The 144179-nt window shown below is 45.8% G+C and overlaps 3 protein-coding genes, 1 long non-coding RNA gene and 1 other non-coding gene across 10 annotated transcripts in view; 4 read left to right on the top strand and 1 right to left on the bottom strand.

Moving 5' to 3' along the window:
• LOC129813893 (uncharacterized) overlaps positions 1-443 on the bottom strand; it is a 697-nt gene extending 254 nt beyond the window's left edge. Inside the window, exon 1 of the long non-coding RNA XR_008753208.1 lies at positions 198-443. This is a non-coding gene — a long non-coding RNA (uncharacterized LOC129813893). The remainder of the gene's footprint in view (positions 1-197) is intronic.
• The window catches only part of LOC129813819 (vesicle transport protein SFT2A-like), a 60666-nt gene extending 18163 nt beyond the window's left edge, over positions 1-42503 (top strand). Inside the window, exons 3-8 of the mRNA XM_055866411.1 lie at positions 869-951; positions 17189-17270; positions 19178-19213; positions 19530-19588; positions 35892-35921; positions 41540-42503. Coding sequence (XP_055722386.1) covers positions 869-951; positions 17189-17270; positions 19178-19213; positions 19530-19588; positions 35892-35921; positions 41540-41579 — 330 coding nt within the window. The 3' untranslated portion in view covers positions 41580-42503. The remainder of the gene's footprint in view (positions 1-868; positions 952-17188; positions 17271-19177; positions 19214-19529; positions 19589-35891; positions 35922-41539) is intronic.
• Positions 42504-46884: 4381 nt separating this feature from the next.
• Positions 46885-48433, top strand: prr18 (proline rich 18). The gene has a single exon (XM_055866288.1). It carries the CDS (start codon positions 47093-47095, stop codon positions 47840-47842), a length of 750 nt encoding a protein of 249 aa, XP_055722263.1. The 5' UTR covers positions 46885-47092; the 3' UTR covers positions 47843-48433.
• A 2278-nt stretch (positions 48434-50711) lies between these two features.
• Positions 50712-127209, top strand: si:ch211-130h14.4 (uncharacterized). 6 transcript variants are annotated; one of them, XM_055865919.1, is made up of 16 exons: positions 50712-51090; positions 51452-51565; positions 68771-68908; positions 69187-69342; positions 80165-80245; positions 81308-81449; positions 82789-82910; positions 86686-87090; positions 102094-102165; positions 105532-105635; positions 106572-106641; positions 109794-109990; positions 110092-110164; positions 110318-112863; positions 124010-125884; positions 126012-127209. In XM_055865919.1, exons 2-14 carry the CDS (start codon positions 51479-51481, stop codon positions 110372-110374), a joined length of 1704 nt encoding a protein of 567 aa, XP_055721894.1. In that variant the 5' UTR covers positions 50712-51090; positions 51452-51478; the 3' UTR covers positions 110375-112863; positions 124010-125884; positions 126012-127209. The 6 variants fall into 6 exon arrangements, with proteins under 6 accessions (XP_055721894.1, XP_055721761.1, XP_055721976.1 ...); XM_055865786.1 differs by having other exon boundaries at positions 124010-127209; XM_055865835.1 differs by lacking the exon at positions 50712-51090 and adding an exon at positions 51097-51247 and having other exon boundaries at positions 124010-127209.
• Positions 127210-136904: 9695 nt separating this feature from the next.
• trnaa-ugc (transfer RNA alanine (anticodon UGC)) lies at positions 136905-136980 on the top strand. Its single transcript has one exon. It is a non-coding gene; the product is annotated as a tRNA-Ala (tRNA).
• The last annotated feature ends 7199 nt before the right edge of the window (positions 136981-144179 follow it).

Here is a 144179-nt window from a genome sequence, read left to right as displayed (position 1 = left end):
GGAACAGGGCTGGAGTAAAAACCTACAGGAGGGTATCTCTCCAGGAACAGGGTTGGTGTTAAAACCTACAGGAGGGTTTCTCTCCAGGAACTGGGTTTAGAGTTAAAACCTACAGGAGGGTATCTCTCCAGGAACTGGGTTTAGAGTTAAAACCTACAGGAGGGTTTCTCTCCAGGAACTGGGTTTAGAGTTAAAACCTACAGGAGGGTATCTCTCCAGGAACAGGGTTGGAGTTAAAACCTACAGGAGGGTTTCTCTCCAGGAACTGGGTTTAGAGTTAAAACCTACAGGAGGGTATCTCTCCAGGAACAGGGTTAGAGTTAAAACCTACAGGAGGGTATCTCTCCAGGAACAGGGTTGGAGTTAAAACCTACAGGAGTGTTTCTCTCCAGGGACAGGGCTGGAGTAAAAACCTACAGGAGGGTTTCTTTCTAGGGACAGTGTTGGAGAGCCCTAGCCTATATGATCAACAACAAAAAATAAACCTAAATGAGTCATGGGTCCTGTTTTTGTGAACCAGGAAGTCCGTGTGGAGATTGATATGGGGTTTTACCACTAGGTGGCGATAGTGTCACATCATTGTAGTCGTAACATTTCAGGGAACCGTACAATTAATTTTTTCAAATTGAAAATGCAATACAAAGATGAGCATTTTGTAACATTTGAACTACCTGATATTTACCAAATAGCCTAATTCCCAGGTTACATTGATCTAGCTTATCTCTCCTCTTGTCTTCCAGGTTTTTTTTTATAGACAGTGGAAATGATCTGATTGGTTTCAGATCAGACTGGTATACAGACTGATGGTAGGATGATGCCTAGGTGGACATGGCAATGATTTCATGTTGTGTGTGTGTGTTTCAACCAGGGCACTGCACTGCTGTTCTTACCCAATGGCACCAAACGGTTTGCTGTGTTCTACACACTAGGAAACCTTGCTGCACTCTCCAGGTGAGTCATTCATTCATTCAGGATTTTGCAAGCAATACTTTTGTTCCTGCCAGAGCTAAAGACAAAGCTATTTCCATTAAGCTTCACTTAATGTATAACTCATATACTTTTTACAATTACATTTCAATAGATCGGGAGAAAGGAGAATGTCTTCAATTAAAATGTATTGTGAGGAAATGTAACTGGAAGTTCCACCCTATCCATCTAACTTGACTTTGGATGCCAGACTTGACCAATTATTAATCTGCTGTCCCATCACCTATTTGGAATGTACGCAGTAGCAGGCAGTCAGTAGCAGGCAGTCAGTAGCAGGCAGTCAGTAGCAGGCAGTCAGTCAGTCAGTCGGTAGCAGTCAGTCAGTCGGTAGCAGTCAGTCAGTCGGTAGCAGTCAGTCAGTCGGTAGCAGTCAGTCAGTCGGTAGCAGTCAGTCAGTCGGTAGCAGTCAGTCAGTCGGTAGCAGTCAGTCAGTCGGTAGCAGTCAGTCAGGCAGTAGCAGTCAGTCAGGCAGTAGCAGTCAGTCAGGCAGTAGCAGTCAGGCAGTAGCAGTCAGGCAGTAGCAGTCAGGCAGTAGCAGTCAGTCAGTGGCATGCAGTCAGTCAGTGGCATGCAGTCAGTCAGGCAGTAGCAGTCAGTCAGGCAGTAGCAGTCAGTCAGGCAGTAGCAGTCAGTCAGGCAGTAGCAGTCAGTCAGGCAGTAGCAGTCAGGCAGTAGCAGTCAGGCAGTAGCAGTCAGGCAGTAGCAGTCAGGCAGTAGCAGTCAGTCAGTCAGTCAGTCAACCCGGTCGGTAGCAGTCAGTCAGTCGGTGTCAGTCGGAGTCAGTCGGAGTCAGTCGGTGTCAGTCGGTGTCAGTCGGTGTCAGTCGGTGTCAGTCGGTGTCAGTCGGTGTCAGTCGGAGTCAGTCGGAGTCAGTCGGAGTCAGTCGGTCGGTCGGAGTCGGTCGGTCGGTCGGAGTCAGTCGGTCGGTCGGAGTCGGTCGGTCGGTCGGAGTCAGTCGGTCGGTCGGTGTCAGTCGGTCGGTCGGTGTCAGTCGGTCGGTCGGTGTCAGTCGGTCGGTCGGTGTCAGTCGGTCGGTCGGTGTCAGTCGGTCGGTCGGTGTCAGTCGGTCGGTCGGTGTCAGTCGGTCGGTCGGTGTCAGTCGGTCGGTCGGTGTCGGTCGGTCGGTGTCGGTCGGTCGGTCGGTGTCGGTCGGTCGGTGTCAGTCGGTCGGTCGGTGTCAGTCGGTCGGTCGGTGTCAGTCGGTCGGTCGGTGTCAGTCGGTCGGTCGGTGTCAGTCGGTCGGTCGGTGTCGGTCGGTCGGTGTGTGTCGGTCGGTCGGTGTGTGTCGGTCGGTCGGTCGGTGTCGGTCGGTCGGTCGGTGTCGGTCGGTCGGTGTCGGTCGGTCGGTCGGTGTCGGTCGGTCGGTCGGTGTCGGTCGGTCGGTCGGGGTCGGTCGGTCGGTCGGGGTCGGTCGGTCGGTCGGTCGGTCGGTGTCGGTCGGTCGGTGTCGGTCGGTCGGTCGGTCGGTGTCGGTCGGTCGGTGTCGGTCGGTCGGTCGGTCGGTGTCGGTCGGTCGGTCGGTGTCGGTGTCGGTCGGTCGGTGTCGGTCGGTCGGTCGGTGTCGGTCGGTCGGTCGGTGTCGGTCGGTCGGTCGGTGTCGGTCGGTCGGTCGGTGTCGGTCGGTCGGTCGGTCGGTGTCGGTCGGTCGGTCGGTGTCGGTCGGTCGGTGTCGGTCGGTCGGTCGGTGTCGGTCGGTCGGTGTCAGTCGGTCGGTCGGTCGGTGTCGGTCGGTCGGTCGGTGTCGGTCGGTCGGTGTCAGTCGGTCGGTCGGTCGGTGTCAGTCGGTCGGTCGGTCGGTGTCGGTCGGTCGGTCGGTGTCGGTCGGTCGGTCGGTGTCGGTCGGTCGGTCGGTCGGTGTCAGTCGGTCGGTCGGTGTCGGTCGGTCGGTGTCAGTCGGTCGGTCGGTGTCGGTCGGTCGGTCGGTCGGTGTCGGTCGGTCGGTCGGAGTCAGTCGGTCGGTCGGAGTCAGTCGGTCGGTCGGAGTCAGTCGGTCGGTCGGTGTCAGTCGGTCGGTCGGTGTCAGTCGGTCGGTCGGTGTCAGTCGGTCGGTCGGTGTCAGTCGGTCGGTCGGTGTCGGTCGGTCGGTCGGTGTCGGTCGGTCGGTCGGTGTCGGTCGGTCGGTCGGTGTCGGTCGGTCGGTGTCGGTCGGTCGGTCGGTGTCGGTCGGTCGGTGTCAGTCGGTCGGTCGGTGTCAGTCGGTCGGTCGGTGTCAGTCGGTCGGTCGGTGTCAGTCGGTCGGTCGGTGTCAGTCGGTCGGTCGGTGTCAGTCGGTCGGTCGGTGTCGGTCGGTCGGTGTGTGTCGGTCGGTCGGTGTGTGTCGGTCGGTCGGTCGGTGTCGGTCGGTCGGTCGGTGTCGGTCGGTCGGTCGGTCGGTGTCGGTCGGTCGGTCGGTGTCGGTCGGTCGGTCGGTGTCGGTCGGTCGGTCGGTGTCGGTCGGTGTCGGTCGGTCGGTCGGTGTCGGTCGGTCGGTCGGTGTCGGTCGGTCGGTCGGTCGGTCGGTCGGTGTCAGTCGGTCGGTCGGTGTCGGTCGGTCGGTGTCGGTCGGTCGGTCGGTGTCGGTCGGTCGGTCGGTGTCGGTCGGTCGGTCGGTCGGTCGGTCGGTCGGTGTCGGTCGGTCGGTCGGTGTCGGTCGGTCGGTCGGTGTCGGTCGGTCGGTCGGTCGGTGTCGGTCGGTCGGTCGGTGTCGGTCGGTCGGTCGGTCGGTGTCGGTCGGTCGGTGTCGGTCGGTCGGTGTCGGTCGGTCGGTCGGTGTCGGTCGGTCGGTCGGTCGGTGTCGGTCGGTCGGTCGGTGTCGGTCGGTCGGTCGGTGTCGGTCGGTCGGTCGGTCGGTCGGTGTCGGTCGGTCGGTCGGTCGGTCGGTGTCAGTCGGTCGGTCGGTCGGTGTCAGTCGGTCGGTCGGTCGGTGTCAGTCGGTCGGTCGGTGTCGGTCGGTCGGTCGGTGTCGGTCGGTCGGTGTCGGTCGGTCGGTCGGTGTCGGTCGGTCGGTCGGTGTCGGTCGGTCGGTCGGTCGGTGTCGGTCGGTCGGTCGGGGTCGGTCGGTCGGTCGGTGTCGGTCGGTCGGTCGGTGTCAGTCGGTCGGTGTCAGTCGGTCGGTCGGTCGGTGTCAGTCGGTCGGTCGGTCGGTGTCAGTCGGTCGGTCGGTGTCGGTCGGTCGGTGTCAGTCGGTCGGTCGGTGTCGGTGTCGGTCGGTCGGTGTCGGTCGGTCGGTCGGTGTCGGTCGGTCGGTCGGTGTCGGTCGGTCGGTCGGTGTCGGTCGGTCGGTGTCGGTCGGTCGGTCGGTGTCGGTCGGTCGGTCGGTGTCGGTCGGTCGGTGTCGGTCGGTCGGTCGGTGTCGGTCGGTCGGTCGGTGTCGGTCGGTCGGTGTCGGTCGGTCGGTCGGTGTCGGTCGGTCGGTGTCGGTCGGTCGGTCGGTGTCGGTCGGTCGGTGTCGGTCGGTCGGTCGGTGTCAGTCGGTCGGTCGGTGTCGGTCGGTCGGTCGGTCGGTGTCGGTCGGTCGGTCGGTGTCGGTCGGTGTCGGTCGGTCGGTCGGTGTCGGTCGGTCGGTCGGTCGGTGTCAGTCGGTCGGTCGGTGTCAGTCGGTCGGTCGGTGTCGGTCGGTCGGTGTCGGTCGGTAGCAGTCAGTCGGTCGGTAGCAGTCAGTCGGGCGGTAGCAGTCAGTCGGGCGGTAGCAGTCAGTCGGGCGGTAGCAGTCAGTCGGGCGGTAGCAGTCAGTCGGGCGGTAGCAGTCGGTCGGGCGGTAGCAGTCGGTCAGTCGGTCGGGCGGTAGCAGTCGGTCAGTCGGTCGGGCGGTAGCAGTCGGTCAGTCGGTCGGGCGGTAGCAGTCGGTCAGTCGGTCGGGCGGTAGCAGTCGGTCAGTCGGTCGGGCGGTAGCAGTCGGTCAGTCGGTCGGGCGGTAGCAGTCGGTCAGTCGGTCGGGCGGTAGCAGTCGGTCAGTCGGTCGGGCGGTAGCAGTCGGTCAGTCGGTCGGGCGGTAGCAGTCGGTCAGTCGGTCGGGCGGTAGCAGTCGGTCAGTCGGTCGGGCGGTAGCAGTCGGTCAGTCGGTCGGGCGGTAGCAGTCGGTCAGTCGGTCGGGCGGTAGCAGTCGGTCAGTCGGTCGGGCGGTAGCAGTCGGTCAGTCGGTCGGGCGGTAGCAGTCGGTCGGGCGGTAGCAGTCGGTCGGGCGGTAGCAGTCGGTCGGGCGGTAGCAGTCGGTCGGGCGGTAGCAGTCGGTCGGGCGGTAGCAGTCGGTCGGGCGGTAGCAGTCGGTCGGGCGGTAGCAGTCGGTCGGGCGGTAGCAGTCGGTCGGGCGGTAGCAGTCGGTCGGGCGGTAGCAGTCGGTCGGGCGGTAGCAGTCGGTCGGGCGGTAGCAGTCGGTCGGGCGCTAGCAGTCGGGCGGGCGGTAGCAGTCGGGCGGGCGGTAGCAGTCGGGCGGGCGGTAGCAGTCGGGCGGGCGGTAGCAGTCGGGCGGGCGGTAGCAGTCGGTCGGGCGGTAGCAGTCGGTCGGGCGGTAGCAGTCGGTCGGGCGGTAGCAGTCGGTCAGTCGGTAGCAGTCGGTCAATCAGTCAGTCAATCAGGCAGTAGCAGTCAGTCAGTAGCAGTCAGTCAGGCGGTAGCAGTCAGTCAGGCGGTAGCAGTCAGTCAGGCGGTAGCAGTCAGTCAGGCGGTAGCAGTCAGTCAGTCAGTCAGTCAGTCGGTAGCAGTCAGTCAATCAGGCAGTAGCAGTCAGTCAGTAGCAGTCAGTAGCAGTCAGTCAGGCAGTAGCAGTCGGTCAGTCGGTCGGGCGGTAGCAGTCGGTCAGTCGGTCAGGCGGTAGCAGTCGGTCAGGCGGTAGCAGTCGGTCAGTCGGTAGCAGTCGGTCAGTCGGTAGCAGTCGGTCAGTCGGTAGCAGTCGGTCAGTCGGTAGCAGTCGGTCAGTCGGTAGCAGTCGGTCAGTCGGTAGCAGTCGGTCAGTCGGTAGCAGTCGGTCAGTCGGTAGCAGTCAGTCAATCAGTCAGTCAGTAGCAGTCAGTCAATCAGGCAGTAGCAGTCAGTCAGTAGCAGTCAGTAGCAGTCAGTCAGGCGGTAGCAGTCAGTCAGTCGGTAGCAGTCAGTCAGTCGGTAGCAGTCAGTCAGTCGGTAGCAGTCAGTCAGGCGGTAGCAGTCAGTCAGGCGGTAGCAGTCAGTCAGTCGGTAGCAGTCAGTCAGTCGGTAGCAGTCAGTCAGTCGGTAGCAGTCAGTCAGTCGGTAGCAGTCAGTCAGTCGGTAGCAGTCAGTCAGTCGGTAGCAGTCAGTCAGGCGGTAGCAGTCAGTCAGGCGGTAGCAGTCAGTCAGGCGGTAGCAGTCAGTCAGTCGGTAGCAGTCAGTCAGTCGGTAGCAGTCAGTCAGGCGGTAGCAGTCAGTCAGGCGGTAGCAGTCAGTCAGGCGGTAGCAGTCAGTCAGGCGGTAGCTGCCCTAGTGTCCATTGAGTTCATTGTCGAGTGGGTGTTCCAAGTCATAGAATTAGAATGACATCTGGTCATAGGTTCCTTCCCTGTTCTAGTGATTCTATTTCTATGGTTCAGGTGTCCGTACGACCACTTGGTTGGTCTTCCCTACTATGCAGTAGTTGTTTTAAATGTTCAGACGGAACAGAAGCACGCTGGACGGCTTCCCTGTTGAGCTTGGTGTAGTAGTCCTGTGTGGCTCAGTAGGTAAGAGCGTGACACTAACAAACACCAAGGGCGTAGGTTCATTTCCCGCAGGGATCACAGACAAAACATGTGGCCCCATGCACTCACTGTCCTCTAAGTAAGTTGCTTTGGACACAATGGGCAGCTTTCTAGGATTCATTGTGGTATAGGGTTTCTATAGTTCAGGACATGCTGTGCAGTAATGGGTTGAATCGCTGATGGTGGAACAGGTCTGTTGGGTTTAGTTTGTTATCTAAGAATCAAGAGTTGAGCTGTCAGATAAACATACCACACGTGACTCTCCACGATACAAGTCATACCAAAGACTCAAAAAAATGGAACCCGATGCCTCTCAGCTTGGCACTCAGCATTAAAGGAGATGGATTGTGGGTAAGGGCCTGTGATAGAATAGCGTCCTGTCCAGCGGGTGTACTTGTACACAGTGGCGAACCATGACTATAGGACCTAGGTCTTCAGAGGGACTCTTCTAACACGTTGTCTCAAACTAAAAAAATCTACATAACATCACTTTTAATGCGTTCGACAGTTCAAACAGGCCTGACTGCGCTTCGGGCTGCCGTACACACAGAGACAGAACCGGTATTGACACAACATGTGACACACAGCATAAAATAATGCGACCAGCAAAACAAAAAAACACTGTGTTTACATAACCCATGGTAGCCAAACACAACTGTCACATGTCTACAACAACAGTGTCATATCAAAGGTGACAGGCTTATGGTGCTGAACAGACAGAGACCGTAATAAACACATAGACAGGGCTGATAGACAGGGCTGATAGACAGGAGACAGAAGTCACACCCAGCATCAGATAATGGTAAAGAATAAGCAGCCCATTCACTTCAGTAGGCCCCATGAAATCATACCATTACAAATGAACAACCATTTCATGTTCAAAATGAAATCAACAAACCGGCTATTACTTCCAATTGCAAATATATTTTATCACATTCAATCAAATTCAATCAAATTAATATATAAAGCCCTTCTTACATCAGCTGATGTCACAAAGTGCTGTACAGAAACCCAGCCTAAACCCCCAAACAGCAAGCAATGCAGGTGTAGAAGCACGGTGGCTAGGAAAAACTCCCTAGAAAGGCCAGAACCTAGGAAGAAACCTAGAGAGGAACCAGGCTATGAGGGGTGGCCAGTCCTCTTCTGGCTGTGCCGGGTGGAGATTATAACAGAACATGGCCAAGATGTTCATAGATGACCAGCAGAGTCAGATAATAATAATCACAGTAGTTGTTGAGGGTGCAACAAGTCAGCACCTCAGGAGTAAATGTCAGTTGGCCTTTCATAGCCGATCATTAAGAGTATCTCTACCGCTCCTGCTGTCTCTAGAGAGTCCAAAACAGCAGGTCCGGGACAAGGTAGCACGTCCAGTGAACAGGTCAGGGTTCCATAGCCGCAGGCAGAACAGTTGAAACTGGAGCAGCAGCATGACCAGGTGGACTGGGGTCAGCAAGGAGTCAATCATCACACTAACCGGTGATCTAAAGTTAAAATGCAACAATGTTTCATTATATTCAAAGAGATAGCTAACAGCAAGCTAGCAGCAACAAAAAACAGTGCTACTCATCAGATGATGTTCATTTGTAAACCAAGTTTGAATGTTAATCTTGAAAAGGGTTATGCTAACAAATTAGCAACAAAATCCACATTGAAGTTGATAACAGCTGCTGCAGCCGTCTCCATTGTCACACTACCACAACACAAGCTAGCTAACATTGTGACAGTACTACAACACAAGCTAGCTAACATTGTCACACTACTATGTGAGAATGCTATTCATTGACTACAGCTCAGCGTTCAACACCATAGTGCCCTCAAAGCTCATCACTAAGTTAAGGACCCTGGGACTAAACACCTCCCTCTGCAACTGGATCCTAGACTTCTTGACGGGCCGCCCCCAGGTGGTGAGGGTAGGTAACAACACGTCTGCCACGCTGATCCTCAACACGGGGCCCCTCAGGGGTGCGTGCTCAGTCCTCTCCTGTACTCCCTGTTCACGCATGACTGCACGGCCAGGCACAACTCCAACACCATCATTAAGTTTCCTGATGACACAACAGTGGTAGGCCTGATCACCGACAATGATGAGACAGCCTATAGGGAGGAGGTAAGATACCTGACAATGATGAGACAGCCTATAGGGAGGAGGTCAGAGACCTGGCCGGGTGGTGCCAGGACAACAACCTCTCCCTCAACGTGATCAAGACTAAGGAGATGATTGTGGACTACAGGAAAAGGAGGACCAAGCACGCCCCCATTCTCATCGACGGGGCTGTAGTGGAGCAGGTTGAGAGCTTCAAGGTCCTTGACATCCACATCACCAACACACTAACACGGTCCAAACACACCAAGACAGTTGTGAAGAGGGCACGACAAAACCTATTCCCCCTCAGGAGACTGAAAAGATTTGGCATGGGTCCTCAGATCCTCAAAAGGTTTTACAGCTGCATCATCAAGAGCATCCTGACGGGTTGCATCACTGCCTGGTATGGCAACTGCTCGGCCTCTGACCGCAAGGCACTACAGAGGGTAGTGCGTACGGTCCAGTACATCACTTGGGCCACGCTTCCTGCCATCCAGGACCTCTATACCAGGCGGGGTCAGAGGAAGGCCCTAAAAATGGTCAAAGACTCCAGCCATCTTAGACATAGACTGTTCTCTCTGCTACCGCACGGCAAGCGGTACCGGAGCGCCAAGTCTGGGTCCAAGAGGCTTCTAAACAGATTCTTCCCCCAAGTCATAAGACTCCCCCCCCCCCGCCCCTGCGCTGCTGCTACTCTCTGTTATTATCTATGCATAGCCACTTTAATAACTCTACCTACATGTACATAATTACCTCGACACCGGTGCCCCCCGCACATTGACACATTGCCTCTGTACCGGTACCCCCTGTAAATAGCTCCGCTATTGCTCTTTAATTACTAGTTATTCTTATCTCTTACTTTTTTAGGGATTTTCTTAAAACTGCATTGTTGGTTAAGGGCTTGTAAGTAAGCATTTCACTGTAAGGTCTACACCTGTTGTATTCAGCATTTCACTGTAAGGTCTACACCTGTTGTATTCAGCATTTCACTGTAAGGTCTACACCTGTTGTATTCAGCATTTCACTGTAACCTGTTGTATTCGGCGCAGGCGGGCTAGCATTGACACTACTACAACACAAGCTAGCTAACATTGACACTACTACAACACAAGCTAGCTAACGTTACTAGCGTTAGCTAGGGAAAACTGCTTGTGCCACAGAATTTTTTTCTTGCGCTCTCAGTTTTATTTACTCTAAGATTTCTGATGGTTTTGATCTAGGTCATGTTAATTTTTACTCTGCTGCCAGACGAGGATGGGCGGCCCTCCCCTCTGAGCCCTCCTCTCTGGTTCCTCCCCTCTGAGCCCTCCCCTATGAGCCTGGTTCCTCCCCTCTGAGCCTGGTCCTCCCCTCCTCTCTGGTTCGTCCCCTCTGAGCCCTCCCCTATGAGCTTCGTTCCTCCCCTCCTCTCTGGGTCCTCCCCTCCTCTCTGGTTCCTCCCCTCTGAGCCCTCCCCTATGAGCTTCGTTCCTCCCCTCTGAGCCTGGTCCTCCCCTCCTCTCTGGTTCCTCCCCTCCTCTCTGGTTCCTCCCCTCCTCTCTGGTTCCTCCCCTCTGAGCCTGGTTCCTCCTCTCTGGTTCCTCCTCTCTGGTTCCTCCTCTCTGGTTCCTCCCCTCTGGTTCCTCCCCTCTGAGCGCTCCCCTCTGAGCTTGGTTCCTCCCCTCTGAGCTTGGTTCCTCCCCTCTGGTTCCTCCCCTCTGGTTCCTCCCCTCTGGTTCCTCCCCTCTGGTTCCTCCCCTCTGGTTCCTCCCCTCTGGTTCCTCCCCTCTGGTTCCTCCCCTCTGAGCCTGGTTCCTCCTCTCTGGTTCCTCCTCTCTGGTTCCTCCTCTCTGGTTCCTCCTCTCTGGTTCCTCCTCTCTGGTTCCTCCTCTCTGGTTCCTCCTCTCTGGTTCCTCCTCTCTGGTTCCTCCTCCCTGGTTCCTCCCCTCTGAGCGCTCCCCTCTGAGCTTGGTTCCTCCCCTCTGGTTCCTCCTCTCTGGTTCCTCCTCCCTGGTTCCTCCCCTCTGAGCGCTCCCCTCTGAGCTTGGTTCCTCCCCTCTGGTTCCTCCCCTCTGGTTCCTCCCCTCTGGTTCCTCCCCTCTGGTTCCTCCCCTCTGGTTCCTCCCCTCTGGTTCCTCCCCTCTGAGCCTGGTCCCTCCTCTCTGAGCTCGGATCCTCTAAGTTTCTTCCTTTATTTGGGAGTGTTTCCATGCCACTGTGCTTCTGCTTGCTAAAATTCATTTGGTTGATTGGTTATTACTAGAGGTCGATCGATTAATCGGAATGGCTGATTAATTAGGGCCGATTTCAAGTTTTCATAACAATCGGTAATCGGTATTTTTGAACAACGATTTGCCGATAAAAAAAATTATAATAATAAAAATAAATAAAAATAATAATAATTTAAAAAATATATATATATAATAATAAAACATAATAATATTTAGATTATATATAAAAAAAAAAAATATATATATATATATATATATTTTTTTTAATATATATTTTTTAATTCAAATGTATTTTGATTATTTTTTTTACACCTTTATTTAACTAGGCAAGTCAGTTAAGAACACATTCTTATTTTTAATGACGGCCTAGCAACGGTGGGTTTAACTGCCTTGTTCAGGGTCAGAAAGACAGATTTTTACCTTGTCAGCTCGGGGATTCGTTTTTGCAATCTTCTGGTTACTAGTCCAACGCTCTAACCACCTGCCTTACATTGCACTCCACAAGGAGCCTGCGTGGCAGGCTAACTACCTGTTACGCGAGGGCAGCAAGAAGCCACGGTAAGTTACTAGCTAGCATTAAACTTATCTTATAAAAAACAATCAATCTTCACATAATCACTAGTTAACTACACATGGTTGATGATATTACTAGTTTATCTAGCGTGTCCTGCGTTGCATATAATCGATGCACCTACTTTGCCAAACGGGTGATGTTTTAGCAAGCGCATTTGCGAAAAAAGCACTGTCGTTACACCAATGTGTACCTAACCATAAACATCAATGCCTTTCTTTAAAATCAATACACAAGTATATATTTTTAAACCTGCATATTTAGTTAATATTGCCTGCTAACATGAATTTGTTATAAGTAGGGAAATTGTGTCACTTCTATTGCCGTTCCGTGCAAGCAGTCAGGGTATATGCAGCAGTTTGGGCCGCCTGGCTCGTTGCGAACTGTGTGAAGTCCATTTATTCCTAACAAAGGCCGTAATTAATTTGCCAGAATTGTACATAATTATGACATAACATTGAAGGTTGTACAATGTAGCAGAAATATTTAGACTTATGGATGCCACCCGTTAGATAAAATACGGAACGGTTCCGTATTTCACTGAAAGAAGAAACGTTTTGTTTTTGAAATGTTAGTTTCTGGATTCGACACTTTTAATGACCAAAGGCTTGTATTTCTGTGTGTTATTATTATGTTATAATTAAGTCTATGATTTGATAGAGCAGTCTGACTGAGCGATGGTAGGCAGCAGCAGGCTCTTAAGCATTCATTCAAACAGCACTTTCGTGCGTTTGCCAGCAGCTATTGCGCTGTTTATGACTTCAAGCCTATCAACTCCCGAGATTAGGCTGGTGTAACCGATGTGAAATGGTTAGCGGGGTGCTTCAAACGTTTCAAACGTCACTCAAGCGTTTCAAACGTCACTCGCTCTGAGACTTGGAGTAGTTGTTCCCCTTGCTCACCATATGGTGGTTAAATAAATATTATTTAGTCTTACTGGGGTCCGACACAACAAAAAATACTTTACAATTTACATATATTTTAAAAACATTAACGTGTGTGTGTGTGTGTGTGTGCATCTATCAGTTCCACATACATGTCAGTACATACACACAACCAGTAGGTCACATTGGGGAGGGGCGTTGTGCCGTGAGGTGTTGCTTTATTTGAAAACAGGTTTGCTGTTTATTTGAGCAACATGAGATGGAATGGCGTTCCATGCAATAATGGCTCTATATAACACTGTACGCTTTCTTGAATTTGTTCTGTATTTGGAGACTGTGAAAAGACCCCTGATCGCATTTCTGATGGGGTACGTGTGTGTGTCAGAGCTGTGTGTAAGTTGACTGCAAACCATTTGGAATTTCCAAACCATTTTGTGTTTCTAAGAAAAACAACAAGTGATGCAGTCAGTCTCTCCTCAACTCTTCACCAAGGGAGACTGGCATGAATAGTATTAATATTAGCCCGCTGATTACAGTGAAGTTCAAAAATGTTCTGCTCTGTTCTGGGCCAGCTGCAGCTTCACTAGGTCTCGTGTGTGTTTACGCAGCCACAATGCTGTGTGAAACAAACTGGGGGACCGTGTGTCTTGTGTGTCCTAACTCCTGGTTACTGTTTTTGAACCACAAACCGTAGTGTCATGTTTACACTGGGCCTTTGTCCCAAATGGAATGTAGTGCACTACATTTGACCAGGGCACATACGTAGGGAATAGGGTGCCATTTGCAGCACAGATAGGGCTTTTGTCTAGTATGTCCACATAGGAAGTGCACAGTCATATTTCAATGAAGGCCTATATTCAGCCATGCAGGTTAATAAGTAGCTCATAAGTGCCACATTGTATAATATTTAGGCTCACAAGCCCTTCAGCATATGGTGGTTATGTAATGGTGACTTTAACGGTTACTACTACTCGAACTGGCTCTGCTGGAAAAGCTTGTCTGCCTGAGGGACGTTGGCTATTTGTTTAGTAGTACACATGCCACTGGTGGGATTCCTATGTGGCCATGTGGTTTGACACACTGACTTGCTGGATTAATTAAAATGGGACTAAAATGCCTTAGAAACCCCCCCCCCCCCCACCTCACACATACACACACTGCACCTCTCTGCACCTTTCCCAGGTTAGCTAGTTCATGATGTACCTGTGGTTCTAGAACACTCCTGTGTTCTCACAAAATTCTCACAAAAATGTTTCAATTGGACCACATTTATTAATTGATCGCATGGAAACGTGGTTAGAGGCTTTAATAATGTGCCTGTACCACTGAGCACCTTAAGCTTTCCCCGTTCCCTCAGTTCCGCTCCACATCCTCTCCTTCCCCTCAGCTCCGCTCCACATCCTCTCCTTCCCCTCAGCTCCGCTCCACATCCTCTCCTTCCCCTCAGCTCCGCTCCACATCCTCTCCTTCCCCTCAGCTCCGCTCCACATCCTCTCCTTCCCCTCAGCTCCGCTCCACATCCTCTCCTTCCCCTCAGCTCCGCTCCACATCCTCTCCTTCCCCTCAGCTCCGCTCCACATCCTCTCCTTCCCCTCAGCTCCGCTCCACATCCTCTCCTTCCCCTCAGCTCCGCTCCACATCCTCTCCTTCCCCTCAGCTCCGCTCCACATCCTCTCCTTCCCCTCAGCTCCGCTCCACATCCTCTCCTTCCCCTCAGCTCCGCTCCACATCCTCTCCGTCCCCTCAGCTCCGCTCCACATCCTCTCCGTCCCCTCCGCTCCACATCCTCTCCTTCCCCTCAGCTCCGCTCCACATCCTCTCCTTCCCCTCAGCTCCGCTCCACATCCTCTCCGTCCCCTCCGCTCCACATGCTCTCCGTCCCCTCAGCTCCGCTCCACATCCTCTCCTTCCCGTCAGCCCCGCTTCACATCCTCTCCGTCCCCTCAGCTCCGCTCCACATCCTCTCCGTCCCCTCAGCTCCGCTCCATATCCTCTCCTTCCCCTCCGCTCCACATCCTCTCCTTCCCCTCAGCTCCGCTCCATATCCTCTCCTTCCCCTCAGCTCCGCTCCACATCCTCTCCTTCCCCTCAGCTCCGCTCCACATCCTCTCCTTCCCCTCAGCTCCACATCCTCTCCGTCCCCTCAGCTCCGCTTCACATCCTCTCCGTCCCCTCAGCTCCGCTCCACATCCTCTCCGTCCCCTCAGCTCCGCTCCACATTCTCTCCGTCCCCTCAGCTCCGCTCCACATCCTCTCCGTCCCCTCAGCTCCACATCCTCTCCGTCCCCTCAGCTCCACATCCTCTCCGTCCCCTCAGCTCCACATCCTCTCCGTCCCCTCAGCACCGCTCCACATCCTCTCCGTCCCCTCAGCTCCGCTCCACATCCTCTCCGTCCCCTCAGCTCCGCTCCATATCCTCTCCTTCCCCTCCGCTCCACATCCTCTCCTTCCCCTCAGCTCCGCTCCATATCCTCTCCTTCCCCTCAGCTCCGCTCCACATCCTCTCCTTCCCCTCAGCTCCGCTCCACATCCTCTCCTTCCCCTCAGCTCCGCTCCACATCCTCTCCGTCCCCTCAGCTCCGCTCCACATCCTCTCCGTCCCCTCAGCTCCGCTTCACATCCTCTCCGTCCCCTCAGCTCCGCTCCACATCCTCTCCTTCCCCTCAGCTCCACATCCTCTCCTTCCCCTCAGCTCCGCTCCACATCCTCCCCTTCCCCTCAGCTCCGCTCCACATCCTCTCCTTCCCCTCAGCTCCGCTCCACATCCTCTCCTTCCCCTCAGCTCCGCTCCACATCCTCTCCTTCCCCTCAGCTCCGCTCCACATCCTCTCCTTCCCCTCAGCTCCGCTCCACATCCTCTCCTTCCCCTCAGCTCCGCTCCACATCCTCTCCTTCCCCTCAGCTCCGCTCCACATCCTCTCCTTCCCCTCAGCTCCATATCCTCTCCTTCCCCTCAGCTCCACATCCTCTCCTTCCCCTCAGCTCCGCTCCATATCCTCTCCTTCCCCTCAGCTCCGCTCCACATCCTCTCCGTCCCCTCAGCTCCGCTCCACATCCTCTCCTTCCCCTCAGCTCAGCTCCACATCCTCTCCGTCCCCTCAGCTCCGCTCCACATCCTCTCCTTCCCCTCAGCTCCGCTCCACATCCTCTCCTTCCCCTCAGCTCCGCTCCACATCCTCTCCGTCCCCTCAGCTCCGCTCCACATCCTCTCCTTCCCCTCAGCTCAGCTCCACATCCTCTCCGTCCCCTCAGCTCCGCTCCACATCCTCTCCGTCCCCTCAGCTCCGCTCCACATCCTCTCCTCTGCCACTCCTCTTCTCTCCCCCCTCTTCCACCTTCCTCTCCTCTCCCCCTCCTTCACCCTGTGGCTGTCAGAGGCTTCATGCCCATCACTCCATTCTTCTCTCCTCCCTCCTCTACCTCAGCATCACTCCATTCTTCTCTCCTCCCTCCTCTACCTCAGCATCACTCCACTTCACCCCGTGGCTGTCTGAGAGCCTGTTTGCGTCACCAGTCACAGATAGACGGATGTGATGCTCTGCAATCACACAGCCCACTCAGATGAGCACGACACGGGCACACACATATATATATACACACACACACACACTGACACACAGCGCCATCAAGATGAAGATGACTCCGTCGGCTGGGGCTAGATGGAGAGGTGGCAGGCAGGGTCATAGGTCAGGTGGATACCTCTCTCCAGGGTCTTTGTGTGAAAGCGGGGTCATAGGTCAGGTGGATACCTCTCTCCAGGGTCTTTGTGTGAAAGCGGGGTCGGAGGTCAGGTGGATACCTCTCTCCAGGGTCTTTGTGTGAAAGCGGGGTCATAGGTCAGGTGGATACCTTTCTCCAGGGTCTTTGTGTGAAAGCGGGGTCGGAGGTCAGGTGGATCCATCTCTCTAGAGCTGGGGTGGCGGGAAAAAAGGGGGAGGAAGTGAGGAATTGATAAAGACGACAGATGCATCCAAACAATCGATCCATCAGAGCTGGAAATGAAAAGGGTGGCTGCTTAACAAATGATACTGATGACTGATCATGTAAAGGGGACGGGGTGGGGATTGTTGTACGTGGGTTTAAATGTGACTGTGTTCCGTGTAATGTCCTTACAAGCTGTAGCCAATAATAGATGGCTTATTATATAGCCCACCACAGAATATCTATTCACACTGTTGAAATGAGAATGCATTTGTTCTGCTTGTCAATTATGTAAATAGCTATTTTTTTTCTGTTTTAAAGGGGCAATCTGTGATTGTTACATCTATTTATTGACTCAAATGAGTGATCTATAGACATTTGATTCTTGAAGAATATATTCTAAATTACTCCTGAGCTTATTAGTTCAACGGTCTTATTTACTCCATCACTACCCCAAATATAAGATTGTGTACTCCGTTGTTTGTAAACAATGGATATTGTAAACAAACACTGTAATAGCTTCAAAACAAGATTCAAACGATCATCTTGATGTCATGGATGGTTAGTCCTTGCAATAATTGCCCCGTCTATACATTTGCGAGTGGTTAAATTTCTCCAGCCCCATCCCTCAGCTGTTTACTGAAAAAGTGGTGGGGTGGGTTTGTTGTTTGAATCCCAGATTGCCCCTTTTAAAGGTCTGTTATCATCATACATTTATTTTCCGTAAATATTTTTTGTTTGTTTGTTTCTCTGGGCCTGGGCGATCAATATGTTGTCTATTGAAAGTGTAACCCATAGAAATCTAGAATCCATTTGGCATTATTTCTATGTTGTAATCCAGTGTGTTTTCCTTCATGTGTCTGCAGCACCTGTTTCCTGATGGGACCTCTAAAGCAGCTGGAGAGAATGTTTGAACCGACCAGACTGATAGCCACCTGTGTTGTGCTGGTAACTACCTACTGTACATCCACGTACTCTTCTGTTAAATAGCCTTGCTTCTGCTTGTAGCCTAGCTTCCGCTGCTCCCGAGTGGCACAGCGGTCTAAGGCACTGCATCTCAGTGCAAGAGGCGACACTACAGTCCCTGGTTCGAATCCAGGCTGAATCACATCCGGACGTGATTGGGAGTCTGTCCCATAGGGTGGCGCACAATTGGCCCAGCGTCGTCCGGGTTTTGCCGGGGGTAGGCCGTCATTGTAAAATAAGAATTTGTTCTTAATTAACTGACTTGCCTAGTTAAATAAAGGTTACATAAAACATTTAATTGACATGACATTGACTTTAAAAAAATGACATACACAGATGTCCTAGTCAACTAATGTTAAGTTAAACAACCACATACAATGATCATTGTAAGTAATCCCACAGCACCTTTTCTCACTAGGGAGGACTTTTCTGCTTTATTGAGGAAATGTTTATTTACTACGACTGATGATAAGGGATTGGTCTCACCTAGCTACCTTGAGGACAGGTTTTATTTACTACGACTGATGATAAGGGTTTGTCTCACCTAGCGACCTTAAGATGAATGCACTAACTGTAAGTCACTCTGGCTAAGAGTAAAATGAGTACTACAACAGTTAAGGTTTAGTCTGTTTTTCTTCTATCCAGCTGCCCCTAAGCCTGCCGATATCAGCAAACAGAGCAGCTGCATCCCCACTTTCAAAATAGGGGTGCAAACGTATGTTTTTGCCCCCCCCCCCCCCGCATTAAAGTTTTCAAGATATAGAACTTTGAAAACACAAAGTGTCACAGTATGATGCGTTTTGGATGCTACCTCCTTTAAGACACTGGTTTAGTCAGTGTTCCATGATACTGTTCTTAAGGGATAGTCTGCCACTAGTTTAGGACAGACAGACACTAGTTTTTCCATGACTGACAAAGTCTAAACATTTTAAATGACAACTTAAAGGGCGACTGTAAGTCCCGATGTGTCCTCCTTTTTTAGATTTGGTTGATTTAAGAAATGATAGCAGCCATGTCTGATTTCAAACGTGAGTTGTTTTCAGGGTGTGGTTTGATGTGGGTGTCTCGTGCGTGTTCGCAGGTGGGGAGAGTTAGCCAAATTATTTAGCCGATTAGCTTCAGCCGGCTGGTGTACGACCCTGGCAAAGTTAGTTTGACTTTGGATAGCCCATCTCCGGGGATATAAATTACACAATTTTAAATGACACAATATTTTCATGTTCCACACCTTTTTAGTTTTGTAATTAAATGCTTTAAACACTTGTATATCAATTTCTACAATGTATAGTTTGGTTTGAGGTTTTTAAGTCGTTGAAATTTGGAGATATTTGAATTTTAACATAAGGTCCCATGTACATTGTGTAATTTACAAATAGTCCCTAACTAGCCCCATTGGGATATCCAAAGTTGACCCAAATTTACCACAGGTATTACGATCAGGTCGCGTGCAGTTGCACTCTGAATTGATGATTACTTGTGTGCGGCCAGCTGTGGACAGGATTGAAACAAACCTTCATTTACGTTCTGATGCGGACATGACCACAATTCTCACAAAACTCTGTTTTGGACGAGACTGACTTTATGAGCAAAATTATACTATTTACACTTTGTAGTCAATTTTGGCAGTAGAATAAATGTTTGACTCCTATCAATGCCAAATAGGTTGTTTTCTAAACTAAAAGTAGTTTTTTAGGGGCAGTTACTCTTAAGGTTGATTTGCTGTTAGGGCAAGTCAAAACACACACAAAGCTGAGTGGTGATCTGAAGTAAATCCCTAACAGTAGATTACACATGAATCAAATGATGCGTTAATGACAGTAGAATAGATAATACGTTAATTGAATCAATATTCAGAAGGTTTACTTTTGTTTTTCTCTTTCTGCCTCCAGCTCTGTCTCGTTTTGACTCTTTGTGCTGTTTTCTGGGTAAGTATCTGAAAGCCTCTAGACAGTTCAGTAGCCTACATCGTGACCCAGCGTTTCCAAAACTCCGTTCTGGGGCCTCCTAGTGGTGCATGTGTAGTTTTTTTTTGCCATAACACGACACAGCTCATTCAAATAATCAAAGCTTGATGATGAGTTGATTATTTAAATCAGCTGTGTAGTGCTAGGGCAAAACCTCAAACTTGTACCCTTTTTGGGGTCCCCGGGACCGAGTTTGGGAAACGCTGCCGTATGCACGATAACAAATCTACAACACAGCTGTTTGACAAAAGACATGTGATTGGTTCTGTCTCTGTAGTGGCGAAAGAAGGGACTGGCCATCATCTTCTGCATTCTACAGTTCTTAGCAATGACATGGTAAGTAATACTATCCTCTTACACTTTATTTTAAGAATGTGAAATGTCAGAATAATAGTAGAGAGAATGGTTTATTTCAGCTTTTATTTCTTTCATCACATTCCCAGTGGGTCAGAAGTTTACATGCACTCAATTAGTATTGGGTAGCATTACCTTTAAATTGTTTAACTTGGGTCAAACGTTTCGGGTAGCCTTACACAAGCTTCCCACAAAAAGTTGGGTGAATTTTGGCCCATTCCTCCTGACAGAGCTGGTATAACTGAGTCCGGTTTGTAAGCCTCCTTGCTCGCATACGCTTTTTCAGTTCTGCCCACACATTTTCTATAGGATTGAGGTCAGGGCTTTGTGATGGCCACTCCAATACCTTGACTTTGTTGTCCTTAAGCCATTTGGCCACAACTTTGGAAGTATGCTTGGGGTCATTGTCCATTTGGAAGACCCATTTGCGACCAAGTTTTAACTTCCTGACTGATGTCTTGAGATGTTGCTTCAATATATCCACATAATTTTCCTACCTCATGATGCCATCTATTTTGTGAAGTGCACCAGTCCCTCCAGCAGCAAAGCACCCCCACAACATGATGCTGCCACCGCCGTTCTTCACGGTTGGGATGGTGTTTTTCGGCTTGCAAGCCTCCCCCTTTTTCCTCCAAACATAACTATGGTCATTATGGCCAAACAGTTCAATTTTTGTTTCATCAGACCAGAGGACGTTTCTCCAAAAAGTACGATCTTTGTCCCCATGTGCAGTTACAAACCGTAGTCTGGCTTTTTTATGGTGGTTTTGGAGCGGTGGCTTCTTCCTTGCTGAGCGGCCATTCAAGTTATGTCGATATAGGACTCGTTTTACTGTGGATATAGATACTTTTGTACCTGTTTCCTCCAGCATCTTTACAAGGTCCTTTGCTGCTGTTCTGGGATTGATTTGCACTTTTCGCACCAAAGTACGTTCATCTCTAGGAGACAGAACGCGTCTCCTTCCTGAGCGGTATGACGGCTGCGTGGTCCCATAGTGTTTATACTTGCGTACTATTGTTTGTACAGAGGTCTTGGCTGATTTATTTTGATTTTCCCATGATGTCAAGCAAAGAGGCACTGAGTTTGAAGGTAGGCCTTGAAATACATCCACAGGTACACCTCCAATTGACTCACATGATGTCAATTAGGTTAACAGAAGCTTCTAAAGCCATGACATCATTTTCTGAAATTTTCCAAGCTGTTTAAAGGCACAGTCAACTTAGTGTATGTAAACTTCTGACCCACTGGAATTGTGATACAGTGAATTATAAGTGAAATAATCTGTAAACAATTATTGGAAAAATGACTTGTGTCATACACAAAGTAGATGTCCTAACCGACTTGCCAAAACTATAGTTTGTTAACATGAAATTTGTGGAGTGGTTGAAAAACGAGTTTTAATGACTCCAACCTAAGTGTATGTAAACTTCCGACTTCAACTGTATGTGTCTCCACACACCTAGGCCTGGGCTATTGATGGATTCAAGACAAGGTCGTTTTTATTGATCTCAGGTTGTCAAAGTAGCCTGTCGTAACGATCATTTGTGAGGTATTTAAAAAGATTCTGCCAAAATCTCCAGTCATGTAAAATGACGAATTGCATTAAATGTTTTTATGAAAGGCCACATTTTTCCTGGAACCTAGGCTACTAAAAATGTTCCCCGTGTGTACAACTTCTGTAGGTGTCTCTCTCTACTCTACTGTTCTATGCAAATGCAATGATATGCAACCAACTGTGTTTTTTTCTCATGCGTTCCAGTAACTCAGAACTTCCTAGGTCACGACCTCAGAGCCCCCCAGGTCACCCCTCTCACGCTCACTTTTTCTTCCGGCACCTCCGGATTTACAAATTATGCTCTGGCAAGATCTGAAAACAGCCTTTGGTGGAGGGAACCGCTCAAACGTTAATGAATTACAGCAGTTTGCTGCTGAAGACTGGGCCAGGTTGAATTCCAGCAGTTTGCTGCTGAAGACTGGGCCAGGTTGAATTCCAGCAGTTTGCTGCTGAAGACTGGGCCAGGTTGAATTCCAGCAGTTTGCTGCTGAAGACTGGGCCAGGTTGAATTCCAGCAGTTTGCTGCTGAAGACTGGGCCAGGTTGAATTCCAGCAGTTTGCTGCTGAAGACTGGGCCAGGTTGAATTCCAGCAGTTTGCTGCTGAAGACTGGGCCAGGTTGAATTCCAGCAGTTTGCTGCTGAAGACTGGGCCAGGTTGAATTCCAGCAGTTTGCTGCTGAAGACTGGGCCAGCTTGAATTCCAGCAGTTTGCTGCTGAAGACTGGGCCAGCTTGAATTCCAGCAGTTTGCTGCTGAAGACTGGGCCAGGTTGAATTCCAGCAGTTTGCTGCTGAAGACTGGGCCAGGTTGAATTCCAGCAGTTTGCTGCTGAAGACTGGGCCAGCTTGAATTCCAGCAGTTTGCTGCTGAAGACTGGGCCAGCTTGAATTCCAGCAGTTTGCTGCTGAAGACTGGGCCAGCTTGAATTCCAGCAGTTTGCTGCTGAAGACTGGGCCAGGTTGAATTCCAGCAGTTTGCTGCTGAAGACTGGGCCAGGTTGAATTCCAGCAGTTTGCTGCTGAAGACTGGGCCAGGTTGAATTCCAGCAGTTTGCTGCTGAAGACTGGGCCAGGTTGAATTCCAGCAGTTTGCTGCTGAAGACTGGGCCAGGTTGAATTCCAGCAGTTTGCTGCTGAAGACTGGGCCAGGTTGAATTCCAGCAGTTTGCTGCTGAAGACTGGGCCAGGTTGAATTCCAGCAGTTTGCTGCTGAAGACTGGGCCAGGTTGAATTCCAGCAGTTTGCTGCTGAAGACTGGGCCAGGTTGAATTCCAGCAGTTTGCTGCTGAAGACTGGGCCAGGTTGAATTCCAGCAGTTTGCTGCTGAAGACTGGGCCAGGTTGAATTCCAGCAGTTTGCTGCTGAAGACTGGGCCAGGTTGAATTCCAGCAGTTTGCTGCTGAAGACTGGGCCAGGTTGAATTCCAGCAGTTTGCTGCTGAAGACTGGGCCAGGTTGAATTCCAGCAGTTTGCTGCTGAAGACTGGGCCAGGTTGAATTCCAGCAGTTTGCTGCTGAAGACTGGGCCAGGTTGAATTCCAGCAGTTTGCTGCTGAAGACTGGGCCAGGTTGAATTCCAGCAGTTTGCTGCTGAAGACTGGGCCAGGTTGAATTCCAGCAGTTTGCTGCTGAAGACTGGGCCAGGTTGAATTCCAGCAGTTTGCTGCTGAAGACTGGGCCAGGTTGAATTCCAGCAGTTTGCTGCTGAAGACTGGGCCAGGTTGAATTCCAGCAGTTTGCTGCTGAAGACTGGGCCAGGTTGTCAGTAGAAAGGTGCAGCAAGAAACAGTTGTTGGCAGTTATCTTGGTCAAAGGCTGTGCAACCCCCCCCCCCCAAAAAAAAACATTTTGATTCTGCAGTTTGGAAAATCCAAAAGAACCTGTAGAGACCAGAAGTGTTTGTCAAATTCAATTTATTTTAGAAAAAAATGGGAATTATTTAAGGAAAGTGAAAGGTGTCAATATATTTGGCCGCAAATGTATCACAGTCAACCTTCTTCAAAAGAGACGCTATCTGCAACGTCAGTGCTGGTAAACATTTCCTCCTTCTAGTACATTTGCATGATGTCATAACACACACCTACACGGCCTTCTATTGGTCACTCATCACCAGACTGCAGGTCACTTGAATGGGGGTTGAACTCTTCTGCGTCAATGAGAGCAGAGCTGACTTGGCTCCAGCTGATTGGCTCACTGGGCTAATGCGTATGCTGAATCCGGTTCATGGGTAAACCCTTAAGACGTGCACTGTGCACGTACTGTTGTGCCTGCCTTCACTTTAGTGACTTGGTTCGTTGTTGCCGTATCATGTACACGATTTAAACTGGCGTTCAAATACAGTAGACAACAAATGGACAATAAAAAAATCCTAACAGTTACATATACAGCATATACTGATGAAAGAAGACCAGCCTGTGTCGTGGAAAATCTGTTCAAAAAAGAAGACCAGCCTGCTGGCCTTACTGGGTGGATAGGAACATTAACCCCAGCTGTTTAGGAGGGGCATCACACCTTAGTGATAGGAACATTAACCCCAGCTGTTTAGAAGGAGCGGAACACCTGGTATAAAGGATTGTCTAGTTCTGTTAATTCTGCCGGGGCGTTCTCTATACCCGCACCCAGAGGGGAATCGTTCAAAGTTCAGGTCCTTGGGTCTTAATGGATTTTGTGAGCCTTGCTAAGGGCCCTGACCTTAAAGATCTCATCCAAGCCTGTGTTTGACTCAAAGTACCTGCCTGTCATGGACACAACCTGACTGGCAGGATCTCTGACTGTTATCTTACTGTTGTACCTGCCTGTCCTGGATACAACCTGGCTGGCAGGATCTCTGACTGTTATCCTGCTGTTGTACCTGCCTGTCCTGGATACAACCTGGCTGGTAGGATCTCTGACTGTTATCCTGCTGTTGTACCTGCCTGTCCTGGATACAACCTGGCTGGCAGGATCTCTGACTGTTATCCTGCTGTTGTACCTGCCTGTCCTGGACACAACCTGACTGGTAGGATCTCTGACTGTTATCTTACTGTTGTACCTGCCTGTCCTGGATACAACCTGGCTGGCAGGATCTCTGACTGTTATCTTACTGTTGTACCTGCCTGTCCTGGATACAACCTGGCTGGCAGGATCTCTGACTGTTATCCTGCTGTTGTACCTGCCTGTCCTGGACACAACCTGACTGGCAGGATCACTTACAGGTCAATGAAATGTACATGCTGGAAAGCAGGAGGCAAAAAGCACTTGTTGATGTTTTTGCATGTAGATGTTGGAGTGTTTGTATGGAGGCGTGTATGTTTGCATATTGATTGTGTGTGTGTGTGTGTGTCTAGCTGTCATTCCAACCTACTGAGATATCACCTTCCTCGCTCTCACTGTGGTACCTGTCCTAGTCTGATAGACATGACCCTCCCTCACTGTGGTACCTGTCCTAGTCTGATAGACATGACCCTCTCTCTCTCACTGTGGTGCCTGTCCTAGTCTGATAGACATGACCCTCTCTCTCTCACTGTGGTACCTGTCCTAGTCTGATAGATGTCACCTTTCTCTCTCTCACTGTGGTACCTGTCCTAGTCTGATAGACATGACCCTCTCTCTCTCACTGTGGTACCTGTCCTAGTCTGATAGATGTTACCTTCCTCTCTCTCACTGTGGTACCTGTCCTAGTCTGATAGATGTTACCTTCCTCTCTCTCACTGTGGTGCCTGTCCTAGTCTGATAGATGTCACCTTCCTCTCACTGTGGTACCTGTCATAGTCTGATAGACATGACCCTCTCTCTCTCACTGTGGTACCTGTCCTAGTCTGATAGACATGACCCTCCCTCACTGTGGTGCCTGTCCTAGTCTGATAGATGTCACCTTCCTCTCACTGTGGTACCTGTCATAGTCTGATAGACATGACCCTCTCTCTCACTGTGGTACCTGTCCTAGTCTGATAGATGTTACCTTCCTCTCTCTCACTGTGGTACCTGTCCTAGTCTGATAGACATGACCCTCTCTCTCTCACTGTGGTACCTGTCCTAGTCTGATAGACATGACCCTCTCTCTCTCACTGTGGTACCTGTCCTAGTCTGATAGACATGACCCTCTCTCTCACTGTGGTACCTGTCATAGTCTGATAGACATGACCCTCTCTCTCACTGTGGTACCTGTCATAGTCTGATAGACATGACCCCCTCTCTCTCACTGTGGTACCTGTCCTAGTCTGATAGACATGACCCTCTCTCTCCCTGTGGTACCTGTCCTAGTCTGATAGACATGACCCTCTCTCTCACTGTGGTACCTGTCATAGTCTGATAGATGTTACCTTCCTCTCTCTCACTGTGGTACCTGTCCTAGTCTGATAGACATGACCCTCTCTCTCTCACTGTGGTGCCTGTCCTAGTCTGATAGACATGACCCTCTCTCTCACTGTGGTACCTGTCATAGTCTGATAGACATGACCCTCTCTCTCTCACTGTGGTACCTGTCCTAGTCTGATAGACATGACCCTCTCTCTCTCACTGTGGTGCCTGTCCTAGTCTGATAGACATGACCCTCTCTCTCACTGTGGTACCTGTCCTAGTCTGATAGATGTCACCTTCCTCTCACTGTGGTACCTGTCCTAGTCTGATAGACATGACCCTCTCTCTCACTGTGGTACCTGTCCTAGTCTGATAGATGTCACCTCTCTCTCACTGTGGTACCTGTCCTAGTCTGATAGACATGACCCTCTCTCTCTCACTGTGGTACCTGTCATAGTCTGATAGACATGACCCTCTCTCTCTCACTGTGGTACCTGTCCTAGTCTGATAGATGTCACCTTCCTCTCACTGTGGTACCTGTCCTAGTCTGATAGACATGACCCTCTCTCTCACTGTGGTACCTGTCCTAGTCTGATAGATGTCACCTCTCTCTCACTGTGGTACCTGTCCTAGTCTGATAGACATGACCCTCTCTCTCTCACTGTGGTACCTGTCCTAGTCTGATAGATGTTACCTTCCTCTCTCTCACTGTGGTACCTGTCCTAGTCTGATAGATGTCACCTTCCTCTCACTGTGGTACCTGTCCTAGTCTGATAGACATGACCCTCTCTCTCTCACTGTGGTACCTGTCCTAGTCTGATAGATGTCACCTTCCTCTCACTGTGGTACCTGTCCTATTCTGATAGACATGACCCTCTCTCTCTCCCTGTGGTACCTGTCCTAGTCTGATAGATGTCACCTTCCTCTCACTGTGGTACCTGTCCTAGTCTGATAGACATGACCCTCTCTCTCTCACTGTGGTACCTGTCCTATTCTGATAGACATGACCCTCTCTCTCTCACTGTGGTACCTGTCCTATTCTGATAGACATGACCCTCTCTCTCTCACTGTGGTACCTGTCCTATTCTGATAGACATGACCCTCTCTCTCTCACTGTGGTACCTGTCCTATTCTGATAGACATGACCCTCTCTCTCTCACTGTGGTACCTGTCCTAGTCTGATAGACATGACCCTCTCTCTCTCACTGTGGTACCTGTCCTATTCTGATAGACATGACCCTCTCTCTCTCCCTGTGGTGCCTGTCCTAGTCTGATAGATGTCACCTTCCTCTCACTGTGGTACCTGTCCTAGTCTGATAGACATGACCCTCTCTCTCTCACTGTGGTACCTGTCCTAGTCTGATAGACATGACCCTCTCTCTCCCTGTGGTGCCTGTCCTAGTCTGATAGACATGACCCTCTCTCTCTCACTGTGGTACCTGTCCTAGTCTGATAGATGTTACCTTCCTCTCTCTCACTGTGGTACTTGTCCTTGTCTGATAGACATGACCCTCTCTCTCTCACTGTGGTACCTGTCCTAGTCTGATAGATGTTACCTTCCTCTCTCTCACTGTGGTACTTGTCCTTGTCTGATAGACATGACCCTCTCTCTCTCACTGTGGTACCTGTCCTAGTCTGATAGATGTTACCTTCCTCTCTCTCACTGTGGTACTTGTCCTTGTCTGATAGACATGACCCTCTCTCTCTCACTGTGGTACTTGTCCTAGTCTGATATGTCCCATTCCTCTCTCAGACTGTGTTGTGCCTGTCTTAGTCTGATAGACATCACCTTGGCAACCACCAGGCGTACACACACGCACGTCTTGGCTTAGTACATCACATACATCCATTCAGACCTGTCTGTGTGTGGGAGTGTATTTCCTGTAACAATCCCCCCTCGGTCCATTGACCGACACAGCTACGCATTGACTGTCTAAAACAGGCCTATTAGTCAGAATGGAAGAGGAATTCCTGCTGACTTCTCAGATGCTCAAAGGAGATGCCAAACGTACCAGAATATATTATCCAATGGTTAATCATTTATCTGGATGTTCTCATGACTCAGTTAGTTGGTTGTCTAATACTCTAATACCGTATTCTGTATTGATACCCTTTCTATCATACCCCCTCAGTGAACAGCCCACGTTAACAAAACAGAAGTTTTTTTTTTTCTTCCCTTTTTCCACATTTTGTTACATTACAGCCTTATTCTGAAATTGATTAAATAAATAAAAAATCCTCATCAATCGACACACGATACCCGATAATGACAAAGTGAAAACAGGTTTTTATAACATTTTGCAAATGTATACAAATTTTCAAACATAAATAGCTAATTTACATAATTATTCAGACCATTTGCTATGAGACTTGAAATTGAGCTCAGGTGCATCCTGTTTCCACTGATCATCCTTGATGTTTCTACAACTTGATTGGAGTCCACCTGTGGTAAATTCAATTGATTGGACATGATTTGGAAAGGCACACACCTGTCTATATACGTTTTTTGTCAGAGCTAAACCATGCCATGAGGTTGAAGGAATTGTCGGTCGAGTGCCGAGACAGGATTGTGCCGAGGGACAGATCTGGAGAAGGGTACCAAAACATTTCTGTAGAATTGAAGGTCCCCAAGAACACAGTGGCCTCCATTCAGCATCATCGGACTGAGCTTGTTGGCATTGCAGGCAATCTCAACGCTGTGCGTTACAGGGAAGATATCCTCCTCCCTCCCTTCCGGCAGGCTCATCCTGACATGACTCATCCTGGCATGACAATGCCACCAGCCATACTGCTCGTTCTGTGCGTGATTTCCTGCAAGACAGGAATGTCAGTGTTCTGCCATGGCCAGCGAAGATCCCTGAGCTTCTGGGACCTGTTGGATCGGAGGGTGAGGGCTAGGTCCTTTCCCTCCAGAAATGTCTGGGAACTTGCAGGTGCCTTGGTGGAAGAGTGGGGTAACATCTCACAGCAAGAACTGGCAAATCTGGTGCAGTCCATAAGGAGGAGATGCACTGCAGTACTTAATGCAGCTGGTGGCCACTTTTGATTTTGACCCCCCCTTTGTTCAGGGACACATTATTCCATTTCTGTTAGTCACATGTCTGTGGAACTTGTTCAGTTTATGTCTCAGTTGTTGAATCTGTTATGTTCTTACAAATATTTACACATTTTAAGTTTGCTGAAAAATAAACTCAGTTGACAGTGAAAGGATATCATTTTTTTTGCTGAGTTTAGTATCCACCTCCTCAGTGAACTGCCCACGTTGACAAAACGTCATATTACAACTAGTATACAACCTGACCGTGACATCACAAAAGAGATTATAGTTGAGCCTCTTAAAAGTAATTCCCTGATGATTATTATTTATTTAAAATCCTCAACCGTCTCTCCCAGGCCACTCCATTAGGTTTCAGCGTGTCTTAATAACCAGGATGTAATCCTCTTGTTATGGCCAGGCATCATTTATTAAAGGGATAGTTTGAGATTTTGGCAATTTAAGCACTTTTTTTCCTCCTACTTACCCAGAGTCAGATGAACTAGCGTTTAGCGCAATGACCGGAAGTCTAGTCTACAGGAGCATCTAGCATGCTCGCTACTCCTGTCGACTTCCAATGATCGTGCTAACGCTAGTTAGCAATGGCTCCAGAAACTACCTTTTAACTTCTTTCAAACTGCGACATAGACAGAGACATACAAATGGTATCCGTGAGTTCATCTGACTCTGGGCAAGTAGAAAAAAAACATGGCTTAATTGCACAAATCTCAAACTATCTCTTTAAGGACAGTCATGTGCTCTATCAAAATGGTGTAATTCCTCTGATAGTCTCAGTGCAGGCAGTGAATGTCATTATCTCTGTCTTCTTTATCTTTGTGATAATATTGGGGAAAAATTCTTTTTTTCAAGACTTAAGCCACATTGATGAAGGTTTGTAGTTGTGTTTATAATTTATATAATTGCAACAATCGCTGAAGCTGGAGACTTATATTTCCCTCACCAACTTTAGACATCAGCTATCTGAGCAGCTAACCGACCGCTGCAGCTATACATAGTCCATCTGTAAATAGCCTACCCAATCTACCTACCTCATCCCCATACTGTTTTTATTTACTTTTCTGCTCTTTTGCACACCAGTATCTCTACTTGCACATCATCATCTGCTAATTTATCACTCCGGTGTTAATCTGCTCAATTGTAATTATTCGCTCCTATGGCCTATTTATTGCCTACCTCCTCATGCCTTTTGCACACACTGTATATAGACTTTCTTTTTTTCTACTGTGTCATTGACTTGTTTATTGTGTTATTGGCTTGTTTATTGTTTATTCCATGTGTAACTCTGTGTTGTTGTCTGTGTCACACTGCTTTGCTTTATCTTGGCCAGGTCTCAGTTGTAAATGAGAACTTGTTCTCAACTAGCCTACCTGGTTAAATAAAGGTGAAATAAATCAAATAAAAAAATAAAAGCTGGGAGACAAACTGGTCTTTCATGATGAGTTAGTCTATTGTTTTCATATTGACACCATCTCTTTCATGTTATGTAATTGGAAAGAGTCCATTAATATTGGGTCTGTCGATTTATATTCCTCTGATCATACTTTCTAATATGATCTTTAAAAATACAGATCACACCTCCAGGTAGATAGCCTGAGCGAGTCTAGTTCTTTTCAGACCGGGTGGTCCTATGGACAGATACTCCAATCCAAAGCCTTGCAGATCCTTCGGGGTTATCTTTGGTCTCTTTGTTGCCGATCTGATTAATGCCCTCCTTGCCTGGTCTGTGAGTTTTGGTGGGCGGTCCTCTCTTGTCAGGTTTGTTGTGGTGCCATAATCTTTCAATTTTTTAAATAATGGATTTAAATGGTGCTCCGTGGGATGTTCAAAGTTTCAGATATTTTTTTTTATAACCCAACCCTGATGTGTACTTCTCCACAACTTTGTCCCTGACCTGTTTGGAGAGCTCCTTGGTCATTATGGTGCCGCTTGCTTGGTGGTGCCCCTTGCTTAGTGGTGTTGCAGACTCTGGAGCCTTTCGGAACAGGTGTATATATACTGAGATCATGTGACAGATCATGTGACACTTAGAATGCACACAGGTGGACTTTATTTAACTAATTATGTGACTTCTGAAGGTAATTGGTTGCACCAGATCTTATTTAGGGGCTTCATAGCAAAGGGGGTGAATACATATGCACGCACCACTTTTCTGTTTTTTTTTTTTTAAACAAGTCATTTTTTTTCATTTCACTTCACCAATTTGGACTATTTTGTGTCCATTACATGAAATGCAAATACAAATCTATTTAAATTACAGGTTGTAATGCATCAAAACTGGAAAAACGTCAAGGGGGGTGAATACTTTTGTAGGGCACTGTACCTGTATATTATAATATAGGATACCTGATACTATATTATACCTGTATATTATAATATAGGCTACCTGATACTATATTATACCTGTATATTGTAATATAGGCTACCTGATACTATATTATACCTGTATATTATAATATAGGCTACCTGATACTATACCTGTATATTATAATATAGGCTACCTGATACTATACCTGTATATTATAATATAGGCTACCTGATACTATGCCTGTATATTATAATATAGGCTACCTGATACTATACCAGTATATTATAATATAGGCTACCTGATACTATACCAGTATATTGTAATATAGGCTACCTGATACTATATTATACCTGTATATTATAATATAGGCTACCTGATACTATACCTGTATATTATAATATAGGTTACCTGATACTATACCTGTATATTGTAATATAGGCTACCTGATACTATATTATACCTGTATATTATAATATAGGATACCTGATACTATACCTGTATATTATAATATAGGTTACCTGATACTATACCTGTATATTATAATATAGGTTACCTGATACTATACTATACCTGTATATTGTAATATAGGATACCTGATACTATATTATACCTGTATATTGTAATATAGGCTACCTGATACTATATTATACCTGTATATTGTAATATAGGCTACCTGATACTATATTATACCTGTATATTATAATATAGGTTACCTGATACTATACCTGTATATTGTAATATAGGCTACCTGATACTATACCTGTATATTATAATATAGGCTACCTGATACTATACTATACCTGTATATTATAATAGAGGCTACCTGATACTATATTATACCTGTATATTGTAATATAGGCTACCTGATACTATATTATACCTGTATATTATAATGTAGGCTACCTGATACTATATTATACCTGTATATTGTAATATAGGCTACCTGATACTATATTATACCTGTATATTGTAATATAGGCTACCTGATACTATACCTGTATATTATAATATAGGATACCTGATACTATACCTGTATATTATAATATAGGATACCTGATACTATATATTATACTATAGAAGGCCAGCATCCCGGAGTCGCCTCTTCACTTCTGACGTTGAGACTGGTGTTTTGTGGGTACTATTTAATGAAGCTGCCAGTTGAGGACTTGTGAGGCGTCTGTTTCTCAAACTAGACACTCTAATGTACTTGTCCTCTTGCTCAGTTGTGCACCGGGGCTTCCCACTCCTCTTTCTATTCTGGTTAGAGCCAGTTTGTGCTGTTCTGTGAAGGGAGTAGTGCACAGCGTTGTACGAGATCTTCAGTTTCTTGGCAATTTCTCGCATGGATAGCCTTAATTTCTCAGAACAAGAATAGACTGACGCGTTTCAGAAGAAAGGTATTTGTTTCTGGCCATTTTGAGCCTGTACTCTTAACCCACAAATGCTGATGCTCCAGATCACAGGTGTCAAACTCATTCCACGGGGGGCCGAGTGTCTGCAGGTTTTCGCTCCTCCCTTATACTTGATTGATGAATTAACATCACTAATTAGTTAGGAACTCCCCACACCTGGTTGTCTAGGGCTTTATTGAAAGGAAAAAACAAAAACCTGCAGACACAAGGCCCTCCGTGGAATGAGTTTGACACCCCTGCTCCAGATACTCAACTAGTCTAAAGAAGGCCAGTTTTATTGCTTCGTTAATCAGAACTGCTTTCAGCTGTGCTAACATAAATGCAAAAGGGTTTTCTAATGATCAATTAGCCTTTTAAAATTATAAACTTGGGTTAGCTAACACAGCGTGCCATTGGAACACAGGAGTGATGGTTGCTGATAATGGGCCTCTGTACGCCTATGTAGATATTCCATAATAAAATCGGCCGTTTCAAGCTACAATAGTCATTTACAACATTAACAATGTCTACACTGTATTTCTGATCAATTTGATGTTATTTTAATGGACAAAAAAAGAGTGCTCTTTCAAAAACAAGGACATTTGTAAGTGACCCCAAACTTTTGAATGGTAGTGTACCTGTGTAGTATACATGTGTAGTATAATATATACCTGTGTAGTATTCCTGAATATTATAATATATACCTGTGTAGTATACCTGTGTAGTAATAATGTATACCTGTGTAGTATACCTGTGTATTATAATATATACTTGTGTAGTATACCTGTGTATTATAATATATACCTGTGTAGTATACATGTGTATTATAATATATACCTGTGTAGTATACCTGTGTATTATAATGTATACCTGTGTAGTATACCTGTGTATTATAATGTATACCTGTGTAGTATACCTGTGTAGTATAATGTATACCTGTGTAGTATACCTGTGTAGTATAATATATACCTGTGTAGTATACCTGTGTAGTATAATATATACCTGTGTAGTATACCTGTGTAGTATAATATATACCTGTGTAGTATACCTGTGTAGTATAATATATACCTGTGTAGTATACCTGTGTAGTATAATATATACCTGTGTAGTATACCTGTGTAGTATAATATATACCTGTGTAGTATACCTGTGTAGTATAATATATACCTGTGTAGTATACCTGTGTAGTATAATATATACCTGTGTAGTATACCTGTGTAGTATAATATATACCTGTGTAGTATACCTGTGTAGTATAATATATACCTGTGTAGTATACCTGTGTAGTATAATATATACCTGTGTAGTATACCTGTGTAGTATAATATATACCTGTGTAGTATACCTGTGTAGTATAATATATACCTGTGTAGTATACCTGTGTAGTATAATATATACCTGTGTAGTATACCTGTGTAGTATAATATATACCTGTGTAGTATACCTGTGTAGTATAATATATACCTGTGTAGTATACCTGTGTAGTAAAATATATACCTGTGTAGTATACCTGTGTAGTAAAATATATACCTGTGTAGTATACCTGTGTAGTATAATATATACCTGTGTAGTATACCTGTGTAGTATAATATATACCTGTGTAGTATACCTGTGTAGTATAATATATACCTGTGTAGTATACCTGTGTAGTATAATATATACCTGTGTAGTATACCTGTGTAGTATAATATATACCTGTGTAGTATACCTGTGTAGTATAATATATACCTGTGTAGTATACCTGTGTAGTATAATATATACCTGTGTAGTATACCTGTGTAGTATAATATATACCTGTGTAGTATACCTGTGTAGTATAATATATACCTGTGTAGTATACCTGTGTAGTATAATATATACCTGTGTAGTATACCTGTGTAGTATAATATATACCTGTGTAGTATACCTGTGTAGTATAATATATACCTGTGTAGTATACCTGTGTAGTATAATATATACCTGTGTAGTATACCTGTGTAGTATAATATATACCTGTGTAGTATACCTGTGTAGTATAATATATACCTGTGTAGTATACCTGTGTAGTATAATATATACCTGTGTAGTATACCTGTGTAGTATAATATATACCTGTGTAGTATACCTGTGTAGTATAATATATACCTGTGTAGTATACCTGTGTAGTATAATATATACCTGTGTAGTATACCTGTGTAGTATAATATATACCTGTGTAGTATACCTGTGTAGTATAATATATACCTGTGTAGTATACCTGTGTAGTATAATATATACCTGTGTAGTATACCTGTGTAGTATAATATATACCTGTGTAGTATACCTGTGTAGTATAATATATACCTGTGTAGTATACCTGTGTAGTATAATATATACCTGTGTAGTATACCTGTGTAGTATAATATATACCTGTGTAGTATACCTGTGTAGTATAATATATACCTGTGTAGTATACCTGTGTAGTATAATATATACCTGTGTAGTATACCTGTGTAGTATAATATATACCTGTGTAGTATACCTGTGTAGTATAATATATACCTGTGTAGTATACCTGTGTAGTATAATATATACCTGTGTAGTATACCTGTGTAGTATAATATATACCTGTGTAGTATACCTGTGTAGTATAATATATACCTGTGTAGTATACCTGTGTAGTATAATATATACCTGTGTAGTATACCTGTGTAGTATAATATATACCTGTGTAGTATACCTGTGTAGTATAATATATACCTGTGTAGTATACCTGTGTAGTATAATATATACCTGTGTAGTATACCTGTGTAGTATAATATATACCTGTGTAGTATACCTGTGTAGTATAATATATACCTGTGTAGTATACCTGTGTAGTATAATAAATACCTGTGTAGTATACCTGTGTAGTATAATATATACCTGTGTAGTATACCTGTGTAGTATAATAAATACCTGTGTAGTATACCTGTCTAGTATAATATATACCTGTTTAATATATACCTGTGTAGTATAATATATACCTGTGTATTATAATATATACCTGTGTAGTATAATATATACCTGTGTAGTATACCTGTGTAGTATAATATATACCTGTGTAGTATAATACATACCTGTATAGTATACCTGTGTATTATAATAAATACCTGTATAGTATACCTGTGTATTATAATATATACCTGTATAGTATACCTGTGTATTATAATATATACCTGTGTAGTATAATACATACGCGTATTATAATATATACCTGTGTAGTATACCTGTCTAGTATAATATATACCTGTGTATTATAATATATACCTGTATAATATATACCTGTGTATTATAATATATATTTGTGTAGTATAATACATACCTGTATAATATATACCTGTGTAGTATAATACATACCTGTATAGTATACCTGTCTAGTATAATATATACCTGTGTATTATAATATATACCTGTGTAGTATAATACATACTTGTGTAGTATAATATATACCTGTGTAGTATAATACATACCTGTTTAATATATACCTGTGTAGTATAATATATACCTGTGTATTATAATATATACCTGTGTAGTATAATATATACCTGTGTAGTATAATATATACCTGTGTAGTATACCTGTGTATTATAATATATATACCTGTGTAGTATAATACATACCTGTATAATATATACCTGTGTAGTATAATATATACCTGTGTAGTATACCTGTGTAATATTTTGTTTTTTTTCTCTCTTTCAGGTACAGCATCTCTTACATTCCATTTGCTAGGTAAGATGATTATGTTCCATTACCTTTTAGTGGACCCTGGTTAGAAGACAGAGTCTAACTTCCCCTCCTCTGGTGTGACGTGTGGAACCCAGTGGGTTGACCCTACCCGTCACCCTGTGCCCTGTCGGCTAGGTTTGGAGCATGGGGGAAGACTCTTACTTATATCGTTTACTTTGGTATATAGCTAACAACCATGTGAGAACTACAAATTCCAGTGTTGTTTGTAGTTTTACTACACAGAACAACTTACCGTTCAGTGCTGTCACGCTCCCCTTTATTTCTCAGTCTGATTTCACCGGCTGGTTGTGTGACGCGAGGCTCTATCATAACGTGTTCCTTGGCGATCCAGTAGACATGTTGTTTAGTTGACACAAACCTTGTGGACAAAGTGAAAGGATAATGACAATCCCAGAGACACACACACACACACACACACACACACACACACACACACACACACACACACACACACACACACACTGACTTTAAATTTGAGAACAGCAGTTGTCCATCTACAAATGGTACGATGCTTTGCTGAGCTAAACACAAACACTCCCTGATCCCTGATTTAAAAAAAAAAAAACACGTTTATATTTACTTCTACACACCCTGCTGTTTGGTTCCACCATATGGTGTTAATCCCCTCCAGGGTGCATTCTAAAAGGCTCCATATTTCCTACATAGTGCACTACTTTAGACCAGAGGCCTATGGGAAAGTAATGCACTATGTAGGGAACATGGTGAACATGGGACAAAGCCCTCACCCCACAGATGGCAGCTTGTTGTTTCAGTCTCAGCACCCCCCCCCCCCCCCCCCCCCCGCTCCAGCTCTACAAATGCTTTATATTAACGTGAAAATATGATTATCCTTTTTAGAAAATAGATTTTTGAAAACATGCTCATATGTTTTTTTTTGTTTGACTAGCCTTCATAATATTGTCAGTGCTAAGCTCTGCTTGAACCCTTGAGAGTTGACTGTAGTGGTGAATGTCTTGGTAAAGGAGTGAATTAAACACAGACAAATTGAGTCTCTTCCCCCTCCCCCACCCGCCTATTATATTTACACATAATGGCCCTGGTGTCCGCCCTTACACCTCCGTAGGAATAAAGGCTTGTTTAGCCTGAGCTAGAGGTTCCTCTCCTTTAGTGGAAGGTTTGAGCATCTTGTCACCTTTCACCCCCGTCCTCCTCTCTCACACTACACAGACACACACACACGTACGTTTCTGTGGCGGAGAGGGGAGACAAAGAACGTTAGCCTCCCTCCTACCATATTGAATCTGTACAGTACTGTATAGACTAGAGGAAGTGTACCTGTAAACCGCACTGTGTGTGTAGAAATGGAATAAATTGATAGAATGAATAGATGATTGTTTTACGTATAGCCCACAGATAGGCTCGTTGCTGCTATGCTGTGTTGGGACCAGTCTCAGAACACCACAGGGCTTGTGTTTCGTATTTCAATTATTTTATTGTTATACTCAGTTCTTAGAGACTCACAGGTTTATGGTTTCTGCCAGCAAATCATTCTGTCCCCCAATCCTCTTGGTTTAAATCTCTGTTATCATTTAGACTGGTGCTCTGTGTTGTTTTCATTTAGACTGGTGTTCTCTCTGTTGTTTTCATTTAGACTGGTGTTCTCTGTTGTTTTCATTTAGACTGGTGTTCTCTCTGTTGTTTTCATTTAGACTGGTGTTCTCTCTGTTGTTTTCATTTAGATTGGTGCTCTCTGTTGTTTTCATTTAGACTGGTGCTCTCTGTGGTTTTCATTTAGATTGGTGCTCTCTGTTGTTTTCATTTAGACTGGTGCTCTCTGTGGTTTTCATTTAGACTGGTGTTCTCTGTTGTTTTCATTTAGACTGGTGCTCTCTGTTGTTTTCATTTAGACTGGTGCTCTGTGTTGTTTTCATTTAGACTGGTGTTCTGTGTTGTTTTCATTTAGACTGGTGTTCTCTGTTGTTTTCATTTAGACTGGTGTTCTCTCTGTTGTTTTCATTTAGACTGGTGCTCTCTGTTGTTTTCATTTAGACTGGTGTTCTGTGTTGTTTTCATTTAGACTGGTGCTCTCTGTGGTTTTCATTTAGACTGGTGTTCTCTGTTGTTTTCATTTAGACTGGTGCTCTCTGTTGTTTTCATTTAGACTGGTGTTCTGTGTTGTTTTCATTTAGACTGGTGTTCTGTGTTGTTTTCATTTAGACTGGTGTTCTCTGTTGTTTTCATTTAGACTGGTGTTCTCTGTTGTTTTCATTTAGACTGGTGTTCTGTGTTGTTTTCATTTAGACTGGTGTTCTGTGTTGTTTTCATTTAGACTGGTGTTCTCTGTTGTTTTCATTTAGACTGGTGTTCTCTGTTGTTTTCATTTAGACTGGTGCTCTCTGTTGTTTTCATTTAGACTGGTGCTCTGTGTTGTTTTCATTTAGACTGGTGTTCTGTTGTTTTCATTTAGATTGGTGTTCTGTTGTTTTCATTTAGACTGGTGCTCTCTGTTGTTTTCATTTAGACTGGTGCTCTCTGTTGTTTTCATTTAGACTGGTGCTCTCTGTTGTTTTCATTTAGACTGGTGCTCTCTGTTGTCTTCATTTAGACTGGTGCTCTCTGTTGTCTTCATTTAGACTGGTAGTCTGTGTTGTTTTCATTTAGACTGGTGTTCTGTGTTGTTTTAAATTCTTATCACGCTGTCACGCCCTGGCCTTAGTTATCTTTGTTTTTCTTTATTATTTATTTTATATTACCTTTATTTAACCAGGTGAGGCAGTTAATTAAGAACCAATTCCTATTTGCAATGACAGCTAGGGGTTAACCCACATCCCAACTATAGTATCGTGCCGTTTCCCTTTGAATAACATAATACATAATTTATTTGATTTACCGTTCAAAATTGGTATTTACAATAATGAACCCCTAATTCTACAGTACTACCTGCCCTCTCCAGTCAGTGTGGTCCGTCATGCTAACTTTGGTGTTGGTCTGTGTTGGCCACATCGTCACTCCCACCACTAATGTAGCCCAAGCTGATCCTCTAATGTGTTTTACTATATATAGATATATATATAGCCCCTCTCTGGGGAGGCTCTCTTAAACCTGCTGCTCTCCCCAGTCCCTGGTTAAACCTGCTGCTCTCCCCAGTCCCTGGTTAAACCTGCTGCTCTCCCCAGTCCCTGGTTAAACCTGCTGCTCTCCCCAGTCCCTGGTTAAACCTGCTGCTCCCCCCAGTGTCTGGTTAAACCTGCTGCTCTCCCCAGTCCCTGGTTAAACCTGCTGCTCTCCCCAGTCCCTGGTTAAACCTGCTGCTCTCCCCGGTGTCTGGTTAAACCTGCTGCTCTCCCCGGTGTCTGGTTAAACCTGCTGCTCTCCCCGGTGTCTGGTTAAACCTGCTGCTCTCCCCGGTGTCTGGTTAAACCTGCTGCTCTCCCCGGTGTCTGGTTAAACCTGCTGCTCTCCCCGGTGTCTGGTTAAACCTGCTGCTCTCCCCGGTGTCTGGTTAAACCTGCTGCTCTCCCCGGTGTCTGGTTAAACCTGCTGCTCTCCCCAGTGTCTGGTTAAACCTGCTGCTCTCCCCAGTGTCTGGTTAAACCTGCTGCTCTCCCCAGTGTCTGCTTAAACCTGCTGCTCTCCCCCGTGTCTGCTTAAACCTGCTGCTCTCCCCAGTGTCTGCTTAAACCTGCTGCTCTCCCCAGTGTCTGCTTAAACCTGCTGCTCTCCCCAGTGTCTGGTTAAACCTGCTGCTCTCCCCAGTGTCTGGTTAAACCTGCTGCTCTCCCCGGTGTCTGGTTAAACCTGCTGCTCTCCCCGGTGTCTGGTTAAACCTGCTGCTCTCCCCGGTGTCTGGTTAAACCTGCTGCATCTGCACTTTCTAAACTACAGCCGGGGGTTACTATGTGTGTGTCCCAAACGGCACCCTATTCCCTATTTAGTGCACTTCTTTTGACCAGGGCCCATAGGGTATCCTAGGGAATAAGGTGCTATTTAAGATGCAGTTTATCTGGGCTATCCTGGAGTAGTCTGTTGCGCCGGTGTTTCATCATTTCAGTAAATTATAATTTATTTATGTGGTGTGTTTTAGGAAGCCGGGTGCTAAAATAGCAATGTGTGTTGCCTTCAATGTAGAGGAAAGATGGGACGGGGGTGGAGTGTAGGGGGGAAGTGTGTCTTTATGTGAAGGTGAGCTCACTGCAAATCAGAGAATCACAATGAGAGTCACCAGTCTTTTCCACCAACCATCTTGTTCCTCCTCTCTCTCTCTCTCTCTCCCTCTCCCTCTCTCTCTCTCTCTCTCTCTCTCCCTCTCTCCCTCTCTCTCTCTCCCTCTCCCTCTCTCCCCCCCTCCCCCCCCTCTCTCCTCGCTCTCTCGCTCTCTCGCTCTCTCTCTCCATCTGTCTGTGTTATGATTAATCCCTCCCTCTCTCCTTGTAACCTTAACTGGTTCAGCTTCACCTCTCCTCCAGTAGCTGTTGAGGGTGGCGGGAAAGTGAAGTCTGCTTAGCAACACATGGATAGGGATAGATAGAGAGAGCAGTTGACACAGAGAAAGAAAGAATGTTGGGAGAGAGATGGAGGAGGGACCGTTTTCTGCTGTTGCCATGGCGATTGCTGGTTGTGACTCCTCATCATTCCAATGCCGGGAGTGTTAGGGGAGAGGGAGCGTCACTTTCCCGCCAAAACATCATTTAAATATATGCATGAGCCACGCCCAAAACAACAATAACAACAAAGGATTAATGTAATAACGATACTGTACCAGCAACTTTCTGGATGTGACATATACGGAATTTGCTATCAAAAAGGTAAAAGGCCTGTGGTGGATACGAAACAATCTTTAAAACCCTAAATACTAGAACGAAGGAAAAATAAATAAATGACTGAATTATAGCCATTGCTTTCATTATTTTGTTGTTTTTGTTCAGACAAATTATTAAGAGATAAGCTACTGTATCAGATATAACCTTCTGTATCAGACAGCAGATATAACCTACTGTATCAGACAGCAGATATAACCTACTGTATCAGACAGCAGATATAACCTACTGTATCAGACAGCAGATATAACCTACTGTATCAGATATAACCTTCTGTATCAGACCACATATATAACCTACTGTATCAGACAGCATATATAACCTACTGTATCAGACAGCATATATAACCTACTGTATCAGACAGCAGATATAACCTACTGTATCAGACAGCAGATATAACCTACTGTATCAGATAACAAATATAACCTACTGTATCAGACAGCACCTACTGTATCAGGCAGCAGATATAACCTACTGTATCAGACAGCAGATATAACCTACTGTATCAGATAACAAATATAACCTACTGTATCAGACAGCACCTACTGTATCAGACAGCAGATATAACCTACTGTATCAGACAGCACCTACTGTATCAGACAGCAGATATAACCTACTGTATCAGACAGCACCTACTGTATCAGACAGCAGATATAACCTACTGTATCAGACAGCAGATATAACCTACTGTATCAGACAGCAGATATAACCTACTGTGTTGGATTGATCATAAAGATTGATATTGGATTGATCATGAAATATTTGTTGTCATGTATCACCTATTCTCCTCTTCTGTTCCCCTGTCTTCTCCTTTCTCTCCAGAGATGCAGTGATAAAGGTTTTCACCAGCTGTCTGAGTTAGAGAACGGACAGTGGTCTCCCAGACCTGGCTTCCAATACTATGAAATCACAAGACTGGTCCCAAATATGCGAAGACAACGTATAGATATTTTGTATTTTTCATTTTCATTGCTGTTTTGATACTGTGAATCATTCATATTTCCAATAGTTGTTTTATCATATTTGCAGTTATCTGAAACTAATGTTTATTCATATTATGGTTATCAGGGTTGGGGTCAATTCCATTTCAATTCAGTTAATTCAGGAAGTAGACTGAAATTCGGAATTGAAATTTGTTTACTTCCTGAATTGACCCTGATTGATGCTTATTTAACCTTTTTTGTTTGTTTGTGGCTCTCAGATTGTGTCAGTTGTTTTAAGTGTGTTTATGCTTCTGGTGAAAGAGAGATGAATGCTTGAAATTCAAATATTTAATCATTTTCCTAATGTATATCATCCAGAAAGACAGGATTGGGGTCAAGTGGAATTGAAGGCAGTCACTTCAGGAAGTGATTTTGAATTTAAAGTGAAAACATTTTACAACTCTCAAAATAAGTAGATATAGATATGTATTTTAAAAGAAATAGATACTTTTCAGTTTATTGAGAAGTCATTAAAATATGCCCTTTTTTTCCAATTATTGAATTGGAAGTTAAGTTTACTTCCTGAATTGACCGCCTTCAATTCGAATTGACCTCTGCCCTGCAAGTAAACCTATTTTATATCTTGTTTTTGTTCAGAGCAGGGAAAGACCTATAGTCATTTACAACATGATGCTTGTAAAACTGAAAATACAACTCAATGCCTTACCTTTTTCTACTTTGTATTTTGTCTCATGACAATACGATTTGCTGATGTTTTAACAGAAGTTTTCCGTCTTCAGAAGAATGCAATATGACTGTCTTATTTTTGATGAATAAAATCAACAAATGTTTTCATTTTGAAACTGCTCTAACTTTAGTTCGCCCTTAAAGGAAAATTCCACACAAAAACGATCTTTTGGTATTGGTTTCATTAGTCCCATTGTTGACATAGTCCTAAAATGTTTTTGCTTTTCAGCAATCAAGTTTTCAAGATATGTAAAACGCAGCATCATATGATGCGAAATGCATCATACGCAGATTATTTCTGTATTTTAAAAGTTACATATCTTAAACTTGATTGCTGACAAACAAAACATTTTAGGACTATGTCAACAATGGGACTAATGAAACAAATAACAGAATATAGTTTTCCTTTTAAATGTTGGTGTCATGCTTATACGTTTTTAGAGTGTGCGTGTGTATTCTGCATTTCCTAAAATGCAAAAGACACACGTGTGAGTGATTCCTTGAAACACATTGTATCTCCTCACCCCATGTGTCCAAGTCAGTGACGTGTAAGTAATGTGGCTGATAGACTCAAATTGTGTTATGTTACTAAATTCTTAATGGATAACTACAGTGTCCCAGCGTGCCCTGCCTGGGGGCGACAGACTGACAGACGATCACATCACATTAAACCCACCTCCGTCTCTTGGCTTTTCACAGCCAAGGACAACAAAGGGAAAGGAGCTACTGTTCCACTGGGTTGTGTTCATTAGTGCAAAATGTTTCAAAATGCTTTGCGGCGGGGGAGGGGGGGGGGGCTCTACATTTCTTATTGGACAAATCCCTCTCCATTTCAGTACGTTTTCTTCTGTTTGATGCCTACTGAAGGAGACCCAGATCAACATGTGTGCTTGCGGTGACATACAACATTTCCCCTCTTACCTCTTCAGTTCAAAGCCAATTGCCTGTAAATGAGCTCTTTGTTTCTCTTAATTGTCAGCCAGATGCAGTTGAGACCTTCTGGCTCATTCACTCCGTCCTTCTGCTCTGTGTAATCTTAACCAAATAACCTACTATACTACCGCATAGCTTCTTATATTAGCCTGGTCCCATATCTAGCTGTTTGTGCTGTCTTCACAATGTCTGTGGTCATTGTCAACAAGAAGCATATTTGGCAAGACGGCAGAAACAGATTAGGGACCAATGGTATTGTCATGTGGGCGTTGTGGTTCATTCTAAATCTAAACAACTTCGGAATAAGCTGGAGCCTTCTGGATGGGGATTCTGAAAGGAGGATGTGGTTGCTATGACAACCCCGGGAGCTAGGAAGTACCCCTCTGCTCCCCCTCTCCGTATTCCCAACGGGAGCATCCATGGTCACATGGTCCATTATGGTAATGAGCCAGTGGGATTTCAGACGGTAGTGTCACAGGACACCCTGGTCCGTCTGCCTCCACGCCTCTCCTGTCAGGGGTAATATGGTTCAAAGTGGAGGAGGAGACTGTTCCTGGATTAGACCCCTTTGGCCTAATACAATGAGTGGCCTTAACCCACACCAAAGAGAGAGAAGCTCTGGGTAAGGAGAGAAGCTTCATTGCTCTTTTAAGAAAAACAACAAACCCTTTTAAGATGTGTCATCAATCTTTTGTGTTATTCGTGTGGTACTCTTAGAAATATCCTGTTGGCGTCTCACGTAGCTCTAGTCTTCCTAACACAAGTTTTTAAACATCCCTCTCAAGGTGCTTTACATACTCAGAACAAATGTTTGCTTGGGGTTGTATAAGAAACCATAAAGATTCATAGATGTCATTCCTAAAGAACCTATATTAAACTATCTTGAGCATAGAAATGTATATTTTTTCTACGTTGAACCATATTTTATCTCGGGGAGTACGTGATCGATGCCCAGGGTGTTTACCCAGCACGTACCCAGTCTTATGGAATTCTATTACAACGTTTCATTAGTAGTGTGATCATGGATCAGGCTTTTAATATAGAAATAAATCCTCTTTCAGTAGCACTAGTTCCAGTATGGGCATCCCAAATGGCGCCCTAGTCCCTATATAGCGCACTACTTTTGACCAGAACCCGATGGGATACTCTACGGGCCCTGGTGTAAAGTAGTGCACTATATAGGGAATAGGGCACCATTTGAGACTCTGTTACAGGGACTTGGCTTAGCAGGGGTCCAGCTAAGCTTTAGGCTCACTGTGACTATCAGAGTCATCTGGGAGAGGGAGGAAACCTACATCTCTATTCAGGTCCTTTCGTTTGGATGGAGGACTGATTTTTGTGTTGTTGTTGTGAATGTGAGTCTGTTTTTGTCCATTCAATTATGATGACTTTGAGAACAACAACAAAAAGCCCTTGAACCAAACCCCTTGATCTGGTGAGATAATCCCGTTGGTTTATACCAGGTTCATTTCTTTTGAGGAAGGACAGTTTGTTTTGTTTAGCTTCTTTGAGAGTGAATGTGCATGAAGAAGTTGACTAGGAGGACAAGAAAGAAAAGTCCCAAGTCAATACAGTAATCAGGTTTGTCACCTCATCACCACAGCCAGACTGTCTCTCCACGTTTAAACCCATGCGATCGGCAGCTTTTTACCTGCTCTATGTGGTTAGTGACAGTAAAAAAATTAAATAAAAACATTTCTGTGCTAAATTATTATTAGTGTTGTATTTATTTGTTTTTATTTAACTAGGCGAATCATTACTCGTTGTCTTCTATTGTGGTCAGGACTTGTGTTCTGAATCTCTAATGCTCGCCTCGCTCAAAGTCGGTTCTGTTACATATTACTAGAAATAGCCAAACAATGTACCTTTACAATTGAGAAATGATTCACACAAAATGGAAAACAAAACAGTGTGTAGGCTATTACAGATCAATATATGTGAGAAGCCAATGGCATACAACTAAAGGGCCAATCAGCTGTTGAAACAATCCACATCCCCGCCAAAAGCTGAGTGATGGAGAAATGTAACCAGTCTCAAATTCATAGACAGTGCAACGGATGCAAGGTCTGACCATCCATGATATCAACATTATAGTTTTAATCATGTTTTATTTAAGTTTGGGTTCTGCTGGGGTATGACAGTTAAACTATGCTCGTGAGCCATTTATAAGTTATATTAGTCAAGAATCAATGGTTACATACCAAAAATGGTCCCTATAAAATCAAACGTTATTTGTCACGTGCCGAATACAACCTTACCGGGAAATGCTTACCTACAAGCCCTTAACCAACAATGCAGTTTTAAGAAAAATACGAGTTAAGAAAATATTTACTAAGTAAACTAAACAAAAAATATGTTTTAACTAACACAATAAAATAACATACAGTAACATACAGTATTCAGTGGTTACCGGTACCGAGTCAGTGTTTATTTTAATGTTATTTTATTCCACCTTTATTTTACCAGGTAGGCCAGTTGAGAACAAGTTCTCATTTACAACTGCGACCTGGCCAAGATAAAGCAAAGCAGTGTGACACATACAACAACACAGAGTTACACATGGAATAAACAAACATACAATCAATAATACAGTAGAAAAATCTATATACAGTGTGTGCAAATTAGGTAGGATAAGGGAGGTACGGTAATAAATAGGCCGTAGTGGCGAAATAATTACAATTTAGCAATTAAACACTGGAATGGTTTATGTGCAGAAGATGAATGTGCAAGTACAGATACTGGGGTGCCAAAGGAGTGTGCGGGGGTACAGGTTAGTTGAGGTCATTGAGGAAATATGTCCATATGTCCAGGGGTTTTAACTAAGACCCTGACAGAACGTATTGCAGCACACCCTTGGAGCGATTACGCTTTGAGCCTCTGAAAACAATATTATACCTCTGAATAAAATTGAATTTTGCTCACTATTTATTCCAAATGGAATGATTCAATACTATTGATGTCGAAACAGTCAATTGACTTCGTCCTTAATTGGTTAATATATATATATATATATATATATATATATATATATATATATATATATATATATCCCTAGGCGATTGACAAGCAGGTTTCGACCTAGAAATGGTTCCCGAACAGAGAAAAGGCAGATGGATCTATACCAGACATACTAGGTTACATGAGTAAATGGACATTTGTCCCTGGGAAATTATAAATAGCTGTAACAATATTGTATGTGTGTTCTTTATTTTTGTTCATCTAATTTATTTGGTTTTAATTTTAATTTCAGTGGATGAACGGAATGGAAAAATGTGAACATTCTACTGAAATGTGAATTGGAAATGACCTCAGCCCTGTAATACCAGTCCCCTGAATAGTAAGACTATCATGTTATTGGTCAGTTTGTATATATATATGTTTTACATTCAACAAGAACACCGTTACATTTAAAGTCCTACGTGGAATGAATGACATCACTATCCTAAAGGCCTCCGCAGAAGCCACGCTTGTCTTTATACGGTTGTTGCCTTTGTTTAGCCGCGTGCCTTCCGCTCCTCTGCTCTTTCGGTGGACACGCCTCCCACCGACGAGCCTTATAAATACCTGACGAACCGCAGCTTCACACCAGTTGAATTACAAAACGGATTATAGCGCTGTTGCACATAACGGCATTCAAGATACCTCATTTTTACTTGATCTGATAATGCAATTGGAATACAGTATATTTATTTACAGTCTTCGAGTTTAAAATTATTATTCTGTTTAATAGAAGACGTTGCTTTTGTGGTCGGATCACTTTTAAATCCCAATAATGCCTTTTCCGCCGATAAATCTCCATCAACGAATCTCTTCTCCCGGGAGAGAGGTGTTCAGGAAAAAGAAACAGACGGAGGAAAAAGACTCGGAGAAGGAAAAGATCTCGAGGTCTTGGACTACTGCCAATCTGAGGAATTTGGGGCGAAAACCCCAACAACAGAAACCCAAACTCCCGATTCAGGAGACAGACGGTTTAAAGAGCTCCTGGCTAACTTTACCCAAACAATCTCAAGACTGGTGCGAGAGCGTCCCGCTTTACAGTTCTGCGGAATCCCCCACGCATCGGGACAGGGGCAAGCAGTCCTCGCGGAGTTCCATAGGAAAGGACGAGGCAGGAGAAGAAAGGAAGATTCAATTCTCTCTGAGCCTCACACCGGAGGCCATTCTCGTTATTCAGAAACGCAGCTTAGAAAAACAGATGCTAGCCAAACAGCAGAAGGGTTGTGTGTCCGTAGACTTTCGGCACAGGCGAGTCTTTCCATCCAAACGGACTCAAGGTGGTTCCAAAAGCTCGACCATTCCAGTCGCCAATCTGGAACACGCAGAGGACATTACAACCATCGTCAAAATATCTTTACTAAATGATCAGTATAAATACGATGACGTGGAATATGAAGAAGAAGACGGCGATGTGGACGAGACGGTGGTGAGGAAATGCAAAGAATGGCTGAAAGGAGTGGAAAGCGCCGCTGCTTTTGGGAAAGTGGACAAACTATCTACCCTTCCTCACCTAAAAAGCTGCTGACGAATGCTTCTCATATTACAAGACTTTAATATGACGCGATAAGGCAAGCTACGAACATTGCACATTGTAGCCTACACAAGATATATGGTTTCTTAGTAGCCTATCCACTGACACTGCTCACCATTACGCACGGCGAACACTTCCCACACACATGGGAATGTTTTTTTTACTAGTCTAATAATTCTAATGATGTCTGAATTGAATAGCCTTTCATGTTGACACTGTCAAAATCCTGTGTTCTCCTCTTTTGCACGTGCTTTTGTTTTTATTGAGGCTCCTTTATCCGTTGGTTGGCATGAGCCGCCTGCGAACCAAGGACCCTCTTCCTTTGTGTCCAAGAACAATAGCTGTCAACGGCAACGACAGGGTTACTTTGCGCGTTTTGTTGTTGTTGTTGGGTGCACCTCTCAGAAGATGCACCTGTTTTTTTGCACTGTCTGGAAAATGAAAGAAAAAATGTTTTGGAGGTGGATCAGATTTGTACCGTATTTATTATGAGGGGGGGGGGGGGGGGTTGTATCAGCTCAAATGTTTCGTTCTACCCTGACATTTTTATGCCATTTGTATGAAGTAAAAAATGTTTTCAATCTACATGCACGGATCATTTGACTCATTTCATTAGTGTAGACATTACCCTGGCAGTTTAGTGATCAATAAACAAAAAACAAATTAGGCAAATTCAGTTTCTAGTCCGCTATGTATCCAAATGGTTGACATATATTCCTGTATCCAGTACTTGAATGAAGGTCTGTAGCTATGATGACAACTGTAACCACTGGCAATTAGTTCTGCCCGATCAACAAGTCAAAAGTCAAGAATGACTTGATGGCTCAGATGTCATGGAAAGCTTAGGTTTCACAAGGTTGCTTGTTTAAATGCTACATTTGAGTCATTTTGGGCGCTAACTAGATAAGCTTCTTACTAGAATGTGTGTTAATCAGGGTTGTCAGAGAGCTCTCATGCACAGCACCCGCTGACAAATGCCAAAGCATTAGCCTACTAAGGAGTAGGACTAGTGGCCAAGGCTAGTGCACACGGTAATGCTATTAGGTCTTTAAGCCATTGATTTAATCAATATGTCTAGGCCTAGTGGCTTACTGCTTATCGTGTCAATCAACTCGTTTTCAGCTGAACAAAATGTATATTCATGTTATGTCAGATACATCACCCCGTTATTGTTATAAATCCATAGCCAAAGCAACAACATCCTGTGGCCTATACGTTTGTTATAGAACTGATCTGGTGCGCTGCTCAGAGAGGATTGGCGCGCGCGCCTGCTGCTGTTGGAGAGAGAGAAGGGACACTAAACAGCCCAGTGAATATGGCCTATTGAATAGGGCCTATTCGTATCATGGCAACCACTCTATATACACATGTCTTAAACAGACCAGTTGACGCAGGTCATTGCTGTTAGGACACTTGTGTAATGTCATGCTGATACAGGATTATATCATCTGCTAAGGCATTTCTTGACATGAATAGTTTAATAGTCTGATTCGTTCAATTCCCGAGAAGAAAGTTATTTTGCCCCCACATTGTTAGGCTACAATATCTGCCGATTTAATACATTTTTTGGGACAGGTGAGAACTATAGGCAGATAGTTAGTGTCCATCCTACCTCGAGGCTTTAATAGATATTATGATACAAAGGCCTAGTAGAAGTGTAGAAATCATTACACTAATTATTATTATACTATGCACATCACTAGAGAGACAAGGACAAATACTAGTCTCAACTAGGATGCAAGTCTGTGGAGACTGGGCCAAATATTAGTCTCCACTAGGATGCAAGTCTGTGGAGACTAGGCCAAATATTAGTCTCCACTAGGATGCAAGTCTGTGGAGACTAGGCCAAATATTAGTCTCCACTAGGATGCAAGTCTGTGGAGACTGGGCCAAATATTAGTCTCAACTAGGATGCAAGTCTGTGGAGACTGGGCCAAATATTAGTCTCCACTAGGATGCAAGTCTGTGGAGACTAGGCCAAATACTAGTCTCCACTAGGATGCAAGTCTGTGGAGACTGGGCCAAATATTAGTCTCGACTAGGATGCAAGTCTGTGGAGACTGGGCCAAATATTAGTCTCAACTAGGATGCAAGTCTGTGGAGACTGGGCCAAATATTAGTCTCCACTAGGATGCAAGTCTGTGGAGACTGGGCCAAATATTTAGTCTCAACTAGGATGCAAGTCTGTGGAGACTGGGCCAAATATTAGTCTCCACTAGGATGCAAGTCTGTGGAGACTGGGCCAAATATTAGTCTCAACTAGGATGCAAGTCTGTGGAGACTGGGCCAAATACTAGTCTCCACTAGGATGCAAGTCTGTGGAGACCGGGCCAAATATTAGTCTCAACTAGGATGCAAGTCTGTGGAGACTGGGCCAAATATTAGTCTCAACTAGGATGCAAGTCTGTGGAGACTGGGCCAAATACTAGTCTCCACTAGGATGCAAGTCTGTGGAGACTGGGCCAAATATTAGTCTCAACTAGGATGCAAGTCTGTGGAGACTGGGCCAAATATTAGTCTCAACTAGGATGCAAGTCTGTGGAGACTGGGCCAAATACTAGTCTCCACTAGGATGCAAGTCTGTGGAGACTGGGCCAAATATTAGTCTCCACTAGGATGCAAGTCTGTGGAGACTGGGCCAAATATTAGTCTCAACTAGGATGCAAGTCTGTGGAGACTGGGCCAAATATTAGTCTCCACTAGGATGCAAGTCTGTGGAGACTGGGCCAAATATTAGTCTCAACTAGGATGCAAGTCTGTGGAGACTGGGCCAAATACTAGTCTCCACTAGGATGCAAGTCTGTGGAGACTGGGCCAAATATTAGTCTCAACTAGGATGCAAGTCTGTGGAGACTGGGCCAAATATTAGTCTCAACTAGGATGCAAGTCTGTGGAGACTGGGCCAAATACTAGTCTCCACTAGGATGCAAGTCTGTGGAGACTGGGCCAAATATTAGTCTCAACTAGGATGCAAGTCTGTGGAGACTGGGCCTATTATTTTACAAGAAAATACATGTGAACAGAAAATACTTTCTGTCATCAACACTGCAGCTTATAACCTAGAACCTTTACAGCCAGTCAGACTTGGAATTGACTGAAAGGTTAAAAAAAGAAAAAGAAAAGATGAAGTTGTGGTTCACATTGTTCTGTGTAACTTGGTAACCATGGAGTTTTACTGAGGGAGGAGTGTAAGCCCAGCCTAGGGACTCATAACATTCTGACTGGCTGCTCGAGGTAGAGGGGTAAGTGAGAGCTGTGAGCTGCAGGGTTGTCCTCCGTTCCATTTAAATTCCTGTCAATTCAGAAAGTTAACCAAATTCAATTTCCAAATGTTCCTCATTGAAGAGAATTGGAATTTCAGTTTACTTCCTGAATTTACTGGAATTGAATCCAACCCTGGTGAGCTGGATTTAAAAAAGGTTTAAGTGTTAGCTAACTTAAAAAGATTATCATATAATATCCTTTGTGAAATTATTTAAATTGTTGATATTGTGCAATCTGCTAACAGGTCGGCTGTAGTACCATGTAACAATAGTGTGTACCTACATTGTAATTACACCAGCGTACTTATATTGATAAACTATGTTGTTATCCCGTCTCAAGGTGACGGTTGACTGTGATTGGATCACGATGAAGTCAAAGTGTAAAGACATCCACCAATCGAGCAACCTTCCCTGCATCTTGGAAACATACCTGCCATCTAGTGGTGGCAAAAAGGTAAAACTATTGTTATTATTATTATTATTATTATTATTGTCTTTTTAGTGCCTTGGGTGTTAGAAATGCACTTTATGAATTAAATGAATTATTATCATTATTATTACTTATCAACCAACCAAACTATCAACCAATCAGGGGCTGTCTCATATGCCTTGTTTTCTTGCTAACGGAGTTCACTAAAATATTAGTTTTCTTGCTAAAGAAGTTCACTAAAACGTTTGTTTTCTCATTAAAGAAGTTCACTAAAACATTTGTTTTCTCATTAAAGAAGTTCACTAAAACATTTGTTTTCTCACTAAAGAAGTTCACTAAAACATTTGTTTTCTCACTAAAGAAGTTCACTAAAACATTTGTTTTCTCACTAAAGAAGTTCACTAAAACATTTGTTTTCTCACTAAAGATGTTCACTAAAACATTTGTTTTCTCACTAAAGAAGTTCACTAAAACATTTGTTTTCTCATTAAAGAAGTTCACTAAAACATTTGTTTTCTCATTAAAGAAGTTCACTAAAACATTTGTTTTCTCATTAAAGAAGTTCACTAAAACATTTGTTTTCTCATTAAAGAAGTTCACTAAAACATTTGTTCTCTCATTAAAGAAGTTCACTAAAACATTTGTTTTCTCATTAAAGAAGTTCACTAAAACATTTGTTTTCTCACTAAAGAAGTTCACTAAAACATTTGTTTTCTCACTAAAGAAGTTCACTAAAACATTTGTTTTCTCACTAAAGAAGTTCACTAAAACATTTGTTTTCTCACTAAAGAAGTTCACTAAAACATTTGTTTTCTCATTAAAGAAGTTCTGTAAAACATTTGTTTTCTCACTAAAGAAGTTCACTAAAACATTTGTTTTCTCACTAAAGAAGTTCACTAAAACATTTGTTCGGGTCAGAGGAAGCAATAAGCTTCACATTCATCAGCATTATGAAAGCCCTGAATGGAAATGATGCTTAAAATAAACGCTGAAGAGAAGTTGTGGGTAAAATAAAAAACAGGTTGCAAGATCAAATCCCTGAGCTTTATTATTTAACTAGGCAAGTACCAGTGTAGATAGGAACCAATACAATGATAACCTCCACTGGGTACAGTGAGGGGATGAGTAACTTCCTACTTCAACTATTAGGCATCTGATTCTGATAGGTCAGACATAGCATCATGACTAGTAGTGTATTCTGTCTGTACCAAGCCAGTGTGTGTGTGTGTGTGTGTGTTCATATTTTGTGGTGTTACAAAGTAGGATTTAAGTGGATTTAATTGTGATTTCTTTTGTCATTGATCTACACAAATTACTCCATAATGCCAAAGTGAAAATTCTACAAAATGTTTACATTCATAACTATTCACACCTTTGTTGAGGCAGGCCTAAATTCGTTCAGGAGTAAAATGTGGCTTAACAAATCACATAATAAGTTACATGGACTCATTCTGTGTGATATAATAGGGATTGATATGATTCGTGACTACATCTTCCTCTGTCCCCCGCACATACAACATCTGTAAGGTCCCTCAGTCAAGTATTGAATTTCATGCAGAGATTCACCTACAAAGACCAGGAAGCTCTCTCAACAGCCTCATAAAGAAGGGCAGTGATTGGTAGATGGGTGACAGTTACACATTAGACATTGAATATCTCTTTAAGCATTGTCAAGTTAATAATTATTGCTGTGGATGATGTATTAAACCACCCAGACACATCCAAGATACAATCGTCCCACTGAACTGAGCTGCAGGACAGGAAGGAAACTGCTCAGGGACCTGTTGAGGATAGAGGGCGCTATTTTCGAACAAACCATATATGTATTGTGTAATATGATGTTATAGGACTGTCATCTGATGAAGTTTATGAAGGTTAGTGAAATAATTAATATCTTTTGCTGGTTTTGTCGCTATCGCTACTGTTGCCTTGAATCAATGCTGTTGTGTGGTTGGCTATTGTAGTAAGCTAATATAATGCTATATTGTGTTTTCGCTGTAAAACAGTTAAAAAATCTGAAATATTGGCTGGATTCACAAGATGTTTGTCACGTTCCTGACCTGTTTTCCTTTGTTTTGTATTCATTTTAGTTGGTCAGGGCGTGAGTTGGGTGGGTTTGTCTATGTTTGTATTTCTATGTGGGGTTTTGTGTTCGGCCTGGTATGATTCTCAATTAGAGACAGGTGTGTATTGTTTGTCTCTAATTGAGAGTCATACAAAGGCAGCCAGGGTTTCACTGGTGTTTTGTGGGTGTTTGTTCCTGTGTCAGTGTTTGGGCCACACAGGACGGTTGAAGGTTTGTTAGTTTGTTGTTTTGTAGTTTTGTAGTGTCGTGTTTGCTGTTTTCATTAAAAGTATGATTAATCACCAATCCGCATCTTGGTCCGATCCATGCTCCTCCTCGTTTGAGGAGGAGAACAACAATGACTGCCTTAACAGAAACACCCACCACAAGAGGACCAAGCGGAGTGGAGAAGGGCAGCGACAGCAGCAGAGACAGACAGAGGAATGGACATGGGAAGACGTCTTGAACGGCAAGGGTTGCTACACATGGGAGGAGATCCTGGCTGGAAAGGATCGCCTCCCATGGGAACAGCTGGAGGCAGCGAGGAGAGCAGAGGCAACCGGAGAGAGGAACCGAAGGTATGAGGGTACGCGGCTAGCACGGAAGCCCGAGAGGCTCACCCAAAAATTTCTTGGGGGGGGGCTAAAGGGGAGTGTGGCGAAGCCGGGTTGGATACCTGAGCCAACTCCCCGGGCTTGCCGTGGAGTGAGAGGGCGTCGTACTGGTCAGACACCGTGTTATGCGGTAAAGCGCACGGTGTCCCCAGTACGCGTGCTTAACCCAGTGCGGGCTATTCCACCTTGCCGCACTGGGAGGGCTAGGTTGGGCATCGAGCCGGATGCCATGAAGCCGGCCCAACGTATCTGGCCTCCAGTACGTCTCCTCGGGCCGGCGTACATGGCACCAGCCTTACAGGTGGTGTCCCCGGTTCGCCTGCATAGCCCAGTGCGGGCTATTCCACCTCGCCGCACTGGCAGGGCTACGGGGACCATTCAACCTGGTAAGGTTGGAGAGGTTCGGTGCTCAAGAGCACGTGTCCTCTTTCACGGTCCGGTATATCCGGCGCCACCTTCCCACCCCAGCTCAGTACCACCAGTGCCCACACCACGCACCAGGCTTCCAGTGCATCTCCAGAGCCCTGTTCCTCTTCCACGTCTCCCTATGGTGCGTGTCTCCAGCCCGGTGCCTCCAGTTCCGGCACCACGCACCAAGCCTCCTGTGCGTCTCCAGAGCCCTGGACGCACTGTTCCTTCTCCCCGCACTCGCCCTGAGGTGCGTGCCCTCAGCCCGGTACCTCCAGTTCCGGTACCACGCACCAGGCCTAGAGTGCGCCACGAGAGTCCAGTGTGCCCTGGTCCTGTTCCCCGCACTCGCCCTGAGGTGCGTGCCCTCAGCCCGGTACCTCCAGTTCCGGTACCACGCACCAGGCCTATAGTGCGTCTCAGCCGGCCAGAGTCTGCCGTCTGCCCAGCGGTGCCTGAACGGCCCGTCTGCCCAGCTCCGTCTGAGCCATCTGTCTGCCCAGCGCCGTCTGAGCCATCTGTCTGCCCAGCGCCGTCTGAGCCATCTGTCTGCCCAGCGCCGTCTGAGCCATCTGTCTGCCCAGCGCCGTCTGAGCCATCTGTCTGCCCAGCGCCGTCTGAGCCATCTGTCTGCCCAGCGCCGTCTGAGCCATCTGTCTGCCCAGCGCCGTCTGAGCCATCTGTCTGCCCAGCGCCGTCTGAGCCATCTGTCTGCCCAGCGCCGTCTGAGCCATCTGTCTGCCCAGCGCCGTCTGAGTCATCCGTCTGCCACGAGCCATTAGAGCCGCCCGTCTGTCCCGAGCCAGTAGAGCCGTCCGTCAGTCAGGAGCCGCTAGAGCCGTCCGTCAGTCAGGAGCTGCCAGAGACGCCCGCCAGTCAGGAGCTGCCAGAGACGCCCGCCAGTCAGGAGCTGCCAGAGACGCCCGCCAGTCAGGAGCTGCCAGAGACGCCCGCCAGTCAGGAGCTGCCAGAGACGCCCGCCAGTCAGGAGCTGCCAGAGACGCCCGCCAGTCAGGAGCTGCCAGAGACGCCCGCCAGTCAGGAGCTGCCAGAGACGTCCGACAGTCCGGAGCTGCCCTACAGTCCGGAGCTGCCCTACAGTCCGGAGCTGCCACTCAGCCCGGACCTGCCGGAGTCCCTCAGCCAGGACCTGCCGGAGTCCCTCAGCCAGGACCTGCCGCCCCTTATCCCGGTGCTGGTCCTTATCCCGGTGCTGGTCCTTATCCCGGTGCTGCCCCTTATCCCGGTGCTGCCCCTTGTCCCGGTGCTGCCCCTTGTCCCGGTGCTGCCCCTTGTCCCGGTGCTGCCCCTTGTCCCGGTGCTGCCCCTTGTCCCGGTGCTGCCCCTTGTCCCGGTGCTGCCCCTTGTCCCGGTGCTGCCCCTTGTCCCGGTGCTGCCCCTTGTCCCGGTGCTGCCCCTTGTCCCGGTGCTGCCCCTTGTCCCGGTGCTGCCCCTTATCCCGGTGCTGCCCCTTCATTTAGGTGGGGTTAGTGGGAGGGTGGTCATTGGGAGGGGGATAAAGAAGCGGGGATTGATTATGGTGGGGTGGGGACCTCGTCCACCGCCAGAGCCGCCACCGTGGACAGACGCCCACCCAGACCCTCCCCTAGACTTTGTGCTGGTGCGCCCGGAGTTCGCACCTTAAGGGGGGGGTTCTGTCACGTTCCTGACCTGTTTTCCTTTGTTTTGTATTCATTTTAGTTGGTCAGGGCGTGAGTTGGGTGGGTTTGTCTATGTTTGTATTTCTATGTGGGGTTTTGTGTTCGGCCTGGTATGATTCTCAATTAGAGACAGGTGTGTATTGTTTGTCTCTAATTGAGAGTCATACAAAGGCAGCCAGGGTTTCACTGGTGTTTTGTGGGTGTTTGTTCCTGTGTCAGTGTTTGGGCCACACAGGACGGTTGAAGGTTTGTTAGTTTGTTGTTTTGTAGTTTTGTAGTGTCGTGTTTGCTGTTTTCATTAAAAGTATGATTAATCACCAATCCGCATCTTGGTCCGATCCATGCTCCTCCTCGTTTGAGGAGGAGAACAACAATGACTGCCTTAACAATGTTTGTCTTTCATTTGCTGTACACCATGTATTTTTCATAAATGTTTTATGATGAGTATTTAGGTATTTCACGTTGGTCTCTATAATTACTCTGGCTGCTTCGGTGCTATTTGTGATGGTAGCTGTGATGGTAGCTGCAATGTAAAACTATGATTTATACCTCAAATATGCACATTTTTCGAACAAAACATAGATTTATTGTATAACATGTTATAAGACTGTCATCTGATGAAGTTGTTTCTTGGTTAGTTTGGTTGGTCCTTGGTTAGTTTGGTTGGTTTTGTGCAAGCTACCTGTGCTGTGAAAGAAATGTCTGTGCTTTTTTGTATTTGGTGGTGAGCTAACATAAATATACGTGGTGTTTGCTGTAAAACATTTAAAAAATCGGACATGTTGACTGGATTCACAAGATGTTTATCTTTCATTTGCTGTATTTGTAACGATCGTCTTGAGGACAATGAGTGGACCAAGGCGCAGCGGGTGATGAATACATAATGAATTTAATAAATGAAAGACGAAACACGAAGAACACTTGAATTGATTACAAAATAACAAACAACGTAGACTGACCTGAACAAGAACTTACATAAACACGAAGAACGCATGAAACAGGAACAGACTACCAAAACGAACAAACAAACGAAACAGTCCCATGTGGTGCAAACAGACACAGACACAGGAACAATCACCCACAAACAAACAGTGAGAATAGCCTACCTTAATATGGTTCTCAATCAGAGGAAACGTCAAACACCTGCCTCTAATTGAGAACCATATCAGGCAACACATTTAACCCAACATAGAAACACATAACATAGAATGCCCACCCCAACTCACGCCCTGACCAACTAAACACATACAAAAACAACAGAAAACAGGTCAGGAACGTGACAGCATTGGACTTGTTAATGTGTGAAAGTTAAATATTTCTCAAAAATATTTTTTGAATTTTGCGCTCTGCCTTTTCAGTGGAATGTGGGAGGAGTTCCGCTAGCGGAACCCCGGGGCTAGACAGGTTAAAACCGCTACAGAGTTCATTGGCTGTGATAGGGGAAAACGGAGGATGGATCAACAACATTGTAGTGACTACACATTAATGACCTTAATGACAGAGTGAAATAAAGAATACAAATATACAGAATACCAATATTCCAAAACATGCGTCCCGTATGCAATAAGGCACTAAAGTTATACTGCAAAAAAACACAGCAAAGGAATACACTTTTTGTCCTAAATACAAAGCCTTATGTTTGGGGTAAATCCAACACAACACATCATTGACTAACTGCCTCCTTATTTTCAAGTATGGTGGTGGCTGCATCATGGTATGGGTATGCTTGACTTTGGCAAAGACTTGGGAGTTTTTCAGGATATGATTAAATGCCATGGAGCTAAGCGCAGGCAAAATCCTAGAGGAAAACTAGCCTCAGCCTGCTTTCCACAAGACACTGGGAGACAAATTCACCTTTCAACAGGGCAGTAGCCTACAACGCCACATCTACACTGGAGTTGTTGACCAAGAAGACAGTGAATGTTCCTGAGTGGCCAAGTTACAGTTTTGACTTAAATCTGGTTGAAAATCTGTGGCAAGCCTGGATACTTGCTGTAGCCATGACCCCTGACACCTTGACAGAGCTTGAAGAACTTTGAAAAGAATAATGGGTAAATGTTGCAGAATCCAGGTGTGGAAAGCTCTTAGGGATTTACCTAGAAAGACTCACAGCTGTAATCATGTCACGTTCCTGTTGTCTGTTATTTTTGTATGTGTTTAGTTGGTCAGGGCGTGCGTTGGGGTGGGCATTCTATGTTTTGTGTTTCTATGTTTAGGTCATTTGTAATTAGCCTTATATGGTTCTCAATCAGGGACAGGTGTTTGACTTTTCCTCTGATTGAGAACCATATAAAGGTAGGCTGTTCACATTGTTTGTTTGTGGGTGGTTGTCTTCTGTGTCTGTGTATGTTGCACCACACGGGACTGTTTCGGTTTGTTCGTTCGTTTGATGTAGTCTGTTCCTGTTCGTGAGTTCTTCGTGTCTTTATGTAAGTTCTTGTTCAGGTCTGTCTACATCGTTCGTTTTCTTATTTTGTAGTTTGTTGAAGTGTGTTCGGTTTTCGTCTGTACTTTAATAAACTTCGTTATGTCCAAATATCACGCTGCACTTTGGTCCAATCCCTACTCCTCCTCTTCGTCTGAAGAGGAGGAGGACAGCCGTTACAAATCACTGCCAAAGGTGTTTCTAAAATGTATTGGCTCGGGGGAATACTTATCTAATCAAGGTATATTCGTTTTAAAATTTTCAGTACTTTTTAAGAAATGTTTGAATTATTTTGTGTAGATCGTTGACAGTTTAATACATTTTAATACCACTTTGTAACACAATAATATGTGAAGAAATCCACGGTTGGTGAATACTTATGATACCCACTGTATGTGTGTTTGTGTGTGTGTGTGTGTGTATGTGTGTGTGCGTGCATGTGTGTACCAAAACCAAGTCTTTTCTCCATGGTACTGTACAGTACCTGCAATGACATGATGCTGCCAGTCTAGTGCAGTGGTTGTGAAACAAATGGCACCCTATTCCCTACGTAGTGCACTTCTTTTGACCAGGTCACATAGGGTATTGGTAATGAACTACATAGGGAATAGGGTATTGGTAATGAACTACATATATTTTTGTATTTTATTTAACTAGGCAAGTCAGTTAAGAACAAATTCTTATTTACAATGATGGCCTACCCCCGGCCAAACCTGGACGATGCTGGGCCAATTGTGCACCGCCCTACGGGACTCCCAATCACAGGCGGTTGTGATACAGCCTGGATTCGAACCAGGATGTCTGTAGTGACGCCTCTAGCACTGAGAAGCAGTGCCTTAGACCGCTGAACCAGGGTCTGTAATGACGCCCCTCTGAACCAGGGTCTGTAGTGACTCCTCTAGCACTGAAATGAAATGCCTTAGACCGCTGAACCAGGGTCTGTAGTGACTCCTCTAGCACTGAGATCCAGTGCCTTAGACCGCTGAACCAGGGTCTGTAGTGACTCCTCTAGCACTGAGATGCAGTGCCTTAGACCGCTGAACCAGGGTCTGTAGTGACTCCTCTCTGAACCAGGGTCTGTAGTGACGCCTCTAGCACTGAGATGCAGTGCCTTAGACCGCTGAACCAGGGTCTGTAGTGACTCCTCTAGCACTGAGATGCAGTGTCTTAGACCTCTGAACCAGGGTGTCTGTAGTGACTCCTCTAGCACTGAGATGCAGTGTCTTAGACCGCTGAACCAGGGTCTGTAGTGACTCTTCTAGCACTGAGATGCAGTGTCTTAGACCACTGAACCAGGGTCTGTAGTGACGCCCATCTGAACCAGGGTCTGTAGTGACGCCTCTAGCACCGAGATGCAGTGCCTTAGACCGCTGAACCAGGGTCTGTAGTGACTCCTCTAGCACTGAGATGCAGTGTCTTAGACCTCTGAACCAGGGTCTGTAGTGACTCCTCTAGCACTGAGATGCAGTGCCTTAGACCACTGAACCAGGGTCTGTAGTGACTCCTCTAGCACTGAGATGCAGTGTCTTAGACCACTGAACCAGGGTCTGTAGTGACGCCCATCTGAACCAGGGTCTGTAGTGACGCCTCAAGCACTGAGATGCAGTGCATCAGACCTCTGAACCAGGGTCTGTAGTGACTCCTCTAGCACCGAGATGCAGTGCCTTAGACCGCTGAACCAGGGTCTGTAGTGACTCCTCTAGCACTGAGATGCAGTGCCTTAGACCGCTGAACCAGGGTCTGTAGTGACGCCTCAAGCACTGAGATGCAGTGCATCAGACCGCTGAACCACTCAGGAACCCATACTGTATATAGGGAATATGGTGCCATTTATAATGACCAGGGTTGTGTAAATGTAACTCCTTTGTGACATCTCGATCATGGCATTGTTTGCCACGCCCCGCCCCGCCCCGTTTACCATGTTTACCAGTAAACATTACACTCACAAAAGTTCCAAAAGAATAAAGACATTTCAAATGTCATATTATGTCTATATACAGTGTTGTAATGATGTGCAAATAGGTAAAGTACAAAAGGGAAAATAAATAAACCTAAATATGAGTTGTTTTTACGATGGTGTTTGTTCTTCACTGGTTCCCTTTCCCTGTGGCAACAGGTCACAAATCTTGCTGCTGTGATGTCACACTGTGATATTTTACCCAATAGATATGGGAGTTGATCAAAATTTGATTGTTTTTTAAATTCTTTGTGGATCTGTGTAATCTGAGGGAAATATGTCTCTCTAATATGGTCATACATTTGGCAGGAGGTTAGGAAGTGCAGCTCAGTTTCCACCTCATTTTGTGGACAGTGAGCACATAGCCTGTATTCTCTTGAGAGCCAGGTCTGCCTACGGCGGCCTTTCTCAATAGCAAGGCTATGCTCACTGAGTCTGTACATAGTCAAAGTTTTCCTTAAGTTTGGGTCAGTCACAGTGGTCAGGTATTCTGCCACTGTGTACTCTCTGTTTTGGGCCAAATAGCATTCTAGTTTTCTCATTTTTTTGTGTCAAGTAATTATCTTTTTGTTTTCTCATGATTTTGTTGGGTCTAATTGTGTTGCTGTCCTGGGGCTCTGTGGGGTCTGTTTGTGTTTGTGAACAGAGCCCCAGGACCAGCTTGCGTAGGGGACTCTTCTCCACGTTCATCTCTCTGTAGGTGATCTCTCTCTCTCTATTCACACACTCTCTGTCCTGTTCTGGGGGTAAAGTAGAGAACGTACTGTCCTGCTGTGTGAACCAGCCGTCATCAAACTTAGAGCTTTACAGAATCCTTGTGTTCCAAGTCTTTGGCTGTATCCCAAATTGCACTACTTTGACTGGGACCCATAGGGAGTAGGGTTTAATTTGGGATGCACACTGTGTGTTCCTGTTCTATTTCTAAACAAGGCAAACTGTTGCTAGGGACGGACGGTTGTCTTGGTAACCTCTGGAAACACTCTCTCTTCTAGTCTCCCCTTCTGTTGTTTCTGCGCTTTTTCATTCTGTGACCCCCCTCCCCCCTCCCTCCATCCTCTCTGTGACCCCCCCTCCCCTCCCCCCTCCCTCCATCCTCTCTGTGACCCTCTCCCTCCCCCCTCTCTCCCCCATCCTCTCTTCAGTGAAGTTTATTTCACCCTCTCTCTGTGTTCATCAAATCAAAATCACATCTCAGTTTGTTGGTTGCGGTACACGGTTTAGCAGATGTTAAAGCAGCTGGAACTAAATGCTTGTGTTACTAGATCCTGACAATGCAGTTAAAATGTCAACAAATAAATTATAATAAAAAACTAAAAAACAAGAAATCACAAGTGTCATGATGAACCCAGTTAACTACCCAAATAACATTTTATCAGTAAACCAAATGCAATCTACTTTATGTTATATACACCAACAAGATATACTAAGAATGATATGTACAGCGGTAGATATAGTACAGTGAGCTATGGCAAGAATACAGTTTATAAATATGTGGTTTCGTACAAACAGTGTAAAAATGATATGTACATTCATGTGTACTCTGCTGTTTACTTCTCTCTCTCTCTCTCTCTCTCTCTCTCTCTCTCTCTCTCTCTCTCTCTCTCTCTCTCTCTCTCTCTCTCTCTCTCTCTCTCTCTCTCTCTCTCTCTCTCTCTCTCTCTCTCTCTCTCTCTCTCTCTCTCTCTCTCTCTCTCTCTCTCTCTCTCTCTCTCTCTCTCTCTCTCTCTCTCTCTCTCTCTCTCCCTCTCTCTGCATGTACTCTGTCATCTTCTCTTCACTCCTCAGATTATTCCATAATCTGGTTCTGTTCATCCAGCTCTTTTTTGTTCTTTGAAGATAAGGAGTAGTCACAGAGATTTGACTACCCCCTTACACACACACACACACACACAGACACACACACAATCAATGTACGGTGTTTGGAATCTGAGTGGGCGGTGTTGGACGGCCATATTGTCTATGTCTGATTCATAGTGACAAGCCATGCAGATGGATGATGCCTTCGCCTTGCAGTGTCCCCATCACTGACCACCATCACACACACACACTGACAGACACACTGATAAATCCTGTCTTTTACTAATGGCCTTTGTGAGGGGAGATAAAGCGGCCACTTCCTCAACAGGCTGGGCCCATAAACTCCCTCAACAGGCTGAGCACATAAACTCCCTCAACAAGCTGAGCACATAAACTCCCTCAACAGGCTGGGCCCATAAACTCCCTCAACAGGCTGGGCCCATAAACTCCCTCAACAGGCTGGGCCCATAAACTCCCCAACAGGTGGGGCCCATACATTTCCCCAACAGGCGGGGCCCATAAACTCCCTCAACAGGCTTGGCCCATAAACTCCCTCAACAGGCGGGGCCCATAAACTCCCTCAACAGGCTGGGCCCATAAACTCCCTCAACAGGCTGGGCCCATAAACTCCCTCAACAGGCTGGGCCCATAAACTCCCTCAACAGGCTGGGCCCATACAGTAATGTAGGGTATTCAGTGGTGGCCAGGGAGCCAACAGGCTCTTTCCCAGGGGAGAAAGGGATGAGAACGAGGCTGATGATGAACCGCCTGATGAGAAAACAATAGTCTAAACCATATGTATCACTGTTACACTGTGTCACATGTTGTTGTTGTTGTTGTGGAGGAGGAGTAATCAGTAGACGAGACCCAGTAGACAAGTCCAATTTTGGGGCGGCAGGTAGCCTAGTGGTTAGAGCGTTGTGCTAGTAACCGAAAGTTTAGAATCCCCGAGCTGACAAGGTAAAAATCTTATCGTTCTGTCCCTGAACAAGGCAGTTCACCCACTGTTCCCCGGTCCTCATTGAAAATAAGAATTTGTTCTTAACTGACTTGCCTAGTTAAATAAAGGTTAAATATAAAAAAATTAAAACGGAGAAAACCATCATGTTCATGAGAATCTCCCTTTTCCATAGTGGGGTCATATTAGTTTGTAACCCAAAGGTTCGGGCATTACAGACAGACGTTGCCACATCGGCGGTGGCGACTTCAGACGAATTCCTTGGTGCCAAACCGTTCGGACGCTACAGACATTTTCGAGAGATGTTTCACGGTTTTACAAACACAGCTGTTGCTTGGCCACATTCCACCGCAGATGCGGAGAACCGACATAGTATATAGTGGATTGAGACACAGCCCATGCTCTAAATTAACTTGACAGATTTTTAAAAATGTTACATAGATTGACGCACGGGTGCTTCAATAGACTCTTAAGGATTCTAAAAACCTTAACTGAGGTCTCCTGAAATGTAAACTGGTTCGTAAGAGGGAGAAGAGCAGTGGGGACATAACGCAGCCCTGTGGTGCACCAGTACTGAGGGTCAGAGGGCAAGATGTCAGATTGTTTACCTTGCTGGCATTAGCTTGCGGTAGGATGTAAACACGGTTGGCACAATTGATCCAAATTCCCTTCGGATTTATAGTTAGGAATTACTGTGGAGTTGGTACACCAGCACTAAACATGAAGCAGATAACACCACCTTTTGATTTTAGAGACAACTTGACTGACCAGTCGGCTCAGTGGATGATAAAATTCAGAGGGGGGGATATGCCTGAGTCCGGAACAGATTGGTCCAGCCATATCTTGGAACAGATTGAGCCAGCCATGTCTCAGTCAAGCAGATGGTGAAGCATTCCCCCTAATTTCTCTCAGATGGTGAAACATTCCCCTTAATCTCTCTCAGATGGTGAAGCATTCCCCTTAATCCCTCTCAGATGGCGAAGCATTCCCCTTGAACTCTCTCAGATGGTGAAGCATTTCCCTTAATCTCTCTCAGATGGTGAAGCTTTCCCCTTAATCTCTTTTAGTTTGGATCAAAGCAAGTGTTGATTCATTTTATTACGGAGGGATTGGAATGGAAGTCAGAGGAGGCCAGTAGGGCCAGACTCCTGAACCTGGAGAGTATTCCGGCTCGCCATTCCATGTCCGGGTGGATTCCCCCCTGTAGGCATTAACTGCCCAGGTATGGAAATCGGTAATTCCACAGGTAAAGCAAAATGTTGTGGATTAAAGACTCCATAAGATTTCTTCCTGATGTTTAGTAGTTCCAAACGACTATATTTGTGTAAACATGTAGACCTCCGTAAGAATAACACCAACAAAAGTGAGAGACATACAATCAGACGTGCCAAAGAACGCCAAGGTCACCTGCCTAAATGAATATCGTCCCCGTAGCGCTCAGATTTATAGCCATGAAATGCTTTGAAAGGCTGGTCCTGGCTCACGTCAAAACACCGTCATCCCAGACACACTGGACCCACTCCAATTCGCATACAGCCCCAACAGAGCCACAGATGACGCAATCTCTATTACACTGCCCACTGCCCTCACCCACCTGGACAAATGGAATACCAGGGTAAGAATTATGTTCATTTACTACAGCTAAGCATTCAGCACAGTAGTCCCCTCCAAGCTATTACCTGGTACTCCCTGTATATAACCATGTTATTACCTGGTACTCCCTGTATATAACCATGTTATTACCTGGTACTCCCTGTATATAACCATGTTATTACCTGGTACTCCCTGTATAGAGCCATGTTATTACCTGGTACTCCCTGTATAGAGCCATGTTATTACCTGGTACTCCCTGTATATAACCATGTTATTACCTGGTACTCCCTGTATAGAGCCATGTTATTACCTGGTACTCCCTGTATAGAGCCATGTTATTACCTGGTACTCCCTGCAAATCGACTCTGTACTGGTACTCCCTGTATATAACCATGTTATTACCTGGTACTCCCTGTATATAACCATGTTATTACCTGGTACTCCCTGTATATAACCATGTTATTACCTGGTACTCCCTGTATATAGCCATGTTATTACCTGGTACTCCCTGTATATAACCATGTTATTACCTGGTACTCCCTGTATATAGCCATGTTATTACCTGGTACTCCCTGTATAGAGCCATGTTATTACCTGGTACTCCCTGTATATAACCATGTTATTACCTGGTACTCCCTGTATATAGCCATGTTATTACCTGGTACTCCCTGTATATAACCATGTTATTACCTGGTACTCCCTGTATATAGCCATGTTATTACCTGGTACTCCCTGTATATAGCCATGTTATTACCTGGTACTCCCTGTATATAACCATGTTATTACCTGGTACTCCCTGTATATAGCCATGTTATTACCTGGTACTCCCTGTATATAGCCATGTTATTACCTGGTACTCCCTGTATATAGCCAGGTTATGACCTGGTACCCTGTGTATATAACCATGTTATTACCTGGTACTCCTTGTATATAGCCATGTTATTACCTGGTACTCCCTGTATATAGCCATGTTATTACCTGGTACTCCCTGTATATAACCACGTTATTACCTCGTACCCCTGCACATCGTCTCAGTACTGGTACTCCTTGTATATATCAAAGTTATTTTTTTAGTTCATATTGTTGTTTGTTATTCACTGTGTATTTATAGGCGACAGGTAGCCTAGCGGTTAGAGCACTGGGCCAGTAACTGAAAGGTCGCTGGTTCTAATACCCGAGCCGACATGGTGAAAGTCTCTCGATGTGTTTCAGCAAGGCGCTGAGCCCTAGTTTTCTCCAGGGGCAATGTACTACTACTACTATGGCTGACCACTGCACCTATCTGGTGAATGTGACAATAAAACATACACAACATTCTAATGTTAATATTTAGATTATTATTTTGTATTTTTTTAATCTTTATTTCTATTTTCATTCTGTATTGTTGGAAAAGGACCCCTAAGTAAACATTTCACTGTTAGTCTACAGCTGTTGTTTTACGAAGCGTGTGACAAATAGCATTTGATCTGATATACACTGCTCAAAAAAATAAAGGGAACACTTAAACAACACAATATAACTCCAAGTCAATCACACTTCTGTGAAATCAAACTGTCCACTTAGGAAGCAACACTGATTGACAATAAATTTCACATGCTGTTGTGCAAATGGAATAGACAACAGGTGGAAATTATAGGCAATTAGCAAGACACCCCCAATAAAGGAGTGGTTCTGCAGGTGGTGACCACAGACCACTTCTCAGTTCCTATGCTTCCTGGCTGATGTTTTGGTCACTTTGGTGCTTTCACTCTAGTGGTAGCATGAGACGGAGTCTACAACCCACACAAGTGGCTCAGGTAGTGCAGCTCATCCAGGATGGCACATCAATGCGAGCTGTGGCAAGAAGGTTTGCTGTGTCTGTCAGCGTAGTGTCCAGAGCATGGAGGTGCTTCCAGGAGACAGGCCAGTACATCAGAAGACGTGGAAGAGGCCGTAGGAGGGCAACAACCCAGCAGCAGGACCGCTACCTCCGCCTTTGTGCAAGGAGGAGCAGGCGGAGCACTGCCAGAGCCCTGCAAAATGACCTCCAGCAGGCCACAAATGTGCATGTGTCTGCTCAAACGGTCAGAATCAGACTCCATGAGGGTGGTATGAGGGCCCGAAGTCCACAGGTGGGGGTTGTGCTTACAGCCCAACACCGTGCAGGACGTTTGGCATTTGCCAGAGAACACCAAGATTGGCAAATTCGCCACTGTGCTCTTCACAGATGAAAGCAGGTTCACACTGAGCACATGTGACAGACGTGACAGAGTCTGGAGACGCCGTGGAGAACGTTCTGCTGCCTGCAACATCCTCCAGCATGACCGGTTTGGCGGTGGGTCAGTCATGGTGTGGGGTGGCATTTCTTTGGGGGGCCACACAGCCCTCCATGTGCTCGCCAGAGGTAGCCTGACTGCCGTTAGGTACCGAGATGAGATCCTCAGACCCCTTGTGAGACCATATGCTGGTGCGGTTGGCCCTGGGTTCCTCCTAATGCAAGACAATGCTAGACCTCATGTGGCTGGAGTGTGTCAGCAGTTCCTGCAAGAGGAAGGCATTAATGCTATGGACTGGCCCGCCCGTTCCCCAGACCTGAATCCAATTGAGCACATCTGGGACATCATGTCTCGCTCCATCCACCAACGCCACGTTGCACCACAGACTGTCCAGGAGTTGGCGGATGCTTTAGTCCAGGTCTGGGAGGAGATCCCTCAGGAGACCATCCACCACCTCATCAGGAGAATGCCCAGGCGTTGTAGGGAGGTCATACAGGCACGTGGAGGCCACACACACTACTGAGCCTCATTTTGACTTGTTTTAAGGACCTTACATCAAAGTTGGATCAGCCTGTAGTGTGGTTTTCCACTTTAATTTTGAGTGTGACTCCAAATCCAGACCTCCATGAGTTGATAAATTTGATTTCCATTGATCATTTTTGTGTGATTTTGTTGTCAGCACATTCAACTATGTAAAGAAAAAAGTATTTAATAAGAATATTTCATTCAGATCTAGGATGTGTTATTTTAGTGTTCCCTTTATTTTTTTGAGCAGTGTATTACATAAGATATGACTTTGTCCCAAATAGCACGATACTCCTACTATGCTGCAGCACGCACGCACGCACGCACGCACGCACGCACACACACACACACACACACACACACACACACACACACACACACACACACACACACACACACACACACACACACACACACACAGACACTGTGTGTGTGTGTGCATGCGTACGTATGTGTGCAATACAGTGGTGGGCAATCTGGCAAATCCTCTGAGGTTTGATAAGGAGGGATAATTCGTTTTGACAGGAAATTGCCGGAAGAAGAACACAATGTCTGCAGGTTATTATGTGGGAGCTTCACTGGAAGACAGAACTGGTGACTAAATAGGTCCAGCATCATTGGGACCATAGAGATTCCATAAACACACCATAGACTGTTCTATTTCCTTCTGCGTTTGGTACAGACAGACCCCTTATTTCCATCCAGCTGTATGTCTGTGTAATGTGTATGATATGCTGTCTGTCTACGTCTGTCGGCCATAGAAAGAACATCCTAAAGGACACAAACAAAGTCATCAACATGTCTTTGGACTTGTTGATAGACAGAAAATATGTCCAGAATCCTTGAGACAGACAGTCCCCCTCAGTCTCCCTGTTTTCCATCCAACCTCTGTGTGTTTTGACTTGAGACAGACAGTCCCCCTCAGTCTCCCTGTTTTTCATCCATCGTCTGTGTGTTTTGACTTGAAACAGGCAGAGAATGAAGACAGGCCTCAGCGTTGGAGGAAGAAGCTGACCCAGAGCAGAGACACTGGGACTGGCGGTCAGGATCACCCTGGGAGTGCTGCTAGTGACCCAGACAGCGTCATTCGCCAGGCTCTGCTAGATCAGGTTGGTGGCACCCCAAGAATTACAGCCTTGGTGGATCCCATTTATATATATCATATAGATAAATCAATATATACGTTTGTATACATTTAAATACATTTGTCTCTAGGATACCAATACGATGAATGATGTAAGAATATGTTACTGGAAAATAATAAAGAAATGTAACCGAAGCCTATGAGGTTGTCTTTCGGTCTCTGTCTCAAAAAGTCAAATGTTCTCTATTCAGCTACACAGTAGTATTGTAGGTGTTGATTCTGATATTTCTTTGGTCTCATCAGCGCCATCTAGAGGCGTACAGAAACATGCACCGTCTCAGAGACATCCTGTACCGTCGATACTCTGCCATGCTCAGAGATAAGATACACACACAGAGACAGGAGATACAACGACGTGCTGAGGCAGCTGGAGCAGTCACCGAGGATAAACACATACCGGTAAAACAACTTCAAATGTTATTCATGTAGGATTAGACTTGCAAATGACATAACCTTCCCAAAATTCCATGGTTTTACACAAATCCTGGTTGGAAGATTCCCAGGATCAGGATGGAATAAGTAGGAAATCCCGAAGCCTCCAACCAGGATTTCTGGAAGTTTTGACAAATGTACAACCCTACGTGTGACCCAGTGGACTGATAACGTACCCCATGAAAGACTAATGAAACAACCTTACAAACATGGTAATTCTGTTTCATGCTTTCAACACTTTCATTCAGTATTTCACACTGAGATGTACAGTCGTGGCCAAAAGTTTTGAGAATGACACAAATATTAATTTCAACCTAAGTTTGCTGCTTCAGTGTCTTTAGATATTTTTGTCAGATGTTACTATGGAATACTGAAGTATAATTACAAGCATTTCATAAGTGTCAAAGGCTTTTATTGACAATTACATGAAGTTGATGCAAAGAGTCAATATTTGCAGTGTTGACCTTTGTTTTTCAAGACCTCTGCAATCCTCCCTGGCATACTGTCAATTTACTTCTGGGCCACATCCTGACTGATGGCAGCCCATTCTTGCATAATCAATGCTTGGAGTTTGTCAGAAGTTGAGGGTTTTTGTTTGTCCACCCGCCTCTTGGGGATTGACCACAAGCTCTCAATGGGATTAAGGTCTGGGGAGTTTCCTGGCCATGGACCCAAAATATCAATGTTTTGTTCCCCGAGCCACTTAGTTATCACTTTGGCGTATGGCAAGGTGCCCTATCATGCTGGAAAAGGCATTGTTCGTCACCAAACTATTCCTGGATGGTTGGGAGAAGTTGCTCTCGGAGGATGTGTTGGTACCATTCTTTATTCATGGCTTTGTTCTGAGGCAAAATTGTGAGTGAGCCCACACCCTTGGCTGAGAAGCAACCCCACACATGAATGGTCTAGGTATGCTTTACTGTTGGCATGACACAGGACTGATGGTAGCGCTCACCTTGTCTTCTCCGGACAAGCTTTTTTCCGGATGCCCAAACAATCGGAAAGGGGATTCATCAGAGAAAATGACTTAACCCCAGTTCTCAGCAGTCCAATCCCTGTACCTTTTGCAGAATATCAGTCTGTCCCTGATGTTTTTCCTGGAGAGAAGTGGCTTCTTTGCTGCCCTTCTTGACACCAGGTCATCCTCCAAAAGTCTTCACCTCACTGTCAGTGCAGATGCACTCACACCTGCCTGCTGCCATTCCTGAACAAGCTCTGTACTGGTGGTGCCCCGATCCCGCAGCTGAACCCACTTTAGGAGACGGTTCTGGCGCTTGCTGGACTTTCTTGGGCGCCCTGAAGCCTTCTTCACAACAATTGAACCGCTCTCCTTGAAGTTCTTGATGATCCGATAAATGGTTGATTTAGGTGCAATCTTACTGGCAGCAATATCCTTGCCTGTGAAGACCTTTTTGTGCAAAGCAATGATGACAGCATGTGTTTCCTTGCAGGTAACCACCATGGTTGACAGAGAAAGAACAATGATTCCAAGCACCACCCTCCTTTTAAAGTTTCGAGTCTGTTATTCGAACTCAATCAGCATGACAGAGTGATCTCCAGCCTTGTCCTCGTCAACACTCACCCCTGTGTTAACGAGAAAATCACTGACATGATGTCAGCTGGTCCTTTTGTGGCAGGGCTGAAATGTAGTGGAAATGTTTTTGGGGGGATTCAGTTCATTTGCATGGCAAATAGGGACTTTGCAATTAATTGCAATTCATCTGATCACGCTTCATAACATTCTGGAGTATATGCAAATTGCCATCATACAAACTGAGGCAGCAGACTTTGTGAAAATTCATATTTGTGTCATTCTCAAAACTTTTGGCCACGACTGTAGGTAAGATAAGTTATGTAATACCAGTCGGTTGCCAACAGGGGTCAGTGTCAGGCTACTAACTAGTCTACCAGGGCTCTCCACCCCTGTTCCTGGAGCACACCATCCCAGGGTTCTACACCAGCTTTTTCCGCTGCTGGCAACAGCACATGATTTGGTTTCACCAATTTCTTTTAAATATAATTTTATTAATAATGATCTGGCCTGTGTCCCATAATGTGGCTGCATTCCATGCAGAACCAGGCCAATAATGACTAGCCATCTTTGAAATGAGCATGCCCTTGTGTTCTTACAGTGATTTGGATAGATTTACTGTAACAGGTCTGATGTACGGTAAGTTACCCTTTAATTCAGGTGTGCACCAGCTAGACTGTTGTGTTTGGCTATCAGTGTTTCTGGGTGTTTCTGTAGCACACTTTTTTCAAAACAAATGGCCACTGGATTAATGCAAATAATCATGATTGTGTCAGGTAGGCATAGACTACTTTGTTGTTACCAACCCTAGAATTTGGTGATTCCAGGGGCAAGGCCATTTGGCCTTCAAGAGGTGCCCAGTCTGTCAGGGCACCAAGGCCATCTATTAGGGCACCAAGGTCATTTGGCCTTCAAGAGGTGCCCAAACTGTCAGGGCACCAAGGCCATCTGTCAGGATACCAAGGCAATCTATCAGAGCACAAATGGCCATTTGGCCTTCAAGAGGTGCCCAAACTGTCAGGGCACCAAGGCCATCTATCAGAGCACAAATGGCCATTTGGCCTTCAAGAGGTGCCCAAACTGTCAGGGCACCAAGGCCATCTGTCAGGGCACCAAAGCCATCTGGCCTCGAAGAGGTGCACAATCTGTCAGTGTACTAAAGCCATCTGTCAGGGCACCAAGGCCAACTGGTAGGGCACCAAGGCCATCTGTCAGGGCACCAAGGCTATCTACGCTCATTGGCTAGTGCCTCTCATGTCTACACCAATGCTGACATAAGGGAGGCGCCAGAAAATGTAGGCAAACTTTAATGCGACTTTTAATTACATAGGCCTATATACACCGAGTGTACAAAACATTAAGGACACCTTCCTAATATTGAGTTGCAAACCCCATTTTTCCCTCAGAACAGCCTCAATGTGTCGGGGCATGGACTCTACAAGGTGTTGAAAGCGTTCCACATGGATGCTGGCCCATGTTGACTCCACAGGGATGCTGGTCCATGTTGACTCCACAGGGATGCTGGTCCATGTTGACTCCACAGGGATGCTGGTCCATGTGGACTCCACAGGGATGCTGGTCCATAATGACTCCACAGGGATGCTGGTCCATGTTGACTCCACATGGATGCTGGTCCATAATGACTCCACAGGGATGCTGGTCCATGTTGACTCCACAGGGATGCTGGTCCATGTTGACTCCACAGGGATGCTGGTCCATAATGACTCCACAGGGATGCTGGTCCATGTTGACTCCACAGGGATGATGGCCCATGTTGACTCCACAGGGATGCTGGTCCATGTTGACTCCACAGGGATGCTGGACCATGTTGACTCCACAGAGATGCTGGTCCATGTTGACTCCACAGGGATGCTGGTCCATGTGGACTCCACAGGGATGCTGGTCCATGTTGACTCCACAGGGATGCTGGTCCATGTTGACTCCACAGGGATGCTGGTCCATGTTGACTCCACAGGGATGCTGGTCCATGTTGACTCCACAGGGATGCTGGTCCATGCGGACTCCACAGGGATGCTGGCCCATGTGGACTCCACAGGGATGCTGGTCCATGTAGACTCCACAGGGATGCTGGTCCATGTTGACTCCACAGGGATGCTGGCCCATGTTGACTCCACAGGGATGCTGGTCCATGTTGACTCCACAGGGATGCTGGTCCATGTTGACTCCACAGGGATGCTGGCCCATGTTGACTCCACGGGGATGCTGGTCCATGTTGACTCCACGGGGATGCTGGTCCATGTTGACTCCACAGGGATGTTGGTCCATGTTGGCTCCACAGGGATGCTGGCCCATGTGGACTCCAATGCTTCCCACAGTTGTGTCAAGAGCGTTCCACAGGGATGCTGGCCCATGTGGACTCCAATGCTTCCCACAGTTGTGTCAAGAGCGTTCCACAGGGATGCTGGCCCATGTGGACTCCAATGCTTCCCACAGTTGTGTCAAGTTTGCTGGATGACCGGTGGGTGGTGGAGTATTCTTGATAAACACGGGAAACTGTTGAGCGTGAAAAACCCAGCAGCCTTGCAGTTCTTGACACAAAACGGTGCACCTGGCACCTATTACCATACCCTGTTCAAAGGCACTTAAATATTTTGTCTTGTCCATTCACCGTCTGAATGGTACACATACACAATCCATGTCTCAACTGTCTCAAGGCTTAAAAATCCTTCTTTAACCTGTCTCCTCCCCTTCATCTACAGTGATTGAAGTGGATTTAACAAGTGACATCAACAAAGGTTCATAGCTTTCACCTGGATTCACCTGGCCAGTCTATGTCATGGAAAGAGCAGGTGTTCCTAATGTTTTGTACACTCAGTGTAGGCCAAAAGCCAGTCATGTTTGACGAATATAATGTAGGGTAGGCCGTCATTGTAAATAAGAATTTGTTCTTAACTGACTTGCCTAGTTAAATAAAGGTTAAATTAAAATATATTTATTTAAATATGGTCATTAAAATTAACATTTAAAACTTGATTCTGTCGATTCGAGTTTCATTCAGATAGGAGAGAAAGGCCAGTGCCTGTTCCGCACCCCAACATCACCCACCTTGCAATCTGAGCGAAGGCAGTCAGCATTTTGAAACTATTTAACCATCGATGTAATTGTTTAAAACCCGGACATCATTTTATGAGGCATGTCTACCTTGTTTCAAAGTAGCCTATAGCCAAAATCCAACCATAGCCTATATGTTGAGGGAATTATTTTTTCAACACTTCCTCATATGCCATTGAAACCAGCATTTCTCTCATGTTATAGTGTGCTTCAACTTTATTTTATTGTCCAGTAGCCAAAGCCACAATAGTCATGTTAAAAACTCACGCTAGTTCTTGAACCTTTAGATCTCCTTTCTATATAAATTCTGAACGGATATTTTCATCTCACATGGAAACACTCTTTCATCTCTGTCCCATGAAATCGCTTGCATGTGTAGTGAGCTTTTGAGAATTATATTTTCAGCTAATTGCATTTTGGAACATTTGCGGGTATAGTCTACTGCCATGTGCGCATTGCTGCGCTTATAATATGAAGAAATAATCGTTTATCGACATTTTAAGTGAAACATTGTGATCTGTCGCATCAGACTCATTGCTTTTTAACGTTTTTTGATTTGGTTGTATGACTTTGGGATCTATCATCCCACAACTGTCTCAGAGTCTGTTTGGAATATTTGTATTTATCGGACCGAACAACAATCTGACCAGTAGAATAGGTAAACGTATCCACTATGAGGGGATGGTAGATGGACACAGGCTAGTGATTTTGCTGTTCGTCACTCGTCTTGTTGGCCGAGGGAAAGTAAACGTAGACAGTCCTAACGTATTCAAAGTGCGCCTCGGAATTCCTTAAGGGAAGCACGCTGTTGATTCCCCTATGTGTCTGTCTTCATTACTTGTAGGTCCTACTTCGGATTTGCAAGGCCTGTGAGAAGGACCCGATCACGTGACGGGTATTGGCTAATAAGAATTTAGATATCTGAGAGAGCCATGTGAGTGAGAGGTGCTTCGAAGAACGACGATTGGCAGCCGGGAGAAAGGAATTATAATTATTATACTTAACAAAAAATATAAATGCAAAATGTGAAGTGTTGTTGTTTCATGTTTCATGAGCTCACAGACATTTTCCAAATGCACAAAAAGCTTATTTCTCTCAAATTGTGTGCACAAATTTGTTTACATCACTGTTGGTGAGCATTTCTCCTTTGCCAAGATAATCCATCCACCTGACAGGTGTGGCATATCAAGAAGCTGATTAAACAGCATGATCATTACACAGGTGCACCTTGTGCTGGGGACAATAAAAGGCCACTCTAAAATGTGCAGTTTTGCCACACAACACAATGCCATAGACAGCTCAAGTTTTGAGTCAGTATGCAATTGGCATGCTGATTGCAGGAATGTCCACCAGAGCTGTTGCCAGAGAACTGTATGTTAATTTATCTACCATAAGCTACCTCCAACATTGTTTTAGACCATTTGGATTTGCACAACCAGAGAATTTCTGCATAAACTGTCAGAAACCGTGTCAGGGGAGCTCATCTGCGTGCTCGTCGTCCTCAACGGGGTCTTGACTTGACTGCAGTTCGGCGTCGTAACCGACTTAAGTGGGCAAATGCTCACCTTCGATGGCCACTGGCACGCTGGAGAAGTGTGTTCTTCATGGATCAATCCCAGTTTCAACTGTACCGGGCAGATGGCAGACAGGGTGTATGGCATCGTGTGGGCGAGTGGTTTGCTGATGTCAATGTTGTGATTAGAGTGCCCCATGGTGGCGGTGGGGTTATGGTATGGGCAGGCATAAGCTACGGACAACGAACACAATTGCATTTTATCGATGGCAATTTGAATACACAGAGATACCGTGACGAGATCTTGAGGCCCATTGTCGTACCATTCATTCGCCGTCATCACCTCATGTTTCAGCATGTTAATGCACAGCCCCATGTCGCAAGGATCAGTACGCAATTCCTGGAAGCTGAAAATGTCCCAGTTCTTCCATGGCCTTCATACTCACCAGACATGTCACCCGTTGAGCATGTTTGGGATGCTCTGGACCCATGTGTACGACAGCATGTTCTAATTCCCGCCAATGTCCAGTAACTTCTCACAGCCATTGAAGAGGAGTGGGACAACATTCCACAGGCCACAATCAACAGCCTGATCAACTCTATGCGAAGGAGATGTGTCTTTCTGCGTGAGGCAAATGGTTGCAAAAAGTTTCTTTTATCCACACCCCTACCTTTTTTTAAGGTATCTGTGACTAACCGATTCGCATCTGTATTCCCAGTCATGTGAAATCCATAGATTAGGGCCAAATTAATCTATTTCAATTGACTAATTTCCTTGTATGAACTGTAAATCTTTGAAATAGGTGTATGTAGCGTTTATATTTTTGTTCAGTGTGTATTTTTGTCCAATCCACAAAGCATGGATTTTTTTGGGGTGGGGGGGTTTGGGGGGGGGGGGGGGACTATGGCCACACAAGGGGGCAGCCGGGAAATCCAGGGCCTGGTAGTTACCTTTCACTTGCCTTTTAATCTACCCAAACACCCTTAGGCTATCATTAGCATCGCTACAGAAAGTGGTAGCCATATACAGTGGCTTGTATATGGCTACCACCCCCCTTGGCATTTTTCCTATTTTGTTGCCTTACAACCTGGAATTAAAATGTATTTTTGGGGGGTTTGTATCATTTGATTTACACAACATGCATACCACTTTGAAGATATTTTTTATTGTGAAACAAGCAAGAAATAAGACAGAAAAACAGAAAAAACTGAACTTGAGCGTGCATAACTATTCACCCTCCCAAAGTCAATACTTTGTAGAGCCACCTTTTGCAGCCATTACAGCTGCAAGTCTCTTGGGGTATGTCTCTGTAAGCTTGGCACATCTAGCCACTGGGAGTTTTGCCCATTCTTCAAGGCAAAACTGTTGCAGCTCCTTCAACTTGGATGGGTTCTGCTGGTGTACAGCAATCTTTAAGTCATTCCACAGATTCTCAGTTGGATTGAGGTCTGGGCTTTGACTAGGCCATTCCAAGACATTTAAATGTTTCCCCTTAAACCACTTGAGTGTTGCTTCAGCAGTATGCTTAGGGTCATTGTCCTGTTGGAAGGTGAACCTCCGTCCCAGTCTCAAATCTCTGTAAGACTGAAGCAGGTTTCCCTCAAGAATTTCCCTGTATTTAGTGCCATCCATTATTTCTTCAAATCCTGACCAGTTTCCCAGTCCCTGCCGATGAAAAACATCCCCACAGCATGATGCTGCCACCACCATGCTTCACTCTGGGGATGGTATTCTCTGGGTGATGAGAGCTGTTGGGTTTGCGCCAGACATAGCGTTTTCCTTGATGGCCAAAAAGCTCAATTTTAGTCTCATCTGATCAGAGTACCTTCTTCCATATGTTTGGGGGGTCTCCCACATAACTTTTGGCGAACACCAAACATGTTTGCTTATTTTTTTCTTTAAGCAATGGCTTTCTCTGGCCACTCTTCCGTAAAGCCCAGCTCTGTGGAGTGTACGGCTTAAAGTGGTCCTATGGACAGATACTCCAATCTCCGCTGTGGAGCTTTGCAGCTCCTTCAGGGTTATCTTTGGTCTCTTTGTTGCCTCTCTGATTAATGCCCTCCTTGCCTGCTCTGTGAGTTTTGGTGGGCGGTCGTCTCTTGGCAGGTTTGTTGTGGTGCCATATTCTTTCCATTTTTTAATAATGGATTTAATGGTGCTCCGTGGGATGTTCAAAGTTTCTGATATTTTTTTATAACCCAACCCTGATCTGTACTTCTCCACAACTTTGTCCCTGACCTGTTTGGAGAGCTCCTTGGTCTTCATGGTGCCGCTTACTTGGTGGTGCCCCTTGCTTAGTGGTGTTGCAAACTCCGGGACCTTTCAGAACAGGTGTATATATACTGAGATCATGTGACAGATCATGTGACACTTAGATTGCACACAGGTGGACTTTATCTAACTAATTATGTGACTTCTGAAGGTAGTTGCTTGCACCAGATCTTATTTAGTGGCTTCATAGCAAAGGGGGTGAATACATATGCACCCACTACTTTTCCATTATTTATTTATTCATTTTTTTTTAACAAGTTATTTTTTTCTTTTCACTTCACCAATTTAGACTATTTTGTGTATGTCCATTACATGTGATCCAAATAAAAATCAATTTAAATTACAGGTAATGCAACAAAATAAGAAAAAATGCCAAAGGGGGAATGAATAGTTTTGCAAGGCACTGAACAGTTGGCCCTATGCACATCAATCACAGAATTCCCCTGCTGTTGTTTTCTCTTCAGAAAGTCTGTTTATTTATTTATTTTTGGTCAATTGCACATTTCTGTTGGAATAAATCATGATAATAAAAAAATAAATTATGAACCAGAAATGAACGTGACCAGTTAAAAAAATATTCACTGGCACCCTTGCTACCAATATAAAATGTGTGATGCACTGCTAAGTCAAACGGTCGCAAATGCAACTGTTTTGGTTGCGGTATTGAACCCTGCATCCTGTAGGTTTTAACTCCAACCCTGTTCCTGGAGAGAAACCCTCCTGTAGGTTTTAACTCCAACCCTGTTCCTGGAGAGAAACCCTCCTGTAGGTTTTAACTCCAACCCTGATCCTGGAGAGTCACCCTCCTGTAGGTTTTAACTCTAACCCTGTTCCTGGAGAGAAACCCTCCTGTAGGTTTTAACTCCAACCCTGTTCCTGGAGAGAAACCCTCCTGTAGGTTTTAACTCCAACCCTGATCCTGGAGAGTCACCCTCCTGTAGGTTTTAACTCTAACCCTGTTCCTGGAGAGAAACCCTCCTGTAGGTTTTAACTCCAACCCTGTTCCTGGAGAGATACCCTCCTGTAGGTTTTAACTCCAACCCTGTTCCTGGAGAGAAACCCTCCTGTAGTTTTTAACTCCAACCCTGTTCCTGGAGATAAACCCTCCTGTAGATTTTAACTCCAACCCTGTTCCTGGAGAGAAACCCTCCTGTAGGTTTTAACTCCAGCCCTGTTCCTGGAGAGAAACCCTCCTGTAGGTTTTAACTCCAACCCTGTTCCTGGAGAGAAACCCTCCTGTAGGTTTTAACTCCAACCCTGTTCCTGGAGAGATACCCTCCTGTAGGTTTAACTCAAACCCTGTTCCTGGAGAGAAACCCTCCTGTAGGTTTTAATTCCAACCCTGTTCCTGGAGAGATACCCTCCTGTAGGTTTTAACTCCAACCCTGTTCCTGGAGAGTCACCCTCCTGTAGGTTTTAACTCCAACCCTGTTCCTGGAGAGTCACCCTCCTGTAGGTTTTAACTCCAACCCTGTTCCTGGAGAGTCACCCTCCTGTAGGTTTTAACTCCAACCCTGTTCCTGGAGAGAAACCCTCCTGTAGGTTTTAACTCCAACCCTGTTCCTGGAGAGATACCATCCTGTAGGTTTTAACTCCAACCCTGTTCCTGGAGAGAAACCCTCCTGTAGGTTTTAACTCCAACCCTGTTCCTGGAGAGTCACCTTCCTGTAGGTTTTAACTCCAACCCTGTTCCTGGAGAGTCACCCTCCTGTAGGTTTTAACTCCAACCCTGTTCCTGGAGAGTCACCCTCCTGTAGGTTTTAACTCCAACCCTGTTCCTGGAGAGCTACCCTCCTGTAGGTTTTAACTCCAGCCCTGTTCCCGGAGAGCTACCCTCCTGTAGGTTTTAACTCCAACCCTGTTCCTGGAGAGAAACCTTCCTGTAGGTTTTAACTCCAACCCTGTTCCTGGAGAGTCACCCTCCTGTAGGTTTTAACTCCAACCCTGTTCCTGGAGAGTCACCCTCCTGTAGGTTTTAACTCCAACCCTGTTCCTGGAGAGTCACCCTCCTGTAGGTTTTAACTCCAACCCTGTTCCTGGAGAGAAACCTTCCTGTAGGTTTTAACTCCAACCCTGTTCCTGGAGAGAGACCCTCCTGTAGGTTTTAACTCCAACCCTGTTCCTAGAGAGTCACCCTCCTGTAGGTTTTAACTCCAACCCTGTTCCTGGAGAGAAACCCTCCTGTAGGTTTTAACTCCAACCCTGTTCCTGGAGAGTCACCCTCCTGTAAGTTTAACTCTGAAGTTTAATATTTCCAGTTACGAAAAATGTATCAACTCCTATAAAAATGTACATTAATGATTAACCACATAATAATTCATATTTCCTTTTGCTGCAGGATCATTTTCTTTCTATTGAAAACTGGCTTAAATTAAGGTTCTACATCTGTATATTTCCTCAGAAACTGAGGAAGCTGACCTGTTCTACTCTCTCCCATGACAACACATACCTGAGGTCTCTTCCTCAAACCAGCTACTACCTGGTAAGCCTCACACATACAGTATGGTGTCCGTGATGATCATTAGTTATTAGATAATAAGACCAGTTAAAAGAAAAATGTTTATAAGATATTGACGCTCCTTGGCAGTTTATATAGCTAGCATAGAGTAGTAGCTGAATTGCTTAGCGTAGCCCTCCAACCCAATGTCATAACGTTGTCCCAATTCTTTACCTCTACCTCTAATCACTTTTGTATCTCTATCTCTTCTCTATCTCTTCTATATCTCTATCTCTTCTATATCACTATCTCTTCTCTATCGTTATATCTTCTCTATCTATATCTCTATCTCTATCTCTTCTCTATCTCTTCTCTATATATATATCTCTTCACTATCTCTTCTATATCTCTCTCTTCTCTATCTATATCTCCATCTCTTCTCTATCTCTTCTCTACATCTATCTCTTCTATATCTCTCTCTTCTCTATCTATATCGCCATCTATATCGCAATCTCTTCTCTATCTCTTCTATATCTCTACCTCTATCTCTTTTCTATCTCCATCTCTTCTCTATCTCTTCTATATCACTATCTCTTCTCTATCGTTATATCTTCTCTATCTATATCTCTATCTCTTCTCTATCTCTTCTACATCTCTGTCTCTTCTCAATCTCTATCTCTATATTTTTTCAATCTCTACCTCTATTTTCCAAATCTCTACCTCTATCGCTATCTCTACCTCTATCTTCTTAATCTCTACCTCTATCGCTATCTCTATATCTTCTCAATCTCTATCTCTACCTCTATCTTCTTAATCTCTACCTCTATCTTCTTAATATCTACCTCTATATCACTTCTCTATATCTATCTCATCTCTATCTCTTCTCTATCTCCATCTCTATCTCTATCGCTTCTCTATCTCAATCTCTATCTTTATCTATATCTCTTCTCTATCTCTTCTGTATCTCTATATTTATCTATATCTCTACTCTATCTCTATATCTTCTTTATCTCTATTTATTCTATATGTCTTCTTTATCGCTATCTCTTCTATATCTCTATCTCCTCTATATCTCTATCTCTTCTATATCTCTATCTCCCCTCTGAGATCTTGGGCCTTCAGAACCAGTTGTCTCGGCATGGTTGTCTGAAGACCCTCCAGGACCAAGAGGACTTCTGTTTCACGGTTAACCACCACAACCGTGGTCCAGTCCAGCTGCAGAGAACACTACAGGAGATCAGGAAGAGGAGTTGAGTTCTCATCTTGTTATCTTCGTTGTCAACATTGTAACGGGAAAGGGCTTAGTTTCTCGAAAGCTTAGGCAATGGATGAAAGATTATCTTGAGTGATATTTGTCAAAAGTAGTGTACGATATAGGGAATAGGTTGCCATAGGGCTCTGGTCAAAAGTAGTACACTATAAAGGGCAGTGGTTCCCAAACGTTTTATAGTTCCGTACCCATTCAAACATTCAACCTCCAGCTGTACCCCCTCTAGCACCAGGGTCAGCACACTCTCAAATGTTGTTTTTGACCATCATGTTAAGCCTGCCACACACACTATACGTTATTAAATATAAGAATGAGTGGGAGTTTCTGTCACAACCCGGCTCGTGGGAAGTGACAAAGAGCTCTTGTAGGACCAGGGCACAAATAATAATATAACAATAATCAACCATTTTGCTCTGTATTTAACAATCTTACATATAAAACCTTATTTGTTCATCGAAAGTCGTGAATAACTCACCACAGGTTAATGAGAAGGGTGGGCTTGAAAGGATGCACATAACTCTGCAATGTTGGGTTGTATTGGAGAGTCTCAGTCTTAAATCATTTTCCACACACAGTCTGTGCCTGTATTTAGTTTCCATGCTAGTGAGGGCCGAGAATCCACTCTCACATAGGTACGTGGTTGCAAAGAGCATCAGTGTCTTAACAGCGTGATTTGCCACGGCAGGATACTCTGAGCGCAGCCCAATCCAGAAATCTGGCAGTGGCTTCTGATTAAATTACATTTTCACAGAACCGCTTGTTGCAATTTTGATGAGGCTCTCTTGTTCAGATATCGTTAAGTGGACTGGAGGCAGGGCATGAAAGGGATAACGAATCCAGTTGTTTGTGTCACCCGTTTCTGTAAAGTACCTGCGTGATTGCGCACCCAACTCACTCAGGTGCTTCGCTTTTGACATTGTCCGTAAGCTTGAGTTCATTTGCACACAAAAAATCATACAATGAAGGAAAGACCTGTGAGTTGTCCTTGTTAGTACAGACAGTGCAAACTCCAACATCTTAATCGTACCCTCAATTTGAGTGTTGGCCTTACTAAATGGACTGTTTGAAAAGGTGAAGAAATATTATTATAATATTTTTTTTAATGTGAATCACATTTTTATTTGGCGTACCCCCGTCGGCATTGCGCATACCCCAGTTTGGTAATTCCTGATATAGGGTGCCATAGGGCTCTGGTCTAAAGTAGTGTACGATATAGGGAATAGGGTGCCATAGGGCTCTGGTCAAAAGTAGTGCACTATAAAGGGAATAGGGCGCCATTCTGAGCCTGTGATGTTGATGTGCTTTATGGCCTTGACAGTGATTGGCAGCCGCTCCACACCTGATGTGATGTCAGCGGGATGGGGTTGGAGCCAGCAGGAGATGTTAGTAAAGCTCCCTAGAATTCACGTCACCACCGCGGAGAGAAGACACCTGGACCGGGTGAGTCAGTGCTGCTCAATTAAGTCGACCTGAATGTCCCCAAACTCAATTCGGTTTTCAATTCAGTCAGTTCAGGATGTCCTCATGAAGACAAAGCTGGAGGGGCAGGAGATGTGAGGCGTACAGAGAATGAAACATCCTATTTACAGGGCCAATGGTAACTACTTCTCAACTTCTAAAGATATAATCAACCGTGGACGAATGATAGTAAACCTAGCTTCACGTTGAAATAATGGTGTCCTTTGGGCTATTCAGAAGTCAATGTAGCCTTCATAATACCCAACCTCACTCTGAATTTACTGTCACATCCTGTCACGTTCCTGACCTATTTCTGTTAGTTTGTTGTATGTGTTAGTTGGTCAGGACGTGAGTTTTGGGTGGGCATTCTATGTTTTCTGTTTCTATGTTGGTTTAAGGGTTGCCTGGTATGGCTCTTAATTAGAGGCAGGTGTTTGGCGTTCCTCTAATTGAGAGTCATATTTAGGTAGGTTGTTTCACAGTGTTCGTGGTGGGTGGTTGTCTCCTGTGTCAGTGTTTGTCGCACCATACGGGACTGTTCGGTTTGTTTTTGTACAGTTCGGTTTGTTTTTGTACATCGTCATTTTGTGTAGTCTATTTTCCCTGTTCGTGCGTTCTTCGTGTTTAATGTAAGTTCGTCGTCCAGGTCTGTCTACTCCGTTTGTTGTTTTGTTAGTTATAGTGAAGTTCGTGTTTTTTCGTCTTGTCTTTAAATAAATTATGTGTTCACAACCCGCTGCGCCTTGGTTCCATCACTACTCCTCCTTTTCGGTTGAAGAGGAGGAGGACTACCGTTACACATCCAGCTTGTTTAAGAAGAAGAGTTACTTTCAACTATTCAATGTTATTTAGTCTACGCAAATGAGTTTGGAAGCTGATCAACATTTAAATGTGTAGATGTGATAGCTTAGCTGAAATGAACACAACTCCGTTACCAAGCTGAGCAGGGTACATAGAGGTAGGTATCTGGACGGTAGACTCATTGTCACTGAAGTACATTACCCCTCATGTACCAGTAGGTGGCAGTGTTTAGGCATGGACTGTGGCTTCACATTTTGTTTCAATATCCCTCTCATACCTTTTTCAATATCAGATGTGAACTAGTATTTGAACCCAGGCCAGCAGAGCTCTGGTGTAGCCCACCAGGGCATCAAGATGCTGGGAAGAAGAGTAGCTGGGCCTGGCTCTGACAATTCTTCCATCGGTGTGAATTCTCACCTGTGGCAGGCGGGGCGACAGCCACGCACGCACGCACGCACGCACACAAGCACGCACACACACGCACACGCACGCACAGACACACGCACGTACAAACACACGCACGTACAGACACACACACACACACACACACGCCCCTACCAGGACGGCAGTCCCCACATCCCCAAGAAATACCCCCCCCCTCCAAACTAGGGAACCGCGGCGCAGTGCTTTGCTCATTTAGTATGAAACCATCTGTTTAGCTATTTATGTGATTTATAATTCTATTTACGTTTCCCCTGTTTCTTATGGACTAGTCTAGTTGTGATCTCATCATCGTGTTGAATTTCACAGCTGTCTGTGTATGATCCGTATGGAGTATTAGCTATGTCAGTACTGTACAGAGCGCACACAGGTATTTTGACCTCACTAAATGGAAAGCGTATAAAAGGCAGACTCCTTCTCAGCAGAGAGAATCTTAGTCAGTGTCAGGATTTACGTTTATGAGGTATGTGCTATGTGTTGACTCACTGGAAATTAACTTTTGATGTTAACGTCATAAACGTCTAATTTATTTGAGTAACGGGCTCGTGCACAAATGTGAGTTGGTGATTTGGTTCTGGACTTCTCTGATTCAGAGGGGTTTGGGTTTAAATGCGGAAGACACATTTCAGTTGAAGGCATTCAGTTGTACAACTGACTAGGTATCTCCCCTTTCCCATCACTTCTCTCCTCTCTGTTCTCTCTCTTTCTCCTTTTGAGTAAACCCCACCCTGCTCCTCTCTCCTCTGTGAGTAAACCCCATCCTGCTCCTCTCTCCTCTGTGAGTAAACCCCACCCTGCTCCTCTTTCCTCTGTGCTGTGAGTAAACCCCATCCTGCTCCTCTCTCCTCTGTGAGTAAACCCCATCCTGCTCCTCTCTCCTCTGTGAGTAAACCCCACCCTTCTCCTCTCTCCTCTGTGAGTAAACCCCATCCTGCTCCTCTCTCCTCTGTGAGTAAACCCCATCCTGCTCCTCTCTCCTCTGTGAGTAAACCCCACCCTGCTCCTCTCTCCTCTGTGCTGTGAGTAAACCCCACCCTGCTCCTCTCTCCTCTGTGAGTAAACCCCATCCTGCTCCTCTCTCCTCTGTGAGTAAACCCCACCCTTCTCCTCTCTCCTCTGTGAGTAAACCCCATCCTGCTCCTCTCTCCTCTGTGAGTAAACCCCATCCTGCTCCTCTCTCCTCTGTGCTGTGAGTAAACCCCACCCTGCTCCTCTCTCCTCTCCTCTGTGAGTAAACCCCATCCTGCTCCTCTCTCCTCTGTGCTGTGAGTAAACCCCATCCTGCTCCTCTCTCCTCTAGCTCCTCTGTGGTGCCAGTTACCAACCGCCAGACAAAGTGTGTCTTCATCCCAGAGATCAGTGTTATCGGGTGTGAGTGTCGTCACCACCAGGGTACCCTTGAGAAGTAGCACATCATTAGGAATATATTAACAATGCGACACGTACTGTGCGGCTCACACACACATTGCATAGAGATGTGGTGGCCAGGGAGGATGAGGGGTATCCGTACGGTGATGTGTTACCCGACCGACAGGCCTGCCGACTGGGCAGCACAGGGAGGAAGGTCCCCCTGAAGAGGACCTTTTTTAAAATGTATTTTTTATTTCACCTTTATTGTCACGTCTGCTCCCGCTCTTCCCCTCCCCCTGGCGCTTGAGGGAGCCAGAATCCCTTGCATCACTCACTCCTGCCATCCATCACGTACACCTGCCTTTCCTCGTCACGCGCATCAGCGTTATTGGACTCACCTGGACTCTCTTATCACCTGTTCATTTCCTCCCCTATATGTGTCAGTTCCCCAGCTCTGTTCCCCGCTTCTGCATTGATTGTTTTCTGTTTGCTAACGCTGTTTATGTCTCGTTCCATGTCCGTTATTTATTAAATGTTACTCCCCGTACCTGCTTCGTCTCTCCAGCGTCATGTTTGTGACATTTATTTAACCAGGTAGGCTAGTTGAGAACAAGTTCTCATTTACAACTGAGACCTGGCCAAGATAAAGCAAAGCAGTGTGACACAAACAACAACACAGAGTTACACATGGAATAAACAATAAACAAGCCAATAACACAATAAACAAGTCAATGACACAGTAGAAAAAAAGAAAGTCAATATACAGTGTGTGCAAAAGGTATGAGGAGGTAGGCAATAAATAGGCCATAGGAGCAAAGACTTACAATTTAGCAGATGAACACTGGAGTGATAAATGAGCAGATAATGATGTGCAAGTAGAGATACTGGTGTGCAAAAGAGCAGAAAAGTAAAGAAAACAGCATGGGGATGAGGTAGGTAGATTGGGTGGGCTACCTTACCAGTTAGGGTGTGAGGTTCTGGTCCTACTAATCTTGAAACCCAAAACCAAGTGCTGTGTTCCCTAGCTAGCTTGAATCAAATCGCTTGCAGAATCCAATCGAGTAGCTAGTTTGTGCCATTTCATTCTGGGGGGTGGGGAGTGTTCAAACCGGAGCTAACTGACTGTGAGGCCTATCTCAGTGTGTCATTTAATGTTTGCTCACAGATTGTCCCTTCAGAGACAGGAAGAAGGCTTATGCCGGGAGAGAGACTTCCGGAAAGAGGGTCTAGAGAGAGACTTCCACAAAGAGGGTCTGGAGAGAAACTTCCAGAAAGAGGGTCTGGGGAGAGACTTCCAGAAAGAGGGTCTGGAGAGAGACTTCCAGAAAGAGGGTCTGGAGAGAAACTTCCAGAAAGAGGGTCTGGGGAGAGACTTCCAGAAAGAGGGTCTGGAGAGAGACTTCCAGAAAGAGGGTCTGGAGAGAGACTTCCAGAAAGAGGGTCTGGAGAGAAACTTCCAGAAAGAGGGTCTGGGGAGAAACTTCCAGAAAGAGGGTCTGGGGAGAACTCTGCAGCCTGCCTCTTCTCACAGCAGCAGGAACAGGACTATACTGAGCAAATGTTTCCCAAGGTACGTGTCAAACCACACACACTTAATGAGACGCTGAGAGGCAAACACACCTGCAGGAGGGATAGTGTCATCCCCTGCCCTGACCCTCTCCCTCCCTCCCTTGAGTCTCAATCCAAGAACAGCAATCATCTTGTGCAAAAATATGTTTATTTTAAAAAAATAACCAGAATGATTAATTCTGTCCCAAGAGCAAAAAAAGATAGATGATTTTCTGTACGTATTCAGTAGAGAGTAGAGAATAATAGACAGTAGAGAAGAGGTATAATATGAGAGAGAGAGAGAGAGAGAGAGAGAGAGAGAGAGAGAGAGAGAGAGACAGAGAAACAGAGAGACAGAGAGAAGGATTGTTTTTTCCACTTGATACAGTATGTGTCCTGTGCCAATAAAACCCATTTGAATTGGATTGAAACATAGAATAGCTGGAAGAGCTAGGATGAGAAAGTGATGCTATGTTGAGGTACTGAGATGGACATATATGGACAGAGGACGAAGGACCCATGTCTCACATACCTCTGTGTCACAATGGAACTGGGAAAACAGCCCTGACTGGAGAGACCAGAGGGAACTGGGCAAACAGTCCTGGCTGGAGAGACCAGAGGGAACTGGGAAAACAGTCCTGACTGGAGAGACCAGAGGGAACTGGGCAAACAGTCCTGACTGGAGAGACCAGAGGGAACTGGGCAAACAGTCCTGACTGGAGAGACCAGAGGGAACTGGGAAAACAGTCCTGACTGGAGAGACCAGAGGGAACTGGGCAAACAGTCCCGACTGGAGAGACCAGAGGGAACTGGGCAAACAGTCCTGACTGGAGAGACCAGAGGGAACTGGGAAAACAGTCCTGACTGGAGAGACCAGAGGGAACTGGGCAAACAGTCCTGACTGGAGAGACCAGAGGGAACTGGGCAAACAGTCCTGACTGGAGAGACCAGAGGGAACTGGGCAAACAGCTGGAGAGACCAGAGGGAACTGGGCAAACAGCTGGAGAGACCAGAGGGAACTGGGAAAACAGTCCTGACTGGAGAGACCAGAGGGAACTGGGCAAACAGTCCTGACTGGAGAGACCAGAGGGAACTGGGCAAACAGTCCTGACTGGAGAGACCAGAGGGAACTGGGCAAACAGCTGGAGAGACCAGAGGGAACTGGGCAAACAGTCCTGACTGGAGAGACCAGAGGGAACTGGGCAAACAGCTGGAGAGACCAGAGGGAACTGGGAAAACAGTCCTGACTGGAGAGACCAGAGGGAACTGGGCAAACAGTCCTGACTGGAGAGACCAGAGGGAACTGGGCAAACAGTCCTGACTGGTGAGACCAGAGGGAACTGGGCAAACAGTCCTGACTGGAGAGACCAGAGGGAACTGGGCAAACAGTTGGAGAGACCAGAGGGAACTGGGCAAACAGCTGGAGAGACCAGAGGGAACTGGGCAAACAGCTGGAGAGACCAGAGGGAACTGGGCAAACAGCTGGAGAGACCAGAGGGAACTGGGCAAACAGCTGGAGAGACCAGAGGGAACTGGGCAAACAGTCCTGACTGGAGAGACCAGAGGGAACTGGGCAAACAGTCCTGGCTGGAGAGACCAGAGGGAACTGGGCAAACAGCTGGAGAGACCAGAGGGAACTGGGCAAACAGTCCTGACTGGAGAGACCAGAGGGAACTGGGCAAACAGCTGGAGAGACCAGAGGGAACTGGGAAAACAGTCCTGACTGGAGAGACCAGAGGGAACTGGGAAAACAGTCCTGACTGGAGAGACCAGAGGGAACTGGGAAAACGGTCCTGGCTGGAGAGACCAGAGGGAACTGGGCAAACAGTCTTGACTGGAGAGACCAGAGGGAACTGGGCAAACAGTCTTGACTGGAGAGACCAGAGGGAACTGGGCAAACAGTCCTGACTGGAGAGACCAGAGGGAACTGGGAAAACAGCCCTGACTGGAGAGACCAGAGGGAACTGAGCAAACAGTCCTGGCTGGAGAGACCAGAGGGAACTGGGCAAACAGTCCTGGCTGGAGAGACCAGAGGGAACTGGGCAAACAGTCCTGACTGGAGAGACCAGAGGGAACTGGGCAAACAGCTGGAGAGACCAGAGGGAACTGGGCAAACAGCTGGAGAGACCAGAGGGAACTGGGCAAACAGTCCTGACTGGAGAGACCAGAGGGAACTGGGCAAACAGTCCTGACTGGAGAGACCAGAGGGAACTGGGCAAACAGTCCTGACTGGTGAGACCAGAGGGAACTGGGCAAACAGTCCTGATTGGAGAGACCAGAGGGAACTGGGCAAACAGTCCTGACTGGAGAGACCAGAGGGAACTGGGCAAACAGTCCTGGCTGGAGAGACCAGAGGGAACTGGGCAAACAGTCCTGGCTGGAGAGACCAGAGGGAACTGGGCAAACAGCTGGAGAGACCAGAGGGAACTGGGCAAACAGCTGGAGAGACCAGAGGGAACTGGGCAAACAGTCCTGACTGGAGAGACCAGAGGGAACTGGGCAAACAGTCCTGACTGGTGAGACCAGAGGGAACTGGGCAAACAGTCCTGACTGGTGAGACCAGAGGGAACTGGGCAAACAGTCCTGATTGGAGAGACCAGAGGGAACTGGGCAAACAGTCCTGACTGGAGAGACCAGAGGGAACTGGACAAACAGCTGGAGAGACCAGAGGGAACTGGGCAAACAGTCCTGACTGGAGAGACCAGAGGGAACTGGGCAAACAGCTGGAGAGACCAGAGGGAACTGGGCAAACAGTCCTGACTGGAGAGACCAGAGGGAACTGGGCAAACAGTCCTGACTGGAGAGACCAGAGGGAACTGGGCAAACAGTCCTGACTGGAGAGACCAGAGGGAACTGGGCAAACAGTCCTGGCTGGAGAGACCAGAGGGAACTGGGCAAACAGCTGGAGAGACCAGAGGGAACTGGGCAAACAGCTGGAGAGACCAGAGGGAACTGGGCAAACAGCTGGAGAGACCAGAGGGAACTGGGCAAACAGCTGGAGAGACCAGAGGGAACTGGGCAAACAGCTGGAGAGACCAGAGGGAACTGGGCAAACAGTCCTGACTGGAGAGACCAGAGGGAACTGGGCAAACAGCTGGAGAGACCAGAGGGAACTGGAAGGGGATGGAGGAGAGCAGGGGAAGGCCGATAGTGGATGGACAGAACTGCTGTGCTGGCATTACTCACCCTGGCCCACTGCTGACAGATGGATGGGAAGGAAGGAAAGAAGGAAGAGAGAGAGAGAAGGAGAGAGGGAGGCAGGGTAGTTGAGGTGAGGGAGGAGAGGGTAGTTGAGGTGAGGGGGCAGGGTAGTTGAGGTGAGGGAGGCAGGGTAGTTGAGGTGAGGAAGGCAGGGTAGTTGAGGTGAGGAAGGCAGGGTAGTTGAGGTGAGGAAGGCAGGGTAGTTGAGGTGAGGAAGGCAGGGTAGTTGAGGTGAGGAAGGCAGGGTAGTTGAGGTGAGGGAGGAGAGGGAGTTGAGGTGAGGGAGGAGAGGGTAGTTGAGGTGAGGGGGGCAGGGTAGTTGAGGTGAGGGAGGCAGGGTAGTTGAGGTGAGGGAGGCAGGGTAGTTGAGGTGAGGGGGGCAGGGTAGTTGAGGTGAGGGAGGCAGGGTAGTTGAGGTGAGGAAGGCAGGGTAGTTGAGGTGAGGGAGGCAGGGTAGTTGAGGTGAGGGAGGCAGGGTAGTTGAGGTGAGGGAGGAGAGGGTAGTTGAGGTGAGGGAGGCAGGGTAGTTGAGGTGAGGAAGGCAGGGTAGTTGAGGTGAGGGAGGCAGGGTAGTTGAGGTGAGGAAGGCAGGGTAGTTGAGGTGAGGAAGGCAGGGTAGTTGAGGTGAGGAAGGCAGGGTAGTTGAGGTGAGGGAGGCAGGGTAGTTGAGGTGAGGAAGGCAGGGTAGTTGAGGTGAGGGAGGCAGGGTAGTTGAGGTGAGGAAGGCAGGGTAGTTGAGGTGAGGGAGGAGAGGGAGTTGAGGTGAGGAAGGCAGGGTAGTTGAGGTGAGGGAGGCAGGGTAGTTGAGGTGAGGAAGGCAGGGTAGTTGAGGTGAGGAAGGCAGGGTAGTTGAGGTGAGGGAGGAGAGGGAGTTGAGGTGAGGGAGGAGAGGGTAGTTGAGGTGAGGGAGGCAGGGTAGTTGAGGTGAGGAAGGCAGGGTAGTTGAGGTGAGGAAGGCAGGGTAGTTGAGGTGAGGAAGGCAGGGTAGTTGAGGTGAGGAAGGCAGGGTAGTTGAGGTGAGGAAGGCAGGGTAGTTGAGGTGAGGGAGGAGAGGGTAGTTGAGGTGAGGAAGGCAGGGTAGTTGAGGTGAGGAAGGCAGGGTAGTTGAGGTGAGGGAGGAGAGGGTAGTTGAGGTGAGGAAGGCAGGGTAGTTGAGGTGAGGGAGGAGAGGGTAGTTGAGGTGAGGAAGGCAGGGTAGTTGAGGTGAGGGAGGCAGGGTAGTTGAGGTGAGGAAGGCAGGGTAGTTGAGGTGAGGAAGGCAGGGTAGTTGAGGAGAGGGAGTTGAGGTGAGGGAGGAGAGGGTAGTTGAGGTGAGGGGGGCAGGGTAGTTGATGTGAGGAAGGCAGGGTAGTTGAGGTGAGGGAGGCAGGGTAGTTGAGGGGAGGAAGGCAGGGTAGTTGAGGTGAGGGAGGAGAGGGAGTTGAGGTGAGGGAGGAGAGGGTAGTTGAGGTGAGGGGGGCAGGGTAGTTGAGGTGAGGAAGGCAGGGTAGTTGAGGTGAGGGGGGCAGGGTAGTTGAGGGGAGGGAGGCAGGGTAGTTGAGGTGAGGGAGGCAGGGAGTTGAGGTGAGGGAGGAGAGGGTAGTTGAGGTGAGGGAGGAGAGGGTAGTTGAGGTGAGGGGGCAGGGTAGTTGAGGTGAGGGAGGAGAGGGTAGTTGAGGTGAGGGAGGCAGGGTAGTTGAGGTGAGGAAGGCAGGGTAGTTGAGGTGAGGGAGGCAGGGTAGTTGAGGGGAGGGAGGCAGGGTAGTTGAGGGGAGGGAGGCAGGGTAGTTGAGGTGAGGGAGGCAGGGTAGTTGAGGTGAGGGAGGAGAGGGTAGTTGAGGTGAGGGAGGCAGGGTAGTTGAGGTGAGGAAGGCAGGGTAGTTGAGGTGAGGGAGGCAGGGTAGTTGAGGTGAGGGAGGAGAGGGTAGTTGAGGTGAGGAAGGCAGGGTAGTTGAGGTGAGGAAGGCAGGGGAGGTGAGGGAGGCGGGGTAGTTGAGGTGAGGGAGGCAGGGTAGTTGAGGTGAAGAAGGCGGGGTAGTTGAGGTGAGGGAGGCGGGGTAGTTGAGAGAAGAAGGCGGGGTAGTTTAGGTGAGGGAGGCCGGGTAGTTGAGGTGAGGAAGGCAGGGTAGTTGAGGTGAGGAAGGCAGGGTAGTTGAGGTGAAGAAGGCGGGGTAGTTGAGGTGAGGGAGGCGGGGTAGTTGAGGTGAAGAAGGCGGGGTAGTTGAGGTGAGGGAGGCCGGGTAGTTGAGGTGAGGTGAGGGACGGTAGTTGAGGTGAGGTGAGGGAGGCCGGGTAGTTGAGGTGAGGGAGGCAGGGTAGTTGAGGTGAGGGAGGCGGGGTAGTTGAGGTGAGGAAGGCAGGGTAGTTGAGGTGAGGGAGGCAGGGTAGTTGAGATGAGGAAGGCAGGGTATTTGAGGTGAGGTGAGGGAGGCAGGGTATTTGAGGTGAGGTGAGGGAGGCAGGGTAGTTGAGGTGAGGGAGGCGGGGTAGTTGAGGTGAGGGAGGCAGGGTAGTTGAGGTGAGGAAGGCAGGGTAGTTGAGGTGTGGAAGGCAGGGTAGTTGAGGTGAGGGAGGAAGGGTAGTTGAGGTGAGGAAGGCAGGGTAGTTGAGGTGAGGGAGGCAGGGTAGTTGAGGTGAGGAAGGCAGGGTAGTTGAGGTGAGGGAGGAGAGGGAGTTGAGGTGAGGAAGGCAGGGTAGTTGAGGTGAGGGAGGCAGGGTAGTTGAGGTGAGGAAGGCAGGGTAGTTGAGGTGAGGAAGGCAGGGTAGTTGAGGTGAGGGAGGAGAGGGAGTTGAGGTGAGGGAGGAGAGGGTAGTTGAGGTGAGGGAGGCAGGGTAGTTGAGGTGAGGAAGGCAGGGTAGTTGAGGTGAGGAAGGCAGGGTAGTTGAGGTGAGGAAGGCAGGGTAGTTGAGGTGAGGAAGGCAGGGTAGTTGAGGTGAGGAAGGCAGGGTAGTTGAGGTGAGGGAGGAGAGGGTAGTTGAGGTGAGGAAGGCAGGGTAGTTGAGGTGAGGAAGGCAGGGTAGTTGAGGTGAGGGAGGAGAGGGTAGTTGAGGTGAGGAAGGCAGGGTAGTTGAGGTGAGGGAGGAGAGGGTAGTTGAGGTGAGGAAGGCAGGGTAGTTGAGGTGAGGGAGGCAGGGTAGTTGAGGTGAGGAAGGCAGGGTAGTTGAGGTGAGGAAGGCAGGGTAGTTGAGGAGAGGGAGTTGAGGTGAGGGAGGAGAGGGTAGTTGAGGTGAGGGGGGCAGGGTAGTTGATGTGAGGAAGGCAGGGTAGTTGAGGTGAGGGAGGCAGGGTAGTTGAGGGGAGGAAGGCAGGGTAGTTGAGGTGAGGGAGGAGAGGGAGTTGAGGTGAGGGAGGAGAGGGTAGTTGAGGTGAGGGGGGCAGGGTAGTTGAGGTGAGGAAGGCAGGGTAGTTGAGGTGAGGGGGGCAGGGTAGTTGAGGGGAGGGAGGCAGGGTAGTTGAGGTGAGGGAGGCAGGGAGTTGAGGTGAGGGAGGAGAGGGTAGTTGAGGTGAGGGAGGAGAGGGTAGTTGAGGTGAGGGGGCAGGGTAGTTGAGGTGAGGGAGGAGAGGGTAGTTGAGGTGAGGGAGGCAGGGTAGTTGAGGTGAGGAAGGCAGGGTAGTTGAGGTGAGGGAGGCAGGGTAGTTGAGGGGAGGGAGGCAGGGTAGTTGAGGGGAGGGAGGCAGGGTAGTTGAGGTGAGGGAGGCAGGGTAGTTGAGGTGAGGGAGGAGAGGGTAGTTGAGGTGAGGGAGGCAGGGTAGTTGAGGTGAGGAAGGCAGGGTAGTTGAGGTGAGGGAGGCAGGGTAGTTGAGGTGAGGGAGGAGAGGGTAGTTGAGGTGAGGAAGGCAGGGTAGTTGAGGTGAGGAAGGCAGGGGAGGTGAGGGAGGCGGGGTAGTTGAGGTGAGGGAGGCAGGGTAGTTGAGGTGAAGAAGGCGGGGTAGTTGAGGTGAGGGAGGCGGGGTAGTTGAGAGAAGAAGGCGGGGTAGTTGAGGTGAGGGAGGCCGGGTAGTTGAGGTGAGGAAGGCAGGGTAGTTGAGGTGAGGAAGGCAGGGTAGTTGAGGTGAAGAAGGCGGGGTAGTTGAGGTGAGGGAGGCGGGGTAGTTGAGGTGAAGAAGGCGGGGTAGTTGAGGTGAGGGAGGCCGGGTAGTTGAGGTGAGGTGAGGGACGGTAGTTGAGGTGAGGTGAGGGAGGCCGGGTAGTTGAGGTGAGGGAGGCAGGGTAGTTGAGGTGAGGGAGGCGGGGTAGTTGAGGTGAGGAAGGCAGGGTAGTTGAGGTGAGGGAGGCAGGGTAGTTGAGATGAGGAAGGCAGGGTATTTGAGGTGAGGTGAGGGAGGCAGGGTATTTGAGGTGAGGTGAGGGAGGCAGGGTAGTTGAGGTGAGGGAGGCGGGGTAGTTGAGGTGAGGGAGGCAGGGTAGTTGAGGTGAGGAAGGCAGGGTAGTTGAGGTGTGGAAGGCAGGGTAGTTGAGGTGAGGGAGGAAGGCAGGGTAGTTGAGGTGAGGGAGGCAGGGTAGTTGAGATGAGGTGAGGGACGGTAGTTGAGGTGATGTGAGGGAGGCAGGGTAGTTGAGGTGAGGAAGGCAGGGTAGTTGAGATGAGGAAGGCAGGGTAGTTGAGATGAGGAAGGCAGGGTAGTTGAGGTGAGGGAGGCAGGGTAGTTGAGGTGAGGGAGGCAGGGTAGTTGAGATGAGGAAGGCAGGGTAGTTGAGGTGAGGGAGGCAGGGTAGTTGAGGTGAGGGAGGCAGGGTAGTTGAGGGGAGGGAGGCAGGGTAGTTGAGGTGAGGAAGGCAGGGTAGTTGAGGTGAGGTGAGGGAGGCAGGGTAGTTGAGGTGAGGGAGGCAGGGTAGTTGAGGTGAGGGAGGCAGGGTAGTTGAGGTGAGGGAGGCAGGGTAGTTGAGGTGAGGGAGGAGAGGGTAGTTGAGGTGAGGGAGGCAGGGTAGTTGAGGTGAGGAAGGCAGGGTAGTTGAGGTGAGGGAGGCAGGGTAGTTGAGGTGAGGGAGGAGAGGGTAGTTGAGGTGAGGGAGGAGAGGGTAGTTGAGGTGAGGGAGGCAGGGTAGTTGAGGTGAGGAAGGCAGGGTAGTTGAGGTGAGGGAGGCAGGGTAGTTGAGGTGAGGGAGGAGAGGGTAGTTGAGGTGAGGGAGGCAGGGTAGTTGAGGTGAGGAAGGCAGGGTAGTTGAGGTGAGGAAGGCAGGGTAGTTGAGGTGAGGGAGGAGAGGGTAGTTGAGGTGAGGGAGGCAGGGTAGGGTCTCAGGTCCGCCCCGCTGCCTGGCATGGGTCATCCATCAACAACTGGTTTGACTCACTCTCAGTTCCTAACAGTGTTTGGGTTGTAGGTGATGTCTCTGTGTGGGAAGACAGCGCTTCACTCAGACCCCAACCATTGACAGGTCCAAACCTCCCAGCTGTAAAACTGGTTGAGACGGCGCTTCACTCAGACCCCAACCATTGACAGGTCCAAACCTCCCAGCTGTAAAACTGGTTGAGACAGCGCTTCACTCAGACCCCAACCATTGACAGGTCCAAACCTCCCAGCGGTAAAACTGGTTGAGATGGCATCATTACATCCAGCTTCGTCTGCTGGGATGTTATTTCTCACCAGCTGAAACGCTGGCCGTCTGTCATCTTCCGTCTCCCCCCCAAATGGTTGAACTCTTATTGTAGCAGTGGTTAGCTGGTCTGCCTACAGGCTAGGATGCAAGGGCTGTTTTTAATTGAACCTTTATTTAACTAGGCAAGTAAGTTAAGATCACATTCTTATTTACAATGACAGCTGAGAAACAGTGGGTTAACTGCCTTGTTCAGGGGCAGAACGATAGATTTTTACCTTGTCAGCTCGGGGATTCAATCCAGCAACCTTTCGGGTTACTAGTCCAACGCTCTAACCACTAGGCTACCTGCCGCCCTACACTGTCGCCATTCGCAAAAATTGCTACAATTGTTTCTTTCCTTCCTTTTCTATTTAGCTATTTGGAGAGGGTGAATGGGGGACTTCCTGGGATCATATAGAATATTTCATTAAGAGTGGCAAGATAATCAGGATGATGGCCCACACAGCCAGGATGTGGCATATAGTGTTAGGGTTACTGCTGCCACTGGCTTACAGGTGGTAGGGGTGTGAGAGGACAGGAACGTGAGGGATGGGGGGGGGGGGGGTGAGAGGACAGGAACGTGAAGGATGGGGGGGGGTGAGAGGGCAGGGATGTGAGGGATGGGGTGTGAGAGGACAGGAACGTGAGGGATGGGGGGTTGAGAGGACAGGAACGTGAGGGATGGGGGGGTGAGAGGACAGGAACGAGGGATGGGGTGTGAGAGGACAGGAAATTGAGGGATGGGGTGTGAGAGGAGGAGAGGAAAGTGAGGGATGGGGTGTGAGAGGACAGGAAAGTGAGGGATGGGGGGGTGAGAGGACAGGAACGTGAGGGATGGGGTGTGAGAGGACAGGAAAGTGAGGGATGGGCTGTGAGAGGACAGGAACGTGAGGGATGGGGTGTGAGAGGTCAGGGAACGTGAGGGATGGGGTGTGAGAGGACAGGAAAGTGAGGGATGGGGTGTGAGAGGAGGAGAGGAAAGTGAGGGATGGGGTGTGAGAGGAGGAGAGGAAAGTGAGGGATGGGGTGTGAGAGGACAGGAAAGTGAGGGATGGGGTGTGAGAGGACAGGAACGTGAGGGATGGGGTGTGAGAGGACAGGAACGTGAGGGATGGGGGGGTGAGAGAACAGGAACGTGAGGGATGGGGTGTGAGAGGACAGGAACGTGAGGGATGGGGTGTGAGAGTACAGGAACGTGAAGGATGGGCTGTAAGAGGACAGGAAAGTGAGGGATGGGGTGTGAGAGGAGAGGTACGTGAGGGATGGGGTGTGAGAGGACAGGAAAGTGAGGGATGGGCTGTAAGAGGACAGGAAAGTGAGGGATGGGCTGTGAGAGGAAGAGAGGAAAGTGAGGGATGAGGTGTGAGAGGACAGGAAAGTGAGGGATGGGGTGTGAGAGGGGAGGAAAGTGAAAGATTGGGCTGTGAGAGGAGGAGAGGAAAGTGAGGGATGGGGTGTGAGAGGAGGAGAGGAACGTGAGGGATGGGGTGAGAGAGGACAGGAAAGTGAGGGATGGGGTGAGAGATGATAGGAAAGTGAGGGATGGGGTGTGAGAGGACAGGAACGTGAGGGATGGGGTGTGAGAGGAGGAGAGGAAAGTGAGGGATGGGGTGTGAGAGGACAGGAAAGTGAGGGATGGGGTGTGAGAGGACAGGAACGTGAGGGATGGGGTGTGAGAGGAGGAGAGGAAAGTGAGGGATGGGGTGTGATAGGACAGGAAAGTGAGGGATGGGGTGTGAGAGGACAGGAACGTGAGGGATGGGGTGTGAGAGGACAGGAAAGTGAGGGATGGGGTGTGAGAGGAGGAGAGGAAAGTGAGGGATGGGGTGTGAGAGGACAGGAAAGTGAAGGATGGGGTGTGAGAGGAGAGGAACGTGAAGTATGGGGTGTGAGAGGACAGGAATGTGAGGGGTGGGGTGTGAGAGGACAGGAAAGTGAAGGATGGGGTGTGAGAGGAACGTGAAGTATGGGGTGTGAGAGGACAGGAACGTGATGGATGGGGGTGTGAGAGGACAGGAACGTGAGGGATGGGGTGTGAGAGGACAGGAAAGTGAGGGATAAGGTGTGAGAGGACAGGAAAGTGAGGGATGGGGTGTGAGAGGAGGAGAGGAAAGTGAGGGATGGGGTGTGAGAGGACAGGAAAGTGAAGGATGGGGTGTGAGAGGAGGAGAGGAAAGTGAGGGATGGGGTTTGAGAGGACAGGAAAGTGAGGGATGGGGTGTGAGAGGACAGGAACGTGAGGGATGGGGTGTGAGAGGACAGGAAAGTGAGGGATGGGCTGTGAGAGGACAGGAAAGTGAGGGATAGGGTGTGAGAGGACAGGAAAGTGAGGGATGGGGTGTGAGAGGAGGAGAGGAACATGAGGGATGGGGTGAGAGAGGACAGGAAAGTGAGGGATGGGGTGAGAGAGGATAGGAAAGTGAGGGATGGGGTGTGAGAGGACAGGAAAGTGAGGGATGGGGTGTGAGAGGAGGAGAGGAAAGTGAGGGATGGGGTGTGAGAGGACAGGAAAGTGAGGGATGGGGTGTGAGAGGACAGGAACGTGAGGGATGGGGTGTGAGAGGAGGAGAGGAAAGTGAGGGATGGGGTGTGAGACGACAGGAAAGTGAGGGATGGGGTGTGAGAGGACAGGAACGTGAGGGATGGGGTGTGAGAGGACAGGAAAGTGAGGGATGGGCTGTGAGAGGCCAGGAAAGTGAGGGATAGGGTGTGAGAGGACAGGAAAGTGAGGGATGGGGTGTGAGAGGAGGAGAGGAAAGTGAGGGATGGGGTGTGAGAGGACAGGAAAGTGAAGGATGGGGTGTGAGAGGAACGTGAAGTATGGGGTGTGAGAGGACAGGAACGTGAGGGATGGGGTGTGAGAGGACAGGAAAGTGAGGGATAGGGTGTGAGAGGACAGGAAAGTGAGGGATGGGGTGTGAGAGGAGGAGAGGAAAGTGAGGGATGGGGTGTGAGAGGACAGGAAAGTGAAGGATGGGGTGTGAGAGGAGGAGAGGAAAGTGAGGGTTGGGGTGTGAGAGGACAGGAAAGTGAGGGATGGGGTGTGAGAGGACAGGAACGTGAGGGATGGGGTGTGAGAGGACAGGAAAGTGAGGGATGGGCTGTGAGAGGACAGGAAAGTGAGGGATAGGGTGTGAGAGGACAGGAAAGTGAGGGATGGGGTGTGAGAGGAGGAGAGGAACGTGAGGGATGGGGTGAGAGAGGACAGGAAAGTGAGGGATGGGGTGAGAGAGGATAGGAAAGTGAGGGATGGGGTGTGAGAGGAGGAGAGGAAAGTGAGGGATGGGGTGTGAGAGGAGGAGAGGAAAGTGAGGGATGGGGTGTGAGAGGGCAGGAAAGTGAGGGATGGGGTGTGAGAGGACAGGAACGTGAGGGATGGGGTGTGAGAGGACAGGAAAGTGAGGGATGGGGTGTGAGAGGACAGGAAAGTGAGGGATGGGGTGTGAGAGGACAGGAACGTGAGGGATGGGGTGTGAGAGGAGGAGAGGAAAGTGAGGGATGGGGTGTGATAGGACAGGAAAGTGAGGGATGGGGTGTGAGAGGACAGGAACGTGAGGGATGGGGTGTGAGAGGACAGGAAAGTGAGGGATGGGGTGTGAGAGGAGGAGAGGAAAGTGAGGGATGGGGTGTGAGAGGACAGGAAAGTGAAGGATGGGGTGTGAGAGGAGAGGAACGTGAAGTATGGGGTGTGAGAGGACAGGAATGTGAGGGGTGGGGTGTGAGAGGACAGGAAAGTGAAGGATGGGGTGTGAGAGGAACGTGAAGTATGGGGTGTGAGAGGACAGGAACGTGATGGATGGGGGTGTGAGAGGACAGGAACGTGAGGGATGGGGTGTGAGAGGACAGGAAAGTGAGGGATAGGGTGTGAGAGGACAGGAAAGTGAGGGATGGGGTGTGAGAGGAGGAGAGGAAAGTGAGGGATGGGGTGTGAGAGGACAGGAAAGTGAAGGATGGGGTGTGAGAGGAGGAGAGGAAAGTGAGGGATGGGGTGTGAGAGGACAGGAAAGTGAGGGATGGGGTGTGAGAGGACAGGAACGTGAGGGATGGGGTGTGAGAGGACAGGAAAGTGAGGGATGGGCTGTGAGAGGACAGGAAAGTGAGGGATAGGGTGTGAGAGGACAGGAAAGTGAGGGATGGGGTGTGAGAGGAGGAGAGGAACATGAGGGATGGGGTGAGAGAGGACAGGAAAGTGAGGGATGGGGTGAGAGAGGATAGGAAAGTGAGGGATGGGGTGTGAGAGGACAGGAAAGTGAGGGATGGGGTGTGAGAGGAGGAGAGGAAAGTGAGGGATGGGGTGTGAGAGGACAGGAAAGTGAGGGATGGGGTGTGAGAGGACAGGAACGTGAGGGATGGGGTGTGAGAGGAGGAGAGGAAAGTGAGGGATGGGGTGTGAGACGACAGGAAAGTGAGGGATGGGGTGTGAGAGGACAGGAACGTGAGGGATGGGGTGTGAGAGGACAGGAAAGTGAGGGATGGGCTGTGAGAGGACAGGAAAGTGAGGGATAGGGTGTGAGAGGACAGGAAAGTGAGGGATGGGGTGTGAGAGGAGGAGAGGAAAGTGAGGGATGGGGTGTGAGAGGACAGGAAAGTGAAGGATGGGGTGTGAGAGGAGGAGAGGAAAGTGAGGGATGGGGTGAGAGGAGAGGAAAGTGAAGGATGGGGTGTGAGAGGAAAGGAACGTGAAGTATGGGGTGTGAGAGGTCAGGAACGTGAGGGGTGGGGTGTGAGAGTACAGGAAAGTGAGGGATAGGGTGTGAGTGTACAGGAAAGTGAGGGATGGGGTGTGAGAGGAGGAGAGGAAAGTGAGGGATGGGGTGTGAGAGGAACGTGAAGTATGGGGTGTGAGAGGACAGGAACGTGAGGGATGGGGGTGTGAGAGGACAGGAAAGTGAGGGATGGGGTGTGAGAGGACAGGAAAGTGAGGTATAGGGTGTGAGAGGACAGGAAAGTGAGGGATGGGGTGTGAGAGGAGGAGAGGAAAGTGAGGGATGGGGTGTGAGAGGACAGGAAAGTGAAGGATGGGGTGTGAGAGGAACGTGAAGTATGGGGTGTGAGAGGACAGGAACGTGAGGGATGGGGGTGTGAGAGGACAGGAACGTGAGGGATGGGGTGTGAGAGGACAGGAAAGTGAGGGATAGGGTGTGAGAGGACAGGAAAGTGAGGGATGGGGTGTGAGAGGAGGAGAGGAAAGTGAGGGATGGGGTGTGAGAGGACAGGAAAGTGAAGGATGGGGTGTGAGAGGAGGAGAGGAAAGTGAGGGTTGGGGTGTGAGAGGACAGGAAAGTGAGGGATGGGGTGTGAGAGGACAGGAACGTGAGGGATGGGGTGTGAGAGGACAGGAAAGTGAGGGATGGGCTGTGAGAGGACAGGAAAGTGAGGGATAGGGTGTGAGAGGACAGGAAAGTGAGGGATGGGGTGTGAGAGGAGAAGAGGAACGTGAGGGATGGGGTGAGAGAGGACAGGAAAGTGAGGGATGGGGTGAGAGAGGATAGGAAAGTGAGGGATGGGGTGTGAGAGGAGGAGAGGAAAGTGAGGGATGGGGTGTGAGAGGAGGAGAGGAAAGTGAGGGATGGGGTGTGAGAGGACAGGAAAGTGAGGGATGGGGTGTGAGAGGACAGGAACGTGAGGGATGGGGTGTGAGAGGACAGGAAAGTGAGGGATGGGGTGTGAGAGGACAGGAAAGTGAGGGATGGGGTGTGAGAGGACAGGAACGTGAGGGATGGGGTGTGAGAGGAGGAGAGGAAAGTGAGGGATGGGGTGTGAGAGGACAGGAAAGTGAGGGATGGGGTGTGAGAGGAAAGGAACGTGAGGGATGGGGTGTGAGAGGACAGGAAAGTGAGGGATGGGCTGTGAGAGGACAGGAAAGTGAGGGATAGGGTGTGAGAGGACAGGAAAGTGAGGGATGGGGTGTGAGAGGAGGAGAGGAAAGTGAGGGATGGGGTGTGAGAGGACAGGAAAGTGAAGGATGGGGTGTGAGAGGAGGAGAGGAAAGTGAGGGATGGGGTGAGAGGAGAGGAAAGTGAAGGATGGGGTGTGAGAGGAGAGGAAAGTGAGGGATGGGGTGAGAGGAGGAGAGGAAAGTGAGAGCCACATGGGACACAGGGGAGTGTGGGAAGTGTCCCCTGCCGTCATGACAACTCTGGCACTCAGTGACACTCTGGTTTCCTCTTCTCAATAAACCACAGGATAAATATTTTATTAAATCAATATAAATGAATTAAACGGTTATTGTTTTGACTTGAATGTCATGCATGCGCCACTTACAGGTGAAGGTTCCCAAGTTTGCAACCCTTCAGCCTAGTTTTCTGAAGAACTTGAAGACGGTGATGCCAGCTGTGGTATGTTAACCCTAACTATGTGGTATACTAACCCTAACTCTGTGGTATGTTAACCCTAACCCTGTGGTACGTTAACCCTAACTCTGTGGTATGTTAACCCTAACCCTGTGGTACGTTAACCCTAACCCTAACCCTGTGGTATGTTAACCCTAACCCTAACTCTGTGGTATGTTAACCCTAACTCTGTGGTATGTTAACCCTAACTCTATGGTATGTTAACCCTAACTCTGTGGTATGTTAACCCTAACCCTGTGGTATGTTAACCCTAACTCTATGGTATGTTAACCCTAACTCTGTGGTATGTTAACTCTAACTCTGTGGTATGTTAACTCTAACTCTGTGGTATGTTAACCCTAACCCTGTGGTACGTTAACCCTAACCCTAACCCTGTGGTATGTTAACCCTAACCCTAACTCTGTGGTATGTTAACCCTAACTCTGTGGTATGTTAACCCTAACTCTGTGGTATGTTAACCCTAACCCTAACTCTGTGGTATGTTAACCCTAACTCTGTGGTATGTTAACCCTAACTCTGTGGTATGTTAACCCTAACTCTGTAGTATGTTAACCCTAACCCTAACTCTGTGGTATGTTAACCCTAACTCTATGGTATGTTAACCCTAACCCTGTGGTATGTTAACCCTAACTCTATGGTATGTTAACCCTAACTCTGTGGTATGTTAACCCTAACTCTGTGGTATGTTAACTCTAACTCTGTGGTATGTTAACCCTAACCCTGTGGTATGTTAACCCTAACTCTATGGTATGTTAACCCTAACTCTGTGGTATGTTAACCCTAACTCTGTGGTATGTTAACCCTAACTCTGTGGTATGTTAACCCTAACTCTGTGGTATGTTAACCCTAACCCAGTGGTATGTTAACCCTAACTCTGTAGTATGTTAACCCTAACTCTGTGGTATGTTAACCCTAACCCAGTGGTATGTTAACCCTAACTCTGTAGTATGTTAACCCTAACCCTAACTCTGTGGTATGTTAACCCTAACCCTAACTCTGTGGTATGTTAACCCTAACTCTGTGGTATGTTAACTCTAACTCTGTGGTATGTTAACCCTAACTCTGTAGTATGTTAACCCTAACCCTAACTCTGTGGTATGTTAACCCTAACCCTAACTCTGTGGTATGTTAACCCTAACTCTGTGGTATGTTAACCCTAACCCTGTGGTATGTTAACCCTAACCCAGTGGTATGTTAACCCTAACCCAGTGGTATGTTAACCCTAACTCTGTGGTATGTTAACCCTAACCCTGTGGTATGTTAACTCTAAGCCTGTGGTATGTTAACCCTAACCCTAACTCTGTGGTATGTTAACCCTAACTCTGTGGTATGTTAACTCTAACCCTGTGGTATGTTAACCCTAACCCTGTGGTATGTTTACCCTAACTATGTGGTATGTTAACCCTAACCCTAACTCTGTGGTATGTTAACCCTAACTCTATGGTATGTTAACCCTAACTCTGTGGTATGTTAACCCTAACCCTAACTCTGTGGTATGTTAACCCTAACTCTATGGTATGTTAACCCTAACTCTGTGGTATGTTAACTCTAACCCAGTGGTATGTTAACTCTAACTCTATAGTATGTTAACTGTTTCATAGCTGTTTGTGTCCAGTGAGATTTCATGCATCTTATACACTGAGTATACAAAACATTAAGAACACTGTCCTAATAATGACTATGTCTATGTCTATGTCATGGAAAGAGCAGGTGTTCTTAGTGTTTTGTATACTCAGTGTATATTGTATCATATACAGTACCAGTCAAAAGTTTAGACACACCTACTCATTCAAGGGTTTTTCTTTATTTTTACTATTTTCTACATTATATAATAATAGTGTGAAGACATCAAAACTATGAAATAACATATGGAATCATGTAGTAATCAAAAAAGTGTAAAATAAATCAAAATATATATTATTTTTGAGATTCTTCAAAGTAGCCACCCTTTGCCTTGATGACAGCTTTGCACACTCTTGGCATTCTCTCAACCAGCTTCACGAGGTAGTCACCTGGAATGTATTTCAATTAACAGGTGTTCCTTGATAAAAGTTAATTTGTGGAATTTCTTTCCTTCTTAATGCATTTGAGCCAATCAGTTGTGTTGTGACAAGATAGTGGTGTTATACAGAAGGTATCTCTATTTTGTAAAAGACCAAGCCATATTATTGCAAGAACAGCTCAAATAAGAAAAGAGAAACGACAGTCCATCATTACTTTAAGACATGAAGGTCAGTCAATCCGGAACATTTCAAGAACTTTGAAAGTTTCTTCTACTGCAGTTGAAAAAACCATCAAGTGCTATGATGAAACTGGCTCTCACGAGGACCGCCACAGGAAAGGAAGACCCAGAGTTACCTCTGCTGCAGAGGATACCTTCATTAGTTACCAGCCTCAGAAATTGCAGCCCAAATAAATGCTTCACAGAGTTCAAGTAACAGACACATCTCAACATCAACTATTCAGAGGTGACTGCGTGAATCAGGCCTTCATGGTCGATTTGCTGCAAAGATACTACTAAAGGACACCAATAATAAGAAGAGACTTGTTTGGGCCAAGACATTAGACTGGTAGAAATCTGTCCTTTGATCTGATGAGTCCAAATTTGAGACGCAGAGTAGGTGAACGGATGATCTCCACATATGTGGTTCCCACCGTGAAGCATGGAGAAGAAGGTGTGATGATGTGGGGGTGCTTTATTGGTGACACTGTCAGTGATTTATAAAAAATTCAAGGCACACTTAACCAGCATGGCTACCACAGCATTCTGCAGCGATAAGCCATTCCATCTGGTTTGCGCTTAGTGGGACTATCATTTGTTTTTCAACAGGACAATGACCCAACACACCTCCAGGCTGTGTAAGAGCTATTTGACCAAGAAGGAGAGTGATGGAGTGCTGCATCGGATGACCTCCACAATCACCCGACCTCAACCCAATTGAGATGTTTTGGGATGAGTTGGACCGCAGAGTGATGGAAAAGCAGCCAACAAGTGCTCAGCATATGTGGGAACTCCTTCAAGACTGGTGGAAAAGCATTCCAGGTGAAGCTGGTTGAGAGAATGCCAAGAGTGTGCAAAGCTGTTATCAAGGCAAAGGGTGGCTACTTTGAAGAATCTTGTTTTACACATTTTTGGTTACTACATGATTCCATATGTGTAATTTCATAGTTTTGATTTCTTCACTATTATTCTAAAATGTAGAAAATATGAAAAATAAGGAAAATCCTTGAATGAGTAGGTGTGTCCAAACTTTTGACTGGTACTGTATATTTAAATATACCTGTATATGTTCATGTGTTGTACATGTATCATATATATTTAATTGTATCATATATCCTTATTGAGAGCAGGGAGTTGAGGAGATACCTGAGAAGAGTAAGAGAGCAGAGATGACTGTGAGGATGCTGAGACACATGCACAGCCAGTCCCTTACCAACATGGCTGTCTCTCAGAGGTTAGTATGGCCTAGCTAGTTAACACACCCTGTCCCTTACCAACATGCCTGTCTCTCAGAGGTTAGTATGGGCTAGCTGGCTAACACACCCTGTCCCTTACCAACATGCCTGTCTCTCAGAGGTTAGTATGGGCTAGCTGGCTAACACACACTGTCCCTTACCAACATGCCTGTCTCTCAGAGGTAAGTATGGCCTAGCTGGCTAACACACCCTGTCCCTTACCAATATGGCTGTCTCTTAGAGGTTAGTATGACCTAGATAACAAACCTTTCCCTTATCAACATGGCTGTCTCTCAGAGGTTGGTATGACGTAGCTAACAAAGCCTGACCTTTACCAACATGGCCGTCTCTCAGTGGTTGGTATGACGTAGCTAACAAACCCTGTCCCTTACCAACATGGCCGTCTCTGAGGTTGGTATGGCCTATCTAACAAACCCTGTCCCTTACCAACATGGCCGTCTCTCAGAGGTTGGTATGTTGTTGCTTTTCTTCTTCTTCTGGTTCTTCTTCTTTCTCCTCCTCCACATTTTCCATCCGCGCAACATTGACACCCCCCCCCCCCCCCCCACACACACACACACACATTCTGAAATTGCATTTTTGACCTCCCCCCCAGTTTTATCATTGGAATGTGAAACAAAACAAGGAAATTATGTGCTTTAGGACCATGTGTATGGGCTTTTTGGAGAGTGTTTCTCAAATCAGATATATTATAATAAATATGTCCAATTCTAAAACCAAAGTTGCCCCCCCCCCCCCCCCCTGACATTTTCAATTATATAATATGTGAAAATATAGCTTACAAAACAAAGCAATACGGACTTTTGATGAGGTCTAAAAAGCTTGAATGGAAACAGAAAATGAGGTATCTCAGTTTAAACTGAGTCTAGTTTGTTTGTCTCTGCTTGGTGTTAACTCTGACTGGGCTGGAGCAGACTGCTACAGGACATAAACAGACACTCATTGGGCTGCTGCTGGGACCACAAGAGGAGTTTCCACGATCTGGTGAGTTGCTAGATTGAATCCCCCGAGCTGACAAGGTACAAATCCGTCGTTCTGCTCCCGAACAAGGCAGTTAACCCACTGTTCCTAGGCAGTCATTGTAAATAAGAATTTGTTCTTAACCGACATCGCCCCTCCCTTCCGAACGGCGTTCGCCCATCTCTTAGGACCGACTGACCCATGTTCAACTGCTGTTCACATGGAACCCTTCTCCACTTCGGCCTTCAAAGCTCTCGTTTGAATATTTGCTACTACCGCCTAGTTAAACAAAGGTTAAATAGGAAACAGGAAGCAATACTCCCGAGCGGAGTTTTCCAAAATAGAGCAGGTTCCTTTTTCTTCTGCCTTGGCTGAGCGGCTTTTACATGCACGACCACCGCCGACTGATCCATTGACAATGAATGGGAAAACTGCTTTCACTTCCTGTCTGGAAAGCTCTTAACAATGTGTGTCTGTGTGTGTGATTTATGCATGTATGTACAGTATGTGTGTGTATTATGCATGTATGTATAGTATGTGTGTGTATTATGCATGTATGTATAGTATGTGTGTGTATTATGCATGTATGTACAGTATGTGTGTGTATTATGCATGTATGTACAGTATGTGTGTGTATTATGCATGTATGTACAGTATGTGTGTGTATTATGCATGTATGTACAGTATGTGTGTGTATTATGCATGTATGTACAGTATGTGTGTGTGAGAGAGCATGTGAGTGTGTGTGTGTGTGTCTGTGTGTCTGTGATGGGTATGCAGAAAAGACAGTACAAATAGTCTTACGGTGCAGGTGGTCACCAGGCACTGTATGTTTTAGGTAGATCTCTAGGGTTAGTTATTCAACAGCCTTATAGGCCGGACGTAGAAGCTGTCTCTTAACCTGTTGGACCGAGTCCTGATGCTTCAGTACCGTCTGCCAGACGGTAGTGGACAGAATTGTCCATGACTAGGGTAACTGGAGTCTTCCTTAGACACCTTGTGGCGCATGTGTCCTGTAAGGCTGGGAGCTCGCCCCCGTTGATGGACCGGGCAGTGTTCCATACCCTCTGTAGAATCTTACGGTGAAGGGCAGTGCAGCTGCCGTACCATGTAGGGATACACCCAGTCAACATGCATCTTTGAGAGATAGCCGTGACGTATCGTACTGTTGTGTGTAAAGAAAATGACTTATAGGAGGCTAGATTGATATCACACTGTAGCTACCTCCATGGTACATCTGTCCGGATGTATGAATGTGGAGAAGGAATCTAAGTACTGGCTTTTATTGCACACAAAGATACACAGAGCACATGGGGATTGGATGAGAAAATGGAGGTGGATGTTGTGTTTTTTTATAGAGGAAATACAGACGTGTGTGTTAACATACAGCACGACTGACAGAACAATAGCTGAAGGAGAATAAACTCAAAATGTACAAGCTAACAAACAAAGCATACTACATGACCTACTAACAATGAGGACAACTGTACTAACGAGTCAAACATACCGACAGGGTCGTTTGCGTTTTCAGTACACCAGAAGTACATTCGTTTCCAATGGAAACACTACGTTTTATTTTACAGCGTTGTAGAGGCAGTATGTTTGTGTGGTGCGTACGTTGGATTTATATGGAACGTAATGCGTCAAACTGTATTTGTAGACGGCTTGACAGAAATGGTAGCAGAAGGTGAATGCTCAACTTTTGTTGCACACATATCTAGATGACGCTGTCGGTGTGATCCAGGTGTAACACAATGACTCTGTCGGTGTGATCCAGGTGTAACACAATGACTCTGTCGGTGTGATCCAGGTGTAACACAATGACTCTGTCGGTGTGATCCAGGTGTAACACAATGACTCTGTCGGTGTGATCCAGGTGTAACACAATGACTCTGTCGGTGTGATCCAGCAGCATTCAAACTAAATGCATTGAGCTGAAAGCTTTAGACATAAACGCTAATAAACATTCTCCGATAAATGATAAGGCGTACGTCACTCACTCACTCACTCACTCACTCACTCACTCACTTACTCACCCACTCACTCACTCACTCACTCACTCACTCACTCACTCACAAGGACAAAGGAAACTCTCCAGCATAACTAAATGTGCCAGGTTGGACACACTAGTGCGTCTTCTCTCCATCTTGCTTGCCAGTGAGAATGAATGCCTATATGGTGCAGGAGAGGAAATGAGTGGAGTGGGAACAGGTGTGGTGATTGACAATTAGGGGAGTGGGAACAGGTGTGGTGATTGACAATTAGTGGAGTGGGAACAGGTGTGGTGATTGACAATTAGGGGAGTGGGAACAGGTGTGGTGATTGACAATTAGTGGAGTGGGAACAGGTGTGGTGATTGACAATTAGTGGAGTGGGAACAGGTGTGGTGATTGACAATTAGTGGAGTGGGAACAGGTGTGGTGATTGACAATTAGTGGAGTGGGAACAGGTGTGGTGATTGACAATAAGATTACAAGTCCTACCTACGACAACAACCACTGCATTTAAAAACAAAGAGACAGTTTCTTTATTTGAGAGTTTGTTTCTTGCTTAAACAAAACAGAGAGAAAAAAAATGCTTTCTATTCAATTTAAAAAAATCTAAAACATCATTTTCTGATTTGTTTGCTTGTACAATGTACATATCAAATACATTGTGTGTTGCCTCAGACCCCAGTCCAAGATATGTAACACAATCCCTCTCCACATTTACATTTAAGTAATTTAGCAGACGCTCTTATCCAGAGCGACTTACAAATTGGAAAGTTCATACATATTCATCCTGGTCCCCCGTGGGAATTGAACCCACAACCCTGGCATTGCAAGCGCCATGCTCTACCAACTGAGCCACACGGGACCACAACGCATCCAAGAGCCCTCCTCCGCTATGGAGGACAGAATATCACACATTCATGTTATATCTCCTATTTCCAAGTTGTGTTCCTGAATTGTAAGCTGCCATAGCAACTGCTATTTGGTGAAACAGTTGTAATATTACTTCATAGTCATTTGATTTGAGCATTTCTGCAAATGAACAGCATTTTTATATTTTGTATCATATTACAGTTATTAATAAACCAAATAAAAAGATAATAGACTTCACCATTAACTTCAGCAATCATCAGAAATTCATCTTTGAAACTTTTAATTTAATTTTTCCTTGGCATCCTACCATAGACGCAGTATGTATTTCCGAGTGTTCACTCTAACGAAGAGAAGAAGAAGAGGTGTGCTGGGAACCTTCCTCCTTTCCTTCCTCTCCCTCCTCCTCCTCCTCTGTCCTACCAGGAATGGGATAGGATCAACCCAGATGATTCAGAGGTCCCTAGCCTGGGCCTGGAAGGGCTTGGGCTGAGGACCACACCCTCTGCTGGGTAGGTAGTTTAGGTTACCTCTACTAATCTATCACTGGTCCCAGGTCTGCTGGCGATGTCTTTCCATCTCATATGGTTATTGCCATGTTGTTCTTCTTCAGAAACACAGAAATATGTAGCAAGACTCCTGAGCCTTTATCCATAGAGGATGTGTGTCAACGCAACCCGTCAGGGGTAAGAGATTTCTCTTGACAGGCTATAGGGTTACTGCAGTTTGGAGAATGTTTCAGAGTTTAACACATCAGTAACCTTAACCCTTAAAGCCTGCAGGTTATAATGCATCGTAAAACCTGTTTAACCAATGCATATTCTATTTCTCTTGTTTAGGTGATAGATTGTGGATATAAGCTTTGGAGGAATTATGACGAGGAGACAGCCTATTGAGTATCTTCTTTTGATGTGATGGCCGCTAGGCTACACCAATCACCAATCACCAATACCATGAATAAGATAAAAGGATTATGAGATTATGTATTATTTTGAGACCAGTTCACTTAGAGACCAGTTCACTGAGAGACCAGTTCACTGAGAGACCAGTTCACTGAGAGACCAGTTGAGACCAGTTCACTGAGAGACCAGTTCACTTTGAGACCAGTTGACTTTGAGACCAGTTCTCTTTGAGACCAGTTGACTTTGAGACCAGTTCACTTTGAGACCAGTTGACTTTGAGACCAGTTCACTTTGAGACCAGTTCACATAGAGATCAGTTCACTTAGAGACCAGTTGACTTAGAGACCAGTTCACTGAGAGACCAGTTCACTGAGAGACCAGTTGACTTTGAGACCAGTTCACTTTGAGACCAGTTGACTTTGAGACCAGTTCACTTTGAGACCAGTTCACTTAGAGATCAGTTCACTTAGAGACCAGTTGACTTTGAGACCAGTTCACTGAGAGACCAGTTCACTTTGAGACCAGTTCTCTTTGAGACCAGTTGACTTTGAGACCAGTTCACTTTGAGACCAGTTGACTTTGAGACCAGTTCACTTAGAGATCAGTTCACTTAGAGACCAGTTGACTTTGAGACCAGTTCACTTTGAGACCAGTTCACTTTGAGACCAGTTCTCTTTGAGACCAGTTGACTTTGAGACCAGTTCACTTTGAGACCAGTTGACTTTGAGACCAGTTGACTTTGAGACCAGTTCACTGAGAGACCAGTTCACTGAGAGACCAGTTGACTTTGAGACCAGTTCACTTTGAGACCAGTTCACTTAGAGATCAGTTCACTTAGAGACCAGTTGACTTTGAGACCAGTTCACTGAGAGACCAGTTGACTTAGAGATCAGTTGACTTTGAGACCAGTTCACTGAGAGACCAGTTGACTTAGAGACCAGTTCACTGAGAGACCAGTTCACTTTGAGACCAGTTGACTGAGAGACCAGTTGACTTTGAGACCAGTTGACTTTGAGACCAGTTCACTGAGAGACCAGTTCACTTTGAGACCAGTTGACTTTGAGACCAGTTCGCTCTGGATTCCTATTTTGTTTGTCTTTGACTATATCAACAACAACAACAACAACAACAAAAATTACAAGTGTTGAATTTTTTAAAATTTTATTATTAGCAGTATGTGTTTTACTTATAGAATGTATCATCAACAATATGAGTAAAGAACTAAAGGCAAATAACAAATAGAAAAGCAATTCTTTAACTACCAATTATTTTAAAGAGAAATATAACCAATGTGTATTTAGAATGACACTTTCTACTCACTCGATTGATTCTGACTGTGAATGATTTAACCGAATAATAAAACTTGCTAAGATGTGTTTTTTGACGGACCTTTTGCTATGGCTATTGTTTAATGGTATGCGTTATGGCCTGGACTGCATTTCCTGTGTTTTGCCACCTACCTGACTACATCCCAGGACTCGAAACTAACAGATTTAACAGGCCTCACCTTTAATCATGGTCTTCGTGGGAAATGGTTTGTAAATTATTTCAGTCAGGATAAATATTGATGATGAAAAGCAGCAAAATGTTTTAAATAATGTGGTAAAATATAAAGTGCTTTATTTGCGGAAAACATCCAAGCATGTATTTTTACAGAGAACGTTTTTTTAAAAACAAATATAATTAAAATATCTAGCTGATTAGAGCTTGAGTATCATACATAAATTATTTTATGCATTAGCCTATAGGTCTGAGTCCTACCCATCAGAATATACAGTATTCAGTATAGAGCTTAGTAAAACTATAAAGAACATCGGAAAGAAATACCTTAAAGTTAAAATCTCGGTTTCTTTCTGCAGGTGTGTCTCTGATATAGGCTACTGTATGTGTAAATATTGACAGATTGAAGTAATAAAGCAATTCAAATTGTCTGGTGAGCAATCGACTTCAGACACGTTACCCATCCTTCCTAGTCCTACTCATATGGCCGCACGCAACCAATGGCTGACCAGACGGCATACATCACAGCTAAGAAGAGCCAATCGGCGATCATCCAAAGAACTATCCGGCGACGGACTGTGATTTAGGAGTAGGCTACATATTTGGAAACTTGCAATCTAGTGGAGAAGATAGATATATCCAAGGGGATATATGAGGGGACAGATCGCGTATTTGGGAGCATAAAAGCGGCCCACAATCAACTTTTTTTTAAATTTTTGCATAGAAAGGCGTAGCCGCGTAAAACGTTATTTTTCAACCGTGGAGCTGTTGGATAGAATGTCCATAGGTGGCGGGGGCGGCCCAGGGAAGACGACACAGTGCGGGGGAGACCACCTTCTCACTGCCGTGGAGAACGAGCTACAGGCGGGAAGCGAAAAGGGCGATCCCACGGAGAGACAACTCAAAGTCGTCTTGGATGGGAACGAACTGTGGCAGAAGTTCAAGGAACTCACGAATGAAATGATAGTAACCAAAAATGGCAGGTAATCCATTAAATGTACATGTTTTGTATGGCATATATATATATAATAGTGAAGACATCAAAATGATTAAATAACACATATGGAATCATGTAGCAACCAAAAAAGTGTTTAACAAATGAAAATATATTTCAGATTTTAGATTATTTAAAGTAGCCACCCTTTGTCTTGATGACAGCTCTGCACACTCTTGGCATTTTCTCAACCAGCTTCACGAGGTAGTCACCTGGAATGCATTTCAATTAACAGGTGTGCCTTGATAAAAGTTAATTTGTGGAATTTCTTTCCTTCTTAATGTGTTTGAGCCAATCAGTTGTGTTGTGACAAGGTAGGGTTGTTATATTGAAGATATCCCTATTTGGTAAAAGACCAAGCCATATTATGGCAAGAACAGCTGAAATAAGAAAAGAGAAACGACAGTCCATCATTACTTTAAGACACGAAGGTCAGTCAATCTGGAAAATTTCAAGAACTTTGAACGTTTCTTCAAGTGAAGTCGCAAAAACCATCAAGCGCTATGATGAAACTGGCTCTCATGAGGACCGCCACAGGAAAGGAAGACCCAGAGTTACCTCTGCTGCAGAGGATACGTTCATTAGAGTTACCAGCCTCAGATTGCAGCCCAAATAAATGCTTCACAGAGTTCAAGTAACAGACACATCTCAACATCAACTGTTCATTGGAGCCTGCGTGAATCAGGCCTTCATGATCGAATTGCTGCAAATAAAACACTACTAAAGGACACCAATAAGAAGAGACTTGCTTGGGCCAAGAAACACGAGCAACGGACATTAGACCGGTGGAAATCTTTCCTTTGGTCTGATGAGTCCAAATTTAAGAGAATGACAATAGTGTGCACAGCTGTCACCAAGGCAAAGGGTGGCTACTTTGAAGAATCTCAAATATAACATATATTTTGATTGATTTAACAATTTTTGGGTTATTGTATAATTCCATATGTGTTAGTTCATATTTTTGACGAGTTTTAGGTATATATATATATATATATATATATATATATATATGTATATATATATAAAAAATATATATACAAACACAGTACAAGTCAAAAGTTATTTATATATATATATATATATATATATATATATATATATATATATATATATATACTCTACATTGTATGATTTTTGGGTACTTTAAGCCTATTGTCATGTTGTTGTCATGTTGTGGTGCTGTCATGTTGTTGTTATGTTGTTGTCATGTTGTTGTCATGTTGTGGTGTTGTCATGTTGTGGTGTTGTCATGTTGTTGCCATGTTGTTGTCATGTTGTTGTCATGTTGTTGTCATGTTGTTGTCATGTTGTTGTCATGTTGTGGTGCTGTCATGTTGTTGTCATGTTGTGGTTCTGTCATGTTGTTGTCATGTTGTTGTCATGTTGTTGTCATGTTGTTGCCATGTTGTTGTCATGTTGTGGTTCTGTCATGTTGTTGTCATGTTGTTGTCATGTTGTTGTCATGTTGTTGCCATGTTGTTGCCATGTTGTTGTCATGTTGTTGTCATGTTGTTGTCATGTTGTTGCCATGTTGTTGTCATGTTGTTGTCATGTTGTGGTGCTGTCATGTTGTTGTCATGTTGTGGTTCTGTCATGTTGTTGTCATGTTGTGGTTCTGTCATGTTGTTGTCATGTTGTTGTCATGTTGTTGTCATGTTGTTGTCATGTTGTTGTCATGTTGTGGTGCTGTCATGTTGTTGTCATGTTGTTGTCATGTTGTGGTTCTGTCATGTTGTTGTCATGTTGTTGTCATGTTGTGGTGCTGCCATGTTGTTGTCCTGTTGTGGTTCTGTCATGTTGTTGTCATGTTGTTGTCATGTTGTGGTGTTGTCATGGTGCTGTCATGTTGTTGTCATGTTGTTGTCATGTTGTGGTTCTGTCATGTTGTTGTCATGTTGTTGTCATGTTGTGGTTCTGTCATGTTGTTGTCATGTTGTTGTCATGTTGTTGTCATGTTGTGGTGTTGTCATGTTGTCATGTTGTGGTTCTGCCATGTTGTTGTCATGTTGTGGTGTTGTCATGTTGTGGTTCTGTCATGTTGTTGTCATGTTGTTGTCATGTTGTGGTGCTGTCATGTTGTTGTCATGTTGTTGTCATGTTGTTGTCATGTTGTGGTGTTGTCATGTTGTTGTCATGTTGTGGTGCTGCCATGTTGTTGTCATGTTGTTGTCATGTTGTTGTCATGTTGTGGTGCTGCCATGTTGTTGTCATGTTGTGGTTCTGTCATGTTGTTGTCATGTTGTTGTCATGTTGTGTTGTTGTCATGTTGTGGTTCTGTCATGTTGTTGTCATGTTGTTGTCATGTTGTGGTGCTGCCATGTTGTTGTCATGTTGTGTTGTTGTCATGTTGTGGTTCTGTCATGTTGTTGTCATGTTGTGTTGTTGTCATGTTGTGGTGCTGCCATGTTGTTGTCATGTTGTGGTTCTGCCATGTTGTTGTCATGTTGTGGTTCTGTCATGTTGTTGTCATGTTGTTGTCATGTTGTTGTCATGTTGTTGTCATGTTGTGGTGCTGCCATGTTGTTGTCATGTTGTGGTTCTGTCATGTTGTTGTCATGTTGTGGTTCTGTCATGTTGTGGTGTTGTCATGGTGCTGTCATGTTGTTGTCATGTTGTTGTCATGTTGTGGTGTTGTCATGTTGTGGTGTTGTCATGTTGTTGTCATGTTGTTGTCATGTTGTGGTTCTGTCATGTTGTTGTCATGTTGTGGTGCTGCCATGTTGTTGTCATGTTGTGGTTCTGTCATGTTGTTGTCATGTTGTTGTCATGTTGTGGTGTTGTCATGTTGTTGTCATGTTGTGGTTCTGTCATGTTGTTGTCATGTTGTTGTCATGTTGTGGTGCTGCCATGTTGTTGTCATGTTGTTGTCATGTTGTGGTTCTGTCATGTTGTTGTCATGTTGTGGTGCTGCCATGTTGTTGTCATGTTGTTGTCATGTTGTGGTGTTGTCATGTTGTGGTGCTGCCATGTTGTTGTCATGTTGTTGTCATGTTGTGGTGTTGTCATGTTGTGGTGCTGTCATGTTGTTGTCATGTTGTTGTCATGTTGTTGTCATGTTGTTGTCATGTTGTGGTGTTGTCATGTTGTGGTGCTGCCATGTTGTTGTCATGTTGTTGTCATGTTGTGGTTCTGTCATGTTGTTGTCATGTTGTTGTCATGTTGTGGTGCTGCCATGTTGTTGTCATGTTGTTGTCATGTTGTGGTGCTGCCATGTTGTTGTCATGTTGTGGTTCTGTCATGTTGTTGTCATGTTGTTGTCATGTTGTGTTGTTGTCATGTTGTGGTTCTGTCATGTTGTTGTCATGTTGTTGTCATGTTGTGGTGCTGCCATGTTGTTGTCATGTTGTGTTGTTGTCATGTTGTGGTTCTGTCATGTTGTTGTCATGTTGTTGTCATGTTGTGGTGCTGCCATGTTGTTGTCATGTTGTGGTTCTGCCATGTTGTTGTCATGTTGTTGTCATGTTGTTGTCATGTTGTGGTGCTGCCATGTTGTTGTCATGTTGTGGTTCTGCCATGTTGTTGTCATGTTGTGGTTCTGTCATGTTGTTGTCATGTTGTTGTCATGTTGTTGTCATGTTGTTGTCATGTTGTTGTCATGTTGTTGTCATGTTGTGGTTCTGCCATGTTGTTGTCATGTTGTGGTTCTGTCATGTTGTTGTCATGTTGTTGTCATGTTGTGGTGCTGTCATGTTGTTGTCATGTTGTTTTCATGTTGTGGTGTTGTCATGTTGTTGTCATGTTGTGTTGTTGTCATGTTGTGGTTCTGTCATGTTGTTGTCATGTTGTTGTCATGTTGTGGTGCTGCCATGTTGTTGTCATGTTGTGTTGTTGTCATGTTGTGGTTCTGTCATGTTGTTGTTATGTTGTTGTCATGTTGTTGTCATGTTGTGGTGCTGTCATGTTGTTGTCATGTTGTTGTCATGTTGTGGTTCTGTCATGTTGTTGTCATGTTGTTGTCATGTTGTGGTGTTGTCATGTTGTTGTCATGTTGTGGTTCTGTCATGTTGTTGTCATGTTGTTGTCATGTTGTGGTGCTGCCATGTTGTTGTCATGTTGTTGTCATGTTGTGGTTCTGTCATGTTGTTGTCATGTTGTTGTCATGTTGTGGTGTTGTCATGTTGTTGTCATGTTGTGGTTCTGTCATGTTGTTGTCATGTTGTTGTCATGTTGTGGTTCTGTCATGTTGTTGTCATGTTGTGGTTCTGTCATGTTGTTGTCGTGTTGTTGTCATGTTGTTGTCATGTTGTGGTGTTGTCATGTTGCTGTCATGTTGTGGTTCTGTCATGTTGTTGTCATGTTGTTGTCGTGTTGTTGTCATGTTGTGGTGTTGTCATGTTGTGGTGTTGTCATGTTGTTGTCATGTTGTGGTTCTGTCATGTTGTTGTCATGTTGTTGTCGTGTTGTTGTCATGTTGTTGTCATGTTGTGGTGTTGTCATGTTGCTGTCATGTTGTGGTTCTGTCATGTTGTTGTCATGTTGTTGTCATGTTGTTGTCATGTTGTGGTGTTGTCATGTTGTGGTGTTGTCATGTTGTTGTCATGTTGTGGTTCTGTCATGTTGTTGTCATGTTGTTGTCATGTTGTGGTGTTGTCATGTTGTTGTCATGTTGTGGTGTTGTCATGTTGTGGTGCTGCCATGTTGTTGTCATGTTGTGGTTCTGTCATGTTGTTGTCATGTTGTTGTCATGTTGTTGTCATGTTGTGGTGTTGTCATGTTGCTGTCATGTTGTGGTTCTGTCATGTTGTTGTCATGTTGTTGTCATGTTGTGGTTCTGTCATGTTGTTGTCATGTTGTTGTCATGTTGTGGTTCTGTCATGTTGTTGTCATGTTGTGGTGCTGCCATGTTGTTGTCCTGTTGTTGTCATGTTGTGGTTCTGTCATGTTGTTGTCGTGTTGTTGTCATGTTGTTGTCATGTTGTGGTGTTGTCATGTTGCTGTCATGTTGTGGTTCTGTCATGTTGTTGTCATGTTGTTGTCGTGTTGTTGTCATGTTGTTGTCATGTTGTGGTGTTGTCATGTTGCTGTCATGTTGTGGTTCTGTCATGTTGTTGTCATGTTGCTGTCATGTTGTGGTTCTGTCATGTTGTTGTCATGTTGTTGTGGTGTTGTTGTCATGTTGTTGTCATGTTGTGGTGTTGTCATGTTGCTGTCATGTTGTGGTTCTGTCATGTTGTTGTCATGTTGTTGTCATGTTGTTGTCATGTTGTGGTGTTGTCATGTTGTGGTGTTGTCATGTTGTTGTCATGTTGTTGTCATGTTGTGGTTCTGTCATGTTGTTGTCATGTTGTGGTTCTGTCATGTTGTTGTCATGTTGTTGTCATGTTGTTGTCATGTTGTGGTTCTGTCATGTTGTTGTCATGTTGTTGTCATGTTGTGGTGTTGTCATGTTGTTGTCATGTTGTGGTTCTGTCATGGTGTTGTCATGTTGTGGTGCTGCCATGTTGTTGTCATGTTGTGGTTCTGTCATGTTGTTGTCATGTTGTTGTCATGTTGTTGTCATGTTGTGGTGTTGTCATGTTGCTGTCATGTTGTGGTTCTGTCATGTTGTTGTCATGTTGTGGTTCTGTCATGTTGTTGTCATGTTGTGGTTCTGTTATGTTGTCGTTATGCTGTTGTCATGTTGTGGTGCTGTCATGTTGTCATGTTGTTGTCATGTTGTGGTGTTGTTGTGGTTCTGTCATGTTGTTGCCATGTTGTGGTGTTGTCATGTTGTGGTGTTGTCATGTTGTTGTCATGTTGTGGTGTTGTCATGTTGCTGTCATGTTGTGGTTCTGCCATGTTGTTGTCATGTTGTGTTGTTGTCATGTTGTGGTTCTGTCATGTTGTTGTCATGTTGTTGTCTTGTTGTGGTGTTGTCATGTTGTTGTCATGTTGTGGTGCTGTCATGTTGTTGTCATGTTGTTGTCATGTTGTGGTGTTGTCATGTTGTTGTCATGTTGTGGTGCTGTCATGTTGTTGTCATGTTGTGGTGTGGTTGTTGTTTTCATGTTGTGGTGTTGTCATGTTGTGGTGTTGTCATGTTGTTGTCATGTTGTTGTGTTGTCATGTTGTTGTCATGTTGTTGTCATGTTGTTGTCATGTTGTTGTCATGTTGTGGTTCTGTCATGTTGTTGTCATGTTGTGGTGCTGTCATTTTGTTGTCATGTTGTAGTCATGTTGTTGTCATGTTGTGGTGCTGTCATGTTGTTGTCATGTTGTGGTTCTGTCATGTTGTTGTCATGTTGTTGTCATGTTGTGGTGTTGTTGTGGTTCTGTCATGTTGTTGTCATGTTGTTGTCATGTTGTGGTGCTGTCAAGTTGTTGTCATGTTGTGTTGCTGCCATGCTTTGTTGTTGTCTTAGGTCTCTCTTTATGTAGTGTTGTGTTGTTGTCTTAGGTCTCTCTTTATGTAGTGTTGTGTTGTTGTCTTAGGTCTCTCTTTATGTAGTGTTGTGTTGTTGTCTTAGGTCTCTCTTTATGTAGTGTTGTGTTGTTGTCTTAGGTCTCTCTTTATGTAGTGTTGTGTTGTTGTCTTAGGTCTCTCTTTATGTAGTGTTGTGTTGTTGTCTTAGGTCTCTCTTTATGTAGTGTTGTGTTGTTGTCTTAGGTCTCTCTTTATGTAGTGTTGTGTTGTTGTCTTAGGTCTCTCTTTATGTAGTGTTGTGTTGTTGTCTTAGGTCTCTCTTTATGTAGTGTTGTTGTCTTAGGTCTCTCTTTATGTAGTGTTGTGTTGTTGTCTTAGGTCTCTCTTTATGTAGTGTTGTGTTGTTGTCTTAGGTCTCTCTTTATGTAGTGTTGTCTCTCTTGTCATGATGTGTGTTTAGTCCTATATTTTCATCGTAAAAAAAAAAAAGTTGTTCTTAACTGACTTGCCTAGTTAAAAATGAAGGTCAAATTAAAATAACATTTAAATGATTGATGGTTCGGCTACCTGATAGAAGTCATGTGCCAAATGAAACTAAATAGCCTTTTCTTTAGAACGGTCTTTTAAATTCTTATGTCTTGTTTATTTATAACGAGAAGAAAGCAGGTAGGTCTATATCACAAATGTATAGTGTCGAACGTGTGATTATAACATTGCGATGATATCACAGTAATTAAATGAAAAAAAGATTGCACACCTTCATTCATGCCTTATATTTTGAGTTTTTCTGTAAGGTCTAAACCTTACGTATTACTTACGCTTATTAATATTCACATGGTCTATAAATTAAACCAGGTGTTCACTTGACATTAGCGTCATCAATGCCCAATATCCTAAAATAGATTTTATATATATATATATATATATATATATATATATATATATATATATATATATACACTGCTCAAAAAAATAAAGGGAACACTTAAACAACACAATGTAACTCCAAGTCAATCACACTTCTGTGAAATCAAACTGTCCACTTAGGAAGCAACACTGATTGACAATAAATTTCACATGCTGTTGTGCAAATGGAATAGACAACAGGTGGAAATTATAGGCAATTAGCAAGACACCCCCAATAAAGGAGTGGTTCTGCAGGTGGTGACCACAGACCACTTCTCAGTTCCTATGCTTCCTGGCTGATGTTTTGGTCACTTTTGAATGCTGGCGGTGCTCTCACTCTAGTGGTAGCATGAGACGGAGTCTACAACCCACACAAGTGGCTCAGGTAGTGCAGCTCATCCAGGATGGCACATCAATGCGAGCTGTGGCAAGAAGGTTTGCTGTGTCTGTCAGCGTAGTGTCCAGAGCATGGAGGCGCTACCAGGAGACAGGCCAGTACATCAGGAGATGTGGAGGAGGCCGTAGGAGGGCAACAACCCAGCAGCAGGACCGCTACCTCCGCCTTTGTGCAAGGAGGAGCACTGCCAGAGCCCTGCAAAATGACCTCCAGCAGGCCACAAATGTGCATGTGTCTGCTCAAACGGTCAGAAACAGACTCCATGAGGGTGGTATGAGGGCCCGACGTCCACAGGTGGGGGTTGTGCTCACAGCCCAACACCGTGCAGGACGTTTGGCATTTGCCAGAGAACACCAAGATTGGCAAATTCGCCACTGGCGCCCTGTGCTCTTCACAGATGAAAGCAGGTTCACACTAAGCACATGTGACAGACGTGACAGAGTCTGGAGATGCCGTGGAGAACGTTCTGCTGCCTGCAACATCCTCCAGCATGACCGGTTTGGCGGTGGGTCAGTCATGGTGTGGGGTGGCATTTCTTTGTGGGGTCGCACAGCCCTCCATGTGCTCGCCAGAGGTAGCCTGACTGCCATTAGGTACCGAGATGAGATCCTCAGACCCCTTGTGAGACCATATGCTGGTGCGGTTGGCCCTGGGTTCCTCCTAATGCAAGACAATGCTAGACCTCATGTGGCTGGAGTGTGTCAGCAGTTCCTGCAAGAGGAAGGCATTGATGCTATGGACTGGCCCGCCCGTTCCCCAGACCTGAATCCAATTGAGCACATCTGGGACATCATGTCTCGCTCCATCCACCAACGCCACGTTGCACCACAGACTGTCCAGGAGTTGGCGGATGCTTTAGTCCAGGTCTGGGAGGAGATCCCTCAGGAGACCATCCGCCACCTCATCAGGAGCATGCCCAGGCGTTGTAGGGAGGTCATACAGGCACGTGGAGGCCACACACACTACTGAGCCTCATTTTGACTTGTTTTAAGGACATTACATCAAAGTTGGATCAGCCTGTAGTGTGGTTTTCCACTTTAATTTTGAGTGTGACTCCAAATCCAGACCTCCATGGGTTGATAAATTTGATTTCCATTGATAATTTTTGTGTGATTTTGTTGTCAGCACATTCAACTATGTAAAGAAAAAAAGTATTTAATAAGAATATTTCATTCATTCAGATCTAGGATGTGTTATTTTAGTGTTCAATCAATCAATCAATCAAGTTTATTTTATATAGCCCTTCGTACATCAGCTAATATCTCGAAGTGCTGTACAGAAACCCAGCCTAAAACCCCAAACAGCAAGCAATGCAGGTGTAGAAGCACGGTGGCTAGGAAAAACTCCCTAGAAAGGCCAAAACCTAGGAAGAAACCTAGAGAGGAACCAGGCTATGAGGGATGGCCAGTCCTCCTCTGGCTGTGCCGGGTGGAGATTATAACAGAACTATGCCAAGATGTTCAAAATGTTCATAAGTGACAAGCATGGTCAAATAATAATCATGAATCATTTTCAGTTGGCTTTTCATAGCCGATCATTAAGAGTTGAAAACAGCAGGTCTGGGACAGGTGGCGGTTCCATAACCGCAGGCAGAACAGTTGAAACTGGAATAGCTGCAAGGCCAGGAGGACTGGGGACAGCAAGGAGTCATCATGCCCGGTAGTCCTGACGTATGGTCCTAGGGCTCAGGTCCTCCGAGAGAGAGAAAGAAAGAGAGAAGGAGAGAATTAGAGAGAGCCAAGATTTTCAAAATGTTCATAAATGACAAGCATGGTCAAATAATAATCAGGAATAAAAGGTCCTCCGAGAGAGAGAGAGAAAGAAAGAGAGAACGAGAGAATTAGAGAGAGCATACTTAAATTCACACAGGACACTGGATAAGACAGGAGAAGTACTCCAGGTATAACCAACTGACCCTAGCCCCCCGACACATAAACTACTGCAGCATAAATACTGGAGGCTGAGACAGGAGCGGTCAGGAGACACTGTGGCCCCATCCGAAGATACCCCCGGACAGGGCCAAACCGGAAGGATATAACCCCACCCACTTTGCCAAAGCACAGCCCCCGCACCACTAGAGGGATATCTTCAACCACCAATTTACAATCCTGAGACAAGGCCGAGTATAGCCCACAAAGATCTCCACCACAGCACAAACCAAGGGGGGGGCGCCAACCCAGACAGGAAGATCACGTCAGTAACTCAACCCACTCAAGTGACGCACCCCTCCTAGGGACGGCATGAAAGAGCACCAGTAAGCCAGTGACTCAGCCCCTGTAATAGGGTTAGAGGCAGAGAATCCCAGTGGAGAGAGGGGAACCGGCCAGGCAGAGACAGCAAGGGCGGTTCGTTGCTCCAGAGCCTTTCCGTTCACCTTCACACTCCTGGGCCAGACTACACTCAATCATATGACCTACTGAAGAGATAAGTCTTCAGTAAAGACTTAAAGGTTGAGACCGAGTCTGCGTCTCTCACATGGGTAGGCAGACCGTTCCATAAAAATGGAGATCTATAGGAGAAAGCCCTGCCTCCCGCTGTTTGCTTAGAAATTCTAGGGACAATTAGGAGGCCTGCGTCTTGTGACCGTAACGTACGTATAGGTATGTACGGCAGGACCAACTCGGAAGATAGGTAGGAGCAAGCCCATGTAACGCTTTATAGGTTAACAGTAAAACCTTGAAATCAGCCCTTGCCTTAACAGGAAGCCAGTGTAGGGAAGCTAGCACTGGAGTAATATGATCAAATTTATTGGTTCTAGTCAGGATTCTAGCAGCCGTATTTAGTACTAACTGAAGTTTATTTAGTGCTTTATCCGGGTAGCCGGAAAGTAGAGCATTGCAGTAGTCTAACCTAGAAGTAACAAATGCATGGATTAATTTTTCTGCATCATTTTTGGACAGAAAATTTCTGATTTTTGCAATGTTACGTAGATGGAAAAAAGCTGTCCTTGAAACAGTCTTGATATGTTCGTCAAAAGAGAGATCAGGGTCAAGAGTAACGCCGAGGTCCTTCACAGTTTTATTTGAGACGACTTTACAACCATCAAGATTAATTGTCAGATTTAACAGAAGATCTCTTTGTTTCTTGGGACCTAGAACAAGCATCTCTGTTTTGTCCGAATTTAAAAGTAGAAAGTTTTCAGCCATCCACTTCCTTATGTCTGAAACACAGGCTTCTAGCGAGGGCAATTTTGGGGCTTCACCATGTTTCATTGAAATGTACAGCTGTGTGTCATCCGCATAGCAGTGAAAGTTAACATTATGTTTTCGAATAACATCCCCAAGAGGTAAAATATATAGTGAAAACAATAGTGGTCCTAAAACGGAACCTTGAGGAACACCGAAATGTACAGTTGATTTGTCAGAGGACAAACCATTCACAGAGACAGTGTTCCCTTTATTTTTTTGAGCAGTGTATATATATATATACTGTATTACTAGAATGGATGAAATAATAACACATTATATTCTATCTTGCTTTGTTTCAAAGGCGCATGTTCCCGGTGCTGAAAGTGGATGTTTCTGGGCTGGATCCGAACGCCATGTACTCGTTCCTGCTGGACTTCGTGGCTGCGGACAACCACCGGTGGTAATACTTTAACGGGGAGTGGTTTCCTGGGGGCAAGCCCGAGCCTCAAGCCCCGAGCTGCGTATACATCCACCCGGACTCGCCAAACTTTGTTGCGCGCTGGATGAAAGATCCGGTCTCATTCAGTAAAGTCAAACTCACCAACAAACGTAATGGAGGAGGCCAGGTTAGGGCGAAAACAGTCTTATCAATTAAAATTAAAATATGTAGGCGTTTGAGTGCTATCGTTTTCCAATGATTTTGATAACAATTTAGATAGGCAAACGTCAAGTAATAGATCCTACGTGTAAACACCATCAATCACAATTTTCGATTGAAATAAAAGGTATGTCGATTTTCAACTGAAACCGAAAGCCTATTATTGAACTTTTGTTTCATTTTTGGTATATACACTGCTCAAAAAAATAAAGGGAACACTTAAACAACACAGTGTAACTCCAAGTCAATCACACTTCTGTGAAATCAAACTGTCCACTTAGGAAGCAACACTGATTGACAATAAATTTCACATGCTGTTGTGCAAATGGAATAGACAAAAGGTGGAAATTATAGGCAATTAGCAAGACACCCCCAAAAAAGGAGTGATTCTGCAGGTGGTGACCACAGACCACTTCTCAGTTCCTATGCTTCCTGGCTGATGTTTTGGTCACTTTTGAATGCTGGCGGTGCTCTCACTCTAGTGGTAGCATGAGACGGAGTCTACAACCCACACAAGTGGCTCAGGTAGTGCAGTTCATCCAGGATGGCACATCAATGCGAGCTGTGGCAAAAAGGTTTGCTGTGTCTGTCAGCGTAGTGTCCAGAGCATGGAGGCGCTACCAGGAGACAGGCCAGTACATCAGGAGACGTGGAGGAGGCCGTAGGACGGCAACAACCCAGCAGCAGGACCGCTACCTCCGCCTTTGTGCAAGGAGGTGCACTGCCAGCGCCCTGCAAAATGACCTTCAGCAGGCCACAAATGTGCATGTGGCCTGCTGGAGGGGATCTGTAGAGCTACGAGAAACTAGTGGGCCTGCTAGTGATAGTGTTGGAGCCAGCACCTCCACACGTGGAGTTAAATCCACTCAGTCAAGTAGGCCTACTCCACGACCAACAGCAACGCAGTCTTCTGTGGACCAGTTTATGCCAAAGTCTATGTCTGTAGCAAAACAAGGCCAAATTGATATTGCATTGGCTAAAATGATTGCCACCGATTTCCAGCCATTTTCGATCGTGGAGGACAGAGGTTTTAGAAATTATAGCAATAGTCTAAAACCAATGTACACAATTCCAAGCAGGAAAACCCTTTCAAAATCCCTTATTCCACAACTGTACAGGAGCACACAGGCTTCAGTGAGGGAAAGAGTCCAAAAAGCTACTGCAGTTTGCCTTACCACTGACTGCTGGACATCAAGGCTAAACCCACTTCTTACATGTCGGTTACATGTCACTTCATTGAAGATTTTTTCGATGTCTATCTGTCTTCTGGACTGCTAGTAAAAGCAGCTGTGGAATACTTCCACAGGAGCACAGTAGGTGCTGAAAAAAGAAAGTCTACACAACGCCAGATAGGGATGCCTGAGCTGAGGCCTAAACAAGACTGCACTACAAGGTGGAATTCAACATTTTATATGTTGAAGGGGTTTCTTGAGTCAAAGGATGCCATCATCTCTACCTTGGCCATTGTCATTGGTGCTCTGACCCAAGAGGAATGGGAGGTGATGGAGGACGTGGAGGAGGTGTGCAGAGTCCTGAAACCCTTTGAGCAGGTCACTGTGGAGATCAGTGGAGAGAGGAGTAAGCAGTTATTACTACATCATTATTTAATCCAGTGTTATATATGTATATGAGCAGTAGATGAGAATGTAGTATCAATAGACAAAACATGAACCTGAACTAATAAGTTACTGTTCTCTATTTTCAGCTATGTGACAGCCTCAAAAATCATACGCCTGTGTAAAGGTCTGCAGTGAATCACAGCCAGCCGCCAGAGAGAAGCAAATGTAACCTCAGGACATGTGACAGAGTTGATGGACACCCTATGTTCATCAATGAACAGAAAGTTCCACAGAATGGAATATAATCACATGCTATCAGAAACCGCTGCACTTGACCCCAGGTTTAAGACGTTAGCCTTCAGTGATGCCAGAGCGATTGATGAGGCTCTTCAAAGAATAACCTCAGCAGCAGGGAGGAACAGCCCCAACAGTCAGCTGGCTCAGGCACCAGGGCAACAGGAAGAAGAGGGATCAGATGGAGCAGAAGCACCAGCGGGAAGGAATCCCTCAGCAGATGCCGTAATGGAGGTCCGATCCTATTTTGAGGAGCCCCTCCTCCAAAGATCTGCAGATCCTCTGAGCTGGTGGAAGAACAAGGCCTCTGTCTACACACGGTTAACTAAAGTCAGAACAGGGAGACTCTGCATAGTGTCCACATCCGTTCCCTCTGAGAGGGTCTTCTCAAAAACGGGACAAATAATTACTGCGAGAAGAAACCTCATCAGCCCCTCGAAAGTGAGTCAGCTTGCATTTCTGAATGCAAATCTCTCATAAAAGCAAAATATGGTCAGCGTCACTGTGTGCTGCTGGTTATAACATGGCAATAACGAAGAGAGAGAAAAGAGGGACCAGTTTAATGTTGTTAGTGGGATGCTGGTTATAACATGGCAATAAAGAAGAGAGAGAAAAGAGGGACCAGTTTAATGTTGTTAGTGGGATGCTGGTTATAACATGGCAATAAAGAAGAGAGAGAAAAGAGGGACCAGTTTAATGTTTTAAGTGGGATGCTGGTTATAACATGGCAATAAATAAGAGAGAGAAAAGAGGGACCAGTTTAATGTTTTAAGTGGGATGCTGGTTATAACATGGCAATAAATAAGAGAGAGAAAAGAGGGACCAGTTTAATGTTTTAAGTGGGATGCTGGTTATAACATGGCAATAAATAAGAGAGAGAAAAGAGGGACCAGTTTAATGTTTTAAGTGGGATGCTGCAGTTTTGCACATTGTTATTTATTTTTCTTTGATATGGTGCAATATTATATGATGCTGCTCAGATTGTATTCGTTTTGAATGGTTAGACTTATATGCACTTTGTTTATATACATTAAAAAGTTATACTTTAAATGCACATGTTTAATAGCATTATTTTTCATAACAAACCAATGCATTTTTAAATACATTGTGGTTAAGGTAGAGTATGATTTCTTTTAATAACTTAATTAGAATTGTTTTAACACCAATCATAGTCAAACTATCGCAAACTGTTTGACTTGAAAAAAATACAAAACATATTTTTTTTAAAGAGCCGTTTGGGAGCCAAAAGAGACGGCTCTTTTTGTTGAGCTGAGCCGAAGGAGCCGGCTCACTGAAAAGAACCGGAACGCCCATCACTACCATGCAATTATAATGGTCTACGTCAGACACGTGTGTGATAATAACTTCGAGGAGCAGTTCCTTTTTAGTGCTAATTTGCCCACCACCACCACTGCAGAGGCTGTCTTTAACACAATTGATATGTACCTGGGCTCCGTGGGACTGGTCTGGGAAGGGTGTTCCCAGGCCTTCTGTAGGGATATGAGGAGCGAGCACCAGCGGGTGCTTTATCATGCAGAGGTCCCGCTGGCTTTCTGGGGGTAACGTGTTGGGTCGCTTTTATGAGCTGCGAGCGGAGATTGCTGCGTTTCTTTCGGAAAACAAGTCATCTCTACCCGAACATTTCGATTGTGAGGAATGTCTCGCACGGGTTGCCTACATGGTATATATTTTTGATCATCTGAATTCGCTCAATGTGTCAATGCAAGGGATGGGGCACAATCGATTTGAACAGAGGGACGAAGTGGATGCCTTCAAGATGAAGCTTACCGTTTAGGAAAATCATGTTTCTAATGGGATTATTGACATGTTTCCTAATGATGATTTCGAGAATCAGAATCTGATCAACAAAGCGCACGGCGACACTGAAAAACCCCGTTAAACAGCATCTTGTCAAGCTGCAGGGAAAGTTTTGCCACTACTTCCCCGGAAGAGAACAGGAGACAAGACGACTGGATACGGGACCCCTTTCGAGAGGAGATGGGAAGCGTCACGTTGCCAAGCAACTGAAGAGGGTCAGCTGGTGGAGCTGTCGTTTGATCGCGGACTGAGCATGCGCATCGTGGAAATGACACTGCCACGGTTCTGGTGCAGCTTAGCGGGAGAATATCCTGCTCTCTCCTGTCATGCAATCAGAATATCTGTGTGAAAGTGGCTTCTCTGCTATGGCCGTGCTGAAAACTAAAGGCAGAAACTAACTGGACAGCCAGCATGACTTCCGAGTTGACCTGTCAACCATCACCCCAGACGTTAATAAACTTATCAAACTGAAGAAACACCCCCAGCTTTCCCACTGATAGGCTACAACACACAGACAATACATAAACAGGTTAATGAGTTCTTGTTCACTAGGTTAATTATTATTGTTAATTAATTCTGACATTCATATTACATGTTATTGAACTGGTTAAAAACGTACACATTAAAAAAAAAAAACTTTAAGGTTGTGAAACTATTCACACGATAATTTTTGATTAAGAATTCCTAATGATTTTAAAAACTGGCATGTGTTACTGTTCATTAACATTATTGGACTGGTTTTGAAATCATGTTCTGAGTCTGATAATGTATTACTTCGTACTCCTAATTAAAACGTCTTATTCTCTTGAATTTCTAAATACATGTTTTGTCAGTTAATATGTTTGTGTAACGTCTTCCTTTAATACCATAATAGTAGACCCGTGAGACAGAGTCTATTGTGCAAGTGAAGCCTGCCCAAGAAGGCAGCTGCAATACAACGTTACAAAATGTAATCATTAACAGTCCATAATATTGGGTCAAGACTCAATTGTTATTGTCTGATTTGGGTTCCCCAGTCAAAACCAGTTAAGAAGCATCACTCTTCCCAAAGAACCTTTGAGAACCCCTCCTTTTTTTGGGTGTGTAGGGCTACTGTAGTTTTCATTGTTTTCTGAGTAAACAATGTTTCTGAATTCATGGGCAGTGCAGCATAATTATGCAAACAATTATTGATTTCAAACGATCTGTTTACAGGTCCATTAGAATGTGCAATTGTTTTTGTATTTCACAAACGGTCAGATACAGCAAATGTCACTGCAAAATTAAGCATTCTGCAAACATCTTCAAAGACAGTTGATCAAGATCGCCATTGCTATTTCCTTTAGAAAGTGTCTTGGCTTAATTCCAATACCTCCAAAGTATACAGCAACTAAGGGCGTTATTGTCACCAAAAATAACCTCCTTCTATATTATATATCTGTATTTCTAAATAATTATAAAGCATAATAATAGAGCTTTTATTTTAATTTAAAAAAAGGCAGAGGTTTCCCCTGTAGTAATAATCCATTAGGATCCTATTGAAACAAAAAGAGACAAATCTGTCAGAGTGCGAGCATTGACGCAAGCAGCTCTCTGACGTCAGTAGGCTACCTGCAGTGAAAGAGAGAAAGGGGGAGGGGCTGTGTATGGTGCAGCGGAGCGCGCGAAGCGTGTTTGCCTTCACAAAATACAGTAGACGGGCGTCACTGGCATAAATGAGACTGTATAGAGATGAAGCTGCAAACTGTCGAGGTGAGGGAGGGAGGGAGGGAGGGAGAGATGACGAGTTTGTGGAAAGTGTAAAGCTTCCTAGAGCTGTAAACCTCTTTGTTTTATGTAGAGACGCATAAAACAAAGGCTGCGTTTACACATGCAGCCCAATTCTGATATTTCTTTTCATTAACTGGTCTTTTGACCAATCAGATCAGCTCTGAAAAGATCTACTGTGAAAATATCTGTTGTGATTGGTCAAAAGACAAACTAATGGAAATAATATCAGAATTGTGCTGTCTGTGTAAACGCAGCGAAAGAGTTTTCCCTGCCTTTCAGAGGGAGACGACAAGGAACAAGCCAGGCGGTGTCTGAGAAAGGCCCGAAAAATTGCCAAAGACTCCACCATGGACTGTTCTTCATGCTCCCGTCCGGCAGGCAGTACCGGCGCTTCAAAGCTCAGACCAACAGACTCCTAAGCAGCTTCTATCCCCTGACCATAAGACTGTTAAATGGCTAACAACTCCTGCCCTCCCTCTACCACAGCCTATTCACACTGACTCAATGCTCATCCACAGGTCTCTACCCATTCAGACACAACCTGGCTTCAGAGTCTTTGTGTGTCTTTGGCTCAACAGGTGTCCTGCTCCAAGACTTACTCCGTTTTCTCTGTCTGTGGAGACATACAGATGTTCTCATCTCTTTCTTTACATCTCTCTCAAACACAGCTCCAGGGAGAGATTTGCATCAGGTGCCGTGTTATGACAGTGTTGAATGGATGCCTAAAATGGTGGATTGATATGTTATATAACCCTACCTTCATTTGTGTGTGAGCACATGTGCACGTTTACCTTTTAAACAGTAGAAACCGATATACATACACAAACAAAGTGTGTATTATAGGTGAGAGAGAAAGGGGTGCAACGTTTGGGTTGTGCACTGACTGCAATATGTCAAAGTCCATTTGGTTTGCGTAGGTTGGCGTTAGTCAGGGATGTTATCGTGATATCAATCTGAAAGAATTGCAGCCTTGGCACCATTAGCAAAGGGAAGAGAAGGGGGGAAGAAAACGGTTTGAGAGGGAAGCTACTGACATCATTGGGCCCTTCAGCACGAGAGAGCAACCAGTTGTAATGGCTTTCGTCGGTGGAAGGATCGGAGGACCAATGCGCAGCGTGGTACGTATCCATATTTATTTGAATACTTTTCAATTATGAACATAACAATAAACAGACGAAAACCAACAAAGCTACAGTCCCGAACTAGTGAACACAGACAAACCAGGAACACACGAACAGGAACAATCACCCACAAAACACACTACAAAACAGGCTACCTAAATATGGTTCTCAATCAGAGACAATGACTAACACCTGCCTCTGATTGAGAACCATATCAGGCCAAACAAGAAACCACACATAGAAACAGAAAACATAGACTGCCCATCCCAACTCACGCCCTGACCATACTAAAACAAAGAAAAGCCAAAAGAACTATGGTCAGAACGTGACACCAGTGTTCTTCTCTCCTACTACTTTACAGAAAATGCTTAAGTAGCTTAGTGACTGTTCCCGCAGGTAGACAGAAAAGACAACTCTCGACTCTGAGTATCTAGAGTGTGAAAGATAAAGATTTTTTTTTAAAGTAACGTCGCAGCATAAAGGTAAAATCTGGTCTTCGAAGAATTTGGTGCTGAACCATGCCCGTTTGGCCGATTTGTGTTTCCCTAGCAACTGGACTAAAACGTTACCCGAGATCGATCACTGAGGTATAAAGAATTGGAGACTGCATCTAAGATGTCCGACCATTGTTTTCAACGTGGTCTACTCACGTTCTCATACGCCGATTCATGGATCATCTATATCCGTGTTGCATCCAGTTTACACAGCCAAACTTCACAGAGGGAGCAGTGCGTGCAGCGACGACGTCATCTTCGGCTGTTAACTTCTTTGGGATAGGGGGCAGCATTTTCATGTTTGGATGAAAAGCGTGCCCAGAGTAAACTGCCTGTTAAAAGCGTGCCCAGTTGCTAATATATGCATATTATTAGTAGATTTGGATAGAAAACACTCTGAAGTTTCTAAAACTGTTTGAATGATGTCTGTGAGTATAACAGAACTCATATGGCAGGCAAGAACCCTAGAAAAATCCAACCAGGAAGTAGGAAATCTGAGGTTTGAAGTTTTCCAACTCATCTCCTATCGAATATACAGTGTCTATGGGGTCATATTGCACTTCCTAAGGCTTCCACTAGATGTCAACAGTCTTTAGAACCTTGTTTGATGCTTCTCATGTAAAGGAGGGGGGAATGGGAGCTGAATGAGTCAGAGGTCTGCCAGAGTGGCATGAGCTGACCATGCGCGTTCACGTGAGAGCGACCTGCGTTCCATTGCAATTCTAAAGACAAAGAAATTCTCCGGTTGGAACATAATTGAAGATTTATGTTAAAAACATCCTAAAAATTGATTCTATACATCGTTTGACATGTTTCTACGGGCTGTAACGGAACTTTTTGACTTTTCGTCTGGACCTAGTGATCGCACGTCATTAATTTGGATTTGTGAACTCAAGGCGCGAACAACAAAGAGGTATTTGGACATAAATGATGGACTTTATCGAACTAAACAAACATTTATTGTGGAACTGGGATTCCTGGGAGTGCATTCTGATGAAGATCATCAAAGGTAAGTGAATATTTATAATGCTATTTCTGACTTCTGTTGATTCCGCAACATGGCGGGTATATGTTTGGCTTGTTTTGGTCTCTGAGCGCTGTACTCAGATTATTGTATGGTTTGCTTTTTCCGTAAAGCTTTTTTGAAATCTGACAAAGCGGTTGCATTAATGATAGGGGAAAAAACGACCTCATCTACAATTATTTGAATAATTCAATGGATGTTTTATGCACAAAGGTGATGACTAAAGTGTCTGACTTCTCTGTGTGGCTGTCTATGGAAACTGTCTTTCTGGGCCGGGCGTCAGTTAAACTGCAGTACTGAAGCAAGACTGTAGGAGCAGTCAAAACTGTGCTTCTAGACCCGAACCTTGGCCCCTTGCTGGAGAGGATTATCAGCTAAAACAAGTAGGGTGTTTTCAATTTCCACACACCGATGGACTGGTGATGATGTCAGTTTGAGAAGAAAGGCACAGTATGACTGCACACTAATGTGGCGTTAGGGGGTGCTAGTGGGCGATCATGTGAGATTCTCTCTAGATGCACAGCAGCCTGGTCTCATAGACTAGACGTAACTTAGTGACCGAAAATCCGGGATGCCGAAATTTGTATGATATGTTACGTTTGGTATGGTTACATTAGACAGAAAGTTACTTAACCTCTACCGAGCACCTACCCCGGGTCCGGGAGCACCCCCCCCCCCCCCCCCCCACTGATTAGCATCGCTAGCATAGCGTCACAATTAAATAGTAGCATCTAAATATCATTAAATCACAAGTCCAAGACACCTAATGAAGGATACAGATCCTGTGAATAAAGCCACCATTTCAGATTTTTAAAATGTTTTACAGGGAAGACACAATATGTAAATCTATTAGCTAAACACGTTAGCAAAAATCACCATTTTTCTTGTCCACCATTTTCTCTCAACACCAGTAGCTATCACCAATTCGGCTAAACTAAGATATTGATAGCCCCTAACCAAGAAAAAACCTCCTCAGATGACAGTCTGATAACATATTTATGGTATAGGATAGGTTTTGTTAGAAAAATGTGCATATTTCAGGTTGATGTCATAGGTTACAATTGCACCCACCGTCACAAATGGACTAGAATAATTACAATGAGCAACGTGTTTACCTAACTACTAATCATCAAACATTTCGTAAAAATACACAGCATACACGAATCGAAAGACACAGATCCTGTGAATACAGACAATATTTCAGATTTTCTAAGTGTCTTACAGCAAAAACACAATAAATCGTTATATTAGCATAGCACATGTGCAAACATTACACCAGCATTGATTCTAGCCAAAGAGAGCGATAACGTAAACATCGCCAAAATATATTAATTTTTTCACTAACCTTCTCAGAATTCTTCCGATGACACTCCTGTAACATCACATTACACAATCCATATAGAGTTTGATCGAAAATGTGCATATTTAGCGGCACAAATCGTGCTTACACAATGGAAATACTGTCCAACTACTCAAGCAATCTGCCCGGCAGCATCATGATAATACAACTATTTTTATTGAAAACTATTCATAAACTTGACTAAAAAAATACAGGTTGGACATGAAATGAAAGATGTATTAGTTATTAATGCAACCGCAGAGTTAGATTTTTAAAATTAACGTTACTAGACATACAGTGTGCGTTACAGCCAGACTAGTGACGCAATAACGGCGTCACTAATCACCATTACTGAGTTTACATTTTTCCACATAAAAACGGAATAACATCATAAATAGCTCTTACTTTTCGACGAGCTTCCATCAGAATCTTGCCATGGTTGTTCTTTGTCCAAAAGAATCGTTGCTTGGTTGTAAAACGTTGCATTCAACTTCTGCTATAGCAGCCAACTATAGCTAACAATTGCTAACGTGTCCAAATCCTCAATACGCAATACTGAGGAAATTCCGAAAAATAGCAATATACTCGCATAATCTGATATAACTCGGTTTCAAATAGCTTCGTTATGATGTTTCTAACACCTATATCAAATTAAATTACAGACTGATATATCTAAAGTTCATTACTGAGCGCTCGAAAATGGCATGCCCAGGTCTCTCTCTGCGTAAAGTTCAACGTCGAAAAGATGGCGCACCTCACTCCTTGGTCTTTTATAACCTCTGAGAGTGACGTAGGAAGCCCATTCCACTTCTCATTGCTTACTGACATCCAGGGGAAGGCGGGTGCAGTTCGTGTCGTTCCATAGGATATACACACCCCTTTAAACTGAACTGAGATCAGAGCTTCGCTCTCAGACCTTCGCAAAACCTGTCATGGATTTCGCTGTAGAAAAAGTTCTGTTCCACTCAGAGACATAATTCAAACGGCTATAGAAACTAGATAGTGTTTTCTATCCAATAATAACAATAATATGCATATTGTACGATCAAGAATTGAGTAGGAAGCCGTTTCATCTGTGGAGACAAATATGCTAATTTGAAACAGCACCCCCTATAGTCGCAAGAAGTTAAGGCAAAAATTAATGGAGGGTGGTTGGTCATGGTGGATAGGTCAGCGTATAACTTGAATATCTGGCAACTCAAAGGTTGCTTGTTCGAATCTCATCACGGACAACTTTAGCATTTGAGCTAATTAGCAACCGTTTTTTGCAACTTAGCATGTTAGCTAACCCTATCTCTAACCTTAACCCTTTAACCTAACTCCTAACCCTAACCTTAGCCCATAATCATAACCCCTTGCCTTGCTAATGTTAGCCACCTAGATTATATTAGCGTTAGCCACCTAGCTAACATTAGCCACAACAAATTGGAAATCGTAACATATCATACATATTGCAAATTTGAGAACATTTCGCACAAATTGCAATTCATGTGAATTGTAATTCATAACATATCATACAAAATGGATAATGGACTTCCTCAAATTAATACATACCATACCCAAGGTAACTTAGCATACCTTATTTGAGTGTCCTGGGTTTTAGTTTACTATGTTACGTCTATCTCTGAGTCCAGGTTGCTCACAGATGTTCCTGTCATCTGCCACCCACTGCCTCTCATGAGTTTGAGAGCTTGCCAATTTTAAAGGTTAAGTAACGGTTTCCCTTGGAGCAGCTCAGCATAGGGCTCACCCGGCAGGCTCCAGTGCTTAGTGTTTTGGTGTCAACACAGAAGAGTGGAGAGGAGGCAGTGAAATCTCAGTTGACTTTACAGTGTTTTTTTCCCGCTGTTCTCCAGATCTCCTCAATGTATGGAGTCCCTACTATGATAGGTCTAGATGTCATCCGTGCGCCAACGACGCTGAGAGTTGGATTCTATTGGCCTAATTCGCAAAGAACTCAGCTGACCATGCAAATGATTTGAAATGAAAACAACCACCAGCCAAACTTGCCCTTTGACTAATGTGCTTTCATGGACTTTGAAATACAGTGCCTTCAGCGATCTACACACAATACCCCATAATGACAAGGAGAAAACAGTTTTTTTTTTAAATTTTTTAAAATTTGAACAAAATACAAAACAGAAATACCTTATTTACATAAGTATTTCTGACCATTTGCTATGAGACTCAAAATTGAGCTCAGGTGCATCGTGTTTCATTGATCATCCTTGAGATGTTTCGACAACTTGATTGGAGTCCACCTGTGGTAAATTCAATTCATTGTACATTATTTGGAAAGGCACACAGCAGTCTATATAAGGCCCCGCAGTTGACAGTGCATGTCAGAGCAAAAACCAAGCCATCAGGTCAAAGGAATTGTCCATAGAGCTCCGAGACAGGATTGTGTCGAGGCACAGATCTGGGGAAGAGTACCAAAACATTTCTGCAGCATTGAAGGTCCCAAAGAACACAGTAGCCTCCATCATTCTTAAATGGAAGAAGTTTGGAACCACCAAGACTCTTCCTAGAGCTGCCCCCCTGGCCAAACTGAGCAATCGGGGGAGAAGGGACTTGGTCAGGGAGGGGACCAAGAACCCAATGGTCACTTGGACAGAGCACCAGAGTTCCTCTGTGGAGATGGGAAAATCTTCCAGAAGGACAACCCTCTCTGCAGCACTCCACCAATCAGGCCTTTATTGTAGAGTAGCCAGACGGAAGCCACTCCTTAGTAAAAGGCACATAACAGCCCACTTGGACTTTGACAAAAGTCACCTAAAGACTCAGACCATGATAAATAAGATTCTCTGTTCTGATGAAACCAAGATTGAACTCTTTGGCCTGAATGCCAAGCGTCACGAAACCTGGCACCATCCCTACGGTGTAGCATGGTGATGGCAGCATCACGCTGTGGGGATGTTTTTAGTCAGGATCGAGGCAAAGATGAACAGAGCAAAGTACAGAGATATCCTTGATGAAAACCTCTCCAGAGCCCTCAGGAACTCAGACTGTGTCAGAGCTTCTAAGAGTACTGGGTGGAGGAGTCAAGCGCAGAGAGCAGGTTAGTTCAGGACGTGGATCTTTATTCCTGACGACAGTAACAACGGTCATGCCCAACACAACGGGCGCATGAAAAATACCAGTCCAAACACACAGGACTAAACTGTCCGGAAAATAGCTTCCACTTAAATACCAACACCAAAGGCCCCGTGTGGCTCAGTTGGTAGAGCATGGCGCTTGCAACGCCAGGGTTGTGGGTTCGATTCCCACGGGGGGCCAGTACAAAAAAGTATGAATGTATGTACTTGTAAGTCGCTCTGGATAAGAGCGTCTGCTAAATGACTTAAATGTAAATGTAAATAACAGAAAACAAGCACGCACAAAAGTCGGCGGGCCTACTGCCCTTAAATAGCCTACCCACAAAACTAAACTCAAAACAGGTGCACCCAATCAGCCCAAACTAACAGAAACAAAAGAAGGGAATCGATGGCAGCTAGTAGGCCGGTGACGACAACCGCCGAGCGCCGACCGAACAGGAAGAGGCACCATCTTCGGCGGGATTCGTGACAGACTGGGGTGAAGGTTCACCTTCCAACAGGACAACGACCCTAAGCACACAGGTAAGACAACACGGGAGTGGCTTCGGGACAAGTCCTTGAGTGGTCCAGCCAGAGCCCGGACTTGGACCCGATCAAACACCTCTGGAGAGACCTGAAAATAGCTGTGCAGAAACGCTCCCCATCCAACCTGACAGAGCTTGAGAGGATCGGTGGAGAAGAATGGGAGCAACTTTCCAAATTCAGATTTGCCAAGCTCATAGGGTCAAACCCAAGAAGACTCAAGGCTGTAATCGCTGCCCAAGGTGCTTCAATAAAGTACTGAGTAAAGGGTCTGAATACTTATGTAAACGTAATATTTCAGTTTTATTGGTTTTATACATTAGTAAAAAATTCTTAAAACCTGTTTTTGCATTGTCATTATGGGGTATTGTGTGTAGATTAATGAGGGGGAAAAAACGATTTAATCACATTTTTGAATAAGGCTATAACCTAACAAAATCTGGAAATAGTCAATGGGTCTGAATACTTTCAGAAAGGCACTGTACATGGTGGCATGGATCAGTAGCCAGTAGCCTCTCGTGCGTAATTTCCAACCGAACAAGGCTCAGTCCTATAATCCTGGACACACTTGATCAGCAAATCGCCTCCGTATCAATATTTGTAACTTGTCAGGAGGGGGACTAAGCCTATCTCTCTCTAACCCTAGAAAACACATATTGTCCAATCACAGCTAGCATCAGTATTAGCCTACATTTGGACAATCTCTCCATTCTTCTTTGTATCTCCTGTGTCCGGGGCATCCATCCACACACACACCTGCAGCAACTTTCTCTACTCGCAATGGTTTGGAGACACGCACCGGAGGGGAGGACACAGAACGAAAAGAGAGATCTGTTTGAACGGAACTGAAGACTGTTCTGATTGTTCGGAATTCTAAACTCGCCATTCCCTGATTGTTTGGAATTCTAAACTCGCCATTCCCTGATTGTTCGGAATTCTAAACTCGCCATTCCCTGATTGTTCGGAATTCTAAACTCGCCATTCCCTGATTGTTCGGAATTCTAAACTCGCCATTCCCTGATTGTTCGGAATTCTAAACTCGCCATTCCCTGATTGTTCGGAATTCTAAACTCGCCATTCCCTGATTGTTCGGAATTCTAAACTCGCCATTCCCTGATTGTTCGGAATTCTAAACTCGCCATTCCCTGATTGTTCGGAATTCTAAACTCGCCATTCCCTGATTGTTCGGAATTCTAAACTCGCCATTCCCTGATTGTTCGGAATTCTAAACTCGCCATTCCCTGATTGTTCGGAATTCTAAACTCGCCATTCCCTGATTGTTCGGAATTCTAAACTCGCCATTCCCTGATTGTTCGGAATTCTAAACTCGCCATTCCCTGATTGTTCGAAATTCTAAACTCGCCATTCCCTGATTGTTCGAAATTCTAAACTCGCCATTCCCTGTCAGTTTATAGTGTATCCACTGTCTCTCTCTCTCTCTCTCTCTCTCTCTCACTCACTCCCCCCCCCCCCCCCCCGGCTGTCACATAATAAAACCACGAAGGAGGAGGCTTCGTTTTAAAACAAGGGAGCAGCAAATGTCGAAGAAACGTAAAAATCCTGATGACAAAGAGGGAATCGAAGATGTCAAAAAAGACTTCCCACGTGCAGGCTGTAGCAGTGATCAAGGTATGTGAGCGTTGTCTTGTTCAGTGGTACGTGATGGTCGTGATAGTTTGAATATAATGGTGTGTGGGGCACATATTTGACTGGTGCACCGGGGCCCTACGTTTGTGACACATCTAGGTTAATTTGTGTCAACAGAGTAGCTGGCAGGCTTCTGGTTTGCCACAATAACGAATAGATAATTTAGTCTTAGTACCAGTCTCTTTATGACATGGAGTACAGGCGTGGATTAGCTAAGGAGACTGGTACCCAGGGCATAGATCATTCACAAGGAATGCACATAGCAATGATAAAGAACACAATGTTATTTTCTATAGTAATGCTGCCCGTGCCAATGTGGGCATCTCTCGCTCTCCGTTCAATTCAAAGGGCTTTATTGACATTGGAAACATGTTCACATTGCCAAAGCAAGTGGAATATATAATAAACAAAAGTGAAATAAACAATCAGAAATGAACAGTAAACATTACACTCACAATTTTTTTGTTGTTGAAAGAATAGAGATATTTCAAATGTTATATTATTGGCTATGTACAGTGTCGTAACAATGTGCAAATACTTGAAGTATGAAATGGAATATAAGTTAACAGATTAATAAAGTTTGTATTTACAATGTTGTTTGTGCTTCACTGGTTGCTCTCTCTCTCTCTCTCTCTCTCTCTCTCTCTCTCTCTCTCTCTCTCTCTCTCTCTCTCTCTCTCTCTCTCTCTCTCTCTCTCTCTCTCTCTCTCTCTCTCTCTCCTCTCTCTCTCTCTCTCTCTCTCTCTCTCTCTCTCCTCTCTCTCTCTCTCTCTCTCTCTCTCTCTCTCTCTCTCTCTCTCTCTCTCTCTCTCTCTCTCTCTCTCTCTCTCTCTCTCTCTCTCTCTCTCTCTCTCTCTCTCTCATGACATTTTGCTGAGATGATAGCTTTTAGAACCCAGTGCCAGGTGTCTTTTCACATCTGTTGTGACATTACATCTCCTTTGGGACACTTAATAACAACAAAAAAAAAACTTACATTTATTTTCATTAGTTGAACTTGACTGACTGGGTTGGCATGAACATGGTCCACTCTCCTCCACCCATCTGCCCACTAGGCTGGCCCCTACAGCTCCTGTGGAGTTGTTTACACTTCATTATGGCACACCGTAGCAAAACGTTTTGCAATAGAAAACAAAAACAAGTAGTCTCTCCCTGTCCTTTTTCTTCCGTTTGTTGCCAAATGGATAGGGCCTATGGCATATGACAAGGCAGCAGAGCAGAGTGTTTGGCTATGTGTTTTGGGTCCGGGCCCAAAACAGTTTCCATTTTTGGCTAGGAGAATGGAGGATAGGAAGGGGGAACCGAGAGGAACCAGGTTCTTCCTTCCCCCACACAGCAGAGGCATCTGGGAACACTCTCTTGCCCAATCCTAAACCATCCCCTAAACCCTATGCCCTATGCATGAACTGTAGAGATCTGAGAGGATTTTATTGGTATAAGCAATATGGTGAACCGTTCCCCTAGCCTATCAGAGCTATTACCAAATTGCTTACACCTATCGAATCATCTTACACAAGTGCATAGGGTCCAGGGTTTAGGGCAGGGGTGTCAAACTCATTCCACGGAGGGCCTAGTGTCTGCAGGTTTTTGGTTTTTCCTTTCAATAAAGCCCTAGACAACCAGGTGTGGGGAGTTCCTAACTAATTAGTGATGTTAATTCATCAATCAAGTACAAGGGAGGAGCGAAAACCCGCAGACACTCGGCTCACCGTGGAATGAGTTTGACACCTGTGGTTTAGGGCATAGGGGTCCATTTGGGATTGGGCCTTAGTCTTCAGCTCTAGTCCCTCCCACCATCATAATTTACCATCTACTCCCAACTAGCCCCTCCCACCACCATAACAAACCATCTACTACCAACTAGCTCCTCCCACCATAACATACATTTACATTTACATTTAAGTCATTTAGCAGACACTCTTATCCAGAGCGACTTACAAGTACATACATTCATACTTTTTTTGTACTGGCCCCCCGTGGGAATCGAACCCACAACCCTTGCGTTGCACGCGCTATGCTCTACCAACTGAGCCACACGGGACTACTCCCAACCAGCCCCTCCCACCATACCAAACAAATGGCGCTGGGGAAGAAGGCAGACGTTTTACGTGTCCCCAACCAATTGTGTTTTTTTGTTTGTTTATTTGCGTTGTTTGTAAATATTTTTTTTAACTTATTTTGTACATATCAAATCAAATTTATTTATATAGCCCTTCGTACATCAGCTGATATCTCAAAGTGCTGTACAGAAACCCAGCCTAAAACCCCAAACAGCAAGCAATGAAGGTGTAGAAGCACAGTGGCTAGGAAAAACTCCCTAGAAAGGCCAAAACCTAGGAAGAAACCTAGAGAGGAACTAGGCTATGAGGGGTGGCCAGTCCTCTTCTGGCTGTGCCGGGTGGAGATTATAACAGAACAGACAAGATGTTCAAATGTTCATAAATGACCAGCACGGTCAAATAATAATAATCACAGTAGTTGTCGAGGGTGCAGCAAGTCAGCGCCTCAGGAGTAAATGTCAGTTGGCTTTTCATAGCATATTGTTGGCGCTACCGTCTCTTATGACCGAAAATAACTTCTGTACATCAGGACTGCGATTTCTCACCACGGACTGGCAAATATCCATTTTTTCCTTTAACAAGTCTGACTAGCCCGACTTGAATGCTATACTGTTTTCTCGAGAACAGGCCCAGATCCCCGTGATTTGCGTGAAGTGGAGGCGGAGAAAAAGGGGCCGGAGGGCTGGCTGCCTTTTGAGAATTCATAGGCGATCAAATAAACCCCCACTTCCATCCATTCTATTGGCAAACGTGCAATCTTTGGAGAATAAAATAGATGACCTACGCGGAATATTAAACCACCAACGGGATATTCAAAACTGTAATCTGTCACGTTCCTGACCTATTTATGTTAGTTTTTGTGTGTTAGTTGGTCAGGACGTGAGGTTGGGTGGGCATTCTATGTTATCTGTTTCTATGTTGGTTTTGGTTTGCCTGGTATGGCTCTTGATTAGAGGCAGGTGGTTTGCGTTTGCCTCTAATTAAGAGTCATATTTAGGTAGGGCATTCTCACTGTTTGTTTGTGGGTGATTGTCTCCTGTGTCCGTATGTCTGTTCGTACCACATGGGACTGTAGCGTTTGTTTGTTTCGTTTCGTTTCGATGTCGTCTGTTTTCCTGTACGTAAGTTTATGTTTAGTTATGTAAGTTTATGTTCAGGTTGCGTCAACGTCGTTTTCTTATTTTGTAGTTTGGAAAGTGTTTTGTTTCGTTTCGTGTGCCATCGTAATTTATAATAAAGATGGCTTATTTCCCTGAGCCTGCGTTTTGGTCTGAAGATCCTTCTCTCCTCACCTCTTCCGAGGATGAGGAGAGCGTCACCCGTTACAGAATCACCCACCTCACTAAGACCAAGCGGCAAAGGGAAACTAAACGGAGTAAGGGACAGGAGAGAAAGGAGCAATGGACATGGGACGATGTTTTGGATGGAAAGGGTGTCTACACATGGGAGGAGATCCTAGCTGGTAGAGATCGCCTCCCATGGGAACAGCTGGAGGCACTGAGGAGAGCGGAGGCTACCGGAGAGAGGAACCGGAGCTATGAGGGAACGCGTCTGGCACGGAAGCCGAAAAAGCCCGTAAGTAATTCCCAAAAATTTCTTGGGGGGGGGCTAGGAGGTGGTGGGCCAAGGGCAGGTAGGAGACCTGCGCCCACTTCCCAGGCTTACCGTGGAGAGCGGGAGTACGGGCAGGCGCCGTGTTACGCAGTAGAGCGCACGGTGTCTCCTGTACGAGTGCATAGCCCAGTGCGGGTTATTCCACCTCCCCGCACTGGTAGGGCTAGATTGAGTATTGAGCCAGGTGTCATGAGGCCGGCTCAACGCGTCTGGTCTCCAGTGCGTCTCCTCGGGCCGGCATACATGGCACCTGCTTTACGCATGGTTTCCCCGGTTCGCCTACATAGGCCGGTGCGGGTTATTCCACCTCCCCGCACTGGTCGGGCAACCGGGAGCATTCAACCAGGTAAGGTTGGGCAGGCTCAATGCTCAAGAGTGCCAGTACGCCTCCACGGTCCGGTATTTCCGGCACCACCTCCCCGCCCCAGCCTAGTACCTACAGTGTATACACTACGCACTAGGCTACCAGTGCGTATCCTGAGCCCTGTTCCTCCTCCACGCACTCTCCCTGTAGTGCGTGTATCTAGCCCGGTGCCTCCAGTTCCGGCCCCACGCACTAAGCTACCAGTGCGTCTCCAGAGCCCTGTACACACTGTATATTCTCCCCCTACTAATCCTGATGTGCTTGTCCTCAGCCCGGCGTCACCAGTGCCGGTACCACGCATCAGGGATAGAGTAGGCTTTGAGAATACAGTGTGCCCTGTTCCTGCTCCCCGCACTAGTAGGAAGGTGCTTGTCATTAGCACGGTGCCTCCAGTTCTGGCACCACGCACCAGGTCTACAGTGCGCCATATCCGGCCAGAGCCATCCGTCTCCCCAGCGCCATCTGAGCCATCCGTCTCCCCAGCGCCATCTGAGCCATCCGTCTCCCCAGCGCCATCTGAGCCATCCGTCTCCCCAGCGCCATCTGAGCCATCCATCTCCCCAGCGCCATCTGAGCCATCCGTCTCCCCAGCGCCATCTGAGCCATCCGTCTGCCAGGAGCCTGCAAAGCCGCCCGTCTGCCATGAGCCTGCAAAGCCGCCCGTCTGCCATGAGCCTACAGAGCCGTCTGCCAGACAGGAGCCGCTAGAGCCGTCAGCCAGACAGGAGCCGCTAGAGCCGTCAGCCAGACAGGATCTGCCAGAGCCGCCAACCAGACAGGATCTGCCAGAGCCGCCAACCAGACAGGATCTGCCAGAGCCGCCAACCAGACAGGATCTGCCAGAGCCGCCAACCAGACAGGATCTGCCAGAGCCGCCAACCAGACAGGATCTGCCAGAGCCGCCAACCAGACAGGATCTGCCAGAGCCGCCAACCAGACAGGATCTGCCAGAGCCGTCAGAGCGCCATGAGCAGCCAGAGCCGTCAGAGCGCCATGAGCAGCCAGAGCCGTCAGAGCGCCATGAGCAGCCAGAGCCGTCAGAGCGCCATGAGCAGCCAGAGCCGTCAGAGCGCCATGAGCAGCCAGAGCCGTCAGAGCGCCATGAGCGTCGAGAGCCGTCAGAGCGCCATGAGCGTCGAGAGCCGTCAGCCTGCCATGAGCGTCGAGAGCCGT

Source organism: Salvelinus fontinalis, chromosome 1, assembly GCF_029448725.1.
Source record: "Salvelinus fontinalis isolate EN_2023a chromosome 1, ASM2944872v1, whole genome shotgun sequence".
Taxonomy (NCBI): domain Eukaryota; kingdom Metazoa; phylum Chordata; class Actinopteri; order Salmoniformes; family Salmonidae; genus Salvelinus; species Salvelinus fontinalis.
The sequence above is the reverse complement of the archived record's forward strand: the minus strand, read 5'-3'. Positions and strand labels throughout refer to the sequence as shown.

Coding starts and splice junctions, on each gene's coding strand:
- prr18 (XM_055866288.1), top strand. CDS start 47,093: ATGCCTTTTCCGCCGATAAATCTCCATCAACGAATCTCTTCTCCCGGG.
- si:ch211-130h14.4 (XM_055865919.1), top strand. CDS start 51,479: ATGAAGTCAAAGTGTAAAGACATCCACCAATCGAGCAACCTTCCCTGC. Junction 51,566..68,770: donor CATCTAGTGGTGGCAAAAAG/GTAAAACTATTG, acceptor GACTTGAAACAG/GCAGAGAATGAAGACAGGCC. Junction 68,909..69,186: donor GCCAGGCTCTGCTAGATCAG/GTTGGTGGCACC, acceptor TGGTCTCATCAG/CGCCATCTAGAGGCGTACAG.